Source organism: Dendrobates tinctorius, unplaced genomic scaffold (assembly GCF_039654945.1).
Source record: "Dendrobates tinctorius isolate UK_male_01 unplaced genomic scaffold, ASM3965494v1 ptg000034l, whole genome shotgun sequence".
NCBI classification, from domain to species: domain Eukaryota; kingdom Metazoa; phylum Chordata; class Amphibia; order Anura; family Dendrobatidae; genus Dendrobates; species Dendrobates tinctorius.
In genome coordinates, this window is record NW_027361702.1 from 7509609 (window position 1) to 7653787 (window position 144179).

Genomic DNA, 144179 nt, shown 5'->3' on the forward strand with positions numbered 1-144179 from the left:
TTGCTATTGAACTGTTTAACTGTTTAACCCTCATTTAACCATTTATCTCCTCGTGAGGAGTTAAGCCCCTGTTAAATTAAAACTGTTAAATTTGATAACCCTTGCTCTGTCTTCTGTCTGTCACTGCATTCCGCAACCTGCTTACACTTGGCTTAGTCGGCAGGATGCAGTCCACAGGCACAGAGGTGGCAGAACTAGTAGTCATGGGTGCCCCAAGGGCTAGTATACCGCTGGAGGCAATGTTGAACAACCTCCCGAAATTTACAGGAAGCAACACTTTGCTATGGGACTGCACTGAATGGGTCAGAGGCATGTTAAGGATGCACCCCATGACCCCTGCGATGGAGGCAGAGATAGTATTAATGTCCCTAGATAGTGAGGCCCGGTATTCTGTAATGTTGCACCCCCCTAATGAGCGGGACACGTTTACCAAGGTATTCCAGATCCTAGTGATAATGCATGGAGATCTCACTGATGTTGGGGAACTGCGGATGCGCTTGTTCCACCGTGTCCAAAGGGAGGGGAAGTCCGTGACCCAATTTATGAACATGTTGCAAGAGATCCACACAGTGATCGCTAAGCGGGACGATGTGGCGTGGGGTCTCCTGATTTAATTTTGAGAGACCAGCTTGTGGCAGGCTTTAGAGATGCGCTGCTAAAGCAGGCCTTGCGTGAGCGCTTGCAGGCCAATCTGCACATGTCTTTCCTGGAAATTGGGGCGGAAGCACACGCATGCGAGCAGGAGCAGGGAACCGCAGTCTTAGCAGGGATGGTCCGGAGCCTCGAAGTACCTACCCCGAACATGGCAGAGCCGGGCCGGAGTGGTCCCGCGAATTACGGCAGGAAATGCGGAAAATGAGGGCAGAAATAGGGAGCCTAAAGGAAGCCCTTGCTGCTACCTTGGAGTCCAGTCCCATGCCCTGGGGTAACTTACGGCAAGAGATAAAAGAAGATAGAGGAGAGATACGGAGCGTAAGAGAAACTCCAGCAGCAGCCCCAGAATTTAATCCCATATCCTGGGATGAAGAGCGATTACAGAGGGGGTATGCCTCTCCTGGAGGACGATGAACCAGACCAAAGCGTGGAAGTTAATTGGGTGGAGCCAGAGTGCGCCATGAAAGTCGAAGATGATGACTACCCCAGTGAAGAGGCGGAGGTAGGGCTCACACCTAGTGCTCAGTCAGATGACTTAGTAGAGGAGGACTTTGAATGCCATGGAGAAGAGCCCGATGTCGAAATCCTGCATGAGATACCTGAAGTTCTAAGTACTCGTGACGCGAAAATTCAAGAGGTGCCTCAAATTACTCAGTGTGACCACGCTGGTGTTCCCCCCATGTAATATACGCAGAATCATTCTCTTTGGCAAAATGAAGTGCAAGAGAGGCAGAAATGGGTGCAAAAACTGTGGGCATCTGGCCCACCTCTGAAGAACATAAAGGGACACAAAGAGTCCTCGTCCGTGGAATCGCGCGCTAAAGGAGAGGAGGAGTGTAAGGAGGAAGACCAGGCTGCAGGTGCCTGCATCATGCTGGGTCTGTAACTGCTGAGGCTGTGTCCCATGTTGCCTGGGGGAAAGAATAGGGGACAGGACAGGCCCCATGACCCAGGAAGAGGATGTGTGGCTAAGCCAGGCAGTGAGGAGAAAGAGCGCGAATAAAGAGGCAATTCCCCGCCGGCAGTGAGAGCCGAGGCAGGTGTGCAGCACGCTCCGCAGCAAGAGAGGCAGTGCGGAGCTATGCTCCAGCAGAACTTCAGCGGGTGCTCCGTGTGCCCGGCTGTGCAGAGTGCGGTGCTCGCGTGGAAGAGTGGAGACCGAGTGCAGGATCCTGAGGTGTGTTCCCCAAGACTGTTAGACGCGCAGCAGCACCCGTGTTGGTCAGAGTACTCTGAGTGAGAGTTGGTTGGGAAAAGCTCCCGGATGCAGAGCACAGATCTGGGACAGCTATGTGAGAGACTTACTGCGTAAGAGATTTACTGGTATTGGTGGATGCGCATGTGGCGTCCCTGAGAGTTCATTCGCCACAGAGGTACTGCACCTCACCCAGAGGTGTGGTATCCCACTTCCAGGTAAGGGAGAGACACCCAACCACACTCAGAACACCTGACAAGTACTCTGACACTCACCTCACACTTACACTATGGCCAGACAGGGATTGACTTGCCCTGTTTTTTTATAGGAATGGGTGCTGGGAGGTGGGCGGAGATTGTAGGCTGAGTGGGAGAGCAGAAGGGGAATTGAGGAAGATTCTCCTTAGGGGGAGGAAGTGAACGGACATGTGGTCCAGCAGCTCCTATGTTGGAGGAGCTGCTGGGGGAAGATAAGGATGGAAGGAAGGTTCCCTGGAAGAGGGAAGGGATTCTAGAGATATGGGATAGGCAGAGGCAACCCGTGGGGATCGTTCCACGCTGATAGCCATCAGGTGGAGGAATCAGGTCGCAGAAGGGACTCAGCCCCTTAGCCTAGTGGAGTGGAACTAAGGACTTACCTAGCAAAGCCGACAGCTGTGGTCACTTTAGGGGCCACAGCCACTATCCACAGTTATCTCGCCGGAAAGGCAGCAAGGAGTAGAATCAAGGAAACAAATTGTGCATGTTATCCGACAGGATCCGCAGCTGCGAGCCTGGGACACTGACTGTGAGGTGTTGCGCAGGAGAAGGCGGGAAAAGCAACACAGTGAGATGGCCAGGAAAGGTACATATTGGGGGGAATGCTGGAAAGGTGTACTCTATCCGTCTGGGAAGTTTGCTGGACTCCTGGCCTGAAGGACGCAGCACCAAGTGGGCATCTGCATGCAACTGAACTGTGAGTAAACTATCGGAACTGCACTCAGCTGTGTCATTGCCTTCTTCCTGCGCCAACCCTCTCAGCACTGCTACATCTCTGTGCCTAACACTACACCATCTACCTCAACTCCTACTATTACTGCCCTGGGACTACAGCTCTACCTGTGGGGAGCTATTACATCTCTTATACCATCTGTCCCAGAGGATCTGCACTGCAGCGTCGGCTTAACACCTTCATTGCCGAGTACCACAGGTGGCGTCACGTATCATCTACCTATAAACTTTATTCAGCTACGTTTCACCCCTTTTGCGTGGATGCGCAGGGCCACAGGCCGGGGTCACTGCCACCGTGACACATCCCTCTGAGACACCGGCCCGGTACCAAGTAATCCCACTGCCCTGGCGTGAGATCCACGTAGAGCAGCACAAACTGAGCAGAGCCAGTCCACATTGGACTCTGTCAGTGCTGTGACCCTGTTTGCTTTGGCTGCACCAACTTATGGACTAGGGGCTCAGCGGAAGGCGCCGGAGACCGACCGCTGCCACCAGAAGACGGACCGTTGTTTGCAGGACTCCACTGGAACAGCACCGCGCCAGCCATTGTTGGTGCCACTGCCTTCAAAGCTTCAGTTGTGGACTGGGAAGCCTCTGACACAATAGGTGATTTAAAGAACTACCGTTATCGTGTTTATTGCCCATTATATTTGCCTATTGCTTGCCATTGAACTGTTTAACCATCATTTAACCATTTATCTCCCTGTTAGGAGTTAACCCCCTGTTAACCCCTTTCTGACATTTGATGTACATTCCCGTCCACGTGACCCGGGCCCATATGACCGTGGACGGGATAGTACGTCACCGCGATCAGCTGTGCTCACAAGGAGAGTGCAGCTGATCGCGGCATGTGCCAGAAGCCAGAAGCAGTCACGGACCGCTCCAGGCACATTAACCCCTGGCACACTGCGATCAAACATGATCGCAGCGTACCGAGGGCATAGGGAAGAATCGCGCAGGGAGGGGGCTCCCTGCATGCTTCTCTGAGCCCCTCGGAACACCACGATGTGCTCACATTGTTTCGAGGGTCTTCTTCCTGCAGTTCCCCGGATCCAATATGGCTGCGTGGGCCTTCGGGGTCCTGAAGGGAGGCGGCTTTCTCAGTGCCTGCTGAGAGTAGGCGCTGAGAAAGCCTCCTGCAGTGCCTGTCAGATCGCTGATCTGAAACAGTGCACTGCAAAGATCAGCGACAAAGTAAGAAAGTAAAAAAGAAAAAAAACAAGTGTAAAAATAATTTTTTAAAAATTGCTAAATAAATTAAAAAAAATATTTTCTAATAAATTCTTTTTTTTTTGTAAATTAAAAAAACAAAACAATAAAAGTACACATATTTAGTATCGCTGCGTCTGTAACGACCCGCCCTATAAAACTATCCCACTAGTTAACTGTGGCACCCCTGAGGGTTCAGTCGCCACAGAGGTACTGCACCTCCTCCTGAGGTGTAGTATCCCACTATCCAGGTAAGATGGATACACCTGACCAGACTCCAGCACCTGCACCCAGCACAGACACCTTAGAACAGCAGGGCACCCTCTATGGCCCCTGCTTGGTTCATGAAGTGTGCTGGGAAGTGGGTGGAGCTTAGGTTACACTAAAGAGGAAGTTAGGCAGTTCCTCAGAGGGGGAAGCAGAGAGAGGACATATATGCAGCAGCCTCCTGTGAGCTGGAGCTGCTGGCAAGAAAAGGAAGAGGCAAAGAGGGTAAACCTCTGCTTTTTTGCTGTTTTATTGGATTATTGGAGGATTTTTAAGTCCTCTTTTTGTGCTATTTCAGTGTTAGGATTTAGTGTTAGGGACCCGTAAACGTGGGGACCTTTGGCGCAGGTTACAGGCTCACGTATTTTGGCCCAAATATCGGCTAATACCTCAAATTTTTTATGTTTTTTTGCACTTTTTATTCAGGGTGCAGTTGGGCCCATTTGGTCTTGTAAACTGCGGTGTATGTTCACATGGGATGCATTTTGATAGCGCTGGGCAGCCCGCCTGATCTAATAGAAGGGTGTCACTACTAGGCTGTTAACTTGGATGCTGTGCATTGCCATAGTGTGAACAGTGCCGCATACAAGTTTTTTATGGTGCATTAATATACCAGGCAACAGCCCCCTCCATGTATTGGTAGGCTGTGAGCGGTTGTTTCATCGGTATTCTTGCACCTGTTTTGCCATCTTAATTATATGGGTCCACTGCATCCTGCATTTGTCTGGAGGCCTGGACGGGTAAACCTCTCTGCTTTTTTGCTGTTTTCTTGTATTATTGCAGGATTTTTAAGTCCTCTTTTTGTGCTATTTCAGTGTCAAGAAAAGGAAGAGAAAGTTCAGTTCTTCAGAAAGATAGATAAGGACGGAATGTCTGGAGGAGAGCTGGGGACTAGGGCTAGAGTAGAGCCCTTTCCTAAATTAATGCGCCAACGGCCGGGCGCCGGTATCCGAGGCTGTGTGAATACTAATAGTTCTACAGCAGAAACTGGAGGAAAAGAAGTTGTGACCACTTTATTCCCACCTAATACTCGACGACACAACAGCAACGTGTGTGTGAGCCGGGACATGATTGTAAGGAGTCCCTGAAGTAGGCTACAGCTGCCTGTCATGCGAGTGGAGTTCTAAGTAGCAGCAAGAAAGAGGAACTTGAGTGTAATTCATAACTACAAGTACTTCAGATTAGCGCTAGTAAGGAGACATTCAGAAAAGGCACATACGGAAGGGGAGTTGGCTGATCCACAGACCTGGAGGACACAGCACAGAAGCGGGCACCTGTGTATGCCAGAAAAGTGAGTAAAGCTTTGGAACTACATTCAGCTGTGTCTCTGCCTTCTTCCTGCATCAAACTACTCAACACTGCTATATCTCTGTGCCTAACACTACACCATCTACCCCAACACCTACTACAAGTGCCCTGGGACTACAGCTCTGCCTGTGGAGAGCTATTACACCTCTGCTGCATCCCCACCATCTGTCCCAGAGGATCTGCACTGCAGCGCTGGTCCCCTTCTGAACAGATACCACAGGTGGCATCAGAAACTTATCCATATATAAACATTACTTTGTTTCCACTTATTTTACATGGACACCCAGGGCCACTGACCGGGTCACTGCCACGGCGACACTTCCCCTTTAAGACACCGGCCCAGTACCGAGTAAGAACCCCACTTGCCCTGGGGGTGCTCCATAACCCCGTTAGTGAACCCCTTCAAAAAAAAAAAAAAGGCAAAAAACAATGCTTTATCATCATACCACCGATCAAAAAGTGCAATAACACGCAATAAAAAGATGAATATAAAAAACATGGTACTGCTGAAAACATAATTTTGTCCCGCAAAAAACGATCCATCATACAGCGTCATTAGCGAAAAAATAAAAAGTTATAGTTTGCAGAATAAAGCGATGCAAAAATAATTATTTTTTATATAAAATTGTTTTTATTGTATAAAAGCTCCAAAACATAAAAAAAATATAAATGAGGTATCGCTGTAATCATACTGACCCGAAGAATAAAACCGCTTTATCAATTTTACCACACGCGGAATGGTGTAAACACCCCCCCAAAGAAATTCTTGAAATTCTGTTTTTTGTTCATTCTGCGTCCCAAAAATCAGAATAAAAAGCGATCAAAAAATGTCACGCGCCCAAAAATGGTACCAATAAAAATGTCAACTCGTCCCGCAAAAAATAAGACCTCACATAACTCTGTGGGTCAAAATATGGAAAAATTATAGCTCTCAAAATCTGGTGATGCAAAAATTATTTTCACAATAAAAAGCATCTTTTAGTGTGTGACAGCTGCCAAACATAAAAACCACCATAAATAGTAAATCAAACCCACCTTTATCACCTCCTTAGTTAGGGAAAAATAATAAAATTAAAAAAATGTATTTATTTCCATTTTCCTGTTAGGGTTAGGGCTAGGTTTAGGGCTAGGGATAGGGCTAGGGTTGAGATGAGGGTTAGGGGTGTGTTGGGGTTAGGTTTGGAGTTAGAATTGGGGGGTTTCCACTGTTTATGGGACATCAGGGGCTCTCTAAACGCGACATGGTGTCTGATCTCAATTCCAGCTAATTCTGCGTTGAAAAAGTCAAACGGTGCTCCTTCCGTTCCAAGCTCTGCTTTGCGCCCAAACAGTGGTTTACCCCCACATATGGGGTATCAGCCTACTCGGGACAAACTGCACAACAACATTTGGGGTCCAGTTTCTCCTGTTACCCTTGGGAAAATAAAAATTGGGGGCAAAAATATCATTTTTGTGGAAAAAATGATTTTTTTATTTTTATGACTCTATGTTGTAAACTTCTGTGAAGCACTTGGGCGTTTAAAGTGCTCACCACACATCTACTGTAGATATATTCCTTGGCGGGGTCTAGTTTCCAAAATGGGGTCACTTGTGGAAGGTTTCCACAGTATAGGCACATCAGGGGCTCTCCAAATGCGACATGACACCCGCAGACCATTTCATCAAAGTCTGCATTCCAAAACATCACTACTTCTTTTCTGAGCCCCGACGTGTGCCCTTACAGTAGTTTTCTCCCACATATGGGGTATCAGCGTACTCAGCACAAATTGGACAACAATTTTTGGGGTCTAATTTCTCCTATTACCCTTGGGAAAATAAAAAAAATTGGGGACTAAAAGATCATGTTTTTGAAAAAATATGATTTTTTTATTTTCACGCCCGGGTGTTATAAATTTCTGTGAAGCACTTGGGGGTTCAAAGTGCTCACCACACATCTATATCAGTTCACTGGGGAGTCTAGTTTCCAAAATGGGGTCTGTTATGAATGGGTCACCGAGGAGGATGGCAGGAACAGGCTAAGCCACCAGAAAACCAGAGAGGTTGGTAACTAAGTGGATTGCAGACCCCTGATTCTATCAACACAACTAGCAGTAGCTGTGGAGCATTCCTACAATGCCCTAGACGCTTCGTCACAGCCGGAGAACTAACTAAGCCTAAAGTCAGAAAGATGAAATCTAAACTTCCCCGGAGCAGATCCCCAAAGGAATAGACAGCCCCCAAACATATGAAATCAAAAGCCCTATAATCATCATATGACGTATGGGGGAAGGAAAATTCAACCTCCAACGTCAGAGAAAAGCATAAGCTCAACAATAAATGAATACCAGGAGGAGACAAAGAGCATGCAATAAAAATTATATCAAATTTTATTCAAGTAAAGTACTACAAACAACATGTGTGTAATAGTGTACATTTTAAGGACAAAAACAGACAGTATCCACCCATGATGTCCCAAACCTCCATATAGATGGAGAATAATCCCAGACTAGGTCCCCGGGGAGTGCTTAAACCCCACAAACAAGGTTGATGTACAATGCCCAGGCAAAATGGCCAAAAGATAATTGTAATAGGATAGAGGGTGTCATTATAGTAAAATAAACCGCAGGTGTAAAGCTGCGGTATGAGAGTGGGGGAATGTAAACCCCAGGGGCACTTACCGGGAATGGAGGCAAGGGGGAACCAGGCTGTACCACCCCCGACGCGCGTTTCGCGGCGTCTCAGGCCGCTTTCTCAAGAGGGATATGGTAAGAAAGGTCCATCAGGACCTTAAAATAGCCCCTGACCTCGGTCATGTGACCTAAGTTGACCAATAGAAAAAGCGCTGTCAGCGCATGCGCCCTAATCACCGCCAAAGTATATGGTCCAAGGTAGGACCTTGCCGAGGCCCCTGACCTAGATCATGTGATCTTGAACTGGCCAATAGTGACGGCACTACCGGCGCATGCGCCCCAGGCCCAGGAAGTCCCGCGATGCACCACAGGCATCATGTGTCGCTGCACACAGGCCGGGATAACACCCGGATGTGCGCACCGCACATAAAGATGTCGGGTGCAGAGCAGGGCCACCGAGCACTAAAGGCGATGCGCACGGCCAATCATCATAAAGCCAGTGCAAAAATAGATAGAATCAATGGGGCAAAGAACTTACATGCAAAAAATATATATACATATGCAAAACTCTTATTATTCAATCCGCTAGATATAAGTGGCAAAAAATATATATATATAGATGTTGATATTTCTAGCAACATATATATAGCAAATTCAGAACACCACAGTTAATATATATATCAGAATACAGCCAATAAGAAGTAACGCGGTATAACATATAGACAATATACAGTAATGAATGCATAATATGATATATACAAATACAGGATATAAATAAGAATGGGTATACATTTATCATTGTCACAGAGAAGCATCCAATACTGTAATAAATAGACACTTTGGGCGCTTGCAGATGAACAGTCCAATTATGTAGACAGTCACATCACAAATCCACGGACAGGGGAAATACTGTGTGCTAGAAAAAAATAACTGTGAAAAGAAAATGGAATTAAAAACAGAATATAAAAACAAAAATAAAAACAAAGAACAAAAGGGAACTGCCACAGAATCAATGGGGGATACGGAATTTGTAGGCAACAAAAAGGAAAGGAAGAGGTCTCCCACAATAGTTGAGACAAGGCCAGTGTCAAAGAGAGATTTATCTATACTGCAGATGTTATAAGAAAGGGGCAAAACTAAGATGTTCATTGAGTCCCTTTGGGGTCATGGTGTCTAATTCCACAATCCACTTCGCTTCCATCTGTGCGAGTATTTTCTTGTTATCACCACCCCTGATACCCATATGCAATACATCAATCCCCCTGACCTTCAACAGACTACCATCACTATTATGATGTGACCGGAAGTGTCGGGGGATCGTTTTCAAATCAGCCGGATCAGATGCCAAACCAGCTGCGCCAATGTCCCGCACATGCTCCCTAACACGTGTCCTCAACTCTCTAGTGGTCAGACCAACGTAAATTTTTAGACACGGACATGTGGCATAATATATCACATTTGATGTGCCACATGAGATACGATATCTGATTTTAAACTGTCTGATACCGCTTGAAGAGGAGAACGTGGAGCAGCGCAGGACATTGGCGCAGCTAATACAATGTCCACAAGAAAATGAACCAGTGATCGGGCCGCTTGAACCGAAAGGGTTCTTAAGGGTGGGGACATAGTGGCTCCGCACCAAAATGTCGTTAAGATTTTTTGATCGGCGAGGTGTCATAGAGGGAAAGTTCCCCAGGGTGGCCCCTAGGAAGGGATCTGTCTCTAAAACAGACCAATGTTTGCGCAAAAGAGTGCGCATATTTTGCCACTCATGGTTATATGTAGAGATGAACCTAACAGGTCCATCACCAACATTTCCACCACCCCTCTGGGTGGAATGTAAAAGGCTGCTGCGTGGAGTGTACCTTGCCCTATTATAGCCGGCTTTAATACATCTCTGGCTATAACCTCTATTGAGAAAACGGTTTGTCAGATCATGGGCTTGTCTCTCAAATCGGTCATCAGTGGAACAGATGCGTCGCATACGGAGGAATTGTCCGACCGGGATGGCCCTCACCGTGGAATGATCATGGGCTGATGTGGCATGCAATAGGGAATTCACCGAAGTGGGCTTCCTGAATACGTCCGTCTGGATACGTCGACCAATATCGACCTCCAGACGGACGTCCAGGAACTCCACACATGTATAATCGAATGAATATGTCAGACGAATATTTTTAGTATTCCCAACCTCACCCCCGCTAGATCATCACTCTGGTATAAACTGGAAGCAAAGCAAAAGATACTAACATAACAGGGGACTGAACAAACTGACACAAGCTGTAACATATGGAGCAGGGCCCAGCGCTGCCCCCAGCAGGGAGTACGCTGAACCCTAGCAACAAAGCAGAAGCAAAAAAAAGGCACAACCAGATTAGACGCAAAGGACTAGCAAAAGAATCAGTTAACTAAACCATGCAGATCAGGCAGGAGACAAAAGAACTCCAAATGCACAAGGAGGAAATCACCAGCAACCACCAAGAGCAGCCAGCTCAATGATATGCTCCCAGCCAGTAATCCCAGGTTCCCAATTATCGTCGTCACATGGGGAACTTTCATCAACCTGGCCAGCTTCACTACTCTCAGTAACCACCGGAGGGAGCAGAGGGAGCTTCGGCTCAGAAATCCGAGCAAGGGAATTAACAACAGTACCCCCCCTTGAGGAGGGGTCACCAAACCCTCATTCACACCACCAGGCAGATCAGGATGGGCCCGGTGAAAGGCACGAATCAATCTCTTGGCATGGATGTCAGAAGCAGAGACCCAAGAATTATCCTCCTGGCCATAACCCTTCCACTTGACCAAGTACTGAAGTCTCCGTCTAGCCAGACGAGAATCCAATATCTTCTCTACCTCATACTCCAAATTACCCTTAACCAGTACAGGGTCAGGGGGTGCCGCCATGGGAACTACTGGCTCAACAAACCTTTTCAACAAAGATTTATGAAAAACGTTATGAATCTTAAACGTAACTGGAAGAGCTAAACGGAAAGAAACGTGGCTAAGGATTTCCAAAATCTTATAAATTCCAATAAACCTTGGTTTGAATTTTGGAGATGCACCCTTCATGGGAATATTTTTTGAGGACAACCAAACCATATCATGCACTTTAAACCGGGGACCCATGGTCCTATGCCGGTTGGAAAACCGTTGGGCCTTTTCCTGAGAGTGGGAAAACGTATCCACTGCTTGGTCCCAATTCTGCTACATTCTCTCTACCACAGAATCCACACCTGGGCAGGCAGAAGCTTCCACCTACCCCGAAGAAAATCGAGGATGAAACCCAAAGTTACAAAAGAAAGGGGACATCAAAGTGGCAGAACTAGCCCTATTGTTTGGCGTGAATTTGGCCAAGGGCAAAAATGAGACCCAATCATCCTGATCAACAGATGTGAAACATCTCACATAGGACTCCAAAGTCTGGCTTGTTCTCTCAGTCTGCTCATTGGTCTGAGGATGAAATGCAGAGGGGAAAGACAACAGAATTCCCAGTTTGGAACAAAAAGCTCTCCAAAATCTGTAAACAAACTGGACCCCTCTGTCCGACACAATGTTCTCAGTAATCCCGTGCAAACGAACCACTTGTTGTAAAAACAAGGGCACCAACTCAGAAGAAGATGGCAACTTTGGGAGTGGTACAAGATGGACCATCTTAGAAAATCTATCACAGATCACCCAAATAACAGTCATTCTCTGAGAGACAGGGAGATCAGAGATAAAATCCATTGAGATATGGGTCCATAGCCTCCTGGGCACCGGCAGGGGCATCAAACCACTAGCACCAGAACAGGGCTTAGACCGAGAACAAGTCCCACAGGACTGCACAAAATTCCTGACATCACGAGATAAGGCAGGCCACCAAAAAGACCGACTCACCAAATCTCTGGTACCAAAGATACGTGGATGACCAGCCAATGCGGAGCAATGAATTTTAGACATTACTCTTTTCCTCCACTGGTCAGGGACATACAATTTTCCCATAGGGCATTGTTCAGGTTTATCCTCCTGAAATTCCTCCAGGGCATGTCTCAAATCAGGAGAGATGGTGGAAAGAACTGCACCCTCATTTAGAATGGTAGTAGGCTCGGTCACATTAAGAGAATCCGCAAAGAAACTCCTAGAAAGAGCGTTCGCCTTAACATTCTTAGTGCCCGGAAGAAAAGAGACCACAAAATTAAAACACGTGAAAAACAAGGCCCATCTAGCCTATCTAGGATTCAAGCGCTTGGCTGATTCAAGATAAATCACATTCTTGTGATCGGTGAGGACAACATCTTGATGTCTAGCTCCCTCCAACCAATGTCTCCACTCTTCAAATGCCCACTTCATGGCCAATAATTCCTGATTCACCACGTCATAGTTACGTTCAGATGGAGAAAATTTTCAAGGAAAGAAGGCACAGGGATTCATGTTAGAGGTTACCGGATCTCTTGGAGACATAACAGCTCCTGCACCAATCTCAGAAGCATCTATTTCCACCTGAAATGGGAGTGAAACATCAGGTTGCCGTAGAACCGGAGCAGAAGTGAATCTCAGCTTAAGCTCCTGAAATGCCGAGACTGCCTCTGGAGACCAATTCACCACATCAGTGCCCTTTTTGGTCAAATCCGTCAGAGGTTTACCAATACGAGAAAAATAACATAAATTAACGGTAGACATTAGCAAAACCCAAAAACTTCTGAAGAGCCTTCAGAGAAGTGGACTGAACTCAATCATAAATGGCCTGTACCTTGGCCGGGTCCATTTCAATAGCAGACGGGGACAAAATGAATCCCAAAAACAAAATCCTCTGTACACCAAAAAGACATTTTGATCCCATAACATACAGACTATATTCCCTCAAAATCCAGAACACAGTCCGGACATGTTCCACATGAGAATCCCAATCACTGGAAAAAATCAAAATATCATCTATATAAATGATCAAAAACTTATCCACAAGGTCCCGGAAAATATTGTTCATAAAAGATTGGAAGACGGAAGGGGCATTAGTAAGCCCAAAAGGCATCACCAGGTACTCAAAATGTCCCTCTGGAGTATTAAACGCCGTCTTCCATTCATCCCCGTGCTTGATGCGAATAAGATTATACGCCCCCTGAGGTCAAATTTGGTAAACCAACAAGCACTTTTAACTCTAGAAAATAAATCAGAAATCAGGGGTAACGGGTACTGATATTTAACAGTGATTTTATTAAGGGAACGATAGTCAATACATGGCCTTAATGAGCCATCTTTTTGGCCACAAAAAAAACCCAGCACCCAAAGGCGAAGAGGATGGTCTGACATGACCCTTGTCCAATGATTCCTTGATATAAGATCGCATAGCATCATGTTCAGGTACCGAAAGTTGAAAAGCCGACCCTTGGGAAATTACAATCGGGAATTAACTCAATTGCGCAGTCATAACTCCTATGAGGAGGCAAAGACACGGACTTACTCTCACTAAATACATCAGAAAAATCAGCCAAATAGTCAGGAACATCTTGAGACTGGGGAGAGGTGGAGAAAACAGGAGAGTCACTGAGAACACATTGACAACCCAACTCACCACAGACACAGATTTCCAATCCAAAACAGGATTATGGGCCTGCAACCAAGGAAAACCCAGCACAACAATATCATGTAAATTGTGCAACACCAAAAATTTACAATTCTCATGATGGTTCGGGGCGACCCGCATTATTACCTGGGTCCAAAACTGGGGTTTATTCTCCGCCAAAGGGGTAGCATCAATCCCCCTCAAGGGAATAGGGGTTCTCAGGGGCACCATGGGGAAACCACAGCGTTTTATCAAAGTCAAGATCCATCAGATTCAAGGCTGCTCCTGAATCAACAAAGGCTTTAGCAGAAAATGTAGACAAGGAGCAAATAAAGGTAACTGCCAACAGGAACTTAGGCTGTACACTGCCCACCGCAAATGGGTGAGCAAAACGTTTTTCTCGTCTAGGGCAGACAGAAATAACATGAGAGGCGTCCCCACAAAAGAAGCATAACTTATTACGCCTTCTGAACTCTTGACGTTGAGCCCTAGACAAAAATCTTTCACATTGCATGGGTTCAGAGGTTTGTTCAAAAGGCAGCACCGCCTCTCGCGTATTTCTACGGTCACGTAAACGTCAATCAATTTGAATGGCAAATGACATGGAGTCATTAAGACCAGAGGGGACAGGAAATCCCACCATAACATCTTTTACAGTTTCTGCCAGACCTTTCCGAAAGAGAGCTGCTAGGGCATCATCATTCCATTTAGTAAGGACCGCCCACTTTCAGAACGTCTGGCAATATAACTCCACAGCATCCTGACCCTGGTTCAATGCCAATAAGATTTTCTCAGCTTGATCAATAGCATTAGGTTCATCATACAACAACTCCAGGGCCTGAAAAAACACATCTACATTAGCCAGAATAGGATCTCCAGGTGTCAGAGAAAAAGCCCAATTCTGGGGATCGACAGCAGGGAGATGACAATTTTAACCTGCTGCACCGAGCTCCCCGATGAAGTAGGCTTCAAAGTAAGAAATAGTTTACAGTTATTCTTGAAATTCAAAAATTTTGACCCATCCCCCGAAAACACATCAGGAGTAGGGATCTTTGGTTCTACAGCAGATGATTGAGCGAGATAGGCAGAAATTTCCCGCACTTCACATCGAGCTGTTCAACACAATCGGACAATTGCTTAGTCTCCATTAAGGAAAAAAATCTTCCTATGGCCCCAGAGAAAAATAGGAAAAAATATATAAAAAAAATTCTAACACCGTTTTTTTTTTTTTTTCTTTTTTTTGCAATTCTTTCCTTCTTTTGAGTACCCTAGAGTCTACGGTTAGGCTGGTGATTCTGTTATGAAAGTGTGGGGAAGGTGACTTGACGGACAGACTTGACTGGTAGTAGGCGGGGACCGTTTGTGCATTAGAGACGGAGATTGACAGGATAGAAGGGTGACAGCTAGGAAAGGGAGATAGGAGAGTGCAGTAGCGAGAAATGACCACAAGATGGCAGGGGAGAGTAATTTTGGACTTAACAACGGCTTATGGCTCGCGAAATGCATAGTCATGGGGGGCGGGGAGATAGGAACCCAGGAGGGGAATTCCCGGTGAGAGAGGGCATAAGTAGGAGTGGCTGGGGTTCCAGAGTGTTCAGTCCCGGGAGGAGCTTAGCAGAGGAAGACAGAAGACAGAGAACAGGGAAAGCTCGACCAGGGGACTAACCGGAGAGGACAGTCAGGGGGTGGCCCTGACACGACGTACCGCAGGACAGGCGAGGTGACGTACCGCAGGACAAATGAGGCCCCGGGAGTACTGACTGGACGGCGACCTCGGTCAGGTGAAGCGCTGGTGGTAGATGGGTCTAGGACAGCCCCAGTGAAAGATTTGTGAGGGACGCCAACACGACTAAAGCAAAGGTGAAAAGGTAGAAACTAGAGAATTGTGCAGGCGGCTGCGGTGCGTAGCAGTGGTCATCAGGAGGACGAACGAATAAAGCTGGAACTGTTACAACTGAGATCTGCCTCCGCCTCGTCCATCCATCGCCTGGTGTCCGTGTCATCTGGTCGTGGTAAACAGCAGTCCACCCCCCCAATCCAGCCCCCTACCACAAATGGGTCACAGAGGAACAGGCTAAGCCACCATATTTTTGTTATTTTCATGCCCGGGTGTTATAAACTTCTGTGAAGCACTTGGGGGTTCAAAGTGCTCACCATACATCTATATCAGTTCACTGGGGAGTCTAGTTTCCAAAATGGGGTCTGTTATGAATGGGTCACTGAGGAGGATGGCAGGAACAGGCTAAGCCACCAGAAAACCAGAGAGGTTGGTAACTAAGCAGATTGCAGACCCCTGATCCTATCAACACAACTAGCAGTAGCCGTGGAGCGTTCCTACGATTCCCTAGACGCTTCGTCACAGCCGGAGAACTAACTAAGCCTAAAGCCAGAAAGATTAAATCTTATCTGCCCCGGAGCAGATCCCCAAAGGAATAGACAGCCCCCAAACATATATTGTCGGTGAGACAAGATGAGACACAAACCTAGGCAGAAAACAGACTGAGCAAACAGTGGGGCCCAAGCTGTCTAGACAGGACAGGACAGAAAAGATACTGCCTGCAATCATGCACAAAACCCTAAAAAAATCCAACACTTCTGATATACAAAAAACCGGATGCCACACGACCTCACCCCCGCTAGATCAGCACTCTGGTATAAACTGGAAGCAAAGCAAAAGATACTAACATAACAGGGGACTGAATAAACTGACACAAGCTGTAACATATAGAGCAGGGCCCAGCGCTGCCCCCAGCAGGGAGTACGCTGAACCCTAGCAACAAAGCAGAAGCAAAAAAAAGGCACAACCAGATTAGACGCAAAGGACTAGCAAAAGAATCAGTTAACTGAACCATGTAGATCAGGCAGGAGACAAAAGAACTCCAAATGCACAAGGAGGAAATTGTCATGATCCAGTGTTGGATCTGGCGGTGTTAAAAGCACAAAGTGAACTTTTTTTACTTTGGTTGAGTTCAAAGGTGTTTTGACTGTCCCCGGTGGTGGTTAGCGGTATCGCACCTTAGGTTTAGGTTAATGTTCACTTAATTATGGATCAGGTGGGACTCCCTATAAAGGTGTGCTCAGGGTGTTCACTCACTGCTGGTGATATTTCTTGCTGAGTTGTTGGAGAGCCTGGTGGAAGGATGGAGCTGGATAGGAGTCCTGCGCAGTCAGCCAGAGAGAATGAGTGCCAGGTAATGGTGTCTGCAGGAAGGACTGGCATGGCTTGTGGAGTCGCAGTTTATGGTGTCGGCGAGAAGTGCGGGCATGGCTTAGAGGAGTGGCGACTAGGAAGAGAGTTGCACTCAGCATGCTCTACTTGGTTGCTGAGAACTGGACTCGAGCATGCTTGGATTCTTGGCAGAGGCTGGACTCATCTTGGGACTCTGTGTACTGGACTGCTGCAAGTGGTGATGGACTCTGCTCCCAGGCTGCACGATGGTGATGGATCCAGTTATGGTGATGGATCAGGGTGGAGGAGAAGATGCACACAGGTGGTGGGCTCTGTTGCTAGGAGCGCACGCAACAGAGCAAAGATAAGTGGTGTTTCCCCTGTATTGTCTCTTTCCTCATGTGTGTTGTTAGTGCAGTGGTGGGGTGGGATTAGTCTCCGCACCGACCTATTCCCTAGTGAGGGTTTAGGCTCAGGGCAAGCAAGGGCGTTAAGGTACGCGTGCGGCGACAGGTGCGGAGCCTGTTTAGGGAATGTGAGGAGTGTAGGGACACTGGCTCAGGGGAGTGCAGGAGGTCTCCATTTCCCCATTCCCTATCGCAGGGCCCACCATTGTTAAAGCTTCCCAAGTTCCCCCCTTTATTATTTAAATGCGCCTTACTGGAGGCGGTGTTTCCAGAAATATATTTATAACGTGTAATACCTAAATTCGCCAGGTGGAGGCGGCGTATCCACCTGCACGCTTTATTATTTAAATTCGCCCCACTGGAGGCGGTGTATCCAGGGTCACGTGTGTTATGGGTTCGCCTTGCGGCATCATCTGCGACCAGACACACGTGACCATGACAGAAATCACCAGCAACCACCAAGAGCAGCCAGCTCAATGATATGCTCCCAGCCAGTAATCCCAGGTTCCCAATTATCGTCGTCAGGTGGGGAACTTCCATCAACCTGGCCAGCTCCACTACTCTCAGTAACCACCAGAGGGAGCAGAGGGAGCTTCGGCTCAGAAATCCGAGCAAGGGAATTCACAGCAGGGGTCACTTGTAGGAGGTTTCCTCTGTTTAGGCACATGAGGGGCTCTCCAAACGCGACATGACACCTGCAGACTATTCCATCAAAGTCTGCATTCCAAAACGTCCCTTCCAAGCCCTAATGGGGCTCTTCAAGCGCGTCATGGCGCCAAATCTCAATTCCAGCCATTGAAAAAGTCAAACGGCGCTCCTTCCCTTCTGAGCTCTGCCTTGCTCCCAAACAGTGGTTTACCCCCACATATCAGCGTACTCAGGACAAATTGCACAATAACTTTTGGGGTCCTGTTTCCATTGGGAAAATAAAAATTGGGGGTGAAAAGATCATTTTTGTGGAAAAAATATGATTTTTTTAATTTTACAGCTGTACGTTATAAACTTATGTGAAGCCCTTGGGGGTTCAAAGTTTTCACCACACATTTAGATAAGTTCCTTGGGGGGTCTAGTTTCCAAAATGGTGTAATTTGTGAGGGATTTCCACTGTTTAGGCACATCAGGGGCTCTCCAAATGCAATATGGCGTCAAGCCAATTCTGTGTTGAAAAAGTCAAACGGCGCTCATTCCTTTCTGAGCTCTGCCATGCGCCCATACAGTGGTTTACCCCCACATATGAGGTATCAGCGTACTCAGGACAAATTGCACAATAACATTAGGGGTCCTGTTTCCATTGGGAAAATGAAAATTGGGGGTGAAAAGATCATTTTTGTGGAAAAAATATGAATTTTTAATTGTACGGCTGTACGTTATAAACTTCTGTGAAGCCCTTTGGGGTTCAAAGTTCTCACCACACATCTAGATAAGTTCCTTGTGGGGTATAGTTTCCAAAATGGGGTCACTTGTGGGGAGGTTTTCACCGTTTAGGCACATCCAAACCCGACTTGGCGTCAGATCTCAATTCCAGCCAATTTTGTGTTGAAAAAGTCAAACGACGCTCCTTCCCTTCTGAGCTCTGCCATGCGCGTAAACAGTGGTTCCCCCCACATATCAGGTATCAGCGTACTCAGGATAAATTGTGCAATAACTTTTGCAGTCCAATTTCTCCTGTTACCCTTCGTAAAATAAAAAAAATTGAACCTGAAGTAATTTTTTTGGGAAAAAAAGTTAAATGTTCATTTCTTTTAAACATTCAAAAAATTCCTGTGATGCACCTGAAGGGTTAATAAACTTATTGAATGTGGTTTTGAGCACCTTGAGGGGTGCAGTTTTTAGAATGGTGTCACTTTTGGGTATTTTCTGTCATATAGACCCCTCTCAAAGTGCCTTCAAATGTGATGTTGTCCCTAAAAAAAAAATGGTGTTGTAAAGATGAGAAATCGCTGGTCAACTTTTAACCCTTTTAACTTCCTAAACTTCCTAACAAAATGTGCTGATATAAAGTAAAGATGTGTTGTGCAGCCTAGCCTGTCAAACTTATTAAGTTTTTTGTGTGCCATATCTCTGTGATTTAAGGGCATAAAAATTCAATGTTGCAAAATTGCAACTGGCATAACTTTAGAAAAAGAGGCAACGTGGGATTGGATCACCATGGGAAAAAGGGTAGCATGGGGTGGGCTCACTATGGAAAAAGGGGCAGCGTAGGGTGTGCTCTGTATGGAAAAAGGGGCAGCATGGTGTGGGCTCAGGAATGTGGGGAGGAAAGTGTGAGTGGGCACAGAATAGAGACTGAGTAGTGTGGGGAACAGTGCAATGGCAGAGCGAGGAGGAGACAGTTTGCCAAGGAGGAGGAGTATAATGAAGGGCACAGAGTAGAAACTGGACCCTTTAGGGGGGATGAAGTGCTAGAGGACATTGTGAAGAGAGGGTCCAGTATGGAAAGGAGACGGCAGTGTGGAGGGCATGTACCATAAGAGGGACAGTGTCTGGGTCATATTTCGTGCAGGGAACATAGTGAGGGGCAATTATTTATTCAGCGGCTTAGTGTAGGGCAGATATTTTCATTCAGGAGCATTATAATGACACTGCTAGCTTTAAGGGCATCGTGTGGGGATGTGCTGCAGATGACCTGAGAAGACGGAAGTCTGCAGACTCCAGAGACAACTTAATCTATAAGGTACCTGGATGCAATTTATTTTTGTGATACTAATTCTTATATTTTTTATTTATGTTAGGAGCATTAAAGGGGCTATCTAGCTTTGTGATAAGTCTGCAGTCATTCTATGTGACTGCAGGCTTCTGAATTCTCACAGTACGCTCTGCACACTGTCAGGATTCTCTCCTGCTGGCGATCTGCATACATGTGGTCACATACCGTGTGGCCTCACTCAGGGCAGACATGCCGCATGTGCAGCTGGTGCATCGGAGGTGGCGGAGGGCCCCTGCAGGGAGACTAACAGTGAAGGCAATGTGGCCTGTTACCCGCCCTGAGGCTCTGGGGGGCCCCTGGCCAGATTGCCCTCATGTGCGGTAGGCAGAGAGTGATCCTGCAGCTCTGCTGCATAGAGGAGAAAATGGCAGCGGAGCACAGCTGCAGGGGTCCAATCCTGCTTCCTGCACGAGCTTCCTGTCTAATACAGCAGCAAAGCTGGATGATGTCAGCATCCAGAGCGCTTCTGTTTCAGACAGAAGCTGCCAGCGATGAAGATGCTCCGGGGACGAACAGCGGCTGCGAGAAACGTGTGGAGAGGTGAGTGGTGCTGTGTGTGTGTAGGTGATGGAGAGGGCAATGATGGGGTGGTTGGGGAGAAAGCAATGATGGTGGAAAGGACAATGATGGTGGTGGTTGAAAGGGCAATGATGGGAGTGGTGGGAGAAAATGCAATGATGGAAAGGGCAATGATGGAGGTGTTGTAAAGGGCAATTATGGGGGTGGTGGGGGAGAAGGCAATGATAGAGGTGGTGGAGAGAACAATGATGGGGTGGTGGGGGAGAACAATGATGGAGGTGGTGGAGAGGGAAATGATGGAGGTGATGGAGGAGGGCAATAATTGGGGTGGTGGGGGAGAAAGCAATGATGTAGGTTGTGGAAAGGGCAGTGATGGAGATGGTGGAGGAGAAGGCAATGATGGTGGTGATGTTAGGTGTCGGGTTCCGGTCGCTGCACAGCAGGAATCCTGAGCCTTGCATTCGGCAGTCTCCCATTCCTCTCTGGCCACACAGGAGACTGCTCAGCAGACTTGTCGATCCTGGCGCTCTGCTCAGACCAGCTCTGTAGGTTTAGTTGCTGTTGCTACCTCTGGTCCAGCTATAGCAATGCAGGCTGGCCAGCAGCGAGCTACTCCAGTTACCAAGTCCTCCTTTCGGTCCACTGAGCATGCCCGTGGGACGATCTCTCATTGGAGATCGGAGATCACGTGCTCAGGTCCTTCTCCAGCACAGATTGGACCATCAGGAAGGTTAGGAAGGTCCCGGAAGGTTCCTGCTATAAAAGAGTCGCATGGCCACACGGCCATGCGCTAGTATAGACAAAGATTAGACCATGTAGAGTGAGTGTTGAACGCATGTATGAATGTCTCTGGTGAATGACTCATTGGAAACCCCTACCCTTGGTACGCATGTGTTGTGCAGCCTAGCCTGTCAAGCGCCCAGGTCTAGGTGTAGGTAGAGGCTGAGTCAGAGACTAGAATCATCGTCCACCGCTGGCTCTACATGCCACGGTGCACGTGCTCGACACTTCTCCAAGGTCAGCGTCTATAGTGGTGTCCGCAGGTGCGACGCCACATGCTCAGAAGGTCTAGAAGGACTCTGACCCCGTTGTTATGAGCTCATTTTCTGCTCCACCAGTTGAGAGTTCTCCTTTCGTTCTCCCTCTGGTGGTGACAGGAGGTAGTGAGGTTGGTTTAAGTGGTAGTGATCTGCCATCTGATGAGGAGGATAACGATTGGATCTCCGGAGTATCAGACTGGATATAAGACAGCCGACGCCCTATCCTGCTGCTGGTGATTCAGTCTGCTTCTTAGGTCTTGGACTTCAGCTCTCTTCCAGTCTTCTCAAGTTAAGTTTGTTTTTTCCTAATGTTCACACTTGTGCTTGTTGGTCAATTCAGTTTCTTGTGTGGTCAGCCAGCCCCTGCTGGGGCTATGCTGAATTTCCACTTCTATTTATCTGTATTTGCCAATTTGCCTTTTTTGTCCCTTATTAGATTGGCCTCTTTGTGCTCTGTCTCAGAATATTTCAGAGTGCTGATATAGTGGGAGAAGTCTAGTGACTTCAGGGTTAATTTTGCTATCAGAAGTGTTGGACATTATTTTGGTATGGTTTTTTGGCAGATTGCAGACAGTGTCTTTCCTTTCCTGTCCTTTCTAGTTAGTCGGGCCCCATCGTTTGCTCAGCCTATTTTCCTGCCTTTGTTTGTGTTTTCATCTTGTTTCACCATCAATACATGTGGGGGGCTGTCTTTCCTTTGGGGTCTGCTCTGGGGCAGTTAGTTTTCCTCTTTTCCTACTTTAGGCTTATGTAGCTCTCTGGTTGTGACGAGGTGTCTAGGATCATCGTAGGAACGCTCCACGACTGCTGCTAGCTGTGTGGTTAAGATCAGGGATCTGCAATCTGCATAGTTACCAACCTCTCTGGCTTTCTGAGACTTAGCGTGTTGTTTCTTTCCTCTTCGGTGACCCATTCATAACAGAATCACCAGCCAAACTGCAGATTCTAGGGTACTCAAAAGCAGGAAAGAGTTGTTAAAAGAAAAAAAAAAAAAAAGAGAGAGAAAAAAGTGTCAGAATTTTTTGTATTTTTTTTTCCTCTTTTTCTCTGGGGCCGTAGGAGGATTTTTTTTTCTTGTTTCCTAATGGAGATTAAGCAATTGTCTGATTGTGTGGAGCAGCTTGCTGCTGAAGTGCAGGGAATTTCCACCTACCTCATTCGGTCACATGTTGCTGAACCTAAGATCCCTACTCCTGATGTGTTTTCTGGGGATCGGTCTAAATTTCAGAATTTTAAGAATAATTGTAAATTATTTCTTGCCTTGAAACCTAATTCTTCGGGGAGCTCTGAGCAGCAGGTTAAAATTGTCATCTCCTTGCTGAGCGGTGATCCCCAGGATTGGGCTTTTTCTCTGACACCTGAAAATCCTATTCTGACTAATGTGGATGCATTTTTTCAGGCCTTGGGGTTGTTGTATGATGAACCTAATGCCGTTGATCAAGCTGAGAGAACCCTGTTGGCATTAGACCAGGGTCAGGATCCTGCAGAGTTGTACTGTCAAAAATTCCGAAAGTGGGCGGTCCTTACTACATGGAATGATAGTGCATTGGCAGCTCTCTTTTGGAAAGGTTTGCCAGAGACCGAAAAAGATGTTATGGTGGGATTTCCTGTTACCTCTGGTCTGGATGGCTCTATGTCATTAGCCATTCAAGTTGATCGGCGTTTACGTGAGCGTAAAACTACACGGGAGGCGCTGCCACCTTTTGAACAAATGTCTGAACCTACGCAATGTGATGGGGTTTTGTCTAGGGCGCAACGTCGGGAGTTTAGAAGGCATAATAAGCTGTGTTTTTTTTGTGGAGACGCCTCTCATACTATTTCTGTCTGCCCGAAACGAGAGAAACTTTTTGCACATACATTTGCTGTGGGCAGTATACAACCTAAGTTCCTTTTGGCAATTACTCTCATCTGCTCCTTGTCCACATTTTCCACTAAGGCTTTTGTGGATTCAGGAGCAGCTCTGAATCTGATGGATTTGGACTTTGCTAAACGTTGTGGTTTGTCCATGACGCCTCTGCAGATGCCTATTCCTTTGAGGGGTATTGATGCCACTCCTTTGGCGGAGAATAAACCTCAGTTTTGGACCCAGGTGATAATGCGAGTTGCCCCAGACCACCAAGAAAATTGTAAATTTTTGGTGCTGCATAATTTGCATGATACTATTGTTCTGGGGTTCCCCTGGTTGCAAACTCATAACCCAGTTTTGGATTGGAAATCTGTGTCTGTAGTGATTTGGGGTTGTCAGTGTGTTCTTAGGGACGCTCCTGTTTTCTCCACCTCTCCTCAGTCTCATGATATTCCTTATTATCTGGCTGATTTCTCTGATGTATTTAGTGAGAGTAAGTCTGCGTCTTTGCCTCCTCATAGGAGTTATGACTGTGCAATTGAGTTGATGCCTGGGTGTAAATTTCCCAAGGGTCGGCTTTTCAACTTATCTGTACCCGAACATGATGCTATGCGATCCTATATTAAGGAGCCGTTGGAGAAGGGTCATATTAGACCATCCTTGTCACCTTTAGGCACTGTTTTTTTTGTGGCAAAGAAAGATGGTACATTAAGACCGTGTATTGATTATCGTTCCCTTAACGAGATGACGGTTAAATATCAGTACCCATTACCTCTGATGTCTGATTTGTTCTCCAGAGTTAAGAGTGCCTGCTGGTTTACGAAGCTTGACCTCGGGGGGGGCGTATAATCTTATTTGCATCAAGCATGGGGATGAATGGAAGATGGCGTTTAATACTCCGGAGGGACATTTTGAGTACCTGGTGATGCCTTTTGGGCTCTCTAATGCCCCTTCTGTCTTCCAGTCCTTTATGAATGATATTTTCCGAGACTTTGTGGATACGTTTTTGATCATCTATCTGGATAATATTTTGATCTTTTCTAGTGATTGGGATTCCCATGTGGAACATGTCCGGACTGTGTTCTGGATTTTGAGGGAGAATTCCCTGTTTGTTAAGGGATCGAAGTGCCTCTTTGGTGTACAGAGGATTTCATTTTTGGGATTTACAGTATCTTGTCTCCATCGACTATTGAAATGGACCCGGCCAAGGTACAGGCCATTTATGATTGGGTTCAGCCTACTTCTTTGAAGGCTCTCCAGAAGTTTTTGGGTTTTTCTAATTTCTATCGTAAATTTATAGGTAATTTTTCTAGTATTGTCAAACCACTGACTGATCTGACCAAGAAGGGAACTGATGTGCTGAATTGGTCTCCTGAGGCTGTCTCAGCATTTCAGGAGCTTAAGCGGAGATTTACTTCAGCTCCAGTTTTATGGCAACCTGATGTCTCACTTCCATTTCAAGTGGAGGTAGATGCTTCTGAGATTGGTGCAGGAGCTGTTTTGTCCCAAAAAGACCCTGTGACTTCTAAGATGAATCCCTGTGCTTTCTTTTCCCGAAAGGTCTCCCCATCCGAATGTAACTATGATGTGGGGAATCGGGAACTGTTAGCCCTGAAATGGGCATTTGAGGAGTGGAGACATTGGTTGGAGGGAGCTAAACATCAAGTCGTGGTCCTTACTGACCACAAGAATTTGATTTACCTGGAGTCGGCCAAACGCTTGAATCCTAGACAGGCTAGGTGGGCCTTGTTTTTTACACGTTTTGATTTTTTGATTTTGTGGTCTCTTTTCTTCCGGGCACTAAGAATGTCACGGCAGACGCCCTCTCTAGGAGTTTCTTTGCTGATTCTCCTATTGTGACCAAGCCTGCTACCATCTTAGGTGAGGGGGTAGTTCTTTCTGCCATCTCGCCCGATTTGAGACGTGCTCTGGAAGAGTTTCAGGAGGACAAACCTGAGCATTGTCCCATTGGAAAATTGTATGTTCCTGACCAGTGGAGGAAGAGAGTGATGTTTGAGGTTCATTGCTCCGCATTGGCTGGTCATCCAGGTATTTTTGGTACTAGAGATTTGGTGAGTCGGTCTTTTTGGTGGCCCGCCTTGTCTCGTGATGTCAGGAATTTTGTGCAGTCCTGTGGGACTTGCTCACGGTCTAAACCTTGTTCTCGCTCTAGTGGGTTGGTGATGCCTTTGCCGGTGCCCAGGAGGCCATGGACCCATATTTCAATGGATTTTATCTCTGATATGCCTGTCTCTCAGAGAATGACTGTTATTTGGGTGATTTGTGATAGATTCTCTAAGATGGTCCATCTTGTACCACTCCCTAAGTTGCCATCTTCCTCAGAGTTGGTGCCCTTGTTTTTGCAACAGGTGCTTCGCTTGCACGGGATTCCTGAGAACATTGTATCTGACAGAGGAGTTCAGTTTGTTTCTAGATTTTGGAGGACTTTCTGTTCCAAGCTGGGAATTCAGTTGTCCTTCTCCTCTGCGTTTCACCCTCAGACCAATGGGCAGACGGAGAGAACAAACCAGACTTTGGAGTCGTATTTGAGATGTTTTATTTCTGCTGATCAGGATAATTGGGTTTCATTTTTGCCCTTGGCCGAATTTGCTTTAAATAATAGAGCTAGTTCTGCCACTTTGATGTCACCTTTTTTTTGTAACTTTAGGTTTCATCCTCGATTCTCTTCATGGCAGGTGAAGTCTTCTGCCTGCCCAGGTATTGACACTGTGGTGGAGAGAATGCACCAGATCTGGGACCAAGTGGTGGATAAGTTGTCTCTCTCCCAGGAAAAGGCCCAGCGGTTTTCCAACTGGCATAGGACCATTGGTCCCCGGTTTAAGGTGGGTGATATGGTTTGGTTGTCATCAAAGAATATCTCTATGAAGGTGGCTTCTCCAAAGTTTAAACCCAGATTTATTGGACCTTACAAGATTTTGGAGATTCTTAATCCGGTCTCTTTTCGATTGGCTCTTCCTGTTACATTCAAGATCCATAACGTGTTTCATAAGTCTCTGTTAAAGAGGTTTGTTGAGCCAATAGTTCCTGTGGTGGCACCTCCTGACCCTGTATTGGTTGAAGGTAATGTGGAATATGAGGTTGAGAAGATACTGGATTCTCGTCTGGGAGACGCCAGTGTTTGGTTAAATGGAAGGGTTATGGCCAGGAGGATAATTCTTGGGTCCCTGCATCTGATATTCATGCCGAAAGATTGGTTCGTGCTTTTCATCGGGCCCATCCTGATCGCCCTGGTGGCGTGGATGAGGGTTCGGTGACCCCTCCTCAAGGGGGAGGTACTGTTGTGAGTTCATTTTTCCCTTCACCTTTGATGTCTGATGAACTCCCTCTGCTGATGAAGAGAGGTAGTGAAATTGATTTGAATGGGAAGAACCTGTTATCTGAACAGGCGGAGTGTGATTGGACATCTGGAATTTCTGAGTGGATATAAGGCAGCCGACGCCCTGCAGGGTTTGCTGGTGATCCTTTCTGCTCTGAGCTCTGGCATCCAGTTTTAGTTCCTGTCTACTAAAAGCTAAGTTTTGCCCTGCTATTATTCCATGAGATTTTGTCTGGTTTCCTTAGTGTTTGTATTCAGCCAGTCCTGGTTGGGACTGGCTGAATTCCATTTTTGTCTCTGATCAGTTGATCTCTTTGCTCTGTTTTCAGAATATACTTGAGTGCTGATATAGTGATTTTGAAGTCTAGCGACTTCAGGGCCTTTTTTCCTATCAGACGGTTAAGACATTTTTGTAGGGTTTTTTGCGGATTGCAGCCAGCATCTTTTCTGTCCTGTCCTATCTAGTTAGTTGGGCCCCATCGTTTGCTCAGCCTGTCTTTCTGTCTGTGTTTGTGTTTTCATCTGTTTTTCACCGACAATAGATGTTGGGGGCTGTCTATTGCTTTGGGGTCTGCTCTGGGGCAGTTTAGATTTCCCCTTTCCTTCTTTAGGCTTATGTAGTTCTCCGGCTGTGACGAGGGGTCTAGGGCACCGTAGGAACCCCCCACGGCTACTGTTAGTTGTGGTGAATAGGATCAGGGGTCTACAATCCGATAGCTACCAACCTCTCCGGTTTTCTGGACTTAGCTTGTATTTTTGTTTTCTCCTCCTCTGGTGACTCATTCATAACAGACAGACTGTAAAATGAACACTCAAAATGACCGCCGGAACGGTGAAGAAGGGTGTGACAACATGGGTGGTCCTAAAAAAAGACCGTGAACTGTCCTGGGCCTCCCCTGCCTGAACTTCTATGCAACTGCAACATGGCCCACCCCCCCGAGCGGTTCGGGTACTGGCTTGGTATGGAGGAGTAGGAAGAAAACGCCGCCCTCAGAAGGAGGGGCGAGAGCCAGTGGTGGGAAAAGAGCCCAGGAAGGAGGAAGAGAGCGGGAATGCCATATTGGGAGAAGGAGGATGGAGGCCAGGAGATCGCAAAGGAGAAGAACACCTCTCCACCGGCACAGTGGTCACAAGCACTGGTTCGCTGGAAACCATGGACGTGGAGCAGCTGGAGGAAGAGACTGCCCAGCTGAATGACAGCCTGCAGCTGAGGCAGGCCTTGCTGAAGCAGCGGGGGCAGCGTGCCCAGGAGGGACTTGCTGAAGAGGTACCCATCACCGTTGCACCAGTCTCATCGCCGGCAGCATCTGCTACCTCCGTGGCACCCGTAACATCGCCACCAGCGTTTGCTGCTGCCTCCACCCTGGCACCGCTGCCGGAAGCCGCCGCCTGCCAGGAGGTGTTATCCTCAGGACCATCGACCAACATCGCAGTGGAGGATGCTCCACCTGACCTGCTGCCGACGTCTGCGGAGGACCTGAGCGGCCATGAGGAAAAAGGTACTGCCGTCGCCCCTAAGTCCTGGGATGCCCTGTCAGGCCCCATCGGGTCCCGCCTGTCCCAACAGTCACCGCAGCCTCCATGTCCATAGCAGTAGTGACACCAGCTGCACCGCCACCAACACAGTGCACACCAGCCACACAGACACCGGGTGTGAAATCCATAATCCTGGTTCTAGGCAAGGTGCCCATGGACAGAAATGGTCCTGTGCTTGCACAGCCATCAAGTGGCAGCACCCAAGTTTTACCATGCAAGAGACCAAAAGCCAAGGCCACAAGCCACCTCTACTCCAGCGCAACAATCCAAGGTACAAGCAGCTGCCCCTGCGGTACCACAAGCAGTCATCCCCAAATTTCCTGCTGACTACCGACAATTCATTAATCCGCCAGGCGGTGGACATCCAAATCTTCTCCCCTGGAAGCAGCCAAAGTGACCAGCTTCTACCACCCCAGGAGGGCATCCGCAATAAGGAAACACTCCAGTAACTAACTAGTTGTTACCCAGGAGGGTATTTGCAGCATTGTGCCTTAAAGTTATTTTTGTTTTTGTTTGTTCATCATGTTTTTCCAGGTTGCCCAGTTTTATCGGCAACATTTTCATTGGAGGTTGTGGACACTGAATGATCCAGAACTGTAATGTATATAGTTGCACCTCTTTTGGTGCCCTCTCTTGGTTTTTCATAGATCTTTTATGAATAGAACTACCTCATCATGGAGCACAGCTCCAATCCAAGGACACTGCAAGAAATCCCCGCTGGGAGTGGTGTCCAGCACGTGCAAGAATTATAGATGTCTTAATGTGCAGTATTGTGTGATGTGTCTTACAAAAATGTTGACAGATTTTATAGAGAGCTTACTTGATAGTAGTATTTAGGTATTTGACTAGGAATGGATATTTTACAGAATTTGATAATGTTGAATAAAGATTGGAATGCAGGTGACGAACCAGGTATCAGCAGTTGACACCCATGTCTAACAGAGACAGTAAAAGAAAATGTGAAAGATAAAGAGAAGAAAAATGTGTTGATGATAGTACTTGAACTGGTAGTAAGTTTATTTTCATAGCACTTTAAAATTAGGTAATTATAGATAGTCTGTTAAGTTGTTTTGCAATGTTCAAGAGTGAGTGCCTCCCACACTGGGAAGTTTACATAAAAATTGTTTATCAGCATTCAAAAATTTTTGTATGTTCCTTTGTTTTGTCTAACTTTGTTTCACTTGCAGCCCGCAGACGTGCTGTGTTTAACGGGGGGTATGTGGCGCCCCTGAGGGTTCAGTCGCCACAGAGGTACTGCACCTCCTCCTGAGGTGTGGTACCCCACCATCCAGGTAAGGTGGAGACACCTGACCATACTCCAACACCTGCATCCCACACAACATAGTAGTGTAGCAAAGCACCCTTTGGTGGCTCACTGCTTGGAACACGAAGTGTGCTGGGAGGCAGGTGGAGTTAGTTAGCATCAAAAGAGCAGGAAGAGTTTACGATTTAGTCAGTCTGACTCAGGGAGTCAGTGAGTGAAGATCCCCTGAGTGGGCTGGATTGAAGGAAGTGCTGCAGCAGACCTCAGTGACCTGGGTCCACTGGCACAGGAAAGGAACATTGAGAGAAAGCTTGACTCTCTCCATAAGAAAGAAGGATTTGTACGGAACGTGAGGAGAGGATCACTAAGGAATAGGGTTAGAGGAGAAACCTTCTCAAGTTCACAGCGCAAGGCCGGGGTCCGGTCCCCGAGGTTGTATGGATACTAATGGTCCTGCAGCAGACACCGGAGGAATAGAAGTTGTCACCACTTTATTCCCACACAAGACTTGGGGGCACAACAGCAACAATAGTGAGCCGGGACTTAGTAGCAAGGAGTCCCCGAAGCAGGCTACAGTTGTCTGCTGTACAAGTAGAGTTCATAGGAACATCTGACAGGAGGAACTCCAGTGTAACTCAGTACTGTGAGTACTTCTCTATAGGTGTAAAAGTGAGACATTCAGGAAAGGCACATATGTTGGCGGAGTGTTGGAAAGGAGTACTTCATCTTGCCTGGAAGTTGGCTGAGCCCCTGATCCGGAAGTCACGGCACCGAAGCGGGCACCTGTACCTGCAACAGACTGTGAGTAAGGCTTTAGAACTACATGCACTGGTGTCCTCCACTTATTCCTGCGTCAACACACCCAGCACTGCTACATCCTTGTGCCTAGCCCTGCACCGTTCACGTCTCTCCCCTATCTCTTCATCTACACTGCCCTGGGACTACAGTCCTGCCTGTGGAGGGCTACACCATCATTGCTGCACCACACCATCTGTCCCAGAGGATCTGTCCTCAGCGTCGGCTTAACATCTTCATTGCCGAATACCACAGGTGGCGTCACGAAACATTCATTAATAAACTTTATTCCATCACTCAACATTTCCCCCCTTTTACAATGGACGCCCAGGGCCACGGACCGGGTCCCTGCCACTGTGACAACTCCCATTGAAGTCCACCGGGCCCGGCTCCGAGTATCCCGCCAACCTGGCGAGACCCTGGGGGTGCTCCAGATAGCTTCCTCTCCTATCTCACAATTCATTGTGATGCTATGGGGCCTTAACATTTATTGTGGATTGGGAGAGGAGGCGATAAGGTGCATATGACACTTTATAATGAATTGAAAGGTGCGAGAAGATGCTGTCAGGGACTTGTTGTAATGAATTGGGAGGTGGCGGAAGATGTTCAGTACCTTATAATGTCTTCTCCAACCCCCAAATTCATTAAGATGCTATCAAGGACTTATAATGAATGGAAGGGACACAGGACAGGGACTAAGGCTATATGCACACATTCAGGATTTGCAGGGGAAAATTCTGCGTGTCCTAATATGTTGGCAGCAAGAAAGTTGCGTAAAATACATTTATTATTTTTCCACATTTTTGCCATGCTTTTGTTACGTATTTTTCCCCATTAGTACAGGTGAAATACGCTGCAAGAATTGACATTATACAGATTTTAATCTGCTGCAAATCTGCCAGGAAAAAATAAGCAGTGTCTGCACGAGACTTCAGGGATCGCATTCACTTTTCCTGTATTGTAAAACCTTGCGTAGTTTCCATGTGCACATAGCCTTACAGGTAATTGGGGAGAGTCACAGACTGAATAATTTATATTATTGGGAGTCAGAGATTATAGGTAATGGGGGGCACAGTGCTGCTTATTACTTTATACTTTTAATGGTGTGTGCCTAATAGTATATTAATGGTGGGGTACATATCTGTATTCAGGGGGAAGGCACATGTATGATACAATGTATGTGACCTTGTTATTTTCAGGGCTGTGAAGATCATCGTAACAAGAAGAGTCGTTGCTGGGAGATATCGACATGAAGGTCTGACCATATGGAGAAAAAACAGGAGAAAGCATTCCTAATCAGACACCACGTCAGCGGTAAGTGCCTGAATGTAGATATTATTCTGTATCTGCACTGTGTGACGTTTGGTGATAATTTTTCTTGTAAAATCCCTTATTCTACAATCTCACATTTATGTGAAATGTCCGTGTGCTTCCAGGTTATTTTATCGGATGGCACATGGACTCATAGAGTTTCATAGGTCCATTCACACATACATGAAAATCTCGGATCTGAGAATGAGATCCTTGAGGGTCAGAGAATGTTCTGTTCTGATCCAATTTTGAGGATCAGAATAGGACATGCTCAATGCGCCTGTGAAAGCAGATAGCACACCGACACTGCACACAGCTACAGAGATGTAGCCTTGTTATGTATAGCACAGTCCCTTAGTATATAGTGTACTCACTTATTATGTATAACACAGTCTCTTTGTATATAGTGTACTCACATATGAATAGCACAGTCCCTTAGTATATAATGTACTCAGTTATTATGTATAGCATAGTCCCTTAGTATAGAGTGTACTCACTTATTGTGTATAGCACAGTCTCTTAGTATATAGTGTACTCACTTATGTATAACACAGTCCCTTAGTATATAGTGTACTCACTTATTATGTATAGCACAGTCCCTTAGTGTATAGTGTACTCACTTATGTAGAGCACAGTCCATTAGTATATAGTGTACTCACTTTTGTCTCATCTGTCCATAGGACATTCTCCCGGAAGCTTTGTGGCTTGTCAACATGTAATTTGGCAAATTCCAGTCTGGCTATTTTATGATTTTTTTTCAACAGTGATGTCCTCCTTGGTCGTCTCCAATGAAGTCCACTTTGGCTCATACAACGATGGATGGTGCAATCTGGTTCATTGAGCTTGAAGTTCACCTTTAATCTGTTTAGAAGGTTTTCTGGGTTCTTTTGTTACCATTCATATTATCCGTCTCTTTGATTTGTCATCAATTTTCCTCCTGCGGCCACATCCAGGGAGGTTGGCTACAGTCCCATTCATCTTAAATTTCTGAATAATATGTACAACTGTAGTCACAGGAACATAAAGCTTCTTGGAGATGGTCTTATAACTTTTACCTTTAACATATTTGTTTATAATTTTCTTTCTAATCTCCTTAGACAACTCTTTCCTTAGCTTTCTCTGGTCCATGTTAAGTGTGATGCACACCATGCCACCAAACAGCACAGTGAGTATCTGTAGCCCTCTATACAGGCCCATTCAATGATTTCAAGACTGTAGACACCTGTGATGCTAATTAGTGGTCACACCTTGATTTAAGATGTCCCTTTTGTCACATTATTTCAGGGGTACCTTCATTTCTGTCCAGGCCTATTTCATGAGTTTTATGTTTTAAAAAATTCGGTGGAAGCATGGTTAAAAAGCAATGTCTGACTTTCATTTGTTCAGTTTCATAGATTTTTAATTTATTATTACTTTTGTCAGATTCAAGTTATTTCTGTGACCATTGTGTTTTTTTCTGTCATTAAATGAGGGGTACCAACAATTTTTACCATGTGTGCATATATATATTGTGAGGCAGTGACCCCTGTTACAGCTAGAGGGCGCTGTGTGTTCTCCTCAGGATAGCACGGAGTCGTATTGAGGCTATGGGAATAAATAACGGTCACAGGCATAGCTGGGATTGCAATGGTGAAGCAAGTGACCAATGTCACAGGTAGGGGTCGCTGTGTAGTCTCCCCAGGATATGCACGAAGGTGTATGAAGGCCATAGGTGTGCATGGCAGTCATGGGTGTAGCTGTGACTGCAATGCAGACTGATAATAAAAGTAAGTGTTAGACTTGGACATGTTAGCATCCAAGGAAGAGGTACGGAATACCTGCTCTGGATGTTGTGTCTGGAATGGGACAGACTGCAACACAATCATACTGCAATCTGTTTCAGACACAGGTTTTCCATGTGGCTGAACAGGTTTCTGTGATAAAAGCCTTGCATGAAAGAGATAGTGAGTAGGGATGAAAGAACCCAAACTGTAAAGTTCGGAACCGTACCGAACACGGTCACACGGTCACGAATACGGGTTTCCATGGGAAAGTCATGTTACAGTTTAGGTCCAGTTCGGGATATAAAAAAAGCAGAAAATTTATAATGAACATAATAATTATACTTACCTGTCCAGCGACGCGTCCTCCCGTCCCGCTGTCTCCCAGTGCAGTGAATACTGACGGAAGTTAATGAGCGGCCCCGGAAGCAGATGCGGCCGGGAGACAGCAGAACGGGAGGACGCGCCGCTTTACAGGTAAGTATAATTATAATGCTTATTATTAACTTTCTGCTTTTTTTTACAGCTCCCCTCGCCCCATCCTATATCTGTAAAGTCCAAGTTCGGGGTTCGGATGCAATTTCACGTCATATCCAGCCCTGAACTCGAACTTTACAAGAAAAACTCGGGCGAACCCACTGATCTCGAACGTTGGGGGTTTGCCCATCACAATTAGTGAAGTCAGAGTGAGTCTGAGGAAAAACGGGCATGTATAAAGGCTGCAAACAGATGGATATGGTGCCTGGCTGCGATCCGGAGGATATCAAGTACTGTGTACGGCTGTGTGCGAGAGTAAAGAGACTAAAGGAGGCTGTAAGTGAGAGACATTGGCACGGCGTGCAGTTGCCCATGGAAATTGGACAAGGTGAAGTCCGTCATGTTTCGGGACTGTAATACAAAGCCGTGCACTATGTAATGCTATGAACGAGTGGGAATTGACCACTGATAATATGCACTGAAGTTATATGCAATTGTGTGGATTGGAAGCTTTCTGTGTGAAGATAACACATTAAAGAGACTTTTATGTTTGCACTTTGTGGGTCACTGCCTCATAACTGCATACGGTTATCTAATATATAAAGCTCAATGTGTGTGTATGTTTGTATGTATGTATGTATGTCCGGGATTGGCATCTGCACCGTTGCAGCTACAGCCACAAAATTTTGCACAGTCACACGTCTGGACCCCGAGAGCGTCATATTCTATGTTATGAGGTGAAATTTTAACCCCGCACCTTCCAATTCACCAAACAATTTTGCCCCTAGGTACATAATGGGGAAAAAGTGTCTGTATGTATGTGTGTATGTCCGGGATTGGCATCTGCACTGTCGCAGCTAGAGCCACAAAATTTTGCACAGTCACACGTCTGGACCCCGAGAGCGTCATAGGCTATGTTGTGAGGTGAAATTTTAACCCTGCGCGTTCCAACAATTTGGCCTATTATTCTTATCATTTCTATGGTGTTATCGTCCTTCTGTAAAGCTGGAAATAACACAATTTATTACCGTGCCAACACAGACCACCCTCTGATACAGACTGCAGGGGGAGCCCAGTATCACACAGGATAGAATTAGATACACAGCTCAGCAGTCAGTATCACACAGGAAATGATTAGACACATGGCTCAGCAGTCAGTATCACACACGATAGGATTATATACACAGCTCAGCAGTCAGTATCACACAGGATAGGAATAGATACACAGCTCAGCAGACAGTATCACACAGAATAGTATTAAATACACGGCTCAGCAGACAGTATCACACAGAATAGGATTAGATACACGGCTCAGCAGTCAGTATCACCCAGGATAGGATTAGATACACAGCTCAGCAGTCAGTATCACACAGGATAGGATTAGATACACAGCTGAGAAGTCAGTAACACACATGATAGGATTAGGCACATGGTTCAGCAGTCGGTATCACATAGGATAGGGTTAGATACACGGCTCAGCAGATGGTATCACAGAGGATAGGATTAGATACACGGCTGAGCAGTCAGTAACACATATGATAGGGTTAGATACACAGCTCAGCAGTCAGTATCACACAGGAGAGGATTAGACATATGGCTCAGCAGTCAGTATCACACAGGGTAGGATTAGATACACAGCTCAGCAGTCAGTATCACACAGGAGAGGATTAGACATATGGCTCAGCAGTCAGTATCACACAGGGTAGGATTAGATACACAGCTCAGCAGTCAGTATCACACAGGATAGGATTAGATACACAGCTCAGCAGTCAGTATCACACAGGATAGGGTTAGTTACACGGCTCAGCAGATGGTATCACACAGGATAGGATTAGATACACTGCTCAGCAGTCAGTATCACACAGGATAGAATTAGATACACGGCTGAGCAGTCAGTAACACATGGTAGGATTAGATACACAGCTCAGTAGAAAGTATCACACTGAGAGGATTAGGTACACAGCTCAGCAGACATTATCACACAGGATAGGGTTAGATACACAGCTCAGAAATAGGATGTGCCAAAGGAGAGGACATTTTCATTCCAAGAATTCCACTCATTCCATCTGATTTGTTTTTTGATTTTAAACACCTCCAGTTTCCAGTTCAACTGCTATTTGCAATGTCCATTAACAATGCTCAGGGACAGTCCTTGAAAGTAGTAGGGATTGATTTGCAATCTCCATGATTTTCTCATGGTCAACTTTACGTGGTCTGTTCAAGAGTTGGAACTGCCAAAAATCTGTTCATCTTTGCACCGAAAGGAAAAGCCAAAAATCTTGAATGAGTTGAAAATAAAATACTATCAATACTTGGGTAATCGTTTAGTTAATTTGTGTTGCAAATCTGTAGTGTTGAATATATGATGTGAAATGTTTTTATGTGCAATATAATCATTAAAATTTGTTATAACTAACCACAGTTGGTTACTATGCCCAGGCAATGCCGGGCTCTTCCGCTAGTATATACATATATATATGTATATAGCTTTGTCAATATGTCACTATAAGGAGGGGGGCCCAGACACATTTCTTGCACAGGGGCCCCAAGCTGTCAGTGTCCGCCCCTGGTCTCACTCAATGAAAATCAATTGAGCGAGGCCGGACACATCTAGTCAGAGTGTGGTCAGAAGTGTACAAATCACAAACGTTTGCTGACATGACTGTCCACTCTTGCCACCGGCAAGAGAGAATCCTAAGAGTATGCAGTGCATGCGCTGTGAGAGTTCAGAAGCCTGGATAAGCCCTTTATTTATAAAATGAAGCCCTGTAGCCAATCCTAACAGCATGTAATATCCTCACTGTCAGGATTCAGCTCTGCAGGTTCCATCAGTCATCACACGGCCACTTCATTCTGTTTTTAGCCGTACTTCTCCCCTCAGTCCATATTATTTATATTGCTGAATATTATTGTTGTATTTGTGGTTAAATAAACTTTTCTATTGAACCTCTTCAGCTCATTGGTCTCTTTATCTCTGCTGGATTAAATGTAGAATCCATTCACTAGTATTTTATTATTCATTGTGCCAGCGTGGCAATTAATAGGAATCCCCTTCTTTTTGGTTTACAGAGCAGATCCACCTGAAAAAGATGCATGCACGTACCCATAATCTGACTTATTAGTAGGAGGTGTGACAACTTAAAGTGCCTAGGGCAGCATAAACACCAAATACAACACAGGTTAAAGGAGTGCTCACTTTGAGATAAAGTTAACCCATAGCAGCATATGACCCTCAGTAGTAGAGATGAGCGACTTCGCCTTTTTTCGGGTCGAGTCGGGTTTCATGAAGCCCGACTTTAGCAAAAGTCGGGTCGAACGAAATCGGCCGACTATAGGGAAAAGTCGGAGGCCGATTGAAACACGAAACCCAATGCAAGTCAATGGGGAAGCAAAGTCGGCAGGAAGTGGAAGACAGCAAACACACCTACAGTGCCCATTTCAATGCCAAAAACATCAATTCTTATAACTGAAGCTTGTCAACCTTAATTTACTTCCTAATAATAGTTACGCATTGAAAACTGGGGGTTATTTGGCTAAAGTTGTGGGGGGGGTTGGGCTGGCTCCAGGTTTTTGTGTGCCCTGGGCCAAAGAGTGTCAGTGCGCCCCTTTAACACATACCACAACTCATGATGCTCCGATACGGCACAGAAATATAGGTATAGTACAATGACAAATATTTCACTGCTTACATGACATGACTGATCTATTTTAAATTGTACAATAGCTCAAAAACAGGACAGTATATTACTCCATACAGTGTTATGGCCACCACATTGTGCGCCATACAGAATAATGAACCCCAAATATTTCTCCATACCAAATAATTAGTCACATATAATGTTCCATACAGTATCCGATGAGCTCCACATAATGCTCCATATATAATGGGCCCCATTTGTAATGCTTCAGTGTAAAATGTGCCCCTTAGATGCTGCTCCAGTGTCTGATTTGCCCCATTTACAATGCTCCAGTACATGATGGGCCTCATGGATGATGCTCCAGTGTATCATGGGCCCTAATAATGCTCCATGTATAATGGGCCCCATTTGTAATGCTCCAGTGTATAATGTGCCCCTTAGATGCTGCTCCAGTGTCTGATCTGCCCCATTTACATTGCTCCAGTACATGATGGGCCTCATGGATTCATGGATGATGCTCCAGTGTATGATGGGCTCCAATAATGCTCCATATATAATGGGCCCCATTTGTAATGCTCCTGTCACAATGACCCATCCTCTGTGACGCGACCCGCAGGCCGGTAATTAAAACAACAAGACGCGGCACGTGATACTGTCCTGTGTGACACGGCCCGCAGGCCGGTAACTAAAACAACAAGATACGGGGAAAGGGGAAACAGTTACAACGGTGGGCCCTGCGTTAGGGAAAGGGGACATGGAGACCTTCTGCACTCCCCTGAGTCAGTGTCCCTAACGCTCTTAACGTTCCCTATGCCGATTCCGCACCGGGCGCCGATCAGGAACCTGTCGCCCTAGCACACCCTACACCTATTCCTTGCTAGGGAGCTGGGTGGCTAAGGCATTGGCCCCACCGCTGTACTAATACACACTAAGGAAAAACAAAAAAAGGGAAATACCACTTAGCTTTACTCTGTTGCACTTGCTCCTGGCAACAGAGTTCACCACCAGAATGCAGCTCTCCTCCTGAATTGTTGCCACCAAGCTCTGTCAGAGCTACAAGGAAATCCTCTATGACTCCTTCCACACCAGGGCCAAGACAGTGCTGCAAGGAACGCTCTCCAGCTCCTTCCTCCACCAAGGATGGTTGAAATGAACACTATCACCAACACTGATTGCAAGACCTGTGACTCTTTAATAGCAGAGCCAGAGCAATCACACCTGCATTATAATCATGTGCACTTAACTAAAGAAACCAGAGTGCAATGATGCTCACCACCACCGGGGGCAAACTTAGAACAAAAGACACCACAATGCAATAATCCTAAAGGCCACCGGGGGCAAAAACCAAACACAGCTTAAGAAAAAAAGGTTACCTGTGCTTTTTATCAGTCCTGATCCAGCATGGATCATGACAGCTCCAATGTATAATGTGCCCCTTAGATGCTGCTCCAGTGTCTGATCTGCCCCATTTACAATGCTCCAGTACATGATGGGCCTCATGGATGATGCTCCAGTGTATCATGGGCCCTAATAATGCTCCATATATAATGGGCCCCATTTTTAATGCTCCAGTGTATAATGGGCCCCTTAGATGCTGTTCCAGTGTCTGATCTGCCCCATTTACAATGCTCCAGTACATGATGGGCCTCATGGATGATACTCCAGTGTATGATGGGCTCCAATAAAGCTCCATATATAATGGGCCCTATTTGTAATGCTCCATTGTATAATGGGCCGCTTAGATGCTGCTCCAGTGTCTGATCGCCCCATTTACATTGCTCCAGTCCATGATGGGCCCTATTTTTAATTAACCCAGGAATGGTATGTGAAAAGAGCTTCATGGAGTAATCTGAGGTGTGTGCTTCCACATCCTTCGCTTTTGGTGTGAGTGAAGGACACAAGGAAAGGGGTTGCTCCTGAATAGAAGCCTGCAGTTACGACTCAGTGCTTGCATTTTTTACAACTTCAGAAGAGGAGGCGATAGAGCTGGAGGCTGTTTCAGCAATGTAAGGCTACTTTCACACTAGAGTTGTGTGACGTACGTCGCAATGCGCCGTTTTGGAGAAAAAACGCATCCTGCAAAGTTGCCTTCAGGATGCGTTTTTACTCCATTGACTTGCATTAGCGACGCATTGCGACGTATGGCCACACGTCGCATCCATCGTGCAACGGATGCGTCGTGTTTTGGCGGCCGTGACGCACGAAAAAATGTTACATGTAGCGTTTTTTTGTGCGTCGTGTCCGCCATTTTCGACCGCGCATGCGCGGCTGAAACTCCGCCCCCTCCTCCATGGACATTACAATGGGGCAGCGGATGCATTGAAAAACTGCATCCGCTGCCCCCGTTGTGCAAATCTTTCACAACGTGCGTCGGTGCGTCGGCCCGATGCATTGCGACGGGCCCGTACCGACGCAAGTGTGAAAGCAACCTTAGCCACAAACAGTTCCTGATACTCCGGCTTTAAAAGCAGTCTACCTACTCCCAGAAAAATGAGCCTTACAGGCCTTCCAGAGCTACACCATGACGCTGGCTCAACACCTCCTGCCTTAGCTGCTATTGTGTTTTTGGCACTACCAGCAGATGCACCACCACCACCAACATCAGTACCAGGTGGCCCTCCATGCCCACATCCGCATCCTCTTCTACCATACTTCCTCATGTTTTTGAAAATGGACCCAAAATACCAGCAGATATATGGTACTGTATCAGAAGCGTACAGCTCTATACAGTCTATGGATAACAGTAAATCTCTGTATATTTTTCATGAGGCATACACAGACGCTCACAGGCTCAGTATGGATTACCCAATAAAATAACAAGTTGAAAAAGGGTACAGTATCACCAGATACAAGGTATATATAGTATAGTGTAGAAATTCAGATTCTCGGTATACATTTCAGGAGGCAGACACAAATGCTCTCAGGCCCAGTATGGATTACACAAGAATATGAAAAGCTGTAAATTGGTTATGTAACACAAGCGTATAGCTGTATACAGTGTTGGGATAATCTTAAAGTTCCAAATATATTGCCAGAGTAACAGACAGACGTTTACAGGCTCATTATGGATTACACCAGAATCTATATAGCTTAAAAGGTTACTGTATCAGAAGCGTTCTGCTGTATACAGTGTTGGCCAAATTGAAAATATCAGTATATATTTCCATAGTCACCCTCTGATGCTCACTCAGTTTGGTTTTGACCATAATCAAAAATGTTGTAAAAAAGGTCCTGGATAACAAGATAGCAAGTATATATTTTGTAGGGTACAATTGAAATCGCCGTATAAATAGTCCCGTAGTCACTCTCAGACGCTTACACAGTATGGATTTGACCGTAATGCTAAATGTTGAACAAAGGTACTATATAACAAGATACAAGCTGTATCGAGTATAGTGTAAAAATTGGTTTCTCCGATTCACCGTATATATAGAAGGCGTAACCCACACACGCTCACTCACTATGGATGATGTAGGGAAGGTGGACTGACAGACAAACCAGCCTGTAGTGAGAAGCAGAGGTGTAGCGCAGTGTAAGTGTGAAACCGCTAAAATAAAGAGAAAGGTTGCAGTGTTTTAGCTTGACCATTGGAGGGCAGTGGAGGGTGTAGGAGTGGGACTGAATAACTGCCATTGGTCAGAGAAACTGATAGGTGATGGTGGGCGGAGTTACCAGAACTGGAAGTATAAAAGGCTGAGGGAAGGTTCTGGAAGAGTCAGTCAGCGAAGGGAGCACAGTAAAGAGGAAGTTCTGCTGAGGAAATAGAGACAGTGGAAAGGCTCCATAGAGGAATGACAGTTGAGGCGGTCACAGGGGGTGGCCCAGAGGACGGTAGCCGCAGACGAAGACGGCCTGGGGCTATCATACGGACGGTGTGCTCAGACTCGTGCAGCGCTGTGGTGGTTGGGCCTAGGCCAGCCACAGTGGAAGAGCCACAGAGGACGGCACGATTATAGTTACAAAGGAAGTGATGGTACCAGAGCCTGTGTACAGAGAAATGTGAAACGGCTGTGGTGAATTGCTGTTGTCGACAGAAGGATGGGCACTAAAAACGGACCTGTTCAATACAAACTCGGTCTCAGTCTCGTGTTTGTCTGCGGCAAGAAGAGGGTCCCCCCCACAGTTGGTTATCCTAGAGATGATACCTTAATACAAATTTTTGAAACAAGGTACTGTATCAGCACATACCAGGTGTGTCCAGTCTAAGGTTGAATTTCCGTCTATACTTCCAGAGTCAGACACAGACACTCACAGGCTCACTATGTATTACACCAGAATTACAAAAGTAGAAAAAGGGATAGGTATTCATAGCGTACACCAGTATACAGTGTTGTGGTACTTTTAAATATTCGTATATATTTCAATCTCAGAAAGCCAGTCAAGAATCTCCGCTACTGGAAATTACATGTATAGACGCAAAGTCGAGTGTTAGCAGAAATTTTGGAATTAATCATCGCGAGAAAACCTCCCGGTAGATGTTGCAGAGGCGATGCAGACCCTCAATTACTGTGTTTGTGGAGAAAGCGAAACAGGTTCTTTTTGAAGAAAGGATTGCTTTATCGCTGTAGCGTGGATCACTTCACCGTTACTCGTCTCCATCAAATTGTGATCACAGGGAGAGATGTACCCATGGTCCTCACTTCCTATCATGATGTGTCTGGTCATTTTGGAGTGCAAAAGACAGAAGCCACAGGCCGTAGGCGATTCTATTGGATTGGCATGAGAGGAGACATTGAAAAATGGTGGCAGGAATGTCACACGTCTGTGACTATCACAACTATGAAAGGTGATCATAAACCACCACTGCATCCGCTTGTAAGTTGACGTCCATTTCAAATGGTAGCCATTGATCATCTGAAGGTAGAGGCCAGCAGGTCAGGCCATAGCTACATCTTAGTAACATAGTAACATAGTTAGAAAGGCTGAAAAAAGACAATAGTCCATCCAGTTCAGCCTATAAAATTCTGTCAGAATAAATCCCCAGATCTACGTCCTTCTAAAGAACCTAACAATAACTGTAAGATACAATATTGTTACGCTCCAGGAAGACATCCAGGCCTCTCTTGAACCCTTCGACTGAGTTCGTCATTACCACCTCCTCAGGCAGGGAATTCCAGATTCTCACTGCCCTAACTGTAAAGAATCCTCTTCTATGTTGGTGGAAAAACCTTTTCTCCTCCAGATGCAGAGAATGCCCCCTTGTGACTATCACCTTCCTTGGTATAAACAGATCCTCAGAGAGATATTTGTATTGTCCTCTTATATACTTATACATGGTTATTAGATCGCCCCTCAGTCATCTTTTTTCTAGACTAAATAATCCTAATTTTGCTAACCTCTCTGGGTATTGTAGTTCCCCCATCCCCTTTATTAATTTTGTTGCCCTCCTTTGTACCCGCTCTAGTTCCATTATATACTTCCTGAGCACCGGTGCCCATAACTGTATACAGTACTCCATGTGCGGTCTAACCAGAGATTTGTACAGAGGCAGTATAATGCTCTCATCATGAGTATCCAGACCTCTTTTAATGCACCCCATGATCCTGTTTGCCTTGGCAGCCGCTGCCTGGCACTTGCTGCTCCGGGTAAATTTATAATTAACTAGGATCCTCAAGTCCTTCTCCATGTCAGATTTACCCAGTGGTTTACCGTTCAGTGTGTAATGGTGATATTGATTCCTTCTTCCCATGAGTATAACCTTACATTTATCATTGTTAAACTGCATCTGCCACCTTTCAGCCCAAGTTCCCAACTTATCCAGATCCATCTGTAGCAGAATACTATCTTCTCTTGTATTGACTGCTTTACATAGTTTTGTATCATCTGCAAATATCGATCGAATATCTTAACCATCATTGATCAATACACCAAATTTCTAGTGGCCGTCCCTGTGAAGGATTTAACTGCACAGACTACACAGCGGTGGAGCAGGGAGAGGTAAGTATTGCAACTTGCAAGTGCTGTGGCCATGACCAAGCAGGGGGGGCACAATCGTGGTCGACGGTACTGGCACAGGGCCCCTCATAGTACGCTGGTGTGTCTGACGGCGAGTGGGCCCTCCCACCGTCTGACACACTGTATTGTTCTATGAGGGGCCCGTCGGCCATCAGTGGGCCCATCCACCTGTTCAGAGCAACGACACTTGCCCGGGTGCGCCAGGTCTTGACCCCAGCCATTGGGGGAGGGGTGGGCAGCCCAGTTAGGGAGGTTTAAAAATTGGCATATGTAGATGTGTTGGCTGGACATTCAGCTGCTGCAAAGGGCGTAATTGGGCAAGTCCGAGGAAGAGGAGGAAAAAACAGAGGCACTTTTCTGGTAACCTATGCGTCATCAGGGGAAGGTCGGACAAAATCCTTTGAAACCCATGCATGGTTCATTTTAATGAAGGTTAGATCATCAACATTTTGGGTCGACAGACGGGTCCTTTTTTCTGTCAGGATTGATCCAGCAGCACTGAAGACTCTTTCAGATAACACACTAGCAGCAGGGCAAGTGAGTTCCTGTAAGGCATATTGTGCCAATTCAGGCCAGGCATCCAGTTTAGAGGCCCAAATAGTCAAAGGGGAATGACCCGTGAGGGAGAACATCGATATGGGAGGAAAAGTAGTTTGTAACCATAGTTGACAAATGCTGCCTCCTGTCACTTTTAATTGATGCAGTACTAGCAGTCGTGTGAGCGGTACTTGAGAAATCATTCCACAACATGGTCATTAATGCCACTTCGGCTGTATGCACCACGAACACCTCTTCCGTTGTGCCCACTACGGCTCGTGGGAGAACCAGCGCCGCTACTGTGTGCTGGGAAAGCCTCAAACAAACGGTTTACCAGAGTTGCTTGTTTGTTTGCCAATATTATCTCTAGGTTCTCATGTGGCATGATGTTGTGTAATTTGCCTTTTTAGCGTGGATCGAGGATGCTGGCCAGCCAGTAGTCATCATCCCTCATCATTTTGGCAATGTGGGGGTCCCTTTTTAGGATCCGCAAGGCATAATCTCACATGTGGGCCAATGTTCCAGGTGTCAATGATGCACTGCCCGTGGTGGGTGGAGGAGCAGTTTCTGGGAAATCCACATCCCTACAGTCACACACAAACCCAGTCCCTGACCTTGGAACGCCAACATTTTCTCTTGCCCCCTGAGAAACATCCTCCTGCCCAAAATAATCATCCCCCTCATCCTCCGCCTCTTTCTCCACCTCATCCAGAACAGTTCCCTGACCAGACAATGGCTGACTGTCATCAAGACTTCCCTCCTCCTCCTCCTCCTCCTCCGCTGCAGATGCCTGATCCTTAATGTGCGTCAAACTTTGCATGAGCAGACGCATAAGTGGGATGCTCATGCTTATTGTCATGATCTGAAGTGATCTGACAGTTTTAAATCACTGGGTGATCTTTTCTTACTTTGGAAAGTTCCAAGGTGTCTTGACTGTCCCCGGTGGTGGTTTTGATATTGCACTTTAGGTTTTGTGCACTTAATCATGTATCAGGTGTTACACCCTATAAAGGTGTGCTAGAGGTGTGCAATCACTGCCTGTGATATTGTGAGTTTGTGTTCTCTCTGTTTTTGGAGAGCCTGGATGTAGGATGGAGCTGGTGAGGAGTCCTGCGCAGCTTAGCCAGGGGGGATGTGTTTCAGCTATGGTGTCTGGACGAAGGGCTGGCATGGCGTGGTGGAGTCGCAGTGATGGTGTCAGCGGGAAGTGTCTGCATGGGCTGGTGGAGTGGCGACTATGGAGAGTGGCACTCACCATGTGGGACTTGGCCGCTGAGCTGGACTCAAGCATGCTCGACTTCGTGTCAGCAGCTGAACTCATCCTTGGGACTCTGGTTCTAAGCAGCTGCAACTGGTGTTGGACTCTGCTCCAAGGTTGCACTAAGGTGAAGGATCCTGTTATGGTGATGGATCCGGGTGGAGGAGAAGATGCACTCAGGTGGAGGGCTCTGTTGCTAGGAGCGCACGCAACAGAGCAAAGCTAAGTGGTGTTTCCCCTGTATTGTCTCTTTCCTCATGTGTGTTATTAGTGCAGTGGTGGGATTAGTCTCCGCACCGACCCATTCCCTAGTGAGGGTTTGGGGTCAGGGTGAGCAAGGGCGTTAAGGTACGCGTGCGGCGCCCGGTGTGAAACCGGCATAGGGAATGTTAGGAGTGCAGGGACACTGGCTCAGGGGAGCTCAGGAGGTCTCCAATTCCCTTTTCCCTATAGCAGGGCCCACCATTGTTAAAGTTACCCAGGTTCCCCCCTTTATTATTTAAATGCGCCTTACTGGAGGCGGTGTTTCCAGATATTGTATGTATAACGTGTAATACCTAAATTCGCCAGGTGGAGGCGGCGTATCCACCTGCACGTTTTATTATTTAAATGCGCCCCACTGGAGGCGGTGTATCCAGGGTCACGTGTGTTATGGGTCCGCCTTGCGGAAACATCTGCGTCCTGACACACGCGACCATGACACTTATGATGGCGTCGTCTGCACTTACCAGCCGTGTGCATTCCTCAAAACACTGAAGGACTTTAGAGAGGTCTTTCAGCTTTGACCACTGCACACTCGACAATTCCATGTCTTCCCTCAAACTGCCTGCCCGTGTATCCTCCCACAAATGCATTACAGCCTGCTCTGTTCGTACAGCCTCTCAACCATGTGCAGGGTGGAGTTCCACCTTGTTGCAACGTCTATGAATAGGCGGTGCTTGGGAAGGTGGAGCAATCGCTGCAGCTTCTGCATACGACTGGAGTGTACGGGCGAGCGACGGATGTGCAAGCACAGTCTTCACACCTTATGGAGCAGGGATGTTAACTCTGGATAATTATTAAGGAAGCACTGCACCACCAGGTTCAAAGTGTGAGCCAGACAAGGTATGTGTGTGAGTTTTGCATGGGCTATGGCTGCCACAAAATTACGGCCGTTATCACTGACTACCTTGCCTGCCTCAAGATGTAGACTGCCCAGCCATGACTCTGTTTGTCGCTGCAAGTAGTCGGCCAGTACCTCCGGGGTGTGTCTGTTGTCGCCCAAAGACATCATCTTTAACACAGCGTGTTGACGCTTACCACTAGCTGTTCGATAGTGGAACACCTCGTGTGCAACACTGCCAGCTGTGGATGTAGTGCTCATGTGACTGTGCTCTGTGGACGAGCTTTCACTGATAGACGAGGAGGAGGAGGAGCGAAAGCCTACAGCCAACTGTTTCCTATACCGTGGGCTAGACAGCACTGTTCCACCGCCGCTGTCCCCAGTGGAGCCTGCATCCACCACATTAACCCAGTGCGCAGTGATGGACACGTAATGGCCCTGGCCATGCCTACTGGTCCATGCAACCGTTGTGAGGTGCACCTTTCCACTCAATGACTGTTTTAGTGCATGGACAATGCGGTCTTTCACATGCCGGTGGAGGGCAGGGATGGCTTTTCGAGAAAAGAAGTGCCGACTGGGTAGGTCATAGCGTGGGACAGTGTAGGCCATGAGGTCGCTGAAAGCTTCGCTTTCAACCAAACGGTAGGGCATCATCTCTAATGAGATTAGTTTGGCAATGTAGGTGTTCAAACACAGATGAGAGGATGAGTACTTTCTTGCCTACTCAGAGTGTCTGTTAGGGTGAGCTGAACTGGAGAGCTGCACATGGGGGAAGTAGCGGTAGACCGGATGGAGTGAGAGGGGGTTGGTGATGGTATTGGTGGTGATGGCCTAGATTCAGTGTTGTGTTGCAAAACCATTGTGATTCCCTGAGTGCTTTGGCCTTGCGACGACACCTCCACATTTAGTGCTGGTGGTGTGCTTAATGGTGGCAGTGGTCTTACAGTCAGGGTAGCGATGGAGCATTGTTGGCTACCTTCAGTCAGAGCAGGTTCACATGTGCTACCTGAGGTTTTATAGTCCGTCCACGCTTGCAAGTGCATGTTGATTAAATCATAGAATCATAGAATCATAGAATCGTAGAGTTGGAAGGGACCTCCTGGGCCATCTGGTCCAACCCCCTGCTCAAAGCAGGATTCGCTAAATCATCCCAGTTAGATGTCTGTCCAGCCTCTGTTTGAAGACTTCCATTGAAGGAGAACTCACCACTTCTCGTGGCAGCCTGTTCCACTCATTGATCACTCTAACTGTCAAAAAGTTTTTTCTAATATCTAATCTGTGTCTCCTCCCATTCAGCTTCATCCCATTGCTTCTAGTCTTTCCTTGTGCAAATGAGAATAAAGTTGATCCTTCTACAATGTGACAGCCCTTTAGATATTTGTAGACAGCTATTAAGTCTCCTCTCAGTCTTCTCTTTTGCAAACTAAACATTCCCAAATCCTGCAACCTTTCCTCATAAGACAGGGTTTGCAGACCGGTCACCATTCTGGTCGCTCTTTTCTGAACTTGCTCCAGTTTGTTGATGTCTTTTTTAAAATGTGGTGCCCAAAATTGGACACAATATTCCAGATGAGGTCTGACCAAAGAGGAGTAGAGTGAAATAATTACTTCACGTGATCTAGACTGTATGCTTCTGTTAATACATCCTAGAATTGCATTTGCCTTTTTTGCTGCTGCATCACACTGTTGACTCATATTCAGTCTGTGATCTATTAGTATACCCAAGTCTTTTTCACATGTGTTTTCACTTAGCCCTATTCCTCCCATTCTATATATGCTTTTTTCTTTTTTATTGCCCAGATGAAGTACTTTGCATTTCTCCCTGTTAAAAACCATTCTGTTAGTTGCTGCCCACTTCTCCAGTTTATTTAAATCTTTTTGAATCCTCTCTCTCTCTTCTCTAGTATTAGCTATCCCTCCTAGCTTTGTGTCATCAGCAAATTTAATCAGTTTACCCTCAATTCCTTCATCTAAATCGTTGATAAAGATGTTGAACAATACAGGGCCCAGGACAGAGCCCTGTGGTACCCCACTTGAGACATTCTTCCAACTGGATGTGCAGCCATTTACGACCACTCTTTGGGTCCGATCACTAAGCCAGTTATGAATCCACCTAACAGTTGCCTTGTCCATTCCATACTTAGTCATTTTTTCAATAAGGATTGTATGAGAGACTTTGTCAAATGCTTTGCTGAAGTCAAGATATACTATATCTACAGCATTTCCTTGATCCACCCAATCAGTAATACCGTCATAGAAGGAAATTAAATTAGTCTGACATGACTTATTAGTTACAAACCCATGCTGACTCTGTTTAATCACTTCATTCTTATCCAGGTTCTTACATACATGTTGTTTAATAATTTGTTCAAAGATGTTTCCTGGTATAGAAGTCAGACTCACCGGCCTATAGTTGCCTGGGTCCACCTTCTTCCCCTTTTTGAAGATAGGAACAGCATTTGCTCTTCTCCAGTCTTCTGGCACATCTCCTGTTCTCCAAGAATTTTCAAAGATTATGGAGAGGGGTTCAAAAATTTCTTCTGCTATCTCCTTCAGTACTCTGGGGTGTAATTCATCTGGACCTGGAGACTTGAATTCATTTAGGTTAGCTAAGTGTTTCCTCACTATCTTTCTGTTTATAGATATCCTGGATTCTTCTATTCCCTTAATAGGACAGTGAATAACAGTTGATGTTACATTTCCTTTCTGAGAGAAAACAGATGCAAAATAGGAATTTAAAAGTTCAGCCTTCTCAACATCCTGTCTTACCATTTCATCATTTTCATCCTGTAAAAATCCTATAGCATCTTTGACTTTTCTTTTACTTTTGACATATCCCCAAAATCCTTTATTATTGCTTTTGACATCTCTTGCAAGCCTCAATTCATTTTCAGCTTTAGCTAATCTGATTTGTGCCCTGCAGGTTCTGCAGACAGCATTATATTCTTCTTTAGATATGCCTCCCTCTTTCCATTTTATAAACATTTTTTTCTTCCTTTTTAGCATGTGCTTAAGTTCTGTGTTCATCCATCCTGGTTTCCTTAAATGCTTCCTATTCTTCCCTCTTTTCGGAATTGTTAACAACTGTGCTTTGAGAATTTCATTTTTCAAGATTTCCCATCCTTCCTGGACATTTTTGTCTTTAAGGATATCCAGCCATTGGATCCCTCCAATTCTCTTTCTGAATCCCTTAAAATCTGCCTTTCTGAAATCTAACCTTGACGTCTGAGTCTTCACAGGTCTTCCGCCTCTAGTTATCCAAAATTCTAAAATAGCATGGTCGCTACCTCCTAGGGTCCCAGCCACTTTTACCTCCTCAACCATTTCCTCCCTGTTTATAAGGATTAGATCCAAGGTAGCAGTTCCCCTTGTTTTCTCCTTTACCTTTTGGAAGATAAAGTTGTCAGCAAGAGAGGATAAGAATTTCCTTGACCTGTTAGTTTTGCCTGAGAGAGATTCCCAACAAATGTCTGGATAGTTGAAATCTCCCATGACAACTATGTTATATTTTTTGGAGAACTTGGCCATTTGATGCATAAAGAGTTCATCCATATCTTCAGCTTGCACAGGCGGCCTGTAGTAAATGCCTACAATGGTGTCCTTTCCATTGTTCTGTCCTTGTATTCTTACCCAAACAGTTTCCACAGAACTCCCAGTCTCTGAAGCTTCAATCTCTGTGCAGATATACGCATTTCTAACATACAATGCGACACCCCCTCCTCGTTTATCAAGTCTGTTTCTTGCAAATAAGTTGTATCCTTCTAGTCTTGTATTCCAATCATGTGTATTGTCCCACCAAGTTTCAGTGATTCCAATGACATCATATTTCTTTTCCTGTGTTAGTAGTTCCAATTCTCCTTGTTTGTTGCCCATGCTTTGTGCATTAGTATAGAAACATTTTAGTTTATGATTGGTTTCTCTTTCTCCAATATTTTTATTAATTAGATTCTTTCGTCTTTGTTCTTCCTTTCCACTTCTAATAGCAGAGTTCTCAATAGCATTTGTCAGGTGTATGGCTTTTTCTGGTCTTTTGCTTCCCTTCCCATGTTGTTCTAGTTTAAAGCTCTCCTTACAAGTGTAGCAAGGCGACTTCCAAATACCTGCTTTCCAGTCTTCGTAAGGTGCACCCCATCTCTAGCAAGTAGTCCATCGTATAAGTAGTTCACTCCGTGATCCAGAAATCCAAATCGTTGCTGACGGTACCATCGACGTAGCCAGTTGTTCACCTGCAGAATCTTATTCCACCTCCTTGTTCCATGGCCATCCACTGGGAGGATGGAAGAGAAGACCACCTGCGCTCCCAGTTCTTTCACTTTCTTGCCTAAGTCTTCAAAGTCTCTGCAGATGGTTTCCAGGTCGTTTCTTACGGTGTCATTTGTCCCCACATGTAGTAGCAGGAATGGGTAGTCATCTGTAGGTCTGAAGAGTCCTGATATCCTGTCAGACACATCTTTAATTTTTGCACCTGGAAGACAGCACATTTCTCTTGAAGTTATATCCGGTCTGCAGATAGCGGCCTCTGTTCCTCTCAACAGGGAATCCCCCATGACCACCACTCTCCGTTTCTTCTTCACAACATTTTTCTTTCTCCATCCAGGAGGACTCTGAAGGCGTACAAGGTTGCTGTTTGTTGGCAAAGTCTTATCCTGATGTATTTCTTCATCGTTTTCCTGCGTGAGAGCCTGGTACTGGTTTCTGAGCAGTATGGGTGCTGACTGCCTCCTGATCCTCCTGCTTCTCTGGGTCACATGTCTCCATTCCTCTGTTTCTTCAGGTGCACTTCGAATTTCTTCTCTTTCTGTAACATGAAGAGATAATTCTGCTCTGTCCAAGAACTCTTCACCTTCCTTAATGATCTTCAACGTAGCTAACCTCTCTTCGAGATTTTGCAACTTTTCCTCCAACAGGGTCACAAGCTTGCATTTGTGGCATGTGAAGTTTGGCTTTTCCACTGGTAAATCTGTGAACATGTAGCAAGAAATGCAGCTCACCAAATGGCTCCTGGCCTCTTCCATCTTGAGATTTCTTAAAAACGATGAAAGATGAGCCAAAATTTTCAGATTTCCTCTTTTCAGCTGCAACGGCCAAAACCCAGTGATCGTTGAGCTCGCGGAGACTCTTCACTTATCCCAGAAGGCACTGGGAATATGCAAATGATCTCCTCAAGACTCTTCCCCATGTCTAAGCATGCAACTGGTATTCAAATTTCTGAGTTGTTTACCTCGGCTAAAGGTCCCTCCGCACTTCTTACAGGTAACCTTTGCCTCATCAGTAGGATTTTGGACAAAGAAGTGCCACACTGCACTTTTCCTACTATGGTAAACATTTTCTGGCCTTGCACGGTGTGCTCAGTTGGCCGTCTGTTCAAGCTGTCCTGCAACTCTTAGTTTTTGTTCCACGTTTTAGGACAGCTACGGGCCTCCTAGAAAACCGCTGTTGCGATGTCAGTGCCTGCTGCAGATCCTTCTCCTTATCTGAACTATTGTCAGCGCCACCCTCCTCCCCCAATGGATGCCAATCCGGGTCCAGAACTGGGTCATCCATCACCTCCTCTTCAAACTCATCTGCACATTCCTCTTTACCTTCCTCTGTATCACCATGTAAGGTGGTATAGCATGCGGGAAGGGGCACCTGGGTTTCATCAGGGTCAGATTCTGGCTCAATACACTGCGAGGGCAATGTAGTGCTGTGGGTCAATGTACCAGCAGAATCATCTAGCAGTGGCTGTGTATCAGTGCACTCCATGTAAGATTCATCTTGGACAGGGAAATTCAAGATTTGACTGGATAACCCAGGCATGGTATGTGAAAAGAGCTCCATAGAGTAATCAGAAGTGTGGGCTGCCGCATCCTTAACTTTTGGTGGGGGTGAAGGACACAAGGAAAGGGGTTTTTTATGACCAGAACCCTGCACTGACGACTCCGTGCTTGCAGGTTTCGACCGTTCAGAAGAGGAGGCAATAGAGCTGGTGGCTGTTTCGGCAATGTACGCCAAAACCTGTTCCTGATGCTCCAGCTTTAAAAGCGGTTTTCCTACTCCAAGAAAAGGCAACCTTACAGGACTTCTTGGGCCAGAGGATGACGCAAGCTCAACACCTCCTGCCTTAGCTGCTATTGTGCTTTTGCCAGAACCAGCCGATGCACCACCACCATCAGTAACAGCTGCGCCACCCTGCCCACGTCTGCGGCCTCTTCCACCATACTTCCTCATGTTTGCGAAAATGTACCCAAAATACCAGCAGAGAGATCATACTGTATGAGGAGCGTCCAGCTGTGTAAGTTGTATTAAACAAATTAAATCAATGTATATATTATGTTAGTCACAGACGCTCTCACAGTATGTATTGCACCGTAATCCAACAAGCAGATATACGGAACTGTATCAGAAGTGTACAGCTGTATACGATTTTTGTGCAACTAACAATCTCCGTATATGTATTTACGGAGTGTCACACACACATGCTGACTAGGTATAAAAGTGACTGTAATGCGAATGGCAGATATACAATACTGTTGGAGAATCGGACAGCTCTATACGATGTGTGTAAGGAAAATTGTCAAGCTCCGTGTATTTGTATACGGACTGACACACGCTGTCTCTGTCTAGTTTTGACTGTAATCAAACAGTAGATATATACGAAACTGTTTGAAAAACGGACACAACTCTAAGGTGTAGGTCTGGAAAAATGGACAAACTCCTCGGCTTTCTCTTCCAGAGTCACACCCAGATAGCTTCTATTTGTCCGTGATACCAGCCGGTACACCGTAGTGTGTGAGGAGCATACACCGCTAGACGGTATGTGAAAACATGAGTGCTCAGTAACTCACCAGGACAAAATAATAAAATTCGGAGTGCTTTGAAAAAAGCAGTTTGAACAGCAGTGTGCACAAAGCAATGCAGCTAGCAGGTAGCCTTAAAAGGCAGCCTAATCACCACCAGCACTGCTGCACACAACAAAAATCCTCCCCTTTCACTGCACACTAACTGTACAGTGAAATACGCTATTGGGTCGCCTTTCCAGGGCTGTGGGGTACTCGTTACCGGGCCGGTGTCAGGGGGAAGTGTCACTGCAGTAGTGACCCGGTCCGTGGCCCTGGGCGCCCAAGTAATGGGGGTGTAGTTCATGGAATGGAATAGTTCGTGACGCCACCTGTGGTGTTCGGCAAGGGAGATGTTAAGCCGACGCTGCAGACAGCTCCGCTGGGACAGATGGTGTGGTGCAGCAGTGACGGTATAGCCCTCCACAGGCAAGGCTAATGTCCCAGGGCAGTGTAGCGGTGGTTGGCACGGTGATGTAGCAGTGCCGTAAGGGTAGGAAGCAGACAAGACACAGCGGGGTGCAATTTCTGTACCTTTACTTGATAACTGCAGTCCAGGGTCCTGATTACAGATGGTATTGGAGCAGGCTAGCCTGGAAGCAACTCAGGGATTCTCTCTTACAGACGGGCTGTGCAGTCTCCTTCCTAGCGCCTTGTGGTGTGAAGCACTCCAGTACTTAGTTACTCTAGAATTCCTCCTGTCAGATGTTCCCAAGAACCTCACTTGCACGGCAGACAGCTGTAGCCTCTCTCGGGGACTCCTCTCTAGTCCTGGCTCTCTATCCAAGCTGCTGTTGTGCCTCAAGTCTTAGATGGGAGTAGGGCATTTACAGCCTCCTACTCCTCTGGTATCTGCTGTAGGACCTTTAGTATCCGTACAGCCGTGGAGACCAGGCTCCAGTTCGTGCGCTCTCAAGCTGAGGGAGCTCTCCTTCCTCACTCAACCTCCAGCTTCTTTTCACGCGTCTGCACACTTCACCCTCTGCAGACTATCTGACCACTCCTTCCTCTTGGCCCTCAGAGGGCACCCCTCCCCTCCATCCTGGTTCGGAGCTCCCCCTGGTGGCCTGGAGTGGAACTGTGTTGCATGTATGGATTGACTGTGAGAGAGACCCATCATTGCCTCCAAGCCTGGCATTACCCTCCCCTGGAGGAAGGCAAAGCCACTGTGGTGACCATACTCCTGGGGGCACCACAGCTATCAGCAGAAGTAGTTTTTTTCTTCTTCCCTGCCTAACGGTCTCCCTATTCAGAATCAGCAGCAGCACCTCTCCTTTTTGTAAGATCGGCAGAAGTAAGATGGCAGTCGGCGTTCACGCCTTTTATACCCACTGTGACGCCACACAAAGTCAGCCAATCACTTCAATGCCCTTCTCTAAGATGGTGCTGGCAGCTGCACATGTCATCGCGTTGCCCACAGTGCGCGTCCTCCATCATTGGGTGAGAAAAGGCGCTGAAAGCATCCTTTGAAACACGACTTTGGCGCGCTGATCGGCGACCTCATGGCCGACCTCACGCTAGGGTCGGGTTTCGATCGGCAAAACCCGACTTTGGCGAAAGTCAGCGATTTTTTAATCTGACCAACCTGTTTCGCTCAACTCTACTCAGTAGCCCTGTAGGAGAACCGAGCACAGGGGATAAAATGCTGTAATGCCGTGCAGCTTCCAGGTCCAAACAAAACCCTGCGGAATTGATCAGAAGGACAGAAGTTGCAGGAGGGATAGAATTAGCCAGTGCTTCAGGTCAGGGGAAGACGAAGCCAGCCTTGGATACAAAAGGCCAGCGCGCCAAAAAGAGAGACGTTACCGTTGCCCCTGCTACAGCTCCAGAAACCAAGATAGTTGGCCAAAGCCATGTTTACCAGCAAGGCCAAAAGTCAAATGATTGTTAAGCACCAAAGACCAGAGCTGCGCCAGTCAAAGTACAAACTTCACTTGTTGATGGTCAAGCATCGAAGACCCAAACGATGCCGGTCAAGGTTCCTGACCCAGACTACTCCAGGAAACAGCCAAGGAATTAGCCCCCATTTATACAGACTAAGGAGATGCTTGTCAGCAGTCAAGTACCGAAGAAGCCTTGAGGATATTTGGCCAGAGACCTGAGCCTGTGCCGGTGATCGGAGGAGACGTGTGAGATGGGCCGTCACCTTCATCAGAGACTTACGGTATCGAGCGTGGGCAGAGGGAGGGCTGCAGTACAGACGGGGTCTGGCTGACACTACAGCAGCCCAGACAGAACTGATAGACTTTGTCAGGAAAACGTGTGGCTAGTGAGATGGAGCAGCGGCCCTTGGGTCTAGGAACCCATGAAAGTTCTTAAAGACTTTTCCTGCCTAATACACTGTTTGCCCCCCTCCCCTCCCAAATAGCATTAGGTTGGACTATAGACCCTGAGTTTATTCTGATATTCCCCACTGTATAATCTGCCTCTAATAACAATCCTCTATTCATATAATTTTGTTAAGCAAATAAAAGTAGATTTTTTCCGCCGGTGACTTTGCTGTTTCATATAGTTCACCTGCTTACGGCCCCACATTGAGTCTGTGTAGTCAGTCTAGAAGCATTCCTTATTTCTAGCTACATAGTTTTATTCTACTAAGCGATACTATCTATATAGACATCCTCTATTTAATATTGTATCTCTCCTGAGCTATGGTAAGCTGCAAAGCAGAGGTAGCCCTCATTACTAGCGGTGTAGGGAGGATCCTTAATCGCCCTACTGGAGCAGACACTCAGACATAGTGCACAGAGTATACACCCGAAAATGATGCACATCAGGGCACCCATTGAATCTGTAAGCACCACTATAGTCAATGGCCCCGTTGGCACATACGTCCAAATCCTGTTTTGCGATGGGTTCGGACGCAATCCCCAAAAGGTTCCAATGAACTTTTAGCAAAAATGCAATGTTAAAAGAGCATTGCTGATCCCCCAATGTGCCTCTTCGCCTTTTGATAATGACACATTGTGTGCCCTTCTCCAAAAATTATACATTTTCTGGGAAAAAACTTGCCATGCCACTGTTCATACACATGTGTACATTAATACAGACTAAGGAGATGCTTGTCAGCAGTCAAGTACCGAAGAAGCCTTGAGGATATTTGGCCAGAGACCTGAGCCTGTGCCGGTGATCGGAGGAGACGTGTGAGATGGGCCGTCACCTTCATCAGAGACTTACGGTATCGAGCGTGGGCAGAGGGAGGGCTGCAGTACAGACGGGGTCTGGCTGACACTACAGCAGCCCAGACAGAACTGATAGACTTTGTCAGGAAAACGTGTGGCTAGTGAGATGGAGCAGCGGCCCTTGGGTCTAGGAACCCATGAAAGTTCTTAAAGACTTTTCCTGCCTAATACACTGTTTGCCCCCCTCCCCTCCCAAATAGCATTAGGTTGGACTATAGACCCTGAGTTTATTCTGATATTCCCCACTGTATAATCTGCCTCTAATAACAATCCTCTATTCATATAATTTTGTTAAGCAAATAAAAGTAGATTTTTTCCGCCGGTGACTTTGCTGTTTCATATAGTTCACCTGCTTACGGCCCCACATTGAGTCTGTGTAGTCAGTCTAGAAGCATTCCTTATTTCTAGCTACATAGTTTTATTCTACTAAGCGATACTATCTATATAGACATCCTCTATTTAATATTGTATCTCTCCTGAGCTATGGTAAGCTGCAAAGCAGAGGTAGCCCTCATTACTAGCGGTGTAGGGAGGATCCTTAATCGCCCTACTGGAGCAGACACTCAGACATAGTGCACAGAGTATACACCCGAAAATGATGCACATCAGGGCACCCATTGAATCTGTAAGCACCACTATAGTCAATGGCCCCGTTGGCACATACGTCCAAATCCTGTTTTGCGATGGGTTCGGACGCAATCCCCAAAAGGTTCCAATGAACTTTTAGCAAAAATGCAATGTTAAAAGAGCATTGCTGATCCCCCAATGTGCCTCTTCGCCTTTTGATAATGACACATTGTGTGCCCTTCTCCAAAAATTATACATTTTCTGGGAAAAAACTTGCCATGCCACTGTTCATACACATGTGTACATTAATAAAGAAATACACCGCGCTATACTGGGAAATGAAATAAATCCGGTTGCCGGTTACTCACTTGATAATGAGTGGAGGAACTCGTGGTAGAAGATATACGGGGCTAGGATGGTGGCTCGAGAGCGGCACAATACCGACGCGTTTCAAGGGATAGCTTCCCTCTGCAACCTAACTAACCCTATATCATCTATCCAGCAGCCTTTTTGCATCCAAACGGGATGTAACATACATCTGTGACAGTGTGAATAATCTTGGATATCGCCGTATATCTTCTACCATGAGTTCCTCCACTTATTATCAAGTGAGTAACCGGCAACCGGATTTATTTCATTTCCCAGTATAGCGCGGTGTATTTCTTTATTATAAGCTCTAGCTTCTTTTAACAGGCACCAGCACAGAGCCTATTATCCACCAGCTGCATCTGGGAATATTGGACCTTTTTTTCTTTTTTTCTCTTTTCATTCGACTAGCGCCAGTGTGTTAATTATTAACCAATTTATTACTTTTTACATGTGTACATTGTGTACAGAAAGTGGTGACAAGTGGTGGTTCAAAAATTATCCATTTTTCAGGAGTATCAATAGGTTTGCTATTTGTTGAAAAGTGACTAAGCAATGGGGAAGCACTAGGGACCATATTGTAAAGCCAATGAAGAAGCAATGGGAAGTACCAGTCCAGCACATATTGAGAATTTCAACCAGCATACAGGATCAGAGTAGTTATACTATTTTTATACAATGTTTATACACGTAAAATTAGAGCAGGTAATAAAAATTAACCCCTCAATGACTTATGATGTACTATGTCTGTCATAAGTCATCTCCCTGCCTTTGCTGCAGGTGTGCAAGTCAAGCCTGTATCTTTCCTGGAAGATGATGGCTGAATTATTTAGCTATCATCTGCGTCTAATAGCTGAGCTCCGCCCACGGCTGTTAACTTTTGAAATGCTGCTGTCAATCTCTGCAGGAGGTGTTACTCTACACTGTCAATGCCTGTCAAACAATCATAAGCGGGGGGGCATCCTACAAATCCCCCATGACATTCATAGGAGACCAAAAAAGTATAGACAGCGTCCAATCCAGGGTGAAATTTAAAAAAAGCTTAAGTTTTTTTCCACCATAGGAAATACAAATACAACTTTTCGACCACAGGTGGGTTGTCAAAACTCAGCTGTCCTTCCATGACCCTAACACTAGGGGGCACCCGAGCTCGCTCTATTCCCCGGGATACTTCTGAAGGTGAAGATGCCGGGGCCTCCACCCTTGCCTTATCTCCTGAATCAGCCCTCCGTCTGTTCCCTTCACCCACCCAGGGAACAGGGGAGCTGCAGTGCACCGTAGTACACCAACCCAACGAACAAGGCAATGCAAACAAGGGCAAATGAAAATACCAAGAATACAAATATTCACTCACATATAACAGAGGAATGCACCAGGGAGTGAAGAATGGGGAAAAAAACAAATTAAGGGGACGGAAGGAAATTATTACACTTACAAACCATGCAACAGTCACAGATAACTCCTCCAACACTCCTTTTCACATAAGCACCAAAACACCTCTCCTCTAAGCCATACAGCATAAGTTAGCTCTGACAATGTGTTTCAATGAGGACAGGACCCAGATTAAAAGGGGGATAGGCTAAAAGAGCTCAGCTGAGAGCTCAGACTCCCAGAGCTCCCAACGTAGCCGATTAACCCCTCTTCTGCCAAAAGAAATAAACACCATTTAAAAAGGAGAAGTGCTTCTTTTCAACGCAGGAGTAGGAGCAATCATACACTGCGGTCTTCTGGCTCTTCTCTGTTGCGGTAACACCATGACATGGGTCTTTCTCATGTACTTTAGAAAGACCCACCTGTGGTTGAAACATTGAATTTGTATTTGCTATAGTGGAATAAAACTTCAGCTTTTTTAAAATTTCTCCCTCTATTGGACTTTTTTCATTTGCTGTATATATTACCGTATGGGTTCCTTGGTCAATATGGAGTGCTGCCAGCCACCTTGTCTGATGTTCATAGGAGACCGTGATTTCTGGTATATACAGCAATGCTATGGTATTGCTGTATATAGCACAAGCAATTGAATGATCACAGGCTCAAGTCCCCTAAAAATGACTAACAAGTGCAGTGAAAAGTAAAAAAAAGGTTTTAAAAAACATGAAGAAAATAAAAAATATAAAGGTTCAAATCACCCCTTTTTACCACATCAAAAATAAAGGAATAAACAAAATTACACATATTTGGTATCACTGAGTCCCTAAAAGTCCATTCTATCAAAATGTAAAATAAATTAATGAAATTGGTAAACGACGTAATGAGAAAAAAAATCATCGTGCCAAAATTGCATTTTTTGGCCACCGTAACAACAGACAAAAATGTGATAAAATGTGAATAAAACATCATATCTGCACTAAAATGATATCAATAAAAACATTGGCTTGGGATGCAAAAAAACACAGGTCCATATCCCAAAAATTGACGTTACGGCTCGCAGAAAATGGCAACACAAGCAACATGTTTTATGTTGCAAATTTCTGACATTTTTTTCACCACTTAAATAAATCAAAAACTATGGCTGTGTCTGTGGAAAAATCCCTTTGAGGTTGTTGTCATAACTTGTGGAAACACTATTTTTTGTACTCCTAGAAACCCGATGCGTTATCGTAAGTCTGTTAGTTTATCACAGGGCAGGAAGACTTCAGCCATGCACACCCAGCTCTGCTACATCATGCAACAGAGCTGAATATATGTTGTAAGAGTAATCAGCCAGGAGATCTTCAGTGGTGCAACCCCCACCACACAAGTCACAGGAGGCTGAGAGCCAGTGCCATATACTTTACCTTACTAGACACTGTTGAAGAGTCAGACCCTAATAGGGGTCTGCAGTAGCAAAGGATAGACCATAAATTTACAGATGGTTGGTCACCCAGACTGTTGGCATCCTAGGGGATCTTTTCCCAAACCTGGATGAGGGCATCAGTGAGCTCCTAGACAGCTACATGGCAGTGGCATTGGACGAACTGATGAATAATGTCTCAGACGTTCTCAACTGGATTCAGTTCTGAGGAATGTGAGGGCCAGTCAATGGCATCAATGACTTTGTCTGCCTATATATTCTGGCCACATGAGAATGAGAATTGTCCTGCACCAGGAGAAACAAAGGATCACTGCACCAGTGTGAGGTCTGACAATGGCTCTGAGGCTTTCATCCCAGTACCTAACACCTGTCAATGCTACCATTGGTTATCACATGGAGGTTTCTGCAACTCTCCAAGGATTTGACTCCTCAGACCATCACTAATCCACTGTCTAACTGATCTTGCTGGATGATGATGCAGGAAACATAATGTTCACTATTAGGGATCAGTGGACCTGTGGAAGTTAGGGTTCAGACGAACGTCAGTTAAAAATTTGGTTAAGGTACCATAACTTGAACCCAAACGTGAGCCCAGAACTGAACCCCATATAAGTCAATGGGGACCCAAATTTTGTTGCTGTAAAATGGTCGTAGTAAAGGCTATCGGGCAGAAAAATGAAGCAAAATGGGAATAAGAGCAGGACAAACAAATGTGGATAGAGAAATTGTTTAAAATAACATAGAATAAAAATAATCTTGAACCAGGAGGTGGAGGTCAAAGTGGAGGAGTGGAGCAGTGCCTTTGCATGTGGTTTACTGAATTCATCAATAAATAAAAAAAAGTAAAAAAAAACCTGACTTGGGGTACCCCTTTTTTAATAACCAGCCAAGGGAAAGCAGACAGCTTTGAACTGGTCTTATTATGCTGGGAAGGGGCCAACATCCATGGACCTTCCCAGCCTACTAATATCAGCTCCCAGCTGTAAGCTTTGCCTTTGGTGGTTATTAAAAATGGTGGGACACCCCAAAAAATTACGTTGGGTCCCCCCCTACTTTTAATAACCAGCTAAGGCAAAGCAGACAGCTACGGGCTGATATTAATAGGCTAGGAAGGTCAATGGATATTGCACCCTTCCCAGCCTAATAAGGCCAGCCCGTAGCCACCCAAGAACATGCACATCCATTAGCTGCACTAATTGTGGCACTTAACATTGGCTCTTCCTGATTGCCTTGCATTGGCAGTTGCGGTAATGGGATTGGGGGGTTGATGTCAGAAACTGGTGCTGAGTGCTGACATCAAGCACACTGGTTTGTAATGGAGAGGCATCTGTCAGACACCCCCTTACTAACTCAGTAGTCAAAAGAAATAAAGACAAACATGAAAGTCCTTTACTTGTAAAAATCCCAACCCAAAAATTGCCTTTTACCCATTTATTAAAGAAAAAAATCCACAGCAGTCCTCTGTAATCCAAATAGAAGTCTCACGACAATCCCCATCTTAGTCATCCAGTGTATGGAGCCCTGTTCAGAGAACAAAGTCCCATAGACAGGAGTACTGCCGGGTCCCAGATAGGTGTGATGAAAGAAGAAGAAACCCTGCCTGTTACTGTAAGTGACAGAAGAATGGGTGGGCACTCAAGCAAAACAGGCAGAGAAGCCGGAAGTAACCCCAAACAGGGAAGGGCAGAGTCAAGGAAGAGTACTGAAAAAGATAAATTTCAGCTCACCTCTTGTAGGTTCGTAAGAACTATTGAAAAGCTCTGAGCGTGGACACGTCTCTGTCAGGACGTATAATGACTCCAAGAAAAGGAAGAAAGGTGCAGCTCCAGAAATTTAAAATCCAGGATTTTTATTGTATCATGTTTAAAATACATTCATGGCTGCTTGTGATCAAGTAACGGCAACAAAGTTCACCGCATGGGGATATTCTCTGAGTCTAAGAGCACTTGTGCTCAAAACGCGTACAGAGACCTGGAGAATATCCCCATGCGGTGAACTTTGTTGCCGTTAATTGATCACAAGCAGCCATGAATGTATTTTAAACATGATACAATAAAAATCCTGGATTTTAAATTTCTGGAGCTGGACCTTTCTTCCTTTTTAAGGAAGAGTACACCCTGAGTAGAGTGAGCCTGCGGCATTGTAGGAGAAAGCGAGCAAGCGGAAGGACATGATGATGGATTGTTACCTGATTACAGTGGTATGACCCACTGTGGTCGGTCCAGCCGGTCTAAATGGAAGCACAATTTGGAGCAGGTAGAGGAGGAGATGCAGCCAGGTCTAATAGCAGTGGAGGCCCCAGCGACCGTTGAAGATCTAGGACCAGGCCTCAGGATGGAGTTCCCACCAAAAAGTCTTAGCTACTCACCGGTTAACGGTATTTTTCGGAGTCCATGATAGCACCACCTGAGAGAGGGGATCCGCCCTTCAGGAACAGGAAACCTACAGATACAAAAGGGCGGCACCTCTCCCACGCATCAGTTGGATTACAGAGCATAAGAGGACCTCCAAGGTTAATGGCATGATTTATGTACAATCCTCTCAATACCTAATTATTTATCACCAGTGGACATATACAAGAGGAAGACGTGCACACCCAATTTAACTAAGGGAAGGGAATATACGGGTGCTGTCATGGACTCTGAAAAATACCGTTAACCGGTGAGTGACTAAGACTTTATTCGGTCGTCCATGACAGCACCACCTGAGAGAATTACAGAGAGTAATAACTACTTTAGGGAGGGACTATGTGACGCCCCCAGGGGTATGATCGCCACACTGGCTTTGCCTTCCTCCAGGGGAGGGTAATGCCAGGCTTGGAAGCAGTGATGGGTCTCTCCAGCAGTTAACCTAATGCATGCAACACAGTTCCACTCCGGGCCAGCAGGGGGAACTCTGAACCAGTATTCTGGAAAGGGGTGTCCTCTGAGGGCCAGGAGGGAAAGAGATGAGATAGTCTGCGGAGGGTGAAGTGTGCGGATGGGAGGTGCGAAGCTGAGAGGTTGAGCTGCAGAAGGCGAGCTCCCTCAGCTTGAGAGCGCACAGAACTGGAGCCTGGTCTCCACGGTGGTACGGATGCTGACTGTCCTACCACAGATATCAGAGGAGTAGGAGGCTGTAAATGCCCTGCTCCCAGCAAAGACTTGGGACACAACAGCAATGGACTAGTGAGCCAGGACTCAGGAGAGGAGTCTCCGAGAGAGGCTACAGCTGTCTGTCATACAAGTAAATTTCTAGGAACATCTGATGAGAGGCATTTCAGAGTAACTAAGTACTGGAGTGCTTCACACTACAAAGCGCTAGGAAGGAGACTGCACAGCCCTTCTGCTGAGAGAGAATCCTGATCTGCTTCCAGGCTAACCTGCTCCAATACATCTGTAATCAGGACACTGGACTGCATATACTCAGTAAAGGTAAAGAAACTACAACCGCTGTTTCTTGTCTGTTCCCTACGCTTTCGGCACTGCTACATCCCCGTGCCAGCTACATCTACACTGCCCTGGGACTACAGCTCCACCTTTGGGGAGCTTTACCATCTAAGCTGCACATACCATCAGTCCCAGCAGATCTGTATGCAGCGTTAGCCTAACACCATATTTGCCAAACACCACGGGTGGCGTCACGAACTATCCTACCATTAACTACATCTCCCCATTGCTTGGGCGCCCAGGGCCACGGACCGGGTCACCGCTGCTGTGACACATCCCCCTGACACCGGCCTGGTACCGAGTACCCCACAGCCCTGGGAGGGCGTCCCAACTACAGCCTGCAGCACCCTTACACCAAAGGAGAGGTCTGCGGAAGCACCCAGGTCTAGCCTATAATGACTATAAAAGGTGCTCGGAGAGGACCAAGTAGCAGCCTTACATATCTGGTCAATGGAGACTTCCGATCTTTCGGCCCACGAGGTCGCCATGGCTCTGGTGGAATGCGCCCTCAGCTTCCCAGGTGCTGACCTGCCTTTTGAGGTGTATGCTAATGAAATCGCCTCTCTAATCCACCTGGCTAGTGTATTTTTTGACGCTCTAAAACCTTTCCTAGGGCCTTGATGGGAGACAAACAGGGCATTATCTTTCTTCCAGGGATCGGTAACTGCCAGATATTCTATAAGGCATCTCCTAACATTAAAGGTGGGGGGTAGTTTCTTTTCCTTCTCATTAACTGAATTAGGGAGGAAGGATGGAAGGACTATTTCCTGTGTCCTATGAAAGCTAGAAACTACCTTAGGTAAGTACGCTGGATCAGGCCTAAGTATTACCCTATCATCTTTAAACTGTAAATAAGGAGGACACCTAGATAATGCCTGGATGTCGCTTACTCTACGAGCTGACGTCAGAGCTACCAGGAAGGCTTCTTTGAGGGACAGGTTTTTTTATAGAAGCTGATGAGATAGGTTCGAATGGAGCTTCAGTTATAGACGTGAGTACTAGATTCAGGTCCCATGGCATGAACCTATCCTTCACTACTGGTCTGGATCTACCTGCGGCTTTAACCCCTTCCTGACATCAGACGTACTATCCCGTCCATGGGACGATCAGTGAGCGCCGCTGATCGCGGCCGGGTGTCAGCTGATTATCACAGCTGACACCCGGCACAATGTGTCAGGGGCGGTCACGGACCGCCCCCGACACGTTAACCCCTTGCACACCACGATCAAACACGATCGCGGTGTACCGGGGGTTAAAGGGAAGCATCGGCAGGGAGGGGGCTCCCTCCGTGCTTCCCTGAGCCCCCCACGGCAGCGCAATGTGCAGCGCTGCTGCGGGGGGCTCCTTTCCTGCAGGCCCCCGAATCCAAGATGGCGACGGGGGCCTTCGGGGGCCTGCAGGAAGCTGGCTTCCTCAGTGCCTGCAAAGCGCAGGCATGAGGAAGCCTTCTGCACTGCCTGTGACAGATCGCTGATCTGTCACAGTGATCTGTGATGTGACAGATCAGCGATCTGTCACAAGACAGTGATGTCCCACCTGGGACTATTTAATAAAGTTAAAAAAAAAATAAAAAAAAGTGTTATAAATAAATTTAAAAAAATCACCAAATAAATTAGAAAAAAAAAAAAATATTCCCCCAAATAAATCCATTTTTTGGAAATTAAAAAAAAAAAACAATAAAAGTACACATATTAGGTATCGCTGCGTCCGTAACGACCCGCCCTATAAAACTCTCCCATTAGTTAACCCCTTTAGCGAACCCCTTAAAAAATAAAAATAAAAAACGAAGCAAAAAATAATGATTTATTATCATACCGCTAAACAAGTGTAATAACGCGCGATCAAAAAGACGCATATAAATATCCATGGTACCGCTGAAAACGTCATCTTGTCCCGCAAAAAATGAGCCACCACACAGCATCATCAGCGAAAAATAAAAAAGTTATAGCTCGCAGAATAAAGCGATGCAAAAATAATTATTTTTTATATAAAATAGTTTTCATTGCATAAAACCGACAAAACATAAAAAAAACCTAAATGAGGTATCGCTGTAACTGTACTGACCCGAAGAATAAAACCGCTTTATCAATTTTACCGCACGCGGAACGGTATAAACGCACCCCCCCCAAAAGAAATTCATGAAACGCTGGTTTTTGTTCATTCTGCGTCCCAAAAATCAGAATAAAAAGCGATCAAAAAATGTCATGTGCCCGAAAATGGTACCAATAAAAACGTCAACTCGTCCCGCAAAAAATAAGACCTCACATGACTCGGTGGGTCAAAATACGGAAAAATGATAGCTCTCAATATGTGGTGATGCAAAAACTATTTTTACAATAAAAAGCGTCTTTTAGCGTGCGACAGCTGCCAAATATGAAAACCGCCATAAATAGTAAATCAAACCCCCCGTTATCACCCCCTTAGTTAGGGAAAAATAATAAAATAAAAAAAATGTATTTATTTCCATTTTTCCATTAGGGTTAGGGTTAGGGCTAGGGTTAGGGTTAGGGTAGGGTTAGGGCTAGGGTTAGGGCTAGGGTTAGGGTTAGGGCTGAGATTAGGGTTAGGGGTGTGTTGGGGTTTGGGTTGGAGTTAGAATTGGGGGTTTCCACTGTTTGGGCACATCAAGGGCTCTCCAAATGCAACATGGCGTCTGATCTCAATTCCAGCCAATTCTGAGTTGAAAAAGACAAATGGTGCTCCTTCCCTTCCAAGCTCTGCCATGCGCCCAAACAGTGTTTTACCCCCACATGTAGGGTATCAGCCTACTCAGGTCAAATTGCAAAACAATTTTTGGGGTACAATTTCTCCTGTTACCCTTAGGAAAATAAAAAATTGGGGGCAAAAATATCATTTTTGTGGAAAAAAATGATTTTTTTATTTTCACGTCCGAGCGTTATAAACTTCTGTGAAGCACTTGGGGGTTCAAAGTGCTCACCACACATCTAGATAAGTTCCGTGGGGGGCCTAGTGTCCAAAATGGGGTCACTTGTGGGGAATTTCAATAGTTTAGGTACATCAGGGGCTCTCCAAACGCACATGACACCCGCAGACCATTCCATCAAAGTCTGCATTCCAAAATGTCACTGCTTCCCTTCCGAGCCCCGACGTGTGTCCATACAGTAGTTTTCTCCCACATATGGGGTGTCAGCATACTCATGACAAATTGGACAACAACTCTTGGGGTCCAATTTCTCCTGTTACCTTTGGGAAAATGAAAAAATTGGGGACAAATTGATCATGTTTGTGGAAAAAATACTATTTTTTTATTTTCATGCCCGGGCATTATAAACTTCTGTGAAGCCCTTGGGGGTTCAAAGTGCTCACCACACATCTAGATAAGTTCCTTAGGGGGTTTCGTTTCCAAAATGGGGTCATTTGTGGGGGGTTTCCACTGTTTAGGTACATTAGGGGCTCTCCAAAGGCAACATGACACCCGCAGAACATTCCCTCAAAGTCTGCATTCCAAAACGTCACTACTTCCCTTCCGAGCCCCGACGTGTGTCCATACAGTAGTTTTCTCCTACATATGAGGCGTCAGTGTACTCAGGACAAATTGGACAACAACTTTTGGGGTTCAATTTCTCCTGTTACCCTTGGGAAAATAAAAAAATTGGGGACTAATTGATCATGTTTGTGGAAAAAATACGATTTTTTTATTTTCATGCCCTGGCATTATAAACTTCTGTGAAGCCTTTGGGGGTTCAAAATGCTCACCTCACATCTAGATAAGTTCCTTAGGGGGTCTAGTTTTCAAAATGGGGTCATTTGTGGGGGGTTCCACTGTTTAGGTACATTAAGGGCTCTCCAAAGGCAACATGACACCCGCAGACCATTCCATCAAAGTCTGCATTCCAAAACGTCACTACTTCCCTTCCGAGCCCCGACGTGTGCCCATACAGTAGTTTTCTCCCACATATGGGGTATCAGCATACTCAGGACAAATTGGACAACAACTTTTGGGGTCCAATTTCTCCTGGTACTCTTGGGAAAATAAAAAAATGGTGACTAAAAGATCATGTTTGTGGAAAAAATACAAATTTTTTATTTTCATGCCCGGGCGTTATAAACTTCTGTGAAGCACTGGGGGGTTCAAAGTGCTCACCACACATCTAGATAAGTTCCTTGGGGGGTCTAGTTTACAAAATGGTGTCATTTGTGGGGGTTTTTCACTGTTTAGGTACATCAGGGGTTTTCCAATCGCGACATGGTGTCCGATCTCAATTCCAGCCAAAAACGTCAAATGGCGCTGCTTCCCTTCCGAGCTCTGCCATGCGCCCAAATAGTGGTTTACCCCCACATGTGGTGTATCAGCGTTCTCAGGACAAATTGCACAATAACTGTTAGGGTCCTGTTACCCTTGGAAAAATAAGAATTGAGGGTGAAAAGATCATTTTTGCGGAAAAAATATGATTATTTAATTGTACGACTTTATGTTATAAACTTCTGTGAAGCCCTTGGGGGTTCAAAGTTCTCACCACACATCTAGATAAGTTCCTTAGGGGGTCTAGTTTCCAAAATGGTGTCATTTGTGGGGGGTTTCCAATCGCGACATGGTGTCTGATCTCAATTCCAGCCAAAAACGTCAAATGGCGCTGCTTCCCTTCCGAGCTCTGCCATGCGCCCAAATAGTGGTTTACCCCCACATGTGGGGTATCAGCATACTCAGGACAAATTGCACAATAACTTTTAGGGTCCTGTTACTCTTGGAAAAATAAGAATTGAGGGTGAAAAGATCATTTTTGTGGAAAAAATATGATTTTTTAATTGTACGGCTTTATGTTATAAACTTCTGTGAAGCCCTTGGGGGTTCAAAGTTCTCACCACACATCTAGATAAGTTCCTTAGGGGGTCTAGTTTCCAAAATGGTGTCATTTGTGGGGGGTTTCCACTGTTTTCGTACATCAGGGGTTTTCCAATCGCGACATGGTGTCCGATCTCAATTCCAGCCAAAAAGTCAAATGGCGCTGCTTCCCTTCCGAGCTCTGCCATGCGTCCAAATAGTGGTTTACCCCCACATGTGGGGTATCAGCGTACTCAGGACAAATTGCACAATAACTGTTAGGGTCCTGTTACCCTTGGAAAAATAAGAATTGAGGGTGAAAAGATAATTTTTGTGGAAAAAATATGATTTTTTAATTGTATGGCTGTATGTTATAAATTTCTGTGAAGCCCTTGGGGGTTCAAAGTTCTCACCACACATCTAGGTAAGTTCCTTAGGGGGTCTAGTTTCCAAAATGGTGTCATTTGTGGGGGGTTTACACTGTTTTGGTACATCAGGGGTTTTCCAATCGTGACATGGTGTCCAATCTGAATTCCAGCCAATTTTGCATTGAAAAAGTCAAACGGCGCTCCTTCCATTCTGAGCTCTACCATGCGCCGAAACAGTCGTTCCCCCCCGCATATCAGGTATCAGTGTACTCAGGACAAATTGCACAATAACTTTTGCAGTCCAATTTCTCCTGTTACCCTTGGTAAAATAAAAAAAATTGAACCTGAAGTATTTTTTTTGTGAAAAAAAGTTAGATGTTCATTTTTTTTTAAATATTCAAAAAAATTCCTGTGACACACCTAAAGGGTTAATAAGCACCTTAAGGGGTGCAGTTTTTAGAATGGTGTCACTTTTGGGTATTTTCTATAATATAGACCCCTCAAAGTGACCTCAAATGTGATGTGGTCCTAAAAATAAAATGGTGTTGCAAAAATGAGAAATCGCTGGTCAACTTTTAACCCTTATAACTTCCTAACAAAAAAAAATTTTGGTTCCAAAATTGTGCTGATGTAAAGTAAACATGTGGGAAATGTTAGTTATCAGGTTTTTTGTATCTCTGTGATTTAAGGGCATAAAAATTCAAAGTTGGAAAATTGCGAAATTTTCAAAATTTTCGCCAAATTTCCGTTTTTCTCACAAATAAACGCAAGTTATTTGAATGAAATTTTACCACTATCAAGAAGTACAATATGTCACGAGAAAACATTGTCAGAATCACCGGGATCCATGGAAGCGTTCCAGAGTTATGACCTCATAAAGGTACAGTGGTCAGAATTGTAAAAATTGGCCCGGTCATGAACGTGCAAACCACCCTTGGGGGTGAAGGGGTTAATGAATCTACTGACCCAGTAATTACCCGCGATGTTGCAGCTAAAGAGGACCCCCAAGGCTGATACTTGTACTTTAAGGGTACTGGTGGAAATCCCCATGTCCAGACCTTTCTGTAGAAAGTCTAAGATTTGAATTGTAGGCGCTGAATCTCCAGCGACTACTCCTGAGTTCTGAAGGAATTTCTTCCAAATTCTGACGTAAATTTTGGTAGCAATGATTTTTCTACTTTTAAGTAGGGTGTTAATCAGGTCTGGGGAGAACCCTTTATCTTTTAGCAGTGACCGTTCAAACTCCATGCAGTCAGATGTAGGCCAGCCACCTGAGGATGGAAAACTGGGCCCTGGGATAGGAGATCCGGGATGTCCGGAAGAACCCAAGGATCGGACACTGACATGGTCCTGAGGCATGAGAACCATGCTCTCCTGGGCCAAAATGGAGCGATAACTATAACCCTTGCTCCGTCTTTTCTGATTTTCCTCATCGCCAGGGGTAGTAGAGATAGGGGAGGGAAGACATAGGCTAGCCTGAAGTCCCACTTTATCAGAAAGGCATCTACTGCCAGAGGATTCTCTCTGGGATTTAGGGAGTAGAATTGTCTTAATTTTCTGTTTTCCTTGGTGGCAAAGAGATCTACCTCTGGTTGTCCCCACTTTTATACAATCAGGTTGAAGATGGAGGTTTTTAGGGACCATTCTCCTTGCTTTAGCAGACTGCGGCTTAAGAAATCTGCCATGATGTTTTCTTTCTCTTTTATATGTAGAGCTGTTAAAGATAGAAAATGCTGGTCTGCTAGTTGGAACAACCGCTCTGCTACATTCATCAGGGGTTTGGAACGAATCCCACCTTGGTGGTTGATATAAGCCACGGTGACCTGATTGTCGGAGAACACTCGTACGTGATGGCCCTGTAGATACACAAGGAGCTTTTTGGCTGCCTGCTCCACTGCTGTCAGTTCTTTCAGGTTAGACGACATTTCTATCTGATGATGCTCCCATAGACCCTGGACCAGAATCTCACCCATATGAGCCCCCCAACCAGAAGGGCTAGCATTTGTGGTGACTATGCGGGTTATTTAATACTCCCAGGGTACCCCTCTGGATAAATTATCCTTCTCTAGCCACCACTCTAGGGACTCCCTTGTGTTTCGGGACAAAGTTAGCTGGCCCTCCAAGTAACCCCCAAGGACTCTTTGATGTAATAAAACCTCGCCCTGTAGTTTCCTTGTATGAAACTGTGCCCACTGGACTGCCGGGATACAGGACGAGAGGGAACCCAGAAGGCACATGGCTTTCCTGAGGGACATGGTGGGGTTATTGGAAGCGTTCAGGACCTGATAGTGTAGGCGAACAAGCTTCTCCGGGGGCAGATGGTATTCCTGTTTCCCAGAATCTAGGATTAGGCCTAAGAATTGCTGGACTCTCATCGGCTGTAACTGAGATTTTTTGATGTTAAGCAGCCATCCTAACCACTCTACGGCAGACATCGCCCTTTGAAGCTGTTCCAAACAATGTTCCGCCGTTTTGCCTACTATAAAGAAGTCATCCAGGTAGGGGACTACTAGAATGTCTGATTCACGCAGATGGGCCATAATTTCCGCTATAACTTGAGTAAACACATGGGAGCGACCGCCACCCCAAAGGGGAGGGCCGCATATTGGAAATGTTGAACTGACCCATCTAACTGAACCGCCACTCTGAGGAAGCGCTGATGAGCTGCATGAATGGGTATATGGTAGTAGGCGTCTTTTAAATCTAACACCACCATAAAACAATTTTGAAACAGCAATTTTATTGTGGAATTGATTGTTTCCATTTTGAACGGACGTATGACCAGAAACTCGTTGAGGGCCTTAAGATTTATTATAGTCCTGAAGGAACTGTCTGGCTTACAGACCAGGAACAGAGGGGAGTAGAAACCTTCCCCCCTTTCTCCCTCTGGAACCTCTGTTAGGACCTTCTTGTGGCATAGATCATGAACCTCGGCCTCCAGGGCAGCTTGTTCTGATGTGGAAGACCTGAGTGGGGTGACCTTAAATCGATCTTGGGGAACCCAGGAGAATTCTAGTCGTAGTCCCACAGCTATCACCCCCAGTATCCAGTTGCTGCTAGAGATCAGCGACCAGGCTGGGTAGAAGGCAGCTAGTCTCCTTTCTACCAGAGCAACTAGTCATTGGGGCGGCTTTTTAGTGTCACGTGCTGGACCTTCATGACGCCCCCCTCCTCCAAACATAAATCCCATACATTTCCTTCTTTTCTCATCCCATCTGCCTTGATCTCTGGACGGCCTTCTACGGAAATATCCCTTCCTGGTAAAGCAACGTCTATAAGAAGGGTTCGGCAGACTGGGGAATTTCTTTTTATCATCCCCGGCTTTTTCTAATAGTTCGTCCAGGACGGGGCCAAAAAAATATTCCCCCTCACACGGAATGGAACAGAGTCGGGACCTGGCCTGGATATCTCCCAACCGGCATTTTAACCAGAGCGCCCTTCGAGCTGCATTAGACAATCCCGTTCTAACCGCCATCCTTGCAGAGTCCGCCGAAGCATCAGCTAAAAAAGCAGCGGCATTTTGGATGATCGGCAGAGCTTTACGAATGGATGCTCTCGATGCTCCGTCTTTCAGCTGAGAATCCAGTTGATCTAGCCAGACCATCATGGATCTGGCTGTACATGTGGCAGCTATCGCTGGTCTTAGGGCACCCGCTGACATCTCCCATGTTCCCTTTAAAAAAGAATCCGCTTTTTTATGCAGCAGATCTTTTAAGGAGGCCATGTCATCAAAAGGTATGGATGATTTTTTGGAGGCTTTGGCTACGTCGGCGTCCAGCTTAGGGGCCTTACCCCATCTGCTTACCACTGGGTCATCAAAAGGGTACCTCTGCTTGAAGGCTGATTGCAAGGTGCCCCTTTTTTCAGGCCTCTTCCATTCTCTATCTATCAGACTCTGGACTTTATCATTTAATGGAAAGGCCCTGCGCTTCCTGGGATCTAGACCCCCGAACATCTTGTTCTGTGCTGAGAGTTCCAGCTTTGTGTCTGCTACCCCCATGGTGGACCTTATTGCTTTGACTAGCCTATCCATTTGGTCTAAGGGAAGCAGAACCGGCTAGAGTCTTCATCCGAGGAAGACGAAGAGGAGGCCGGGGAATCTGAGGAGTCATCATCTTTCCTAGGGGCGACCGAGGACTCCGAGCCTGAAAATCTAGCCTCTCTTCTCCAAGAAGATTCCCCTTGGGATAGGGCTTTCATCTCTGTCCTGATTATCTCCCTCAGGCTTGTAGTGAAGTCAGGAGTCTCTTCCGCTACCTGTATAAACGGGGGAGAGTGTAAGGGCCTGTCAATCCACCCGTGGACTATTGTTCCCTTTCAACCCCTACCGTCTGTCGCATGCATGGCTGACATAACTTTTTAGGGTGACCATCTGGCAAGGGGCAACTACAGAGGGCACATTCCCTGTGCTTCTGTTTTCCCATAGCTTTCCTCCCCTGCGAAAAAACATAAGGGAACACTGCATCAGGGTACATTCACGGAGATCTCTTACCCATGCAGTTGAAGCAGGTACCGGATCACGGAGGGAGGCAGGGGGATCCTTTAGTCTAGAGGAACTTCTGCGGCTCTGTCCGCTCGTTCATCCCTGCTTCTTTTGCTGGCCACTCGTATGAGGCTTCACTGTGGCCTGTTTCTGCGGGTGCTCCTGCACCTCGTCCAGCTGGTCTATGGGGGCTTCCGTTGTATCCTTTGCTGGGCCTTCAGAAGCACCCCAGCAGCATCCCCGCCTGCCTTATAAGGCCTCCTGATGTTCGGGTCAGCAGGGTTCTGGCCGAGGCACCTCCCACCCGGGACCCCCCCGCGACCTCCCCGCCCCGTGTTCCAGTCTCCCCCCACCCCGGCTGCTGCACGCGACCAAGGACAGCCGCGATTCCACGGCGCACACTGGAAAGCCGGCCGGCACCCAACTTCCGGATTCGGCGTCCCGGCCCCGCCCCTTCCGCCGCGTCACTTCCGCCGCTCACATGAGACCGCGGGAGCGGGCGGAAAGGAGCCGGCACGGCGCCCCCGGCTCAGAAATGCCTCCAGGCCCCACGTGCATTGCTCTGCGCCCGCCGACTGGGCGCCAACGTCGGCCCGGACGAGGAGAAGACCGGACCCCGGGGGGAACGCACCAGGAGGGGCCCGGGGCATACATACCTCCTGGTGCTGGCACTTTAAAGACGGCTGTCCACCGGACCCCTTGCTCCACCTGCTCCGTTCACTGCCGTGGAGACCTACCCGGCCCCACTGTGGCGCTTCCAGGGACCCCGCACTGACCGAGGTAGGAGACCCCCCACTATCTGGGTCGGTCAGCCGGCCTGGGAATCCTTGACGATCCATGACGGACGATCTGTAGGGAGTCCTGTCCTCTAGGAACAGGAAACCAACTGATGCGTGGGAGAGGTGCCGCCCTTTTGTATCTGTAGGTTTCCTGTTCCTGAAGGGCGGATCCCCTCTCTCAGGTAGTGCTGTCATGGACGACCGAATAAATTATGAATAATAATAATAATACATTTTATTTCTATAGCGCCGACATATTCCGCAGCACTTTACATTTCAGTGGGGACTTGTACAGACAATAGACATTACAGCATAACAATAATCACATAGATCATAACAGATACCAAGAGGAATGAGGGCCCTGCTCGCAAACTTACAATCTATGAGGAAAAAGGTAGACAGGAAAGGTGGGTGGTAACAGACAGACAGTACAGACACAGAGGGCTATCAAAGTAGAACACTAGGAATAAGCAAAGGTGGATGTGCCTCAGTGGTTGAGGCCCAGTAGTGGTGGAAAGCTGCTGCAGGTGTCAGTCATGGTCCTGCCTTTGAGTCCCATTCAAGCCCCTTCCCGCAATGTATGTAGAGGAAGTCCCAACCCATACCCCTGAAGAGGCAAGATGGATAGCAGGGGAGGTAGACCAAAAAAAGTTGAGGGAGAGCTGGGTACGGGCAGAGCTGCAGCGTCCCAGGGGAGGAACAGTTGCCGGCTGGATGATCCGCAACCTAGTACAATACTTCAATCACAGCTATGGGTAAGACTTTATCCATGAGGCCAGAACCAAGTAGATGTCAATGCCAGTTCCTTGTGTTTCCAGCGCATTCCAAAGCAAGGAGATCCAGTGACCTTTATTAAAGAGGACAGGGTGATATGCGATGGCGGTCACCCTGGTTGTATAAGTCCAGGAGATTGCACGTCCACAGACAGCAGTCATACCCCAGGCTAGAGCCATCACACCAAGGCTGCTGAGCCACATTCCCCAAGAATCAGAAGCTAGGATCCGTAGGGACAGCGGGGAGTTCAGCTCCAATGATGACTCCACCAGTAGTGGCAAAAAAAGTGGCAAAAAAGTGGCTACAATGAAGCCAGGGGCACCATATTCTATGTGTGCCAAGGTTCACTGTCTGCCACCTATGTCGGCAAAACCGGAGCCTGTGAAAATAGGTTTGAACACGGCTGTGGGTAGGTTCAAAAATTTTTCTGCAACCAGAGTTTGTTGGCCATGTGCACAGATTCACAGGTGCTGGTTGCACCAAAAATGAAAAAATTTGAGACTGTTCCACATCCTTGAGGGCAGGAGGACCTAAATGTTCTGGGAACTGCCGGATTGGACAGGACTGCTAAAGTGTAAAAGTTTTGTGTTTTTCCCCTACAAGTTGTTTTGCCCATGTTTGCGAACCCCCCTGCTGGACTGCGGGACTGGGCACATGAAGGGGTCTGAAGTCTTTGTGGCTCCTATGGCCTGTGTGCAACTGCCCTATGGACTCTGTCCAATTGTTTTCCATGAACTTTGCCCCAGGGAAGCCTGATATGGGGGTAACACTGATCATTTTGAAAGGGACTGTTGTTCACAAAAAGGGGGGTGGAACGGATGACCCGAGGATCATGCCGGGTCAGGATTCTAAGGACTGTGCTCCTAGACTGTCAGAGCTGTTATGTTGGCCAATAGGCCTATAAGTTGAAAAGTTTTGGACACTGTGTCGGGGTCTCCAAAGCAGTGGGACCTGTCATGCTCTCCAGTGTGAAAAATGGATGTCCCGATGTGACAGCTGGGTTGAAAAAAACTGGACTGTACATGGACTGTGTTGGGCAGCTGTTTTTTTGTGTTGGCCAAAGGGCCAGTATTATTAAAAGAACTCGAATTTCGTGTTCCATGGTCCCAATTGAGTGGGACCGAGGTCAAGATTGATCGGCAGAAAGTCACTTTTTGCCATTGGACGGAATGTGTGTTAAATTGTATGTGAATTAAATCTGAAAGTGTACTGTATATTATGCGTTTTAGGTGTGCATTGTTGTCTTGCAGGCTTCGTTATGATCGAGGACGACCATGTTTAAAGAGGTGAAGTATGTACAGTAAGGTACAGTACAGTATGTGACAGAGACTGTTGTATACCTACCTCCAAAGACAATAAATTTTTTAGTGTGAATATTGCATTTTATTGTGAAATAAAAAAAATTAAAGCGTGTAATGTAATTACTGTACATTGTCATAGTGCTGATGCTGCTGTGTGGGAACTGCAAAGTAATGCTTAAGGTAACTCTGGTACATTCACCTCAGTATAGAATATAGGCTAGTGTTTAGGTAGTGATAGATAGGAACATTAGTGCAGATAGGGATTGGTGGGCCTATTAGTGTATAAGATATAGGACTAGTATAGGATACAGTTACATGTTCGGGACCAGTCAAAGATGGGAGGGGTCAAGATCAAGTAAAAAGGGGAACCATTTACTAGTTTAGTGAGTTAGGCCATGTTCACGGGTTTAGTATTAGGGTAAGATCAGCAGTGGAACAATTAGGAGTGTATTTATCACCCACTCCTAATTTTGGCTTACAGATACTGATGTAAAATATTGACGACATACTGAATGTGTGGACGTGGCCTAAGGGTAAGTGTCAAGATCAAGTTCAAGCTGCAGTGGGCTTGAGGCACGTGAAGTTCATATCGTTCTGGTAGCATGAAGTCATACCACATTTCCTGTGGACATTTCTGTAACATCCAGAGCTCACGGCATGAACTAGGCACTGAACTGAGGAATGTGCATTTATCCCTTCCATACAGAGGAAGCTGGATGTGGAACCACATAAGGGAAACATAACAGATCTCGGGAGTGCTGTGGTGTCGGATGGGAAATCCCTCAGGCTGACAATTGGATGAAGTGTAGGAATAGTCTGAGCTGAATATAAGCAAATGTTTGAAATTAATTGTGTTGATGGAACAAGAACTGGAGAGCGCTGTGTCCAATATTGCATGTTAAAGACTGATGTACTTAAATTGCCCAGGAAAGTTGAACTTGTTAAAACAAACCGGGTGTTCCCTGATGTGTGTGTGCATCTGATGCTGATACTGTGAACGTAGCACACTGGGACTGGGGCACAATTTATTTGTATGATGCCATGTTGTGGGAAAGCAGCTCCTCAACCATGTGTAAGGGGGTGATCGGGTGCGTCACGTACCTCCACCTCCTTGATACTGTTCACATGTGTCTAATGCGGCACCTTGACGGTTATTCTTGTACTGTAATGTGAACTGTAATGTATTTGCGATGCATTGTAATGTGTTGTGTATTGTGCTTTAGCTTAGGGATAGGTAAGTAGGTAGTGCAGGATTATAGGGGAATTAGAATAGAGGGGGCACAGTAGAAATAGAGCATAGGATAGATAAGAGTGTTAGTTAGATACAGGCAGCAAAGGAGTAAAGTAGATGGAAGGGGCACAGAGCAGAGCAGCACACAGCAGGGGGATATAAGAGAAAGACTTCCTGGTTAGTCAAGAGTTCCCAGACAGCTTGCCTGAAGGCGAGATGTATGCAGTACACAGAATTCTTATAGCCAGAAGAATGGAGCGGCTATGGATGGAGGGAGTCCCAGGATAGGGACAAGTGTGGATAGCCACCAGTGAACAGAGGTCAACTCAAGGAGAATTCGGCATTTATGACCAGGGCAGGTGGAGCTGAGAGAGCATACCTAACACCTCTTTCTAAGGAAGCCGGGGACCTGGTACTGAAAGGAACTGGTGAGTCTGGAACACGTGGGAGTCAAAGTAAGTGAATGAGATGGAAGAATTTGTCAGGAAAAATCAGGACTGTCTGAAGGGGACAGGGAGAGTGAGGAGATGCTGATTTGCTGGATGCCTTGTTGTTCATCAAAGTTCAACTCTTGAAAAAAGATCCCGTCTTTGAAGTGATTTGCAGAGCCTACATGGTAGCAGCTGAAAGGAATGTGACAGAGCCTGTGAGTGTGCTGTGCAGCATGTTACACATGCAGCACAAGGAACTTTATTTGACTTTTCATGAACAAGGTGTCGGGGTGCTCACTGACTGTTGCTTAGTGGACTCGCCCATGGCTACCACCCCATGCCACTTTGTTACATATTACTACCGCCCAGTGCACCTTTCACTCACACGCGAGACTCGACGGAGAACAGAATGAGACCAGGTAGTGGCTGCTGCTCCTGTCTACAGAGCCCGTTGAACCGGTCTCCAAACACTGAATGATGGAGACAGGGATTATCATGGGACTTCCATGTGGACTACGGCTCACTGGTGTGGGTTATTTTAATAAATAGGTGTAAGAGTGAAATTGTTGATTTTTTTTCAAATAGAGATTATTTTTCTGTGTGTTCATTTCTCTTTTTACTTTCTGGGTTAGTAATGGGGGTGTCTGATAGACGTCTCTCTATTACTAACCTGTGGGCTTGATGCCAGAGGACATTACACAGCTGACATCATCCCCAAAATCTATTACCCCGATCCAGAGAACAGAGTTCCATAGACTGGAACAGCTACCACTGCCGGGTGTCAGGCTGTACCTCTGCAAGATCTCGCGGAGTACAACGTGAGAGCCGGAATGATAAGCAGTGACATGACCGATATTGACCCATATGTTTTTCTTACTGCATGGTAAATAGTTGAAAAATCTCCTCCAAACCAGTAGGGATTGTCTGAATCTTTTGCACCCCCCTGTACTCCCACAAAAAAAATATATGTATCCAAATGGTGTCATTAGAAATTGATCCTTTTCTGACAAAAAATAAGCCTTCAAATAGCTACAGCTTTGGAAAAATAAAAAAGTGCTGACTGTACATTATGAAAAAAAATAAAAAAAAATGCTGAGCTGTAAAAGGGAACCTTTGTTTTTAGTTTAGCTAGCGTTGATTTTTCTTATCTGGATATGAGAATGGTGGTGATACCTGTTATGAATGAGTCACCGGAGGAGGAAAAAACAAAAATGCAAGCTAAGTCCAGAAAACCGGAGAGGTTGGTAGCTAGCGGATTGCAGACCCCTGATCCTATTCACAACAGCTAACATTAGCCGTGGAGTGTTCCTACAGTGGTCCTAGACGCCTCTTCACTGCCGGAGAACTAAATAAGCCTAAAGAAAGAAAGGGGAAATCTAAACTGCCCCAGAGCACACCCCAAAGCAATAGACAGCCCCCAACATGTATTGTCAGTGAAAACAGATAAAAACACAAATACAGACAGAAAGACAGGCAGAGGAAATGATGGGGCCCAACTAACTAGATAGGAAAGGACAGAAAAGATGCTGGCTGCAGTCCGCAAAAACCCTACCAAAAATGTCCCAACACGTCTGATAGGAAAAACAGCCCTGAAGTCACTAGACTTCAAAATCCCTATATTAGCACTCCGATATATTCTGAAGACAGAGCAAAAGAGATTTAACCGATCAGGGACAAAAATGGAAATTCAGCAGAGCCCCAGCCGGGGCTGGCAGAGCACAAAACTAAGCAAATCAGACAAAATCTCATGGAACAATAACAGAGCAAACTTAGCTTTAGAAGACAGGAACTGAACTGGAGGCCAGAGCTCAGAACAGAGAAATCACCAGCAACCCTACAGGGCGTCGGCTGCCTTATATCCACTCAGAGATTCCGGATGTCCAATCGCAATCCACCTGTTCAGGTGACAGGTTTCTCCCATCCAAATCAGTTTCACTACCTCATTTCACCAGCAGAGGAAGTTCATCGGACATCAAAGGTGAACGAGAAAATGAGCTCACAACAGATACCTAGTTATTTTTACATTTTTTTGAGCCTCAGAAAATCTAAAAAACCCTCTTGTATTTAAAAAAATAGAATGATGCCCCCCATTTTTCAAGACCAGAAAAGATGAACTGACCCTCAATTACTGGTATTATCCTGATGGAACGGTCTATGGATATTGGCCCCTCTTCATCTTTAGCACCTTCCAGAAATCACCTGTAGGGCTCATACTCACACATGAAAACCTGGCACTGCCCCGCAACTCGGACCGGAGCATGTGGCTGCATAGAAATACATGTAGCTGCACGCTCCGGTCCAAGTGCCGGCAGCAGTGCCAGGTTTTCATGCGAGAGACTCGCACAAGAGTCGTGCGAGTCTCTCGCAAGTGAGTATAAGCCCGTACGTGTATGATGGACGTCGGGTGCTCTCTGTGTAGTTTGTTTTGCTGTTATATAGTTGTGTCCAGAAGTTTTTGGAAATTTGGAATTCACATTTTGCTGCTTCAGTGTTTTTCAATCTTTTAATCAGATGTTTCTATGGTTACAGAAGAACAGTTATAACTTCATAAGTGTTTAAACTTTTATTGACACATACATAAATTTTATGTAAAGACTCAATATTTCCAGCGTTGACCCTTATTTTTTTAAAAACTTCTGTTATTCATCCTGTTATCTGGATGTCAACACTGGAAATATTGAGTCTTCACATAAAATTGATGTACTGTATGTGTCAATAAAAGAGTAAAAACGAATGAAATGCTGATAATTGTACTTCCGTAACTAAAGAAACGTCTGAGGAAAAGATCTAAAAACACTGAAGGAGCAACTGTTGTGAAAACCCAAATTTGTGTTAGTCTTCAAACTTTTGGCCAAAACTGTATCTGGCTCTAAGGGCAGAGACAGACTGCCGTATTTCTCGTGCGAGAATCACATTGTAAAACTCGTCCTGGCTGTCGACCTGAGCTTGACAGCTGCATAGTAATCCATCACGCTGTCATGCTCAGGTCAGGAGAGGTGTCAGGCAAGTCCATGCAGTGCGATTCCTTTACAGGCCCAGAGACTGGCATTATCAAGTTTGATCAGACACTGGAATCAATATCGGACATGTGTCGGTGCTTGTGTGCGAACTACTCAGTCTGAGGAAAACATCAGCTACCCAATAGACTATCATAGGAGCAAGTGTTAGCCACGAAAAGATGATGTCTGAACGCGCCCTAATGGTCATGTATCAGAGGTGTGATTCTGATGGGAGGTGTCTGCTATGGCGCCCACCATTCACCGGTGATGACCTGCTTTATCCCCAATTACCAACTGGGGGCTGTGAGTAGAAGAGTGCTCCTAAGGCCTCGCTCACATGAGCGTACAACACGGCCGAGTGCTATGTGATGTTTTATCGGATTACACTCGGACCAATGGGGCAGCACAGATCTACTGTTTTTTTCTCATGCTGATTCAGCGTAGTGCAAGTGGCTCCACAAATTGGATTATGTGCACCCATACAAGTCTATGGGTGTGTGAAACATTGGACTGTGCTTGGATGACATCCAAGTGTACTCCGATTTATGCAGATACAAACAATAGAGAAGGTGGAGAAATTAAGTTCTGCGTCTTCTCTGCACCTGGATCACAGTAACCTGACTTTCGACACTCTGATCAGCGTTTGAGCCAAGTGTCATTACCACTATTGATCCAATTGTTTCAGAACAGAGAATCATCACTCATGTGATCGAGCAAATACAGCCATGTTCTGATTGGTAAATTAATATGGGATCTATAGGAATATGGGAGCCATGGGAATATGGGATATATAGGAATATGGGATCTATGGACAACATATGGGATCTATGGGAATATGGAATCTATGGGATCTATGGGAATATGGGATCCATGGGAATATGGGCTCTATGGGAATATGGAATCTATGGGATCTTTGGGAATATGGGATTTATGGACATGTGGGATCTATGCGAATGTGGCATCTATGTGAATATGGGATCCATGGGAATATGGGATCCATGGGAATATGGAATCTCTGAGGATATGGGATTTATGGGAATATGGGATTTATGGGAATATGGAATCTATGTGAATATGGGATCTATGGGAATATGGAATCTATGGAAGTATGGAATCTATGGGAGTATGGGATCTATGGGAATATGGGATCTATGTGAATATGGAATATATGGGAATATGCAATCTATGGTAGTATGAGATCTATGGGAATATGAGATCTATGGGAGTATGGGATCTATCGACATATGGGATCTATGGGATCTATGGGAATATGGGATCCATGGGAATATAGAATCTATGTGAATATGGGATCTATGGGAATGTGGAATCTATGTGAATATGGAATATATGTGAATATGGAATCTATGGACAGATGGTATCTATGGGAATATGTAATCTCTGGGGATATGAGATCTATGAGAATATGGTTCTATGGACATATGGGATCTATAGGAATATGAGATCCATGCAAATAGGGATCTATGGGAATATGGAATCTCAGGGGATATGGGATATATGGGAATATGGAATCTCTGTGGCTATGGGATCTACGATAATATAGTTCTATGGACATATGGGATCCATGGGAATATGGGATCCATGTGAATATGGAATCTCTGTGGATATGGGATCTATGGGAATATGGAATCTCTGGGGATATGGGATCTAAGATAATATCGTTCTATGGACATATGGGATCCATGTGAATATGGAATCTCTGTGGATATGAGATTTATGGGAATATGGGATGTATGGGAATATGGAATCTATGTGAATATGGGATCTATGGGAATATGGAATCTCTGGGGATATGGCATCTCTGGGAATATGGGATCTATGGAATTATGGGCTCTATGGGAATATGGGATCCAGCTACTTATAATTTGAAAAAAGTAATTTAATTATTAATAAAGGTCAATGATTTATTTTAACTTGTACAACATCAATACAATGACCATTACTTTCTAAAAAAAAATTACATTCTTCAAGAAATGTATTTACCAGTTTTCTTCATGAGATTGCATATATATACTGTAAGTCATTACTTTTCCTCCTTTGCATTTATACCATTGTAACAAATATTATCATGAATTGGGGCTAATACTAAGGAAGTATTCGTCATCAGTCTCCTGAATGTAATTGATTGATTGTTATGCATAAAGTAACATTGATAGAAATGTCTATTAATACTTAATTCTAACGTCATGGTCTCTCCATACATTTTCCGCCCTGTGTAAGTGACGCTGCTTTCACAAAGTATCTGAGGTTCCAATGACAAATAAACTTTTATTATGTAACTATGATCTTTCTGCTTTTTTAGTGACTTTATGGACTCGGAGTTTACTATTTAATCAACAAGTGGCAACATAATGGAGATTACCTGCCCAGAATCCTATTGTCAGAAGGAATCACAATATACAAGTCCCACTCATATTCTTACCGTATGGTGGTCTTGTATCTCTATCCAGCCCAGAATCTCTTCCTCCGAGACGTAGCAGCTACAGATCTATCTCCAATGTTGATTTGTGATTTGTGGCTCTTTTATTGTTTTGCTCTTCGTGCGGCATCAGAGCGCTCTTTTATCCTTCTGTTGTCGGCATCCCTTTATTATCCCCATCTCTTCTATATTCATAGCTCCATCACTTCCTTACCTTACTGCTCCCTCCGCCTCTCTCCTGTTTGTTTTCATGCTAATGAAAGAGACTAATTATTCTCTAAGGGAACACAATGCCAGAAAATCACCATCATAGCATCGTGAACCCAAAGTAAACACTATAACAGCGTGTAATAATAAGAATGATTCTGATATCACTTATTTACCATGGATTTTACAGTTTAACCTTGTAGCAACCATTTGACGTTTCTTGAACATATGGGGTCGGATTCATTACAGTATTATCATTACGGATGCCACTACTGTATATAAGATGACTGAGGGCACTGCCCCAATAGCCACTGAGAAAGCCATAGGCGAAACACACGTTGGTGTACGGTGCAGAGTGTCTGCTGTCTGGTCCATTGATTGTGGCGTGTGGTGGTCATAGCACTATTGCACTTTGCTAAGAGCCTGTGCTGTTGAGGCCAGTTTACCTAAATGTATATATTTGTGTTTGGTATGACATTTTGGCATTAATTTACTGTGCTCAGAGCTCTATTTTCTGAGAGGTCATGTTTACAATTGAGATTCTTTCTCATTCTTATTTTATCGTATTTTTGGTCCCTCAATTGATTTTTGGTTATGTGTTGCATCCCCACTGTTTTATACTTCTTATTGATTATTTTTTGCCTTAGTGTGATTTACCATTGATCACTTTTTTTCTGGGTTATTTGGGGTGTTTTTAATATATTTTCTTTCTTCTAGTATTTGTGTATTTAATGTGTAATTAATAAAATTTGGATACATTTATATGTATGTATTTTTGGGTTTTTATTCATTTGTTGAGTTGCAATTATTATTATTATTATTATTATTATTATAATTATTAAGTGATTTATAGGTTAAAAATATTGTATTTATTTATTTTTGAGTTGTTGGTGTTTTGTACCTTTTTTTTTGTCGCAAATTTATCTTTCCATTTTTGTCTTTTTTAAAGTCACTTTGTTATGCTTTCATCTGTGTTTTTTTTTAGTTTTGCCACTTCAGGTGGAGTTTACAGTTCCAGGTCTTATTATGACTTGATCCATCGATTTTTCGAAAAGTCGCAAATTTGGGTGCAAATGTTCTCCTGTCCCCTCCCTGTAGTGATTTTGTGTTTGCTGGAATCTTTCGCATATTCTTTGCAACATTTTTGTGGAATATGTGACATTTTGCCAGAATGTTGTAAAACAGGTTAAAAACAAAATATAAAGAGCATTTTTTGATTTTGCACAAAACTATATAAACTGAGTATGCCATTTGGTTAATCTGGCACAACTATAAGCGAATATCTCAAAACAAACAATAGTGACTATAAAAAAATCACAAATGATAAATTGTAGCCTCTGGTAGTTTACCAGCCTGAAGCTTTTAATAGGTATTAGTTTCCAATAAACTGAATACATGTTATGTACTAATTATATTTGTGCTGTTCTGCATATAGGGGCCACTTAGATTAGTCTGCATGAGACTGCACATACAAGGCACGGCTCACTCTATGGTATGGACACAAACTTCTTTAGTTTTTAGGTAATATAAAAGTTTGAAAATGTCATGAAAATAATGTTACCCTACATTAAAGGGAATATGTCAGCAGTAGTCATGAGCGAGCATACTCGGTATTCACCTGAGCATCACTGTACTTGCGGTACTCGGCGAGCGTCGAGCATTTCCGGGATTATTTGGCAGGAGCTCGGGTCCCCGCCCTGCATGTTTGGCCTCCATTCAACTGTTTTGCTGAGTGTTACCCTAGTTCTTGACATTATTTTCCAGTAAAAAAATTAAAATATAGGACACATATTTTATAGTGTGGTATCTCCATCACATACCTCATCTATCTGTGGGCTACAAATTGTGGCATTTCAGGCCTCCATTTAACTGTTTTTGCTGTGTGTTACCCTAGTTCTTTACACTATTTTCCTGTAAAAGAATAAAAATATAGGCCACATATTTAACAGTGTTGTATCTCTGTCACACGCCTCATCTATCTGTGGGCTAAGAATTGTGGCATTTCAGACCTCCATTCAACTGTTTTTGCTGTGTGTTACCCTAGTTTTTGACTCTATTTTTTGTAAAAGAATAAAAATACAGGCCACATATTTTACAGTGCGGAATCTCTGTCACACACCTCATATATCTGTAGGCTACAAATTGTAGCATTTCAGGCCTACATTGAACTGCTTTTTGCTGTGTGTTACCCTAGTTCTGGACACTATTTTCCTGTAAAAAAATAAAAATACAGGCCACATATTTTACAGTCTTTTATCTCCGTGACACAGCTCATCTATCTGTGGGCTACAAATTGTGGCATTTGAGGCCTCCATTCAACTGTTTTTGCTGTGTGTTACCCTAGTTTTTGACTCTATTTTTTGTAAAAGAATAAAAATACAGGCCACATATTTTACAGTGCGGAATCTCTGTCACACACCTCATATATCTGTAGGCTACAAATTGTAGCATTTCAGGCCTACATTGAACTGCTTTTTGCTGTGTGTTACCCTAGTTCTGGACACTATTTTCCTGTAAAAAAATAAAAATACAGGCCACATATTTTACAGTCTTTTATCTCCGTGACACAGCTCATCTATCTGTGGGCTACAAATTGTGGCATTTGAGGCCTCCATTCAACTGTTTTTGCTGTGTGTTACCCTAGTTTTTGACTCTATTTTTTGTAAAAGAATAAAAATACAGGCCACATATTTTACAGTGCGGAATCTCTGTCACACACCTCATATATCTGTAGGCTACAAATTGTAGCATTTCAGGCCTACATTGAACTGCTTTTTGCTGTGTGTTACCCTAGTTCTGGACACTATTTTCCTGTAAAAAAATAAAAATACAGGCCACATATTTTACAGTCTTTTATCTCCGTGACACAGCTCATCTATCTGTGGGCTACAAATTGTGGCATTTGAGGCCTCCATTCAACTGTTTTTGTTGTGTGTTACCTTAGTTCTTGACACTATTTTCCTGTAAAAAAAAAATTAAAATACAGGCCACATATTTTACAGTGTGGTATCTCCATCACACACCACATCTCTTTGTGGGCTACAAATTGTGGCATTTGAGGCCTCAAATTTAACTTTTTTCCTGTGCCGAGTTATTGACACTAGTCTGCTTAAAAAAATTGTTACCTACAGGCCAGATATTTTAAACTGTGGTTTTCCCGCCTACAGATCACATATAAGTTTGCTCCAAATTCAGCCATTTGTAGTGAACGTGGAAAATATTGTAGTTCATTTAAAATGGGCAAGGTGCATGGCGAGGGACGTGGAAGTGGACGTGATGGTGATGGTGCATGCAGAGGCCAAGGCCATGGGCAAGCTGAAATTGTGCCACAGCAATCACCCATATCTTCTCGCTCGACCTTCCTGTCCCAATTACTAGGGGACAGCAGCAGCACACCACTATTGAACCCAGAGCAGTGTCAAAAGGTTGTTGGTTGGATAGCGGATGTAATGCTTGCACCCAGACTGGTTGGCACGAGTGTGGGGTGTGTGGCCCCACTGTGCCACAAACAAGACTACCCTGGAAGGGACGTGACTAAGCAGCTACCTTGGTGTTCACTGAAGCCTCTGATGGTGAGCTCAGGCTTGTGCAGTAGGTAGCTGCCCGGTACCACTCCAGTTTGGTATCTAGCTGTGGCTGCTGATCCCACTGAGGAGCAGAACACTATGAGGACTGCGGACAAGTACAGACAGGCACGACTGATGCTATGGTGGGCACAACTGGTACTTTTGGCAGACAGGCGGGCACGGCTGAGACACTGGCAAACAGGCGGACATGGCTGAGACACTGGCAGACAGGCGGGCATGGCTGAGACACTGACAGACAGGTGGGCATGGCTGAGACACTGTAAGACAGGCAGGCAAGGCTGAGACACTGGCAGACAGGCGGGCAAGGCTGAGACACTGGCAGACAGGCGGGCACGGCTGAGACACTGGCAGACAGGTGGGCATGGCCAACACTCTGGAAGGACAGGCGGGCACAGCTAGCAGGACTGGAACCAGTTGAGGTAGGACAGGAACATAAGTAGGTATGAGTAGGATTGGAAGGGGAGGAGCTGGGACTGAATAGGGAAGGACAGAGACATGGACTGGAATGAATGGTTAATGGGAACAGGTAGGAACCTCTCTGGACTGGAGAAGCAGGGACGGACTTAGGAAGGACAGAAACACGGACAGGTAAAAGTAGTGGGAACATGTAGGGACCTGTTCAGACTGGAGGAGCGGCGAGCAGAACAGAGTCGCTAGTCGCAGTGCAGCGAGCTGAACCGCAAGGAGCGCATAGCAAAAGGTAGAACCAAGGGAGTGCGGAGCAAAATGCAGAACCGCAGGAGTGCGGAGCAAAAGTCAGAACCGCAGGAATGTGGAGCAAAAGGCAGAACCGCAGGTGTGCAGAGCAAAAGGCAGAACCACAGGAGTGCGGAGCAAAAGGTAGAACCGCGGGAGTGTGGAGCAAAAGGCAGAACCGCAGGTATGCGGAGCAGGACAGAACCGCAGGTATGCAGAGCAGGACGGAACCGCAGGTATGCTGAGAAGGATGGAACCACAGGTCACAGGTATAAGGAGCAGGACGGAACCTCAGGTAAGCAGAGCAGGTGCAAATGGAGAGGGCACAAGGATAAACACAGCAGGGAAAGGAGCCACAGAAAAGGAGACCAACAGACAGAGGTAAGGACTGAGTACAGACAAGGTCAGGTTTAGGAACAGGATAGATGCTGGGATAGAATGCAATACACCCAGGGACAGACACAGAGACAAATACAGGACAAGGATATAGGCCTGAGTATGCAGTCCTCAGGTAGGCGGAAACATAGACACAGAGCGCACAGAAACAGATCTTGGTATGCAGCCCCCAGAGAAGGCAGAAACAGGACAGGACCTGGCACCTCAGCAGCAAGGCACTGACTGAGGGAAATAATTGCTCAGGCAGTTTCCACCAGGTGGAGCTGCCTTATATACCAGAGGCCTCTTGGTAAAAGGCTGGGAACACCATAGGCAGGTGCACACTGATTCTATAAGAACCAGAGACTACCGGTGCGATCCCCTTATGCACACAGCCAGGAAGTATGCAGAGAGCAGGCAAGAGGCATACAGCATGGAGCCGGCCGCAGACAGAACTCACAGCATCACCCGGAGTAGTGAGTAAGGCTGGAGGGGGAATGAGAGGCCATGCAGTGATGCCGGCAGGGTTGTTACAGCGGATAATGCTTCCAGTCACTTTGCCACCACCACCCTGTCTTCCACATGGTCAAGTCTAAGTAGCCGTGAGTCTGGACAGCATATTCCTCACCCTGATCCTCCTTCCTCCCACCATGCTGAGTGCCCGGAGACAACTGATCCTACACTTGGGCACTCCGAAGAGCTGTTCACTTTTACATTTATAGATTTGGGCCTCTCGTCTGGTCCACTTGAAGTGGGGCAAGATGAGATTGTTGACGGTGGGAACGTGTCACAAGAGGTGGATGATGATGAGACACAATTGCCAGAAAGTCAGGAGGAGGACCAAGGTGCAGAAGTGGAAGATGAGGTGGTGGATGATATAACTGACCCAACCTGGCAGGATGACAAGCAGAATGTTGACAGCAGCACACAGGGGGAGAGGCGTAGCACCCCAACAGGCAGAAAGAAGCAGTGTGGTGGCCGTAGACAGAAGGTGGGCAACTGTTCCTCGTAACATCAACACAACGAAAGATGGCAGTACAATTGTTACGTCTTCCAGAGTCTTGTTGTTTTTTAAAGACTCTGCTGATAACCCTAAACAGGCAATTTGTACCACCTGCCATGCCCGCATCAGCAGGGGTAGCAAAACTACCAGCCTGACCACCACCAGCATGATCAGGCATATGGCAGCAAAGCTGACAACACTGCTTCTTCCGCAGTTGTGCACGGAAAACATTCCCCTGTCCATGGTGCCTGTGAAGATGCCTCCTTACCTGCACCTGTCGTTGCACACACTCAACTAGCACCATCATCAAGCATGTCTACATCCTTGTCCCAGCATAGCATTGAGTTGAACAAACCCCAGTCCTTGGAATGCAAGCGTAAATACACAGTCAATGCCCCACAGGCCACAGTACTAAATTCACACATTTCTCATCTGCTTGTGCTCAAAATGTTGCCTTTTAGGCTCATGGAGATGGAAGCTTCCTGCAACCTGATGGCAGCGGCCATCCCAAGCTACTTGGTCCCCAGCCGCCACTATTTCTTCTGGTGAGCCGTCCCGGCATTACACAATCACGTGTCCCACAACATTACCCGTGCCCTCAGCAATGCTGTTACTGGGAAAGTCCACCTAACCATGGACACGTGGACAAATACTTGTGGGCAGGGTTGGTACATCTCGCTGACAGCACACTGGGTTAACAAAGTGGAAGCCGGGACCCAGTCAGAACTTGGGATGGAACACGTCCTCCCGACGCCGAGGGTTGCGGGCCCTACGTCAATCAGGGTTGCCCCCACAGTCTACAGCTCCTGCACCTCCTATTCCTCCTCCTATTCAGCCTCCATCTCTGAAATGACCACATCAGTCAAAAGCTGGAAGCACTGCAGCACTGCCTCAGCCAGGCGGCAACAGGCTGTGATGATGCTAATATGCTTAGGTGACAAACCGCACAATGCTGAAGAGTTGTGGACAGCTCTGAAAGAGCAGGCAAATCTGTGGTTGACACCGCTGATCCTACAGCCAGGCATGGTCATGTGTGACAATAGCCGGAACCTGGTGGCAGATCTTAGGCAAGGCAAGCTCACACACGTACCATGCCTGGCCCATGTGCTTAACCTCGTTGTTCAATGGTTTCTCAAAAGCTGCCCGGAGTTGTCGGATGTGCTTGTGAAAGTACACCACCTGTGTGCCCATTTTAGAAAGTCAGCTACAGCTTCCGCCGCCCTTGCCGTCCTTCAGCAGCATTTGCAGCTTCCAGCTCACCGACTAGTGTGAGATGTCCCCATGAGTTGGAAATCTATGCTGCATATGTTGGAAAGTATTTGTGGGCAGAAGAGGGCAGTTGTTGACTACCAGCATCAACAAGGCCGTTGATATTCAGTTCAAACTCCACACATAAGACCACATGAGTGGACAAGGATGTCAGACATATGTACCATCCTACAAAACTTTGAGGAGTCCACTAAGATGGTGAGTAGCTATGACGCCATAATTAGCATCACCATCCCACTTCTCTGTTTTCGGAAAACCTTTCTGCTCACAATGAAAGAGGATGCATTGCAGGCAGAGCTGTCCGGCGCCATATTGCTGAAGACACACTGCAAATGTGTCTTCAGTAAAATGGCGCCGGATAGCGTTATGCGCATGCGCGATTCTCACACGCACTCCTGCCCCGGTCTCCAGAAGAAGAGAAAAGTCACGGCAACGCTCCTCCCGTGAGGTAAGTATGTAAGTATGGGGCCAGAGATCGCGGTATGCAGTGTCTACGTGTACCGCCATCTCCGGCGCCATGCCCGTTACCTGTAACGCTGGATGCCTCTTTCTGTCTGGAGCCAGACTGCGCAGGCGCATCGCGCTTGCGCAGTCTATAAAGGCTTCAGACAAAGTGACGCTTACAGCGTTATATTATAGATTACTAATGGAAACTACCTGAATAACGCAGCTCCCATGGATGTTACTCTCAATAAGAATAGAGAAGAAGGCCACAGAATTATTAATAGCTATTAAGGACTCCTCTTTGTTTTTTCTTATGTGCATCTTTGGGAATGACATACATTTCTGGAGCACAAAAGACATCACAGCCAGTATTCAGAACCTCCTTCCACATAAAAGACCTGTTTTGAGGACTGTTTAACCCATTCATATTTAAAGAACATAATTTAAGAACCATTTGTGACTGTGCACTAGTACAATAAAAAGAACAATGGTTACCTAAATCCACAGGTATATTAGGTAGGCAAAAGAAAAAAGAAATAAATGAGAAACTGTAAACAGGAACTCAAAGGTGTAAAAGTACTTTGTTGATGCCAAGAGAGGCACGTAACTCCGACAGACTTCTGTATTATTATTATTATTATTACTATTATTATTACATACACTGTGTTCCAAATTATTATGCAAATTTGATTTAAGTGTCATAAAGATGTAATTTTTTGTTTATCAAATAAACTCATAGATGGTATTGTGTATCAGGGCTCTTTGGATCACTGAAATCAATCTCAAATGCCTGTGATAATTAGTTTATCAGGTGAGCTCAATTAAAGGAAAGCTACTTAAGAATGATGTTCCACATTATTAAGCAGGGCACAGGTTTCAAAGAATTTAGGAAATAAAAAGGATCTCTCTGCTGCTGAAAAGCATCAAATAGTGCAATGCCTTGGTCAAGAGATGAAAACATTAGATATTTCCCAAAAACTTAAACGTGATCATTGTACTGTTAAGAGATTTGTGGTTGATTCTGAGCACAGACATGTTTGTGCTGATAAAGGCAGAATGAGGAAGGTTTCTGCCAGGCAAGTTCATTGGATTAAGAGAGTGGCTGCTAAAAAGCCATTACAAACCAGCAAACAGATATTTAAAGCTGCTGGTGCCTCTGGAGTCCCTCGAACCTCAAGGTGTAGGATCCTTCAAAGGCTTGCTGTGGTGCATAAATCTACTAATCGGCCACCCCTAAACAGTGTTCACAAGCAGAAATGGTTGCAGTGGGCCCAGACATACATGAAAACTAATTTTCAAGCAGTCTTGTTTACTGATGAGTGTCGAGCAACCCTGGATGGTCCAGATGGATGGAGTAGTGGATGGTTGGTGGATGGCCACTATGTCCCAACAAGGCTGTGACGTCAGCAAGGAGGTGGAGGAGTCATGTTTTGGGCCGGAATCATGGGGAAACAGCTGGTAGGGCCCTTTAAGGTTCCTGAAGGTGTGAAAATGACCTCTGCAAAGTATATAGAGTTTCTGACTGACAGCTGTCTTCCATGGTATAAAAAGCAGAAACGTGCCTTCTGGAACAAAATCATCTTCATGCATGACAATGCACCATCTCATGCTGCAAAGAATACCTCTGAGTCATTGACTGCTATGGGCATAAAAGGAGATAAACTCATGGTGTGGCCACCATCTTCCCCTGACCTCAACCCTATAGAGAACCTTTGGAGTATCATCAAGCAAAAAATCTATAAGGGTGGGAGGCAGTTCACATCAAGACAGCAGCTCTGGGAGGCTATTCTGACTTCATGCAAAGAAATACAAGCAGAAACTCTCCAAAAACTCACAATTTCAATGGATGCAAGAATTGTGAAGGTGATGTCAAAGAAGGGTTCCTATGTTAACATGTAACTTGGCCTGTTAAGCTATTTATCTCCAAAATATCCTTTTTGTTCAGTGAACGTGACCTCCTAATGCTGCAAATTCCACAAATGAGCATTTTCAGTTCTTTAAAACATATCAAATGTTTAGAAATTCTACTGTGCATACTAATTTGGAACAGTGCAATTTGAGTTTTTATTCATTTTGGAGATTATACTGTTATTATTGGGAGGTTTCTTCAATAAAATTTGATGTATACTCTAACAGGTGATGACTTTTATTTGACTGACTGTCATTTGTACCGACTATTTAGGAAAATCAGTGAAAAATATCATTTGCATAATAATTTGGAACACAGTGTAGATAGCACCAATGATTCCATGGTGCTGTACATGAGGGGTTACATGCAAAATACAACAGTAAAAAAGCTAACAAAGATAGACTGGTACAGAGGGACGAGGACCCTGCCCCTTGTGGGCTTACATTCTACAGGATGATAAGGAAGAAGGCAGTAGGTTGGGGGCTGGCAGTTGCTCTGGTGATGTTGAGGTGGCACTGGGGTCATTGAAGGTTGCAGCAGTACGTTCAGACACAGATGTGACAGACATGTCCCTGGAATCAGGTTCTCTGCTCCTACATCATGCTGGTCTCAAATGACATAGCAAAAATCTGGTGACAGATGCCCTATAACTGCTGTTCAAGAAGTTAATGGACAGAAAAATGAACTTTTACAATGGCGTCACCTGAACGTCAATAACAATTGCCCATGTTTCTCCCTCTCTCCTTATAGTAGTGATTGATCGTATCCTTGCAGTGTGAGGCTTTGTGTCTTCATATCACAGGCAAGTCATGTAGCGGAAAGCTAAGGGATCCCCCGACAACAGCTTTTCTTGAAACCATATGCTTGGACCCCAGGTAAGACCACATGCAGTGGTACAGCTCAGCCACGAGGGTAGGGTAAATACCCATCCAATGCCCTCCTCTAGGGGTAATATACAGTAAGTCCAGTGACAGAAGGTGAGAAGTATTTCTATATATTGCACTGAAGCAAGAAAGTTGTAGCTATAATCAATCACTGCCAGTAAGGCTACTTTCTGACTTGCGTTAGGAGGCGCAGCGCAGGGCCGCCGCTAAGCTCCGCCCCGGCCACGCCTCCTCCCGTCAGCTCCTCCTCTGGGCGCATAACGCTGCATGCGACCGGCGTACCCTATATTTAGCGTTGGGTACTCTGGCCGTGCGCTGGTATCGTTTTGCCGGCGCATGCACCCTTTTTGTGCTGTGCCGACGTGCGCCAAACGCACCATGTTGCATTTTTGTGCGCTCGGCCCAGTGCAAAATGGCCGAATGCACCGGCAAAACCATACCAGCGCACGGCCAGCGTACCCAATGCTAAATATAGGGTACGCTGGTTGCATGCAGCGTCATGCGCCCAGAGGAGGAGCTGACCGGAGGAGGCGTGGCCGGGGGCAGAGCTTAGCGGCGGCCCTGCGCTGCGCTTCCTAACGCTAGTGTGAAACTAGCCTAAGGTTGTGAGTTCTGGTGTACACTTTGACCATTTGGTCGGTGATCTTGATTGGTTGACATAGTCTATTAGCTTATTAACGAGCCTTTAATATTTTGATATTTTGACTTTTGAAGGCAGGGATTCAGAAAAGCATGACCTTAGTTGTGGTTTCCAGACTTGTCGGTAGGGTGGGGCAGAATTGTTCATAAGTAGTTCTTAGCTTGTAGTTTAGATAAAGATGTGCGTGAAGCAGTTTGGGTGTAATGTCAGAAATTGTCGGCCTTCTGCCGTGCTCGTGAGGTTGATACTAATAAATTATTCATTTGGAAATTGCCAGTTTGAAGAATGTGCTGATGGGAGAGATATATGAGAAATGAACCATTGGCAAGTAGAATACCCCATAAGTATGTATTCTTTATTAGGCCTATGGTGGAGTCACCAGAGATAGCAAAGAATAAACATCTGGGAGAGTTGCGAGGAGTCAAGATGGATTGAGCACCAGGGTTGGACCGGTGCATTTGTAGATCAATTATTGAGCTTAATTTATCTCTTCGAGCGCTTTCACATTGCGTACTGTGTCCCCATTGGGGCATACATCCAAAATACCCCACAAAACGGGGTTGAGACGTATGCGGGCTATGGAATGTAATGATGCAGAGAGCGAACATGCACTCTGACGTGCATCATTTTCGGGAGTGTACGTGTACATGGGGCAGATACTCAGATGTAGTAGACTGCATACAAGTTTCCGCCTTCTGTAGGCGTACACTGCCGAAAAAAGTGCAGGGCAGAGCGCATGTTCGCTCTGTCGTCACCATTATAGTCTATGGCCCCATCGGGCCATAGACTAAGATTAATTACATCAGGTAATATAGCCGGTAAAAGGGTCATGTAAGTCAGTTATGTTCTCCCATTAGCGTGAAAAAATTCATCTTTTATTTGACAACTGGACATGGTGGGTGCATCTGCTGGATCATGTGGCACTGGAAACTATCTTGGGCTTTTAGTTTGGCTGAGTTTAACAGCAACACTTTAGTGAAATTATTTATTTTAACTGCTTAAAGTTAAACAATTTTTACAAAGCACTTGTGGGTTCAAAATGCTCACCACACCCTTACATGAATTCCTTGAGGTGTACAGCTTCTAAAATGGAGTCACTTTTGGGGGGGTATCTGCTTTTTAGGTACCTCAGGTGCTCTGCAAAATCTGACATGGCAACTGCAAACTATTCTAGCCAAATGTCCAGTCCAAAAACAGAATAGGGCTGTTTTTCCTTCTGAAGCCCACTGGGAATTAGCATAACACATTATGTGAGAATACTGTGATAATCCTGAGTGCCTGTGGCAAAAAAAAGCCGGTTGCCAAGATTACATGCAATACATATAACGTGACAGGGCAATCTGAATTATTGTCATTAGATGGCAGTGTAAGCCAATGAAGCAGACTAGACCTGCCATGAGGTGCAACAGAATACCTATAATAACAGGTGCTTAAAGGAAATGTTCGCTGATTCAGGCTGCCCAACCTGTAGGCAGAATGAATCAGAGCCTGACTGCACAATATTTATATTGTTCTCTGAACCACTCTGGCATATCAGATAAGAAAATACTTTGGAGATCATGGGCAGAGACGAAATTAGTCAGGTGTTAAACCAACAGCCGTCTTTTCCCAGTGCTGCTTCATGTGACTTACAAGTCTTTTCCATGACCACAATACTCCAGATCTTCAAATGTGCAGCCAGGCTCTGATTCGTACTGCCCATGGCGCAACATCATTTGGTTATATGGCTGGATAAGCAGGATTATGCGCACAGTTGTGGGCATCAAAAAAATAGGGATTGTCCAAAACTTTTTATTTTATTTTTTTTACTGTGAGCCTAAAACCTAACAGGCAAGTAGCTGCTAACAGATGCAACTACCTGCCTATTCTACCTGTTCAACCTGGTAACGACACAAAGCATTCACTGACTGCTACTGCCTGAGGTTCGGCTGATACACTTCAACAGAGCAGCTCTTCTTCTGGGCTGTTTTGTTGCCAGTGGATGACTGTTGATGTAAGGCCACATGCACACATTGAGTATTTGGTGAGTTTTTTACCCCAGTATTTCTAAGCCAAAACCAGGAGTGGAACGGTCAGAGGAAAAGCATAAGGCTGGAGTCACACTTAACGTACAAAAAAATTGGTCCGATTTGGACGAACGAGACACGCACAAATGTTCCCTGAACAGTGATCCGTATGTCATCCGTGTGCAATGCGAGGATGCGATTTCCTCGCATCTAAGTATCCATGTGACATCTGTATGGCATCCTATGGCATCTGTATGGCGAGCTTTTCGTGCAGCCTTGCAAAATGGACATATAACGGTTTCTAGGCCTGAAATGAATTAAAATCATAATCAACAACCCTATTTATTGACTCAACAACAGGTGGCAGCCTCCAATCTTTGCATTAGAGTCTGTGCTTGTGTTGGGGTATTTCTGCTTTGTGTCAAACATGTCAGACAGGCTTACTTTCAATACTACTGAGCGGGTGCTTTACAACTGAGTTTTGTCCCGACATTTTGGGGAGCCACACCCAGTGATTGTGCATCCGAGTAGGCAGAGAAGAATGTGGGTCCATCCGCTTTTGAGGCGATGGCTCACTAAAAGCCATTTCCACCGTCTATATGCATCTCTACATAGCCATCCGGACATGTTCTTCCAGTATTGACAGATGAGCCTTGACAACTTTGACAATGAGATTGTGCGCCCTGGGATCACCTTTCAGGACACCAGGATGCGCAAGTGTATTTCGGCAGAGAAGCGCCTTATCCTTACGTTACGGTATGTATTCATCCTCTATGTTGTTTATGTTTAAACCAGCCTTGATTATTTAATGCCCTCATCCCTTAGTTTTTTTGGTCCTTGTTTTTTAACTTTAAAAGAAAACATTTGAACATTTACAATGTATGCTGGTATCATTAAGAGCATAGCCATTGCATGTAGTTTAATGTTGTAAAGGCATGGCTTAATAGCTCTTGACTATAACTTTGAAGAATGAGTAAACTGGTTTTTGGTGGCATGGATTCTCATTTTTTTTCTGTTTCTGTTTACTTTTAGCATCCTTTCCACTAGGCTTTCATATGCGGCACTGCATCTAGAATTTCTAATTGGAAAATCCACAATCTCAGGCATTGTCCGGTCTAGGTGCTCTGAAATATGGTCCTGACTACATCAAGTGGTCATGCCTGAGCCCAAAATGGAAGACTGGCTGTGGATAGCCCGTGGCTTTGAGGAAATGAGCCAGTTTCCAAACTGTATTGGAGCCCTGGATGGGAAGCACATCCGTGTACGGAAGCCGCCAAACTCAGGGTCCCAATATTATAATTATAAATAGTATTTTTCTGTAGTGTAGTTGGCCCTGGTTGACAGTGCCTACAAGTTTATAATAGTTGATATTGGGGCCTATGGAAGAACTGGAGACTCCAGAGTCTTCAGTTCTTCCATTATTCCATTATAGGTCAGCAGCTGTGCAACAATGAGTTGGACCTATCACCCCCCCGTCACCTACCAGGGTCCACTATGGAAGCGATGCCTTATGCCATGGTTGGTGATGATGTGGCCTTTCAATTAACATGTCACGTCATGAGGCTCTATCCCCGTAGAACTCTGGTCCACCGGCGCAGAATCTTTAACTTACACCTGTCCTGCGCACGACGACTGGTGGAGTGTGCCTTTGACATTCTTTGTGCCAAATGGCATATCCTGCAGTCAGCCATTCAACTTAGTGAATCAAATGTGAATGAGATGATTAAAGCGTGTGTGATCCTACACAACTTCACCAGAATACATGACTGCTCCTCATATGATGATGATGAAGTTGTGTTGGCAAATGTTGTGAGGCCTATTACACATGTTCTACCTCCCCGTCGTCAGCTCTCTGGACTAAAAGTGCGTGATGTGTTTACAAATTATTTTGTTTCACCAGAGGGAGCTACTCCATGGCAAGACAATGCTGTTTCTATGTTGTAAATTTGAATTATGGGGTCAAATTTAATTCCTATTCTTGATTGAAATGTGTGTTGTGTTTCATTAATATTGTGTAAACTGTGTAAATCAGAATATGAATAATTTCGTCATAAAATCATACATCAGTCATATAGTTTGAACTGTTTTTAATCTAAACATCTTGTGTTTGCAAACAATACACCATTTTCAAATCATATGTTTTTTTACGCCAATCCAAGTGGTCAAACAAAGAATTAAAAAATTAGCAAAAGGACGAAACGAAAAGTAATAAAAAATAATCATAAAAAAATAACAAAATAGAACATTATAAGTTCTGATAGGTTGGGGTTGTGATTTCGGGAGGGCAGCTTGTGAGATTTGTTGCCTTTGAGGCGCAACTTGTGTGGCGCCCCCAGGAGTATGGTCACCACAGTGGCATTACCTTCTTCCTAGGGAGAGTGATGTCATGCCTGGAAGCAATGAAGGGTCTCTCTGACAGTTAACCATTGCATACAACACAGTTCCTCTCCAGGCCAGCAGGGGGAGCTCTGAACCAAAACTGAGTGGAGAGCTTCTCTCTGGGGGCCAGTAGGGGAAATTAATCAGTTAGTGTGAGGAGGGCGTCATGTGCAGAAGTGGAGGAGAAGAGCTGAGGAGAATGAGGAAAGTGGAGAGCTCAGTCCCAGTGATAGCACATGATCTGGAGCCTGGTCTCCAAGGGTGTTTGGATACTAACGGTCCTGCACCAGAAACCAGAGGAATAGGAAGCTGTAAATGCCCTATTCCCACATAATCCTCGGAGGCACGACAGCGACGGGTGAGCTAAGAGAGATAGAAGGCTACGGCTGTCTGCCATGCAAGTGGAGTGTGGATAACATCAGAAAGGAGGAACTCCAGTGTAACTCAGTACTGGGAGTACTTCATAGAGAGCGCTAGTAAGGAGACTGCACAACCCATCTGCCAGAGTGATTCCTGATTTGCTTCCAGGCTAACCAGCTCCTGTGCCATCTGTACTCAGGACCCTGGACTGCATTTGCCAAGTAAAGGTAAAGAAACTGCAACCTATTGTGTCCTTGCCTTCTTGCTGCAACCTCCCCAGCACTGCTACATCTCTGTGTCTGACACTGCACCTTCCTTCCCAACACCCACCTACACTGCCCTGGGACTACAGCCCTGCCTGTGGAGGGCTATAACATCATTGCTGCACTACACCATCTGTCCCAGAGGATCTGTCTGCAGCGTCGGCTTAACATTTGCCGAACACCACAGGTGGCGTCACAAATCATCTATTCATAAACTTTATTCCATCACTTCACTCCCTTACATGGACGCCCAGGGCCACGGACCGGGTCACCGCTACTGTGACACTTCCCAGTGAAATACTGGCCCGGTACCGAGTACCCCACTGCCCTGGCGGGCGATCCACTTGTAGTTCACCCTGTGGGTTGACATATGCTGACCCGGGATGTTGTATCTGGCCAGGATCCTGTGGTTGAGGATAGTGATGGGATGATGGATACTGAAGTGGATACTCCTGGGTAGTTGGGTATCTACGTGGTTCATACCCCCCCAATATGGCCATGTCAACCATACCCATGTTGGGCATATGCTTCCTCCCTATCATCGTTGGCAGCCCTGGCCAAATAATTCAACACCCTAATGTCAGCGTGCCTCCTGGTGCTTGAGGTTGCTACGTCTCTCCTGCATCGGCCACGGCTCGGGATGACGGCAGCCTAGAGTGAGGTCTCCAGAGGCACAGTAGGGCTGCTTCTGTTTCCCTGGTCCTCCTCTGGATGTTCCTCCTGTGGTGCTGATGCTGGTGGTGGTGGTGGGTGAATGCAGCTGGAAGGTGCAGTAGATGGACCAGCCACCTCTTCACCTTCCCTGACTGGATCTATTGGGGCCTCAGTGTCATGATCCATACTGGATCATGACTGATAAAAAGCACAGGTAACCTTTTTTTTCTTAAGCTGTGCTTAAGTTTGGTTTTTGCCCCCAGTGGCCATTAGGATTATTGCACGGTGTGTCTTTTGTTCTAAGTTTGCCCCAGGTGGTGGTGAGCGTCATGGCACTCTGGTTTCTTTAGTTAAGTGCACATGATTATAATGCAGGTGTGATTGCTCTGGCTCTGCTATAAAAGAGTCACAGGTGTTGCAATCAGTGTTGGTGATAGTGTTCATTTCAACCATCCTTGGTGGAGGAAGGAGCTGGAGAGTGTTCCTTGCAGCACTGTCTTAGCCCTGGTGTGGAAGGAGTCAGAGGGGATTTCCTTGTAGATCTGACAGAGCTTTGTGGCAGCTATTCAGGAGGAGAGCTGCATTCTGGTGGTGGACTCTGTTGCCAGGAGCACGAGCAACAGAGTAAAGCTAAGTGGTGTTTCCCTGTTTGTGTTTTTCCTTAGTGTGTATTAGTACAGCAGTGGGGCCAGTGCCTGCGCCACCCAGCTCCCTAGCAAGGGATAGGTGTAGGGTGTGCTAGGGTGACAGGTTCCTGATCTGCGCCCGGTGCGGAACCGGCATAGGGAACGTTAGGAGCGTTAGGGACACTGACTCAGGGGAATGCAGGAGGTCTCCACGTCCCCTTTCCGTATCGCAGGGCCCACCGTTGTAACTGTTTCCCCATGTCTTGTTGTTTTAGTTACCGGCCTGCGGGCCGTGTCACACAGGACAGTATCACGTGCCGCGTCTTGTTGTTTCAGTTGCTGGCCGGCTGGTCGCATCACACAGGATGGGTCATCGTGACATTATCACCAACCCATAACTTTTTTTCTGCTGAGCCATGGACCCAGTTCAGCCCTTTGCCCAAATGCTGCAGATCCTTACTAATGAGATTAGGGGGCTGCGCGGAGGGTTGGTGCTGCAGCTGCGGCTGTTGGTGGGCTCTGGGGGCTTGGTTCAGGAACAGGCTCAGCCAGAACCCAAGATATCCCACCCTGACAGATTTTCTGGAGGGAGAGATCAATTCTTGGTGTTTCAACAAGCCTGCAAATTATATTTCAGGCTGCGCCTTCGTTCATCCAGGAGTGAAGAGCAACGGGTGGGAATCATTATGTCCCTTCTTAAAGGGGATCCCCAATCCTAGGCCTTCTCCCTACCGGACGATTCTCCATCATTGGTGTCCGTGGGTGAGTTTTTTGTGGCTTTGGCGCTTGTGTATGGGGATCCTGATGGCGTCGCCCTGGTGGAATCCCAACTCCGTAGGTGTAAACAGGGAGCCCGGGTTGCTGAGGAGTACTGCTCAGAGTGTAGGAGGTGGGCGACTAACACTCAGTGGAATGACCCTGCATTTAGGAGTCAATTTGTGCAGGGTTTATCTCCAAAGTTGCAGGATACTCTGGTGCAGTACACCGCCCCCAGGTCACTGGAGGCTGCCATGTCCCTTGCCATCCTGGTGGATAGACGCCTTGGGGAAAGACATATACAAAAAGTGCCCCCTGATGTCCTCACTAGGGAGAAGGACCCACCAGTGCGGACGGAGGAACCCAGACAGCCCGGTGTTGTTGATACAAAAAAGGGGGTGTCTGCGGCTCGTCGTGGTGGGGGGTATGCTTTTCCTGTGGAAAGCCTGGCCATTTTATGAGAGCCTGCCCAGTTCATGCCAAGTCTCCAGATGAACCTATGCAAGTAGGAGGAGCTAGTTTATGTTCACAGCTGCCTACGGTTCGGGGAGTGGTGTCGGAATGTTTGTACTGTGGGCAGACTGGTTATGTCCTGAAGGCTTGCCCATTGCGTGCCAAATTATCTGCGCCATCTGAGAAGCCGCGTTCCCCTGGCCGCTTGGAGGGAGGCGACCCGGGAGTATACATTTCCTCCATTTTGCCCTCCCAAGGTACCATGTCAGCAGAGGTCTTGGCTGGTGGGGTACCGGAGGTGATACCGATGCTTGTGGACAGCGGAGCAGGAGTCAGTCTGGTGGATGCTCACTTTGTCCAGACTCATGGTTTGAGGTGTAGGACGCTAGCCCAACCTATAAGCGTCCAGGCCATAAACTCTGTTCCACTGAGCCAGGGGAGCTTGACCCAAGTCGTAGAGAATATCCATCTGCGTATAGGACATCATGAGGAGTCCTTGTCATGCTACGTCTTGGAGGGAATGCCAGTACCTATCGTTTTAGGCCTCCCTTGGCTGAAAAGACACAACCCGGTAATAGATTGGCGGGCAAGGGAAGTGGCCAGCTGGGGCAGTCGTGTGAGGGCTGCTGCCTAGGAACTACTGTCTCTGCCATCTCTCTTCAACGGACCCCTTCCTCTCCGGCGAGAGCAGCAGATGTGCTGCAGGAGAGTAGGGGCAAGTCTCAACCCTCGCCATTGGCCAACCCTGGGAGGCACAGACCTCGTGGTGGAAGGGGTTGGAGGGTGGTGTACCCCTTGGCGAAGTGTGGGGGTGTGAGTGTGGTGACACAGGGGGACGCATCTGTTGTCAATCCCAGAAAGAGTTCTCCAAATAGTGACAAACGAACGAGTGGCAATAAACGTTCAGGTCTGGACCTGTGTGTGAACGAGCATGTATGGGTGGCCACCAAAAAACATCCAGTGGAAGTGTGCTGTGGAGTGTTACCAGCTCATACCAAACATACACATACACAACTCGTTCCCCAGGTCAGCGCTTCGGAGATGTGTGGTGCCTCCAGAACATACTTTGCCAATACCAGCGGGCTCGTTTCTCATCAACCTGATGTGCAGGTAGTTGCTGGGGTGAACTCTGGGTCTGGGCGTCCCCGCTGTAGGTGGTTCCCTGACGAGGAGCGGTCTTGAGGGTCCAGAGGCCCCTCATTAAGGGGAGGGTACTGTCATGATCCATGCTGGATCATGACTGATAAAAAGCACAGGTAACCTTTTTTTTTCTTAAGATGTGCTTAAGTTTGGTTTTTGCCCCGGTGGCCATTAGGATTATTGCACGGTGTGTCTTTTGTTCTAAGTTTGCCCCCGGTGGTGGTGAGCGTCATTGCACTCTGGTTTCTTTACTTAAGTGCACATGATTATAATGCAGGTGTGATTGCTCTAGCTCTGCTATAAAAGAGTCACAGGTGTTGCAATCAGTGTTGGTGATAGTGTTCATTTCAACCATCCTTGGTGGAGGAAGGAGCTGGAGAGCGTTCCTTGCAGCACTGTCTTAGCCCTGGTGTGGAAGGAGTCAGAGGGGATTTCCTTGTAGATCTGACAGAGCTTGGTGGCAGCTATTCAGGAGGAGAGCTGCATTCTGGTGGTGGACTCTGTTGCCAGGAGCAAGAGCAACAGAGTAAAGCTAAGTGGTGTTTCCCTGTTTGTGTTTTTCCTTAGTGTGTATTAGTACAGCAGTGGGGCCAGTGCCTGCCTCACCCAGCTCCCTAGCAAGGGATAGGTGTAGGGTGTGCTAGGGCGACAGGTTCCTGATCGGCGCCCGGTGCGGAAACGGCATAGGGAATGTTAGGAGCGTTAGGGACACTGACTCAGGGGAGTGCAGGAGGTCCCCTTTTCCTATCGCAGGGCCCATCATTGTAACTGTTTCCTCTTTCCCTGTGTCTTGTTGTTTTAGTTACCGGCCTGCGGGCCGTGTCACCCAGGACAGTATCACGTGCCGTGTCTTGTTGTTTCAGTTGCTGACCGGCTGGTCGCGTCACACAGGATGGGTCATCCTGACACTCAGAGTCTGATGCTGTCTCCCTCCCTGTTAGGTTGGACTGTGTGCTGTTTTATTTGATAAAAAAAAAAATAATTTAGATTTGACCCTAACAGCACGTGTAAAATGTGGTGTGATGCATGCACTTACGGTCTCAGATCCAGAACGAGAGCCAGAAAACTAAGCCAATCGAAGTAGATGTACTTCCTTTTTGTTGGTGCTGCATCCCCACTCCTGGCTGACATCTGTCGTTCTCACTGGTACTGGTCTCTGATGCTGCGCCAGCGTCTCAAGACATCAGTCACTGCAACGTAACATAACAAAAAGTTCGTACATTGAAAATATGCTTATCTTGCAAAATGTAGTTTACAGTGTCATATGAGCTGATACTTGGCTAGTTTTAAATATGAAATACGCCACATACTCTAACAAAAATATCACATATTATGATTTTGTCTTCTGATGGTAACACATGTGTTACTTTGATCAAAAAGATTTTTAAAGAATTGTACTTACTAATTTGCTGTGGTGGGCCTTATGAAGTTTGTCCTCATAGTCAGGAAACATCTGCAGGCAAATCCTCCTCCATGCTGCCTCCTTCCGTGTCCGGTCTCCACAATGTGCGTCCCTTTGATCCCATAGTTCTGGCCTCTCTTGCACCAGAACTATGAGCATCTCAACATTGATGTAACTTGCCATGCTGCTGGACTCCGTGGAGGCGTGCTTCCTGGATTTTTCTAGAGCTTCCCAAGCTAATTAGCATGGCAAAGCTTACTTATAATGGATTATTCAATTTCCTGTCTCCTGGAAAAGTCTTGCGTATTTCTCGCAAGTCATACACATGGTCCGTGTGTAATCCGTTTTTTTCTCGCACCCATAGATTTGCATTGGCAAGTCTTGGGCGAGATATGGTGCAAATTGCAGCATGCTGCGATTTCTCTCGCACATGTGATACAGCCAAAAAAAAACAAAAACGGATGATGGAAGCTGCTCCATAGATTAACATCGGTCCGAGTGCTATGCGATATTTTTATAGCATAGCACTCGTCCATTTTCCTCTCTAGTGTGACGCCGGCCTAATAGAAACATTTGCACCACTTCTGCATTTTTCACCTACTCCTGGATTTGGCTTACAAATACTGGGGTAAAAAACTCACCAAATACTGGATGTGTCCATGTGGCCTTATGCTGAATCCCTGCACAATCACTGAGATAATATAAATATGTTGTGTATAATGAACACTGACTATTGCATGGGTGGACATACCGTATGTGCAGCCTGTGCGGCTGCACCGGGGCCCAGAGGTGGAGGGGGGCCCCTGCAGGGTGGCTAATAATGAGGGCAATCTGGCTTGTTTATCTGGCCCCGAGGCTCCAGGGGGCCCCTTGCCAGATTGCCCTCATGTGCGGCGGGCAGGGAGAGATCCCTGCATCTCCGCTGCCTACAAGAGAAAATGGCAGTGAAGCGGAGCTGCAGCAATCTGTCCTGCTTCCTGCCCGCACTTCCTGTCTCTCTCACACAGACAGCAGCGCCGCTGGATGACGTCATCATTCAGCCGCCGGCTGTGCCAGAGAAAGGAAGCTGCCGGGGATGTATGTGTCTGTGTGTGTGTAGGTATGGGAGAAGGCAATGATGGGGGTGGAGGTGATTGGGAGAAGGTAATGATGGGGTGATGGCGGAGGAGGAAATGATGGAAGTGGTGGAATGGGCAAGGATAGGGATGGTGGGGGAGGAGGAAATGATGGAGGTGGTGCAATAGGCAATGATGGGGATGGTGGGGAGGAAGGAAGTTATGGAGGTGGTGGAATGGGCAAGGATGGGGATGGTGGGGAGGCGGAAATGATGGAGGTGGTGGAATGGGCAATGATGGTGGTGGGGCGAGAAGGCAATGATGTAGGTGGTGGAAAGGGCAATAATGGGGGTGGAGGAGGGAGGAAAAGATGTAGGTGGTGGAATGGGCAAGGATGGTGGTGGTGGAAAGGGCAATGATGGGGATGGTGGGGGAGGAGGAAATGATTGAGGTGGTGGAAAGGGTAATGATGGGGATGGTGGGGCAAAGGAACTGATGGAGGTGGTGGAATGGGCAATGATGGGGGTGGGGGAGAAGGCAATGATGGAGGTGGGGGAAAAGACAATGATGGTGGTGGAGGAGAAGGCAATGATGGAGGTAGTGAAAAGGGCAATGATGAGGGTGATGGGGAGGGCAATGATGGGCTGGTAGGGGAGAAAGCAATGATGGAGGTGGAAAGGGCAATGATGGAGTGGTGGGGGAAAAGCAATCATGGAGGTGGTGGAAAGAACAGTGATGGGGTGGTGGAAAGGACAATGATTGTTGTGGTGGAAAGGACAATGATGGTGGTGGAAAGGGCAATGATGGGGGTGGTGGAGGAGGAGGAAATGATGGAGGTGGTGGAATGGGTGTTAGGGTCGGCGGAACGCACCAGATATAAATAATAGGAGGTGCGTTCGCCGCCCGGGGTCCACCGTGCGGTAGGTGACAAGACCGCTGCTGAGTAATGGCGGATGCACCGAAAGGTGAGGTACTGCGCTCGGGTTAACGTCACCCGAACGCTAAGTACGGCTCTGTTCACACACAGAGTCGCTAAAACAACAGAGTTGTATGAGGACGCTGGCCCTGTTTACTTCACAGGATACCCAGCGAATGACGCTGCAACCGCAGACGCCAAGAACGCTGCAACCGCAGCGCGGCAATAACTATCGCTGCTGAGCGACGGCGCCGGAACGACCGAGCACCGTCGGACGCTAGTGTGTCGTGCAGGAGGCACAGTGGCATGTAGCTGGCCACAACCTGGAGCTGACTACCCAACAATCTGTCACCATTCGTAATAACCGAGGGAAGGGGTTTCAAATGAGTCAGTCACCAGTCCATGCATCCATCACCATACACACAGCATAATATGCTACAGTAGCGCATGGCCGAGCCGCCATGCGGGCTTTTTATAGCCATGCACTTCCGGGACCTTCCAGTACTATAGGAAGGACCAATCAGATCCGACATAGGACCTGCACATGTGACCCCTGCTCTCCACTGAGAGGACAAGTTGTGGGCATGCCTAGTAGCACGGCATGAGGACTTAGCCTCGGGAGCAGTTCCCTGCAAAGCAGGTTGCGTCACCATTGCTGCACCAGAGGTGGCAGCAACATCCAGGCTCACAGAACGAGTCAGAGGGAGATGCCTGGCCAGCCGAGATTGCCGAGATTGCTGAGCAGGAGTTTGAGCGGTCGGAGAGGAATGGGAGACCGCAGGATGTCTGGCTCTGGATTCCCGCTGTGCAGTGCCAGGAATCCGACGCCTAACATTGGGCAATGATGGAGGTGGTGAAGAGGGCAATGATGGAGTGGGGGAGAGGACAATAATGGGATGCAGGAGGAGGAGGACAATGAGCGTTGTGGGGGATTGTAGTGGGAGGAAGGGGGACTTATAATGGGCTTAGGAACAGGGGGAGGTGGAGGAAGACATTATTGTCACTTATTATGTCTAACACAGTCCCTTAGTATATAGTGTACGTACTAATTATATATAACATAGTCCCTTAGTATATAGTGTACTCACTTATGTATGACACCATCCTTAGTTGCATAGTTTCCTCTTTTATTATGTATAACACAGTCCTTTATTATGCACCATCCTCTCTAGTTATATATGGTGCTGTCCCTTATTATATAGCTTCCTCTGCTGTTGTGTACAGTGCTGTCTCTTAGATTCAGTAGTGTATTCTTGTCAATTTTGTTATTCACAGCGCTCTCTCTTTTTAGATATAAAATGACTGCTGATGGAGCAGCTGGTGACCAGACTACCAGTCCTTCAGCTCCTCCATTAGAAAAGAAGCTCTCCCTTGCTCCATCACCCGTCATTGCATTATACATCTAACAAGACAGGTCGGTATGTAATAAAAAACATGGCTCTCTATAATCCAATAAGTAAGGGACGGTACAGTGCATAACAAGAGAGGGCGCTGTATAATAAGGGACAGTAATATACATAATAAAGGAGACTATGTAATATATATACATGTATGTGTGTGTGGCTACATATATATATATATATATATATATATATATATACTGTATATGGGACGCCCTCACACCCAGGGCTGTGGGGTACTCGGTACCGGGCCCGGTGGATCTCAATGGGAGTTGTTATGGTAGCTGTGACCCGGCCCGTGGCCCTGGGCGCCCATGGTAAATGTTCAGTGTGAATGAATAAGTCGTGACGCCACCTGTGGTGTTCGGCAATGTAGATGTTTGGCTGACGCTGCAGACAGATCCTCTGGGACAGATGGTGTGGTGCAGCAGGGATGGTATAGCCCTCCACAGGCAGGGCTGTTGTCCCAGGGCAGAGTAGATATGGTAACACTTAGGTGGTGTAGTGTCAGGCGCAGGGGATGTAGTGGTGCCGGGCAGGTTGACGCTGGAATAAGTGTAGGACACCAGGGCATGTAGTTCCAACGCTTTACTCACAGTCTGTTGCACAAGCAGGTGCCTGCTTCTGTGCCGTGTCCTCCGGGTCTGGGACTCAGTCAGCCCCCAGGCCAGATGGAATACTCCTTTCCAACACTCCGCCAACTTGTGCCTTTCTGAACGTCTCCTCTTATAGCGCCTTTAGATGAAGTACTCCTAGTACTGAGTTACACTGGAGTTCCTCCTGGCTGATGTTCCTATGAACTCTACTTGTACGGCAGACAGCTGTAGCCTGCTTCGGGGACTCCTTGCTACCAAGTCCCAGCTCACTATCCAGTTGCTGTTGTGCCCCCAAGTCTTGTGTGGGAATAAAGTGGTCACTACTTCTATTTCTCCGGTGTCTGCTGCAGGACCATTAGTATCCGTATAACCTCGGGGACCGGGCCCCGGCCTTGCGCTTAGAACTTCTGGGAAGTGTTCTCTTCTCACCCACATCCTCTGTTCTCTTTTACTCCTCACGTTCCGTGCTAATCCTTTCCTTCTATGGAGGGTCAAGCTTTCAGTCTATGTTGCTCTCTCGTTCTCTCTTTCCAATGCCAGCAGACCCAGATCACTGGGATCTGCTGCAGCACTTCCATCCGTCTATCCCTCTCTCTAGGGATCTTCTTCTCTCTAGCTCCTCAATCAACTACTCACTAACTGATTTAAACTCTTCCAGCTCCTTGAAATGTAATCTAACTCCACCCACCTCCCAGCACGTTTCGTGTTCCAAGCAGGGAGCCACCAATGGGTGCTTTGCTATACTCCAAGCAGGGAGCCGCCGAAGGTGCTTTGCTACACTACTTTGTAGTGTGGAGTGCAGGCGTTGGAGCGTGGTCAGGAGTTTCCACCTTACATGGATGGTGGGACACCACACCTCAGTAGGAGGTGCATTACCTCTGTGGCGACTGAGCCTCAGGGGCGCTCATATATATATATATATACACTCACTGGCCACTTTATTAGGTACACCTGTCCAACTGTGTGTTAAGACTTAATTTCTAATCAGCCAATCACATGGCGGCAACTCAGTGCATTTAGGCATGTAGACATGGTCAAGACAATCTCCTGCAGTTCAAACCGAGCATCAGTATGGGGAAGAAAGGTGATTTGAGTGCCTTTGAACGTGGCATGATTGTTGGTGCCAGAAGGGCTGGTCTGAGTATTTCAGAAACTGCTGATCTACTGGGATTTTCACGCACAACCATCTCTAGGGTTTACAGAGAATGGTCCGAAAAAGAAAAAAAATCCAGTGAGCGGCAGTTCTGTGGCCGGAAATGCCATGTTGATGCCAGAGGTCAGAGGAGAATGGGCAGACTGGTTCGAGCTGATAGAAAGGCAACAGTGACTCAAATTGCCACCCGTTACAACCAAGGTAGGCAGAAGAGCATCTCTGAACGCACAGTGCGTCGAACTTTGAGGCAGATGGGCTACAGCAGCAGAAGACCACACTGGGTACCACTCCTCTCAGCTAAGAACAGGAAACTGAGGCTACAATTTGCACAAGCTCATCGAAATTGGACAGTAGAAGATTGGAAAAACGTTGCCTGGTCTGATGAGTCTCGATTTCTGCTGCGACATTCGGATGGTAGGGTCAGAATTTGGCGTAAACAACATGAAAGCATGGATCCATCCTGCCTTGTATCAACGGTTCAGGCTGGTGGTGGTGGTGTCATGGTGTGGGGAATTTTTTCTGGGCACTCTTTGGGCCCCTTGGTACCAATTGAGCATCGTTGCAATGCCACAGCCTACCTGAGTATTGTTGCTGACCATGTCCATCCCTTTATGACCACAATGTACCCAACATCTGATGGCTACTTTCAGCAGGATAATGCGCCATGTCATAAAGCTCGAATCATCTCAGATTGGTTTCTTGAACATGACAATGAGTTTACTGTACTCAAATGGCCTCCTCAGTCACCAGATCTCAATCCAATAGAGCATCTTTGGGATGTGGTGGAACGGGAGATTCGCATCAGGGATGTGCAGCCGACAAATCTGCGCCAACTGTGTGATGCCATCATGTCAATATGGTCCAAAATCTCTGAGGAATGCTTCCAGCACCTTGTTGAATCTCTGCCACGAAGAATTGAGGCAGTTCTGAAGGCAAAAGGGGGTCCAACCCGTTACTAGCATGGTGTACCTAATAAAGTGGCCAGTGAGTGTATATATATATATATATATACACACACATACATATATAAATATGTAGCTTTGTCGCCATAAAATTAAGGGGGCCCAGACTCATTTCTTGCACAGGGGCTCCAAGCTGTCAGTGTCCGCCCCTAGGTGGTGTATGCAACAAAAATGTGTAAGCAATGTGGAAAGAAGCGAGAAGGAGCAAGATGGCGTGAAAAGTGTGCCAAATGCAAATATTAATGTGTGCAGAGTAACTGCCTGTGAGGCCATGATCATAGGCAATGACATGTACACGCAAGAATTAATGTATCGGGTGGTAATAGCGTAATTATGGTAATGATTGCAATATATGAAAAATGGATGGTGCCAGAGATGAAAAATGTAAAGAATGTAGAAAAAGGAGGAGACGGAGAGGACTAAAAATAGTGTGAATAATGAAAGGTGTGCACCGAATACAAGCATTAATGTATGTATGTATAATGAATATCCATAAGAAAATGGTCAATGGCAATTTGTCACATAAAAGACAGGAGAGAAGTGGTGGTGTGATGTTCAAAATGTGTGTGATTCGAGTTCAGTGAAATGTCAAAGTGCCAAAGAGAAGGAAAAAATACAATGTCAGGCCAAGATCCTAAAAATGTCCTCTGTATCATGATGTCCTCTACATATAGACCATCTGCTCCTAAATCATCGTTGTGATGGATGAAACCTAGAGTGGGCCGATAATGGGATGCCCAAATTAAAGAAAAAAGTAAATAAAATGAAACACAGGAAAGCCAACAGAAGGGAAAGAAGCAAAACTGAGGGTCTCACTCAAGCCCCTTGGTTTTTGAGGTCATATCCATTTGGATTCCCATTGTACCAAGTGGTGTGAAGCTTGAGCCTCACAGATCCCAATACTGGCGTAGCCTATGCCACAAACTTTAACTAATGTGGAGTCATATTTATGGTACAGTATATCTTAAAGGCTACCTGTCTCGTCCTTTTTTGATATTAAACTGCCCCCAATGTCTTGCTAGTGTTGTAATGTGCATCACTAACATGGTCTTCTCAAGCAGAACTTCCCACTACTTATCTAAAAAAACCCACTTTTTATCTTTAGGTGGTTGCATCACATACCTTCTCTTTCAGTCATAGGGGTGGCGATTCCTATCCTTCCAGTCATGGTCAGTCACGGTTCTCTTTAAATTTTTCACTCCCATCGCAACCTGATTGATTGCCTTGACTTTCTCAACATTGCGACAATTTTGCAGTAAATCCTGCGCTTGCGCACTGATTATAAGTACCCCATGCATGCATAGAATCATAGAATCATAGAATCGTAGAGTTGGAAGGGACCTCCTGGGCCATCTGGTTCAACCCCCTGCTCAAAGCAGGATTCACTAAATCATCCCAGACAGATGTCTGTCCAGCCTCTGTTTGAAGACTTCCATTGAAGGAGAACTCACCACTTCTCGTGGCAGCCTGTTCCACTCATTGATCACTCTAACTGTCAAAAAGTTTTTTCTAATATTTAATCTGTGTCTCCTCCCATTCAGTTTCATCCCATTGCTTCTAGTCTTTCCTTGTGCAAATGAGAATAAAGATGATCCTTCTACAATGTGACAGCCCTTCAGATATTTGTAGACAGCTATTAAGTCTCCTCTCAGTCTTCTCTTTTGCAAGCTAAACATTCCCAGATCATGCAACCTTTCCTCATAAGACAGGGTTTGCAGACCGGTCACCATTCTGGTCGCTCTTTTCTGAACTTGCTCCAGTTTGTTGATGTCTTTTTTAAAATGTGGCACCCAAAACTGGACACAGTATTCCAGATGAGGTCTGACCAAAGAGAAGTAGAGGGAAATAATGACTTCACGTGATCTAGACTGTATGCTTCTGTTAATGCATCCTAGAATTGCATTTGCCTTTTTTGCTGCTGCATCACACTGTTGACTCATATTCAGTCTGTGATCTATTAGTATACCCAAGTCTTTTTCACATGTGCTGCTGCTTAGCCCTATTCCTCCCATTCTGTATATGCTTTTTTCATTTTTATTGCCCAGATGTAGTACTTTGCATTTTTCCCCGTTAAAAACCATTCTGTTAGTTGCTGCCCACTGCTCTCTTCTCTAGTATTAGCCATCCCTCCTAGCTTTGTGTCATCAGCAAATTTAATCAGTTTACCCTCAATTCCTTCATCTAAATCGTTGATAAAGATGTTGAACAATACAGGGCCCTGGACAGAGCCCTGTGGTACCCCACTTGAGACATTCTTCCAACTGGATGTGCAGCCATTTACGACCACTCTTTGGGTCCGATCACTAAGCCAGTTATGAATCTACCTAACAGTTGACTTGTCCATTCCATACCTAGTCATTTTTTCAATAAGGATTGTGTGAGATACTTTCTCAAATGCTTTGCTGAAGTCAAGATATACTATATCTACAGCATTTCCCTGATCCACCCAATCAGTGATACCATCATAGAAGGAAATTAAGTTAGTCTGACATTACTTATTAGTTACACACCCTGCTGACTCTGTTTAATCACTTCATTCTTATCCAGCTACTGACATACATGTTGTTTAATAATTTGTTCAAAGATCTTACCTGGTATAGACGTAAGACTCACCGGCCTATAGTTGCCTGGGTCCACCTTCTTCCCCATTTTGAAGATAGGTACAACGTTTGCTCTTCTCCAGTCTTCTGGGACTTTTTCTGTTCTCCAAGAATTTTCAAAGATTTTGGAGAGTGGTTCAAAAATTTCTTCTGCTATCTCCTTCAGTACTCTGGGGTGTAATTCATCTGGACCTGGAGACTTGAATTCATTTAGGTTAGCTAAGTGTTTCCTCACTATCTTTCTGTTTATAGATATCCTGGATTCTTCTATTCCCTTAATAGGACAGTGAAGAACAGTTGATGTTACATTTTCTTTCTGAGAGAAAACAAATGCAAATTAGGAATTTAAAAGTTTGGCCTTCTCAACATCCTGTCTTAACATTTCATCATTTTCATTCTAAAAAAATCCTATAGCATCTTTGACTTTTCTTTTACTTTTGACATATCCCCAAAATCCTTATTGCTTTTGACGTCTCTTGCAAGCTTCAATTCATTGTCAGCTTTAGATAATATGATTTGTGCCCTGCAGGATCTGCAGAAAGCATTTTATTCTTCTTTAGATATGCCTCCCTCTTTCCATTTTATAAACATTTCTTTCTTACTTTTTAGCATGTGCTTAAGTTCTGTGTTCATCCATCCTGGTTTCCTTAAATGCTTCCTATTATTCCCTCTTTTTGGAATTGTTAACAATTGTGCTTTGAGAATTTCATTTTTCATCCTTCCTGGACATTTTTGTCTTTAAGGATATCCAGCCATTGGATCCCTCCGATTCTCTTTCTGAATCCCTTAAAATCTGCCTTTCTGAAATCTAACCTTGACGTCTGAGTCTTCACAGGTCTTCCTCCTCTAGTTATCCAAAATTCTAAAATAGCATGGCCGCTACCTCCTAGGGTCCCAGCCACTTTTACCTCCTCAACCATTTCCTCCCTGTTTATAAGGATTAGATCCAAGGTAGCAGATCTCCTTGTTTTCTCCCCTACCTCTTGGAAGATAGTTGTCAGCAAGAGAGGATAAGAATTTCCTTGACCTGTTAGTTTTGCCTGAGAGAGATTCCCAACAAATGTCTGGATAGTTGAAATCTCCCATGACAACTATGTCATATTTTTTGGAGAACTTGGCCATTTGATGCATAAAGAGTTCATCCATATCTTCAGCTTGCACAGGCGGCCTGTAGTAAATGCCTACAATAGTGTCCTTTCCATTGTTCTGTCCTTGTATTCTTACCCAAACAGTTTCCACAGAACTCCCAGTCTCTGAAGCTTCAATCTCTGTGCAGATATACGCGTTTCTAACATACAATGCGACACCTCCTCCTCGTTTATCAAGTTTGTTTCTTGCAAATAAGTTGTATCCTTCTAGCCTTGTATTCCAATCGTGTATCGTCCCACCAAGTTTCAGTGATTCCAATGACATCATATTTCTTTTCCTGTGTTAGTAGTTCCAGTTCTCCTTGTTTGTTGCCCATGCTTTGTGCATTAGTATAGAAACATTTTAGCTTGTGATTGGTTTCTCTTTCTCCAATATTTTTATTATTTAGTTTCTTTTGTCTTTGTTCTTCCTTTCCACTTCTAATAGCAGAGTTCTCAATAGCATTTGTCAGGTGTATTGCATTTTCTGGCCTTTTGCTTCCCTTCCCACATTGTTCTAGTTGCAGCACATATAGACGCAAAAAACCTTATATCTAAATATCACCTAACCAGAGATTAGGAAAACCAATCCTCATGTCCGATGAGGTACCTATCAGAGGTGATATATACAGAAAGGATGCAAGAGAGAACATGGAACAATCACTCTGTAGGTTCTCCCACACCCCTGTTTCATGAGGACTTTTTGCCCATTTTGGCTTGCTGTGTGAGTTCCTTTTGAGTTGGTCAGGTAGTCATGCTTATGGACATTTTTTCTTAAAGGGAATCTGTCACCCCATTTTAACCCTATTCTGTAATGCTGTAGATAAGCCCCGATGAAACCTGAAAGATAAGAAAACCAAGTTAGATTATAATCACCGGGGGGGCGGGTGCAGTGGGTGTCACGGTCTGGTCCGGCACCTCCCATCTTCATACGATGCTGTCCTCCTTCTTACTTCTGCCGCTGCTCCTGTGCAGGCATACTTTATCTGCCCTAATGAGGGCAGAGTAAAGTACTGCAGTGCACAGATGCAGTGAAAGGTCAGAGAGGTCCGGCGCCTGCACACTGCAGTACTTTACTCTGCCCTCATCAGGGCAGATCAGTGCGCCTGCACAGGACCCGCGGCAGAAGTAAGAAGGAGGATGGCTTCGCTAGAAGATGGGAAGATGGGAGGCGCCGGACGGGACAGCGACACCCATCGGACCAGACCGGACGCCGGTGAGTATAATCTAACTTGTTTTTCTTATCTTTCAGGTTACATCGGGGGCTTATCTACAGAATTACAGAATGCAGTAGATAAGCCCCTGATGGCAGTGTCGGCAGCTGATACGGCTAAATTGGGGTGGCAGATTCCCTTTAAGCTCCTGCACTTTATCTCCCAGCAGGGTGTTATGTTCCTCCACCTATCTACTTCTATATCACCTCCTGCATTTTTCAGGTTATGCATTCCATACTGTGTAGTCTATATTTCTAATGACCTTTTACATGGCTGCTGCCCTCTTCCCCTTCAGATCATCTCAGCTATACTGATTGCTTTATACATGGGCTATTTATTCCCTTACACACATGGCATACCACCATCTCTTGGTTAGGGGAACCTTTCCACCATTTAATTGTTTTGTATGGAAGTGTAGGAGGAAGGGTCCCCACCGCATGTGCGGGCCGGAACCAAGGGGACCGTCACCAAGGTTCCTAGGGGGTCTGTTTCCGGGGGACAGAATTAGAGGACGGACGGCAGAGACTTCCAGAACAGTTGGGGGAGGAGCTAATATAAAAGGGGCGGAGGACGTTAAACGGAGGGAGTCAGCAGATCGGCAGAGGAGGAGCAGGAGACCTCAAGGGCACCAGAGAGCGAGACCCTCCAGCAGCCACCAGAGAGGAAAACAGCGGCAGGAGAGATGGGAGGGAGACTTTCAGTGGACTGATGCAGTACGTGGCTGGGGCCTGCCCCTCGCCATCTACGGGACTCCTAGCACAGCCCCAGGCTGCGCCAGTGGCCTACCAGCCACCACTCCGCCTCACTGCGGCCCATCCCTGCCCGGGGGCTGCAGCCTCCATTCTCCCGCTAACAGGCGGTGTCCCGCTGCCTCCACGGGGAGCTACCCAGCCAAAGGACTCTCCTAGGGTCTGTTGTGCCCCCACCTCGCCTGGGCGTGGGAACGCCAGAAGCCTTCGCCAGATCCTCGGCAGCTGGGCCCAGCGGCTGCGACGCCGAAGCACCATCGTACAGCACGCCGTGGGACGTCATGACGGCTAAGTGACACATAGTAACTAAGGAGCGGTAGTCGGCCATACCGTGGCCCTATAATGACCGGCCTTTGCCGGGTTAGTCGTGTTCGCATTATTCGTGTTTCTTTGTGTTTGGTCCCTGCGAGGACAAGTTATCTTATTTGGTTGCTGAGGATAGCCCTATCGGCATTCATATATATAAAAGTCACCACCAAAAGTTACATCCGTCTTGTGTCTCGTCACTGCGTCCCGCGTACCTGCTGTACCTACAGATGTATTACATTCAAGTAGTTTATTATGTGTTGTTATTCATGTCCTTGCATGTTATATTTAAAATTTTTTGTATATGATTTTATTACATATACTTTCAAAGCCCGGCTCCTATGTAGATTAGTGAAGCTCCACATATTAGTCGTCCCATATGGTTATTGTCCCGGGATTCTGCTTATTAATCATGTTTTATTCATGTTTTTAGTTGGTTTTAATATATTTGTGTATGTCCAAGGTTTCCAAAAAAAGTTACGTGTATATTTGTATATTTAATGTTCACTTTGCATCAGGTGTGCCCAACATTTTTTGTTTGGTCTTTTTTCTCCTCAATTCAAGTCACTGAATATGTCACTTCTGGAGGCAATTGATCACTCAGGATTTCATCTAGGGGTATCAGACTAAAGGGGGCTGAATATAAATGCACCTCACAATTTTCAGATTTATATTTTTAACCCCTTCGCTCCGCAGCCCAATTTCATTTTTGCGTTTCTCTTTTTCTCCCCTTCTTCCCAGAGCCATAACTTTTTTATTTTACCATCAATATGGCCATGTAAGGGCTTGTTTTTTGCAGGACAAGATGTACTTTTGAATGACATGATTGGTTTTACTATATCGTGTATTCAAAACAGAAAAATAATTCCAAGTTCGTTGAAATTGCAAAAAAAGTGTAATTCCACAACTTTTTTGGGGATTTTTTTTACCTTGTTCACCAAATGCTAAAACTAACCTGCCATTATGATTCTCTGGGTCATTACAAGTTCATAGACACAAAACATGTCTAGGTTCTTTTTTATTTAAGTGGTGAAAATTTTTTTTAATGCAATGTTGTTGTAACCAAACAAACGTAATTTTGGCGGTTTGACTTTTTTTTTTCACTACGCCGTTTAACGATCAGGAATCCTTTTATATATTGATAGATCCGGGCAATTCTGAATGCGGCGATACCAAATATGTGTACAGTATGTTTGATTTTTTTATTTTTTATTTTGAATGGGGCAAAAGGGGGTGATTTAAACTTTTATAGTTTTTAAATATTTTTAAAAACATTTTTTTTAACTTTTGGCATGCTTCAATAGTTTACATGGGAGACTAGAAGCTGCCATAGCACGATCAACTCTGCTACATACAGGCGATGATCAGTTCACCTGTATGTAGCAGAATTACTCACTTTCTGTGGGCGCTGACCACCGGGCGGAGCTCATAGCAATCCGGCAGTGACAACCATAGAGGTCTCCAGGAGACATCTGATTGTCATGCCAACCCATCAATGACACGCGATCACGTGACGGGGTTCACCAATGGGCAGATTTCTGGCAGGATGCGATAGATTCTGCTTTCAGAGTTTGACGGCATTTAAAGGGTTAATAGCCGTGGATGGATCATGATTCCACTAGCGGCAATTCCAGGCACATGTCAGGTGTTCAAAACAGCTGCCATTTGCCGAGAAAAGGGGGAGACACGACATGCGCCTTACTAGTACGGAACATGTCGCAAAGGGGTTAAAATAATTAGAAAACCATGTATCATTTCCTTTACAGTTCTCAAATTCTGTATCCTAAATCATCTCCCCTCAATAGCAAATCCAGAAAGTCTTCTCTTGTTATCCTTGATGCACAGTCATGGCCAAAACTGTTGGCACCCTTGAAATTGTTTTAAAAAAATTAATTATTTCTACCTGATAATTATTTCAACTACAGTTGTGGCCAAAAGTATTGACACCCCTGCAATTTTGTCAGATAATACTCAGTTAATGTTCTCGAAGCCACGGAAGGCCCATCGAGAAGAGGGTGCAAGAGCCCAGTAAGTACATACTTTAGAAGGGAATCTTCTCCGTGTGTAGCATTTCTATACGGAACTCCACTTCTTTGGTGATCACATGGACAGCTTCGCACAGGACCCTCTCATTGATGGATGACACCATCAAAGGAATTGGTTACACAGGAATCTAGGTAAGCTATTTCAACAAAACGTGAACCTCCACAAGATATTGATATGGCCAGAATCAATCGTGGATAGGAATCACTTTCACTCAGTGAGGCCTCGTCTACTGACCCTAAGATTTGGAGTTTCCTGACTTCTTGGGACATATATGGGTCAGTTGTTCCATGCTATCACAATAGTAGCATAGCCCTTTGGCACGCCTGAATGCCCCCCCCTTAGTTAATACAAGGGGGGTCGCATGATAACGCGGCTCCCATAACTATTAATTTGATGGTGTTCAGTTGGCTTTTTAAGCTCTGGTTTACAAAGAGTTAATGTTTCAGTAAGCTGTGATATTTCACGAGCAGGTTCCCTGTTGTTAGGCAGATTGGCTTCCTGCTCTTTTTTTGAACCTCTTTGATTGGCTGACAGAGTATGAGCGGGAAGAATTTGTGGTATATAATCAGCTGATTGTGACCGTTGCCTCAGTTTACCTCAAGAAGATTTCAAGATCCTTCCCTCCCGCCCTGTTAAAAAGTATTTCATTGTATTGTTGAGTCGTTTATTTGTGAGATAATCTCCCTGTTTAAGGGAGGATTGGGTCATGAGAGTAATAATTTTATTCAGTGATGGAGGTATTTAATGGTTTTAATGGTTATGATTAAATAAAATTGGTAACTCAAAATAAATGCCACGGCCATTTTCCATGCCCCAGATTACATCAGGAATTGCTGCGGATTGGACGCTGTGTACAGCCGCAGCGTCCATGATAACACAGGTCCCACTCTCATGCATGAGAAAAAAGGATACAGGACATGGAGTTCTAAGTTTGGCATAACATGGCTGTGGCGTTTATTTTGAGTTACTCAACAACCAATTTTATTTCATCATAACCATTGAAACAAATCGTTACCCTCTAATTGCAAAATTATTAAATCAGGATATGGATGACTCTTTGACAGCTGTTGCATAAATCCAACCAAATTCTTCCATAACATTCCTCTTCTGCTAAACCAAAAATTGTGGAGGGAAGAAGTATTAAATGAGAGATTCTCTGTATAGCACCGCATCGTCGCCCCTTTTTTCGGCCCAATAAATATACGAGTGTCCGATGGTCCACACAATTAGCGGACCTACAAAATGAATAAGATGTTAGCATTCATATAAATTTGGCCGTACATACAATTTGAACCTTTTCGATTCCCACCTTCCAATTTTCATTATATTATTGTCTTGAAAACCCAACCTAGCCGCTTCCGTTGCTGCTCCAATATGAAAAGAGTGCAACGTGATTTTAACATTTTTTAAACCCAATTGGACCAGACATTTTTTCAAAATAAAGTTAAATTGAAAAACAGTCACCGGTGTACCATTGCGGTGAATGAAAAATGGACCTTCTAAACTTGGTCTCATGCTAAGCCATCTCTTCACATTCGAGACTGGACAAATGACTTAATCTGAGATTGCAGATAAATTAACTGAAGCTCCTCTTCCTAACTGATCCGTTTTTGACCTTTTTATAGATAAAATGACAGAGGATTCAAATACCTTTATATCCTCCATTAACAGGCCAGAAGGTGAATTTTTTGACTGATGCTAATGTAAAAATGTAAATGTTGCGGAAAACAAACATCTTTCTTCAAAATTGTCGCAAACCGATGGGAGAGACACGCAAATGTCTTTTAGCAAGCGAAATGATATGGGACGATGATCATCCTGTTTAAAATTAGCCCTTCTGAATCCTTTTAAAAATTGTTTCATTAAAAAATTGTCATTCAACGGTTTCTTGCCCAAAGTTTTAAGGAAAAATGAAACACCAGCAATGTGTTTTGCTAACGCTGAATAAGACACCATTCAAAACCAAATGCTCTGCAAATTTCAGAGCTGTTTCTTCCTTAGCTTCATTATATGGGTAACCGTTTGCTGTACAAAATCTTATCCATACATTCCAAGCGCCTGAATACTCGAACCAGGTATTTTCAGCCAAGGACTTTCCAATAAAATATTGAATTAGACCTGTACTATGTCCCATGTATTCTCTGGGCAAATCGTTCCTTCTTTGTCTGCTTCGGGAACATGCTCCAAAAACTTTGACCACTGGAGGTGACAAATAATTTAGCACAATCATTAATTAACTCATTTGAAAATGATGCTTTTAACCAGATATGACACTCCATACAGGCAAGAACTAACGGCCTAAGAATCTGGCTAGCCCTTCTGTTTTCATCCGAAAATGTATTTAACATAAAAACCAAACCTTGGTTGTTAGAACGAAATAATATACGCTTATTGCAAAGGCTAGGTCCCCACAGAAGAATGGCTACATATATGGCGAAAAGGTCTAAAATTGCTCCCTTCTTAATAATATTACTGTAAGACCAAGAACTAGGCCATCTGTTTGCCGACCAGTGCGATTTAAAAGATAAACCAAAACCTTCTGATTCGTCCGTAAAAAATATACAAATCCAAATCTTCGGCAAATACAAACGGGGTCTGCCACATTGTCTTGCCATTAAATTTAGATAGGAACGACAACCAAGTTTTCAAATCCTCCTTAAGCTCGCTACCTAATCTCAGGTGTGAATTAGGCGCAAGGTTACCTGCTGTGGCATCGTATAGCCTTCTCGAAAAAACCCTACCCATGGATATGATTTTTAAGGCAAAGTTCAAGGAACCTAATAACGACTGCAAATTTTTCAATAAAACTTTTTCCTTCGACAAAAACAGATTAATCATATAGCACATTTTGTCAATCTTTTCTGCAGGGAGAGAGCATGTCATAGATTCAGAATCTATCAGAATACCCAAAAATTCCAAAGAAGTACAAGGAGACACGGTTTTTTCTTCTGCAATAGGTATTCCAAAATGCTTGCAAACTTTAACAAACTTATCCATCAAAGCACAACAAATGTCAGAATCTCTGGGACTAATAAACAAGAAATCATCAAGATAATGCACTACTCCGCCGCCTTTTGATTTGGACTCCACTACACATTGAAGAAAAGCTGAAAATGTCTCAAAATAATAACAAGATAATGAAAACTCCATAGGGAGACATTTATCAAAAAAAAATTTATCTTTAAAACAAAAACCAAGGGAATTGAAACCTCTCGGATCAACTGGTAACAACCTGAACGCAGCTTTTGTGTCAGATTTTGCTAGCAAAGACTTGTGACCAAAACTTTGCAGAAACTCCACTGCAACATCGAAGTGTACTTCACTGAACAAATTTCCATATCCACTTCATCGATTAGGGAACTTCCTATGGGATACGATAAGTGATGAATCAATCTAAATGAACCCACCTCTTTTTTAGGAGCTAAACCCAAGGGAGAGACCCTGAAATTATCAAACGGAGGAGAGTCAAATGTGCCCTCTACTCTACCTGCTTCAATCTCTTTTAATATTTTTTCCTCGACTATCATTGGATAATCTAACGCTGATCGCAAATTGTTCCATTGTTTACAACCAGTACCTGAAAATGTTGGAACAAAAAATCGGTTACAGAAACCATTTTTTAGCATGTAACTACTCTGTGTCTGGGTAGATTTCTAGCCATGGGACCATATTTTGTAACTTCACTGGAGTCAGCGCTCTTTGAAAGTGCATATTTATTGGATCCTTGCTGACCATTTTGTGACTGACGTTTGAAGCATCTAAACATTGCATGTGTACCCCAGCAAAACGAGCACTCATGGCAAAAACGACAGTTTGCAGCCCACTTACAGCTTGATTCATTGAATGCAAAACACACCCCATTTTTACTAGGTGTAGACATATTCTGCTTATATGATGGGAACTTCTGGGGCAATATCAAAGTTAACCATAATCCCAGGTCTTTTTTACTCCATGATAGGTTAGGGTGCATGGCTAATTTTTGACGAAATGCTTCGTCATATTGTAACCATGACATGCCCCCAAATTTCCGATATGCATCCAAAATTGAATCTAAATGCTGAAACAGCCCCGAACATAACGAAGGGTGTTTTTCACCCAGTACAGCAGCATAGATAGCAAATGCTTGAAGCCAATTATTAAATGACCTCTGAATAACCACCCGTTTCTTTTCTTTCATATCTATGATATTGTTCTTTAATTGACAGTAAAAGGGAGAAAATATCAATGTATTCCCCGTGCCCAATTTGTTCTTTTACTGACATATTAATATGGAAACCAAGTGGGGACATCTCACATGACAAAGATTCTTTTAACAGGACTTCTGGCAGCCCTGGTTTTACAACTACTCTGCTGCTGGCTGCAACCTCATGAGGGCGTAACACTGGGGCTGTTCCTGCAGACAAACATTCACTCAACGCTTCTTTAACCAAACACTTCAAATTAGCATACAAGGGGGTAGATAAAGGGACATTAAAAATCTCACCCCTCTGATCCTGTGTGTCGACCGGGTCCAAGGAAGCTTCGGCACTCAAGCCTGTCACGGCAGGCGAATGCTGCTGAGGAGATGATTCCTGGCATACTTCGGTATCCATTGCCTTCGAGACTGCTCTCCATGATAAAGCAGCAGCCACAGCCTCGCTGTCTTCATTTGCACAGACCGCTGTTGAATGATGCCTGGCTTGTATTGGTGTTCCCTGGGCTGCTGCAGCTCTTTATGACTGCCGCGGCTAGATGTCTCCGGTAAGTTCAAATTCACCTCTGTTTCCCCGGGTGCTCCTCCCCGTCGCCTCACTGACGTGCCGGCGGCTGTGTCTGATGACGTGGACTGGCTTCGCTGGAGTTCTCGCGTTGTGCTGTCTGTGTTCCGGTGTGACTTCTCCTGACTCATACCGCACATATCCTGTGAGCGGTCAGCTGACCTGGATGTCTGCGGCAGAGGGGAATATGTAACCCGGGCTCTGCGATTCCTCCCGGAGCTGCAACCTGACGACAACGGGATGGAAACCGCTCCGGAAGATTGTGGAGGAGGTGAGGATCCTGACAACGGAGCTGGTAAAACCACCGGAACGGGGGCCGGTTCAGTAGCGGGACCCGACTCTAGGCAGCTCCTTAACCACTGGATGCCGCCTTCTTCTTCTGCTCTCATAAGTAACTGCTGAAGTAGTGAATCCATCTCCATCCTGCTTATCTTGAAATCTTCTTGAGGTAAACTGAGGTAACTGTCACAAACAGCTGATTATATACCACAAATTCTTCCTGCTCATACTCTGTCAGCCAATCAAACAAGCTAAAAAAAAAAAGAGCAGGAAGCCAAATCTGCCTAACAGGGAACCTGCTCCTGAAATATCACAGCTTACTGAAACATTAACTCTTTGCAAACCAGAGCTTAAAAAAACAACTGAACACCATCAAATTAATAGTTATGGGAGCCGCGTTATCATGCGACCCCCCTTGTATTCACTTATGCAGCATCCAAATGTTACAGCATTATGGAGGGGATTTTATGAAATCCCGTCTTCACTATGTGTGCAGGGCCGCATCCGGATATGCGGCGCGTCTTTATACACCGCAGCATGTCTATTTATCTTGCAGAGACGCTCCATCTCTGCAAGATAAATAGCCCAGTTTATGGATATGATGCGGTGATATCGCATGTGTTCAATAAGCACATGCGGTATCACCGCGCATGCAAAAGGGGGTGTCGCTTTGGGCGGAGTGGGGTTTCCGCAGCGTCCAAATCGCCGGCAATTGGAAACATACCCTAATTCTTCTGGATAATCGCTCCCAGAATCCCGGCACAGTGCTTCATTATTACAGCCAAGTTCGGACGTCAGAGCGCTGACCTGGACACCAATAGCTGCTACTGCACAGGCACAGCGGGCGCCATTTTAAAATGGATTTTTTATATACTCCTCAGGAAAACAAAAAGCACATTTATTAACTGCACATTAAATGTGCGATTATGCTGCAGAGCAGGTGCCACGGCTGACACCTTTTTTTTTTTAAATGTATGTACAGATATTCATTATGCAAACTAGGGGACAGGTCAGTGAGGGATCTGGGTCGCTGTCCAAGGGCTGGGGGATACTCGGTACCGGGCCGGTCCTTCAGAGGGGAATGTCACAGCAGCGGTATCCCGGTCCGTGGCCCTGGGCGCCCATGTAAAAATGGGTTTGAGTGGTGAAATAAAGTTTATGAGTGATTCATGACGCCACCTGTGGTGTTCGGCAATGAAGGTGTTAAGCCGACGCTGCGGACAGATCCTCTGGGACAGATGATGTAGTGCAGCAAAGATGTTGTAGCCCTCCACAGGCAGGGCTATTGGTCCCAGGGCAGTGTAGATAGGTGTGTGGGAAGAGGGTGCAGTGTCTGGCACAGAGATGTAGCAGTGCTGAAGAAGTTGCAGGAAGAAGGCAAGGACACAGCGGAATGTAGTTTCTTTACCTTTACTTGTAAGTGCAGTCCAGGGTCCAGATTACAGATGGCACAGGAGCTGATTAGCCTGGAAGCAACTTAGGAATCTCTCTGTCAGATGGGTTGTGTAGTCTCCTCTCTAGCACTTACTTGGGGTACATGCAGCACAGTGTTCCACTGAAGTTCCTCCTTCTTCTTCCCTTTTGGATCTACCTCATATGGCAGACAGCTGTAGCCTTCTATATCTTTTGGCTCACCCTTCGCTGTTGTGCCTCCGAGTCTTAGTTGGGAATAGAGCATTTACAGCTTCCTATTCCTCTGGTTTCTGTTGCAGGACCTTCAGTATCCTCACAACCGTGGAGACCAGACTCCAGATCATGCTCTATCACTGGGAGGGAGCTCTCTATCCTCAGCTCAACCTCCAGCTTCTCTCTGCACATCTACACTCGTTGCCCTCCTCACACTAACTGACTAATTTCCTTTCCTGGCCCTCAGAGAGCACTCCTCCCCCTATTCTGGTTCAGAGCTCCCTCTGCTGGCCTGAAGTGGGAACTGTGTTGCATGACATGGTTAACTATCAGAGAGACCATTCATTGTTTCCAAGCCTGACATCACCCTCCCAGGAGGAAGGCATTGCCAGAGTGGCGACCATACTCCTGGGGGCGCCACATTCCCCCCTAGTGCAATTCAGCACTCCTGGGCTGATGAAAAACTTACACAACATATAAACAAATAAAGAAATATAAATGTACAAGATTTAGAAAAATGAAGAATTACAAAAACCAAAAGCTCCAAAAATAGTTCTGTGATGATAAGTCCATGCATCAATGTCCATGGTCCATTCCTGGGCAAATGGTGAACTATGTACAAAGTTAGTCACCACACCTAGTTCAGTGGCCAAAATGTCCATAACACAAATGGGAAAACACAAAAAGTAAATTTCTTACAGAATATCTGTAGGCACAAAATTTGAACAGTTACATATATACTTGTTAACACTTACATTGCATTAACTTATTCATATGCAGAATCTAATGGGTGGTATACCTTGAGTAGTACGGGTAGATCTACGTAACACTGGCGTGGTTGAGGATCTTACTGGTTGCCTTATGCTAACTACTGGTGTAGCGTGTGATGTACTGGATACACTAACTACTGGTGGTTCTGCATAGCACAGGGATACTAGATTTCCTAGGACCACTTCTACTCACTGTGGGCATGACAGATTCACCACTGGCAGGGCGAGGGTTCTCTGGCTCCACTGCTGGTGTGGCATCTGCTGCCTGATTTTCCTGATTTTCAGGGTTTTCTTGAATCACTCCTTCTTGTACTACCAGTTGGGGAAATATCAACACTGGCACCACTATGGCATCATTTACTTTAGTCCAGTTTGCAGGGAATTCTCCCAGTATAGTGCTGACCTTTTCTTCTTCTATGGGTTGGATGTTACTTTGTTCTTCCATTCTTTCCTTTAACTGGTCAGAGCATAATTTCAAATGATCCCTTGATATTGCTGCTGAGGTTTCTCCTCCATCTTTACTAATAAGGCACATCTTGGTATTGTCAAAGTTTGAGGGTAGAATGGTGTAGGGTTCAGCTTCCCATTGGTCATCCAACTTATGCATCCTTCTTTTCCTCTTTAGGACTTGTTCTCCAGGTGACAAGGGAACTGCAGGTGCATGCTAATTGTAGTTCCTCTCTTGTTTTTGTCTTGCCTGAGCTAGACTCTTTTCCACACACTCTTGTACTCTTCTGTACTGTTGCTGCCTCTCTGTGTCCCAGTCAGCATCTGGTGACGTTACGTCAGGTGTAAGGACTCCCATATCCAAATCAATAGGCAGCTTACCAGGCCTCGCTCTCATTAGGTAGGCTGGAGTGCAGTTGGTGGAATTCACAGGAATGTGGTTGTAGAGGTCTTCCTGGAACACTTCCGCCTCAAAGGCTGGACCTTGATCTATAAGCACTCGCTCGGGGTATCCGTGTGGTCTACAAAAGTGCTGTTGGAATGCTCTGGCTGCTGTCCTGTTTGTTTGATCCTTGACAGGCACAACTACCAAGAATCTTGAGTAGTGGTCAACGATGGTAAGAGCATAAATGTAGCCTGAACGGCTTGGGACCAGCTTCACACGGTACAGGGCGACCAACTCAAGTGGTTGTTTGGCTATTATTGGCTGCAAAGGAGCTCGCTGGCTGTTACGGTCCTTTCTGCGCAGGTTGCATTGTCCACACTCCCGGCACCAATTTTCAATGGCTTTCCTCATACCAGCCCAGTAAATTCTCTCCCGGAGCAAGGCTTCCAACTTCTTCCATCCGAAGTGTCCAGCTCCATTATGGTATGCTTGCAAGACCATTGATGCTTCTCTCTTTGGGACTACCACCTGCCAGACCAACTCATGAGTGAGGGCATTGATACTCCTCCGACAAAGCTTTCTTTCATAGATGAACAGTCTGCCTCTTTCCTTCTACAACTGCTGGGTTTCTTCAGGAGCATCTGAATCCGGGCGTGAGTCAGCTTGTGACAGTAGCTCCTTCACCAGGCAGACTGCAGGGTCGCTATCCTGGATTTCTGCCCAGTCATGATGAGACAATTGATTTAGGGTGGCCTCTTTCTAGCCAGAAAGTCTGTTTCTCACTCCTTGGGCACGTTGGGCCGCAATTGGCCGGTGGAAGGGAGGTAACTCAATTTCTTCAAGTGCCTCAGGGTCTTCTCCTGCATCTGGCAGATTAGGCATCCTGGACAGCGCATCAGCATTGGCATTCTTGTGCCCTGCTCGGTACTTGATGGTAAATTCATAGTTAGACAGCCGAGCCATCCATCGCTGCTCCAGTGCACCTAGTTTTGCAGTCTCCAAGTGAGTCAACGGGTTGTTATCCGTGAAGATGGTAAACTTGGCTGAGGCTAGGTAATGCTTGAATCTTTCAGTCACAGCCCAGACTATGGCGAGGAACTCCAGCTTGAAGGAACTGTAGTTGTCAGAGTTCCTTTCAGTGGGACGAAGCTTCCTGCTGGCGTAGGAGATCACTCTTTCTTTGCCATTCTGTACCTGTAACAGTACTGCTCCAAGTCCCACATTGGTGGCATCAGTATACAACACAAAGGGTTGGTCATAATCTGGGTAGGCCAGAACTTCATCTCCTGTGAGAGCCATCTTCAGTCGGGTGAAGGACCTCTCCAACTCCTCAGTCCATTCAAATGTGGAACTTTTCTGTTTGGCTTTCTTGGACTGCCCCACCAGAAGATTTTGCATAGGAGTGGCTATTTCAGTGAAGCCTTTGATGAACCTTCGGTAGTAGCCTACCATCCCGAGGAATTGGCCTACTTCATGGAGGTTGCTGGGCTTTCGCCAGTCCCGGATGACCGTGACTTTGTCAGGATCTGGAGCCACACCTTCTGCACTCACTACATGACCGAGGTACTGAACCTTGGGCTTCAGGAGGTGGCATTTGGCAGGCTTCACCTTCAGGCCAAAGTTGGACAAGGCTTCAAACACCTCAGCCAGGTGCTTCAGATGGTCTTCATAAGTCTTGGAGAAAACAATGTCATCATCAAGGTACAACATGACCGTCTCGAAGTTCTTGTGTCCCAGGCAGCACTCCATCAGCCGTTGAAATGTTCCTGGGGCGGTGCAGAGCCAGAATGGCATATAGTTGAACTCACAGAGACCCATTGGGGTGGTAAATGCTGTTTTCTCCTTGTCTGCCTCTGCCACGGGAACCTGCCAATACCCACTAGTGAGATCTAAGGTGGAAAAATAGTTAGCAGTTTTAGGAGCAGCTAATGATTCCTCAATTCTGGGTAATGGGTAGGCATCCTTATGTGTAATGCTGTTAATTTTCCTGTAATCAACACACATTCTCATGGTACCATCCTTTTTCTTTACAAAAACTATTGGAGCTGCCCAGGGGCTACAACTGTCTTTGATAACCCCTGCTTCCTTCATCTCTCTCAACATACCTTTGGCACATTGGTATTGTGTTGGGGGTATAGGCCGGTACCTTTCTATAATGGGTGGATGATCTCCAGTGGGGATATGGTGTTGAACCCCTTTTGCCTTCCCAAAATCTAGAGGGTGTTTGCTGAATACCCGCTCATACTCCTGGGTCACTCTGTAAACCCCATTATTTTGGTATGAAGGGGTGGAGTCAGTTCCCACCTGCAGTTGCTGACACCACTCCTCCCGCTGCTTTACAGAGCCATTGTCCTCCACCTGGTCGGATGAGACCAAGGGCTCTGCTGCCTGCATTGCATTATTACTCCTCCCCGCAATTCAAAAGGTGTACAGGTACTCTCCCTTTACGTAAATCAACTACCCCTCTGGCTGTCAGGACAGTGGGCCTGCTATCCGAGTATACTGGCTCTACCAATGCCTGGTAATCTTTTCCTCTGAGGCCCATGGCTGCCCGACACCAAATCAACATTTCACATCTGGGGGGGTATTGCAATGGGGAAAGCATCACTCACTCTGACCCTGCCAATTTCTCCGCCAGAGAGTTGTACCTGCTGTCTTTGCATCAGGGCCTTGATCTCCTTCTGCAGGGCTCGTTGTTCACTGGAACCAGCAGTCTCAGCCACCTGTTGCAACAAGACAATCACCTCGGAAAGACAATTTTGAATTACATTTGTACCAAGAGTCATCATGGGATTACATTCTCGTCTATCAATATCCACAACTATCAGACCTTGAAATTTTAACTCTACGCTACCCACTTTAACAGTAATTTCTTTACATCCCACTTGCAGTAAAGACTGACCATTACTGGTAACTACTGTCAGTTCATCACTTGGGCCACTGTTAAGTTCAGAGTCAGCCCAATACCGCTTGTAGAGGATATAGGGCATAGTGGTCACCTGGGAGCCAGTGTCCAGCAAAGCGTTCATGGGGATGCCGTCAATCACCACTGGAAGGAACGGTCTCCCTCCAACATACTTGGCTCTCCAGTTCCTTGGGCATTGTGGTCCTACTCCTGGGGGTTGGCCCTCTGCCCCAAGGGTTGCTCGTTTAAATAACAGAATCTTGCAAGGTGACCTGCCTTGCGGCAATGAAGTCGGGACGTCCGTCCTGGTCATAGCAATCGTTGTTCCTCCCTCGGAGTGGCGGGGTTCTCCTCTTCCAGAGCCACGGGACATCCTCTGGACTGGAAGCAAGTTGGAGGACACCTGCAGGGACTGCACGGTTTTAGCAAGTGCAGCCATCCCTTTGGTCAACTCCTGGACCTGAAGACGCAGCTCTTCTGTTGGATCTTTATCTAGAGTCTGTGCATCAGCCTCCACAGGGATGGAAGAGAAAGATGTTGCTTCCTGGTGGTAGGTGTTCGCTTGGCACCTAGGGGGCGCTGGACGGTTGACAGTTGGTTCCTGCAGAACCCGGATAGCCCTGTCCTTGAAATCAGCAAAGTCCAGATCAGGGTTCTGTAGGGCTATGATGCGCAGCTGTGCTCTGTGGGTGCTGGATAAGTGTCCCTCAATAAATTGCTCCTTTAGCAGTCCGTCTCCATCTTTCACACTGTCAGGGTCAATCTGCTTGACTGCTCGAGGCGCCTCCTGCAGGTTAAGAGCATAGTCCCTTATATTGTCCTGCGCTTTCTGTTTGCATCAAAAGAACCTCATCTTGATTTCAGCTGCAGGGCGGGTGTCAAAGGTGTACAGGTACTCTCCCTTTACGTAAATCAACTACCCCTCTGGCTGTCAGGACAGTGGGCCTGCTATCCGAGTATACTGGCTCTACCAATGCCTGGTAATCTTTTCCTCTGAGGCCCATGGCTGCCCGACACCAAATCAACATTTCACATCTGGGGGGGTATTGCAATGGGGAAAGCATCACTCACTCTGACCCTGCCAATTTCTCCGCCAGAGAGTTGTACCTGCTGTCTTTGCATCAGGGCCTTGATCTCCTTCTGCAGGGCTCATTGTTCACTGGAACCAGCAGTCTCAGCCACCTGTTGCAACAAGACAATCACCTCGGAAAGACAATTTTGAATTACATTTGTACCAAGAGTCATCATGGGATTACATTCTCGTCTATCAATATCCACAACTATCAGACCTTGAAATTTTAACTCTACGCTACCCACTTTAACAGTAATTTCTTTACATCCCACTTGCAGTAAAGACTGACCATTACTGGTAACTACTGTCAGTTCATCACTTGGGCCACTGTTAAGTTCAGAGTCAGCCCAATACCGCTTGTAGAGGATATAGGGCATAGTGGTCACCTGGGAGCCAGTGTCCAGCAAAGCGTTCATGGGGATGCCGTCAATCACCACTGGAAGGAACGGTCTCCCTCCAACATACTTGGCTCTCCAGTTCCTTGGGCATTGTGGTCCTACTCCTGGGGGTTGGCCCTCTGCCCCAAGGGTTGCTCGTTTAAATAACAGAATCTTGCAAGGTGACCTGCCTTGCGGCAATGAAGTCGGGACGTCCGTCCTGGTCATAGCAATCGTTGTTCCTCCCTCGGAGTGGCGGGGTTCTCCTCTTCCAGAGCCACGGGACATCCTCTGGACTGGAAGCAAGTTGGAGGACACCTGCAGGGACTGCACGGTTTTAGCAAGTGCAGCCATCCCTTTGGTCAACTCCTGGACCTGAAGACGCAGCTCTTCTGTTGGATCTTTATCTAGAGTCTGTGCATCAGCCTCCACAGGGATGGAAGAGAAAGATGTTGCTTCCTGGTGGTAGGTGTTCGCTTGGCACCTAGGGGGCGCTGGACGGTTGACAGTTGGTTCCTGCAGAAACCGGATAGCCCTGTCCTTGAAATCAGCAAAGTCCAGATCAGGGTTCTGTAGGGCTATGATGCGCAGCTGTGCTCTGTGGGTGCTGGATAAGTGTCCCTCAATAAATTGCTCCTTTAGCAGTCCGTCTCCATCTTTCACACTGTCAGGGTCAATCTGCTTGACTGCTCGAGGCGCCTCCTGCAGGTTAAGAGCATAGTCCCTTATATTGTCCTGCGCTTTCTGTTTGCATCAAAAGAACCTCATCTTGATTTCAGCTGCAGGGCGGGTGTCAAAGGTGCTTCTTAGCTTGGCCAAAATCTTTTTAACAGTCTCTTTGTCAGTGTCCTGCCAGGCTTTTACTTCTCTCTGTGCTGCATCTGTTAGCTGCCCAATCAGGATGTTCACCTTCTGACTTTCAGATAGAGGATACACCTCAAACAAACTGCACAGTCTCTCTTTAAATTCACTCAGGGTATGTGACTCCCCTGAATACTGCGGTAGCCATGCTGCTCCCGGTATGTAAGGCATAGACAGTGGCATTATGGGGACCGCTGCGGTTGGTGCTATTGGAGCTGCAGCCGCGTTGGGCACTGCATCTTGTGGTGCTGAGGGGCTGGCGGGGGTGGCTGCCACTGCATCGGAGCGTGCCTCCGACATTCTCCTTCCCCCCTAGTTAACGGTTGCCAGGCCCCGGAGTTGAGCGGCTTACCGGCTGTAGGCCTCAGCTCCTCCCCTTCTCGCACACTGTCCTCTCTTCCCGCGCGGCACTTCACTTCCTTATGCTCTTTGGCAGACTCCGCCCACGACAGACTGCCTCTCTGGTTTCCCGTGCGCGCCAAGCAGCGGGATAATAGCGGCAATGGCGCCAACAGTCCACAGTACACAAAACAGTCTCTGGCACACAGGACCCGGGGATACCGGGCTCCGTAATCCTGTTCGTGATGCCAAAATGGGTCACCCTCCCAGGGCTGGGGGATACTCGGTACCGGGCCGGTCCTTCAGAGAGGAATGTCACAGCAGCGGTGACCCAGTCCGTGGCCCTCGGCGCTCATGTAAAAAGGGGTTTGAGTTATGAATAGTGTTGAGCATTCCGATATCGCAAGTATCGGGTATCGGCCGATATTCGCGGTATCAGAATTCCGATACTGAGTTCCGATACTTTTAGGATATCGAATACCGGAATCGGAAGTTCCCATAATGCTATGAGCCAGTTTGATTTAATTCAGCCAATGACAATCCTCTGAAGTGTGGGCACATCCTGTTAGGCATGTAGGCATGTTAACTAATGGCATGGCTGTGATTGTCTGCTGAAATGATGTCATGATGCACTATAAAAGTCGCTGCCGCCGCCATTTAGGGTTGACTCTGCTGTGAATTCAGTTAGGGACAGGCTGCTGTTCAAGACTGTGAGGGACAGTTAGAGAGCGATTTTCCAAATAACATTGTGCTTTACCCAGGCTACATTCTCAATAAGTGTAGCTTTCTTTTGCCTTGCAGCAGCGCTGTTCACAGCTGTCTGCAAGGTCTGTGTGAGTGCAGCTCACGCTGTGTAGTGTGTCCTGCAGGCACGTCTGCTTGTAGGCCGCTCAGCGTGTCACTGCCTCATACATATTTTTCTTTTCTTGCTGCAAATTTTTCATTCTCCTATTAGTGTGCATCCATCCATATCCATATACGTTGGTTGCAAACACTATAGGAGTAGAGAGCGGAGCCTTTCTGCAGCATTTCAGTGCTAGTGCCCAATTCTCTGCACTGTTCACGGCTGTCTGAGAGGTCTCTGTGTGAGTGCAGCTCACGCTGTAGTGTGTCCTGCTGGCACATCTGCTTGTATGCTGCTCAGCATGCGTCACTGCCTCATACATATTTTTCTTTTATTGCAGCTCATTTTTCATTAATTCTCCTATTAGTGTGTATCCATCTGTATCCATCTACATTGGTTGGTTGCAAACACTATATAGGAGTAGATAGAGGAGCCTTTTTGCTGGCTTGTGCCCTGCAGTCGCAGCCAGATTAGTATTACCCTATTTTTTGGAGCCTCATCTTTTGCATTGTAGGTTACCTTCCTGCATTGTAATAGCTCCAAAAAGTTTGTGATACTATCGCTTTCAAATCTTTTGTCACATCCTTTTTGTTTTTTTGAAAAAAACAAAACAAAATAACGTTTACCAAACACTCCACTTGACAGTTGTGTAGGCCACATTAGCTCCTATTAAAGTGTAGTCCACACACTTTATAAAATTAGTGTTTTTTATACCTGTTACCAGCTGTTCAGGAATAAGCAAACTAAGCCCCCCCTTTCTACTTTTCTGCCTATCTTTATCAGACTACCAAGATGAAGAAGGCAGGGAGTAAGGCACGTGGTCGTGGGCGTGGAGTTGCAGCAGGGAGAGGACGTGGGGATTCAGCAGGGAGAGGACATGGGGATTCTGTGCCTGCTGCGGGCACCAGTGAGTCAGCATCCCCCAGTTTTACCAGGCAACAGTCCTTTATGCGCAGCTTTGTAGGACCTCGCCGTACCCCACTGCTGCGTGACGAACAAATTGAAGCCATTGTCGGATGGATGGCAGCTAACACATCGACTTCAATGACTTCCACATCTTCTCAGGGCCAGAGCACTGAAGAGTAACCATCTGTCTCTTCACCACCTGCCAAATTGCCCAGGCAGTCAGAGAGCCCTGTACAGGAGCCATCACAGTCTCTACTTCTGTTCTCTGAATCTGTTGGCTTGGAAAGAGGGGGCCAGCCAAGCAGCATTCAAGAATGTGAAGAAGAGGGAGTATGCAGTGATGCGCAACTGCTTTGTCCCTCTGAATCTGAAGAGACGGGTGGGCCAGTGCCTATGGTCAGCACACCTCAGTACGCATCAGATGATGATGAGACTCAGGTGCCACTTTCTGGTGCGTACGGTGCTGGCGAGACTACCCAGGAGAAGCAGGTGTTTGAAGAGGGGAGTGTAGATGATGAGGTCCTTGACCTATCATGGCGTGAGGAACAGGAAGGTGGTGGGAGCAGCTCTGAGGAAGAGATTCCCCGAACGGCCAAAACAGGAGGGAGAGGCTGGGAGCAGACTTGGTTGCCTGTAGCCTCCACTTCGGCATCCGTTAGGAGCATTCCTCTTCCAAAAGCCAAAACGGGCGCTCCCAAGACTTGCAGTGCGTGGTCCTTTTTTGACACAGTTGCAGATGACATTTGCTTTGTCAAATGCAAGCTGTGTCATCAGAAAGTCAAAAGAGGGAATAGTGTCAGCAACCTCAATACCACAAATATGTGGAAACATGTGCGGACCAAGCACGTGGTGGAGTTACAAAGACACACTGAAGACGTAGGCCAACCTACAGCACCACCTACCACCTCTTCAGCTCGTGTTGTAGCCTCACACACAGCTGGTTCGGCTTCCTCACAGGATCGCCATGGAAGAATCTCTGGCACTGTTGTCCAGAGACCCAGTGACATTCCAACCACAGCACCACGTTCCCGTTCATCCTCACACTCCCAGGCCACTCTACAGCCATCGGTAGCACAGGCATGGGAGAAAAGGCAGCCATACTCGGCAAACCATCCCCGAGCATAGGCTCTGAATGCTGGCATTGCAAAGTTACTGGCCCTTGAAATGCTCTCATTCAGGCTGGTGGAGACTGACACATTCAGGAACTTCATGGCATTGGCAGTCCCACAATACACTGTGCCCAGCCACTTTTATTTCAGCAGGCAAGCCGTCCCTGCCCTGCAAAAGCATGTGGAGGCAAAAATTGAACATGAGCTACTAAACGCCGTCAGTAGCAAGGTCCACCTGACCACCAACGCGTGGACCAGTACCCATGGACAGTGACGATACCTTTCCCTCACTGCCCATTGGGTCAATGTAGTGTAGCAGGGTACAGATCTTGAGAGTGGCGCTGTACGTGTTCTGCCAACTTCAAGGATTGCAGGAATCCAGTCTGTACACATTGACTCCTCCTCATACTCCAGTTCCTCAGAATCAGCGCTGCAGGAGCCTGTTATGACCGATATGAGCAAAGCCATGGCCAAACGTCAACAGGCCATACTGAAATTAATTTCATTGGGGAATCGAAGCCACACAGTGCAGGAGCTCTGGAATGCCATCAAGCAGGAGAGCGACGTGTGGTTTGTGCCAGCGAATCTCCAGCCAGGCTTGGTAGTGTGTGACAATGGCCGAAATCTGGTGGCAGCACTGGGCTTAGGCAAACTCACTCACATCCCATGTCTGGCACATGTGCTCAACTTGTGTTACACTTCGGATGCCGGAAGCGAGAGTGGACCCACTGGACCGTGACGCCGAACCCTCCCCGAGCGAGCGCACCAAGTGGACCGACCCCTATACAGGGACCGTTAGGGAACAGACTCGAGGAGTTCAAGCGCCACGGCAGCCAGGACCAGGGGTCGGCTCAAGAGGGTGAGCGATGAAGAGGAGTGGTGGAAGATCCGAGGAGGAGACGGTGGGACGGCGGAACCAGCAGGAGGCAGGAGTGGGAGCAAAACTAAAAAGGAGAGAGGACACCGAGGGTTAAACAGAGGGCAGGAGCAGGAGACAAGGCGATAGCACTATGGCACAGCAGGAAGCACAGAGACTGGGAGCACAGGGACAGGGAGCACAGAGACAGAGAGCACAAAGGCAGGCAGCACAGAGGGTTAAACGGAGAGCAGCTGCAACAGCAGCGAGCACAGCCTAGACACAAGAGACAATAACTCAATAGTCAGGCGCCTCCACTAGGGGAGGGTGGCCTGAAATACCTGGTGGAGGGCTCTGATAGGTCGGGAGGAGGTCCGAGCAGGTCACGCCGACAGGCGGCTATAGGCGCACGATCTAACCCTCCGGCGCGTGCGCAGAGGTACCATGCGCGCGGCCGAGGGAAGTGGAGGAGGGCGTCGGGAGGCCAGCTGCCGGAAAGCGCGCAGAGCGGGGGCGCGCGTCAAGGCAGAGACTGAGGAGGAAGCCGGACCAGGAGCGGGGGCGGTGAGTACAGCCGGGGAGCGGGGAGCAGTGGGAGCGGAGCTAACAACTTGGTCGTGCCGAGCTTTCTGAGGGACTATCCAGATCTTGATGCACTGCTGCATAAGATCCACATAGAGTGCGCTCACTTGCGGCGTTCCAGCACGGCAAGATCGCGCATTGCAGCTCTGTAGCGCCGATTCCGCCTTCCGGAACATCGCATCATATGTGACCTACCCACCAGGTGGAATTCAACGTTACATATGTTGGAGCGGTTGTATGAGCAGCAGGCAGCAGTAATGGAGTACAAGCTGCATCAGGCGCAAACAAGTCGCACTGTGCGCTGGTCACACTTCAGCACCACTGAGTGGGCCTTTATGAAGGAAATTTGCCACGTTTTGCGTGCCTTCGATGATTCCATGTGGATGGCGAGTGCAGATGATGCACTAGTCAGCATGACTGTCCCCCTTATCTGCCTGCTTCAAAAAACACTGCAAGCACTAAGGGAGGAGGTTTTGGAAGAGGTGGAGGATGAGTCACAAATGCCATCTGCTTCTGGACAGTCTGTGCTATGTGGTTCCTCACAAAGGCCTAGGCAGGGGACACTTTGTGAGGAGGATGAGGAGGAGTCAATGGAGGAGGAAGACATCTCTCCAGAGGAGTGAGGTACACAATGCTCTAGTCAGTATGTACAGCGAGGGTGGGGTGATGCAGGGGAGGCAGAGATGACGCCTCAAGCAGGGGACAGCGTTTCTTGGGCAGTTGGGAGTCTGCAGCACATGGTTGATTTCATGCTGCAGTGCCTGAGAAACGACCACCGCAACGCCCACATTCTCAACACGGCTGATTATTGGGTGTACACCATCCTAGATCCTCGCTACCCGGACAACTTACAAAGCCTCATAGCACCGTTGAACCGGAAGCGTAAAATGCGGGAGTACCAAGAGACACTGGTGCAGTCCATCATGTTCTCCATTCCACCAAAGAGCAGTGCTGCTAGTGCTTTACAAAGCAGCTCTATGCGTCGAGGCAGTGGAGGAAGCTCTGCACAAAGAGGGAGCAGAGGCAGTGCCTCAGCACAAAGCAAGACCAGTATGGCAAAATGTCTACACCATCACAGACGGCTCCAGTCAGCAGGAGGCAACGTTTCCGTCAGATGGTGACAGACTACATGTCTTGCCCTGTCAGTGTACTCCCAGACGGCTCTTCCCCCTTCAAGTTTTGGGTCTCTAAGCTGGATACATGGCCAGAGCTTAGCCAGTATGCATTGGAGGTGCTGGCTTGCCCTGCTGCCAGTGTATTATCGGAGCGCGTCTTTAGTGCCGCAGGTGGTGTACTAACAGACCGTCGCACGCGACTATCCTCCTATAACGTTGACCGGCTTACTTTTCTGAAAATGAACAAGGCCTGGATATTGCCAGAGTTTGTCAGTCCTCTTCCAGAATAAATAATTGGTTGGCAACAGTATCCAGGTCTCCTGTTGGGTTCATGTTACTACCACCTGAACTGTAATCCCTGGGCTTCAACACAGCCAGTTGTTGCTCAGAAGTGCCATCTGCACAGAGACAAACACTAGCTCCTGTGTAAGTGGTAGTGTGAATGTGGACAGAGCAGAAGACATTGCCGGACACACATCAGGGGATCACCTGATGTTACAGAACCCCAGTAACACAGGAACAAGTGTTGATTGTGCAGACCGTGCTTTTGAGCAGCAACTGGCGGTGTTGGAGGCCAGGGTAAATACTAGAGACACTGGAGCCAGAGGCCTAATTGGAGCACGGTCAGTAGTAGTCTACAACACATATTAAACTTGATGAAATTAGGCCTCAGCCTACACCCTGAATGACCCTGGGCTCCAACATCGCCAGTTGCTGCTTAGAAGTGTCTTTGGCACGGGTACTTCCTCCTGCCCATCCTGGTTCCAGCACGCCTGCTGTTTCCGGGGAGTGTCAACGTCACTTTGCCACCAAAACGTTGTCCAGTCGTGTTGAGTTCGGGTTAGCCGAGTCTATGGTGCCTGCAGTTTAGGTGCTTCCTATGTGGGCTGCGGGTTCTGGTAATAAAGGCTGGTTCCGTAGTGCCAATAGGACAAGCACCCCCTGTAGGACTGTGGGTTTCGGTAACTGCGGCCGGCTCGCGACCTTGCAACGTTGTTTTTCAGGGGTAGTTTCTGCTACCCCTCCGGGTTCCAGCACCATCAGCTGGTTCTCGGCAGTGCCTTTGGCTTAGGTGCCTCCTTCTCGGTATCCGAGTTCTAGTAACGTCTGCTGGTCCTTGGTAGTGCTTTGCAGCACAGGTACCTCCTGCTTAGTAACCGTGTTCCAGGACCGACAGCTGGTCCACGGTTGTGCCATTGGCTCTTGTTACTTCTGCTGCCCCTCCGGGTTCCAGCACCATCAGCTGGTCCTCGCTAGTTCCATTTGCTCTTGTTCCTTCTGCTACCCCTCCGGGTTCCAGCACCGTCAGCTGGTTCTCAGAAGTGCCTTTGGCTGAGGTGCCTCCTTCTCGGTATCCGAGTTCCAGCAACATCTGCTGGTACTTGGTAGTGCTTTCTAGCACAGGTACCTCTTGCTTAGTAACTGGGTTCCAGCACCGTCAGCTGGTCCTCGGTAGTGCCATTGGCTCTTGCAGCTTCTGCTACCCATCCGGGTTCCAGCACCGTCAGCTGGTTCTCGGCAGTGCCTTTGGCTTAGGTGCCTCCTTCTCGGTATTCGAGTTCCAGCAATGTCAGCTGGTCCTTGGTAGTGCTTTCTGCACAGGTACCTCCTGCTTAGTAACAGGGTTCCAGCACCGTCAGCTGGTCCTCGGTAGTGCCATTGGCTCTTGTTCCTTCTGCTGCCGCTCGAGGTTCCAGCACCATCAGCTGGTCCTTGCTACTTCCATTTGCTCTTGTTCCTTCTGCTACCCATCCAGGTTCCGGTACCGTCAGCTGGTTCTCGGCAGTTCCTCAGCCTTCTTGTACCTTCTGCTACTTTTCCAAGTTCAAGCTTGTGGAAATGGTTTTTGGTTCTCACTCTGGATCTCCCTGACGACGACCCTGAAGACAACGACCCTGAAGACCACACCGAAGAAGACCAAAAACATGACCCTGAAGATGATGACCAAGAGGACAAAGAACATGAAGACAACATCCAAGATGCAGAACAACAAGAGACAGAAGACCAAGAAGCAGAAGAACAAAAATCAGAAGAACCAAAAGCAGAAGAACATTAAGCATAAGACTAAAAATCAGAGCAAAAGATATTATCTAAATTATAAGCAGAAGAAGACTAAGCAGTGTATGGGGATGAGTCCGTTCCTCCTCGTGGTGCCCCTGGAAAATGCCTGCTGCTGCAGGCCAAACTGAACGCGGACAAATCCTGTTGTAAATCTTTTGTGACAGGCAGAACGGAAGGTGTAATCTTCAAACTTTTATAGATAACAACTACAGGAATGCCTGTCACAAATAAGAATATGATGAAGAAGAAGAATAGGAAGAAGATGAAGAAGTAGAATATGAAGAAGAATAATAGTTGAATAAGAAGAATAAGAAGAATGTAAAAGAAAAGAATAATAGGAAGAAGGTGAAGAAGAAGAAGATGAATAAGGTGAAGAAGAAGTTGATGAAAAAGATGCTGCTGCTGCTGCTGAGGATCATGAAGGAGAAAGTGTGGGAGAAGTAAAAAAGAAGGTGAAGAGCATGGAAGTAGTGAAACATACATATCTGACAAAATATAAAAATGGTTAACATAGTCAATATGTTTGTAACGTCTTTAAAAAAAAAAATTTATTCCTGCTATTCCATTTGATTGGGCTAAACCTCTCTGCCTTTAATGTCTCCTCCACCTCCCCAATGCATTCTACATTATTCTTAGTTGTTTTTCTTCATGTAGAATTAACCTACAAGGAAAGAAGGGTTTTTTTTTAATTCCGATATTTCTTTCCCATTGACTTGAATGGGGCATCCGGTATCGGAATCGGCGATACCCAATACTTTTTTGGTATCGGTCCGATCCAATCGGATCCGATATTTCATGATATCGGATGGTATCGCTCAACACTAGTTGTGAAATAAAGTTTGAGTGATTCGTGACGCCACCTGTGGTGTTCGGTAATGAAGGTGTTAAGTTGACGCTGCGGACAAATCCTCTGGGACAGATGGTGTAGTGCAGCAAAGATGTTGTAGCCCTCCACAGGCAGGGCTATTCGCCCCAGGGCAGTGTAGATAGGTGTTGGGGAAGAGGGTGCAGAGTCTGCACAGAGATGTAGCAGTGCTGAAGAAGTTGTAGGAAGAAGGCAAGGACACAGCGGAATGTAGTTTCTTTACCTTTACTTGTAAGTGCAGTCCAGGGTCCAGATTACAGATGGCACAGGAGCTGATTAGCCTGAAAGCAACTTAGGAATCTCTCTGTCAGATGGGTTGTGTAGTCTCCTCTCTAGCACTTACTTGGGGTACATGCAGTACAGTGTTACACTGAAGCTCCTCCTTCTTCTTCCCTTTTGGATCTACCTCGTATGGCAGACAGCTGTAGCCTTCTATCTCTCTTGGCTCACCCTTCGCTGTTGTGCCTCCAAGTCTTAGTTGGGAATAGATCATTTACAGCTTCGTATTCCTCTGGTTTCTGTTGCAGGAACTTCAGTATCCTTACAACCGTGGAGACCAGACTCCAGATCATGCGCTATCACTGGGAGGAAGCTCTCTATCCTCAGCTCAACCTCCAGCTTCTCTCCGCACGTCTACACTCGTTGCCCTCCTCACACTAACTGACTAATTTCCCTTCCTGGCCCTCAGAGAGCACTCCTCCCCCAATTCTGGTTCAGAGCTCCCTCTGCTGGCCTGGAGTGGGAACTGTGTTGCATGACATGGTTAACTAGCAGAGAGACCCTTCATTGTTTCCAAGCCTGACATCACCCTCCCAGGAGGAAGGCAATTCCAGAGTGGCAACCATACTCCTGGGGGCGCCACAGATCAATGACTGATCATAAGCCATACAGATGAATAGCTAAGCAGAACACCATGTAAAGCCTCACCCACATGCCACTTGGGAGCACGAGCATATCATTAACTCAAAACTGAAAATAAAGATTAAACCAAGCCTCCCAACCATCCTGGATCTAGCAGGACAGTCACGATTTTGACTACCTGCCCCGTTGTCCCAGGCGCAAGCTTATTTTTCCCGCAATGCACTGAGCCGCCACGCCCCCCCATGCACCGACCCCATCCATTCCTCGCCCTCCCAGAGAGACCCACCACAGCCCCTCACTGCTAATAAATCCCAGCATTGAGGTCGCTGGACTGCTCTGGACACAGGACCTGTGAAGAGGTCAGAGGAGGGGAGGACTCAGGGGTCACATGATCAGGGGCCTCAGTGTATGCAGGACCCTGCTGTGCTGGTTGTCATGGTGCTGGATGAGGGGAAGTTTATGTGTGGGGCCAGGAGGGGTTTACAGGGTGGATGTAGCAGAGCTGTGTGTGTACGAAATGTACGGAGCGGAGCCATGTGTGTATGGGGTGTGCAGAGCGGAGCGTTGTGTGTACAAGGTGTATGGAGCAGAGCCACGTGTGTAAAAGATGTATGAAGTGGAGCCATGTGTGTACGAGGTGTACGGAGCGGAGCCGTGTGTGTACTTGGTGTACGGAGCAGAGCCGTGTGTGCACGAGGTGTGTGGAGAGGAGCCGCGTGTATACGAGGTGTGCGGAGCGGAGCTGCATGTGTACGAAGTGTGCGGAACGGAGCCCTGTGTGTATGAAGTGTACGGAGACATGTATGTGTACGTGGTGTGCGGAGCAGAGTCGTGTGTGTATGAAGTGTGCAGTACGGAGCCCTGTGTGTACGAAGTGTACGGAGCCGTGTGTGTGTATGATGTGTACGGAGCTGAGCAGTGTGTGTATGGAGCGGAACAGAGCCACATGTGTACAAGGTTTTTCTCTGTTCTTTCTTTCTTTCTTTCTTTCTCTGTTCTTACTTTCTCTCTCTCTGTTCTTTCTTTCTTTCCCCTCTTTCTCTGTTCTTTCTTTTTCCCCTCTTTCTTTCTTTCTCTCTGATCTTTCTCTTTCTTTCTTTCTCTCTGTTCTTTCTTTCTTTCCCCTCTTTCTTTCTCTCTCTGTTCTTCCTTTCTCTCTCTCTCTGTTCTTTCTTTCTTTATCTGTTTTTTTTTCTCTGTTCTTTCTTTCTCTCTCCTTTCTTTCTTTCTCTCTCTGTTTTCTTTTTTATTTCCCCTCTTTCTTTCTCTGTTCTTTCTTTTTCCCCCTCTTTCTTTCTTTGTTCTTTCTTGCTCTCTGATCTTTCTCTTTCTTTCTCTCTGTTCTTTCTTTCCCCTCTTTCTTTGTCTGTTCTTTTTTTCTCTCTGTTCTTTCTTTCTCTCTCCTTTCTTTCTCTCTGTTTTCTTTTTTCTCTCTCTGTTCTTTCTTTCGCTCTCTGTTATTTCTTTCCCCTTTTTCTTTCTCTGTTCTTCCTTTCTCTCTGTCCTTTCTTTCTTTCTCTCTCTGTTCGTTCTTTCTTTCTCTGCTCTGTTCTTTCTTTCTCTCTCTGTTCGTTCTTTCTCTCTCTGCTCTTTGTTTTTTCTCTTTCTTTCTCTCTGTTTTCATTTTTCTCTCTCTCTGTTGTTTCTTTTCCTCAGTACCAGTCAGTGTGCCCATAATGCCAGCCACTGTGCCCATAATGCTAGCCACTCTGCCCTCTGTACCAGTCAGTGTGATCAGCAGTGCTAAATGGGTGTGATGGGGGCATGGACATGGGTGTGACTAGTTAAGAAATGGATGTGGTCTGGGGTGTGTCCTAAAATTTGCCACACTGCACCCTTTGTCCCTCTTTCCCTTTTTCAAAAGTTGGGAGGTATGATTAAACAACAACCACAAGACAGATTTCATCTCCAGGTATCAGTGTAATCAGTATAACGGCGCTGAACTGACACTTGTGTAGGTTTCTGTGGACAATTCTGATGACAGGATCACTTTAAGCATTGACTGCCTCCCAGCTATTGTCCTGCGATACATTAGGAGCGTGTGCGCTGTCTCTTTAAGAGGAGCAGAGGCATGCAGGAATGCTGGTGTTGCACCTGCTATGTCTACACATAAGAGTAACTACATTGTACCTCTACATACCAATATTCCTCTATTTTACCCCCACATAGCAGTTATGCCCCTTTGTGCCCTACACAGTAATGGTGCACTCATTATGCTCTATTCGGTGATTTTATTATAAAGAGGCAGATAAGTGCATCCCCTGACCTCCACATAATAGTGCCCTCTTCTATTCTTACGTGTAGAAACACAGCCTCTTTGAGTAGGATATATCCAACCTTTGAACAATCATTTTATTTCTGCTGCCTTTTTACTATGTTGGATGTTCTCACTGCTGTTATTCATTTTTATTCTTTCAATAGCTCATTCGTTTATGACTATTTACTTGGTAATGAAGCCAAGGGTCACTACATCTAGCACCCTCTTAATAATCCTAGTGTATGAAATGTCAACACTTGACCATGTTTCACAATGCCTTAAGAAGATGCAGGTCCTTTGCTTTTTGTTTAATACTGTATTCCTGATGTCGGCTTATATTATTCACCATCACCTGGTATCTTGCATCAAAATGGTGGTCCTGCCACTGGTCTGGATACAGGTGTAAGGGGGTGGAATGATACTATTCCATTTCTCTCTCTCTCTTAATGTCCTTAATGTTTTCATACTGATCTGGTGGTACTGCTACATGTTGTTATATATTATAATAATAATAATAATCTTTATTTTTATATAGCGCTAACATATTCCGCAGCGCTTT